This window comes from Sycon ciliatum, chromosome 4 (genome assembly GCF_964019385.1).
Source record: "Sycon ciliatum chromosome 4, ocSycCili1.1, whole genome shotgun sequence".
In the NCBI taxonomy this organism is placed as follows: domain Eukaryota; kingdom Metazoa; phylum Porifera; class Calcarea; order Leucosolenida; family Sycettidae; genus Sycon; species Sycon ciliatum.
The window spans coordinates 41,144,208-41,285,470 of NC_088646.1; the positions used below are offsets into that span (position 1 = coordinate 41,144,208).

Sequence of the window (141,263 nt, forward strand, 5' to 3'; positions counted from 1 at the left end):
AAAAGGAGGGATATGGACAGTGGACCAAAAGGAGGGATATGGACAGTGGACCAAAAGGAGGGATATGGACAGTGGACCAAAAGGAGGGATATGGACAGTGGACCAAAAGGAGGGATATGGACAGTGGACCAAAAGGAGGGATATGGACAGTGGACCAAAAGGAGGGATATGGACAGTGGACCAAAAGGAGGGATATGGACAGTGGACCAAAAGGAGGGATATGGACAGTGGACCAAAAGGAGGGATATGGACAGTGGACCAAAAGGAGGGATATGGACAGTGGACCAAAAGGAGGGATATGGACAGTGGACCAAAAGGAGGGATATGGACAGTGGACCAAAAGAAAATACCTCCACAACTAAACTACCTTGCATGGAATATGGGTGACAACTAATTACTTACAAGTACATGACATTGTACTCGTACATGATTGCACATGTGGTTTCACTTTTAGTTTGCATGCAGCACCAAGAGTACATAATGGGGGGTTATACTCTTGGCAGCACGCAAAGAAAGCGCCGAGGAAGGGTTGAGAGAAACACTGTCCTCAGCTCTAGTCGAGTAGCGGGGCTCGGAAGCTCGGACTTGGGGTCTCAGTGCAAATACGTGTGCGGCTTTGTGTTTCCCAATATCTTCCTCCATTCCCAAATCCCTGCAGTGACAAGCAACCTGTCACTTGTGGAGAGAATACATGTATGAGGTGCCATGCCTGCTATCCGTGACGGACAACACCGACGGGACCACCTAGTACCTCTGTCTAATGATGTGACAACCACATGACATGTGGCTGTCACATTGTACGATCGTTCCAGGCATATAATTGTAGCAAGAGTATAATCCCCTGACGAAAGTGACTACTTTTTCAAGCACCCTCCTCTACATCATACATGTACCGGCATATGTAGCCATAAGCAATGTAACCAAGTAACTAATTAGTAACTTAGTTCAAGTCCTACTGTCTGCTGACTCGTACTTGTCGTAGCGAAAAGCAATGCGGCGAAGCTACTACTAGTACTACGACCGCTTGTGTCGATACACTTCGCTGTGCCTCTGAATCACCGAGTGCAAGTGTGACTTGTCGGCATCATTATTTTCGTTTTGTGTTTTAATAGGACACGCTTTGTATTGTCGCTCAGTTCGCGGTTGTCGGAAGCTGGTGAGGTCCAGCGGTAACTGCTGCAAGTGCTCGTTGGTTTCTTTTGGATCTTTTCAACGCCCTCCACGGCTCCAGTCATCCAGAATCCCACGGCTTTTCCTGAGATTATTGCGGTGACGTTTGCACTTTGCAGGGTTTTGGAATTTTAGGAAGCATGGCCGAGATCGAGAAAGAAGCTCTCGCGACCGATCAGGAAACCCCGCCTACAAGAGAATATACGGTGACATTTTGCTGCCTGCCGCTACCCTGCTGCCTCGGACCTTTTCGTATAGATGCTGACAAACTCAAGCTTATCGGTGCTGTTTGCACCGGTCTTGCGCTGGTGAGTTGTGTTGCTGCTGTTTGTCAAGCGATTGGACTTGCTAGTAGCTCCTGTATGCTGCTTCAGATCTGCCCTAAGTCATTTCGAGTGTTTGATTATCATTAATGGCGACCGTGTGTGCATGTGGGCTTGGTAGATCTGGTGGGTCGGGCACATCCATCCCAAACATGCTCACACGGACCCTGTGCCCCGTGATCACACCTGGAAGGCTTTCATTGTACGAACATTACACTAGCCTAGTGCTTGTCATAGGAATTCTCCACACATGCCGTGTAGTAGGCCTTGACGGCTAATGCTCGCAGAACTGACCGATTTTGCTCAAGAAGCAGTGAAATTGGCAGAACCAGACAAAGCGTATTATTATTATTATTATTATTATTATTATTATTATATGCATTCCCGCGGCAGCGTCAACAGTGCAAGTGCAAGTCGCCCATGTTGTAAAATGATGTGTTGTTTTCCTGTGTGATGGCATTCCCCAAACTGTCTCGTCTAGTTGCGTGCATGTGTGATATGAGCATGCGCGATTTTGTAGTCGAGAGTCCTTTTGTCAGTCTTCTTGTTCGTCCCTTTGAGTGTTGTTTCCATTTCCGTAATGTCAATAATAATTATGTAAACCAAACTAGTCTTGTCCTTTGTGTCCTGCGTCCCGGGGAACGGAATGGCTGTGATTCCGTAACAACGTGGTGCCGAAACCCGGGACGCAGAGGATGAGTAAGTTTGTCATGAGTCTGTTCGTCGTCGTCAACAACTAATACAAGTAATAGTACAACTAGAGAGTAAGCGTGGGGATGGAGGAGAGACGAGGAGCTGGTGGAAGCGGAAGAAGACGCGGAGAGGAGGCAGAGAAGGTGGTGGACCGGCAGAAGCTGGGGACTGGAGCCTGGGACGGCAGGTACCGCATGGAGCGTGTGGCCGTGGCTCGCCAGAGGCCAGTGGATGAGTCTGGCATCACCGACTGTGTGTCGTCCTTTGTTGTTGTTTTGCTCGCTGTGTTGTCTGATCGTGTTTCTCTCGCTGTTCAGTTGGTTGCTGTGTTGTTGAGTTTGGTTGTCGGTATGTTGCTCTTCTCGTCGTTCTGTTGTTCTGCATTAATTTGTGTTGTAGATTTATTTTGCGCTGCTGCGCGCATATTGTTATTATTTTGTTGGAGCTTTGGCTCTTGTGTCTTGGTTTGGCCCTGTGTCGTGGCCCAGTTTTGTTGTGCTACAATGTAAGCTGTTGGTTGGTTTTTCTGTTTTGCTGTGGTTCCTTTTGCTGTTGTGCATGTGGAACGTGGTGTCGGTTTATTATTTTGTGGAATGTCATCAAGGGGGCAGGTGTTGTAAAATGATGTGTTGTTTTCCTGTGTGATGGCATTCCCCAAACTGTCTCGTCTAGTTGCGTGCATGTGTGATATGAGCATGCGCGATTTTGTAGTCGAGAGTCCTTTTGTCAGTCTTCTTGTTCGTCCCTTTGAGTGTTGTCTCCATTTCCGTAATGTCAATAATAATTATGTAAACCAAACTCATCTTGTCCTTTGTGTCCTGCGTCCCGGGGAACGGAATGGCTGTGATTCCGTAACACCCATGCACAAACACAGTCCACACGTTCGCTTATGCTGGACATGGTAAGAGAAGCAGTTGATATAGGAGACATAAAGACAACAAGCACAAACGTAGCTGTAAATCCTTTGTGTATAGAATGTTTAAAGTGTATTGAGCGATATTTCCGTGATCTGGGAAAAAGGTGACGGCGCGATTTCATCGCCGCAACCTCTACTTGCAGATCATATCCAGTAGCTGCCTCCATTCGCTTCGAACTGCAGCTACGTCTGATAGGCGCTCCAGATCTTCCAGGCTCTGCAATCGCCCGCACGCAGCTCGGTGGAGGTCGTCGTCGAGCTTCACCGGCAGGGTGATGCGAGGGCGGCCCGCTTGTGGTCATCACATCGAAAGTAGCTGACCATGGTTAGGACGGCGGGGGCATCACTGGGAAGTCGAAGGATATGGCCAAATAGCTTCCACCGAGCTCTGGTGATGATGCGGCTGATCGGCTCTGCCTTGCACCTGTCGTAGAGTGCCGTTGTTGCGATCTTCTGCGGCCAGACAAAGCCGATCAGTGAACGGAGCTGGCCGCGGTGGAATGCGTCGAGTCCACCCTCGGCAGCTGCCGTGAGTCCCCATGTGCCGGCGTTATATACTAGCACTGGTATGGCAGGCTCGAATTCTGCACCTCATCTTTATCCATGACTGCATGAAGTATACCAGAAAAGTAACAAATTATAATATTATCGTTTTCTGCCAGCATTATCCACCAAGGGCTGATACTGTACTGTACTGTAGCAGTGTAGGTACGTGTAGGTACATACTGTACTGTATGTACGTGTATGTCAGTGCAAACAAGCTGTAGGGACATGTACATGACTGTACTATGTCAGTGCAAACAAGCTGGCTTCTGGCCGCCTCATTAAATGTATCTGCTACACACGTTGGACTTATAACCTAACACGGGTTAAAAACCAGTATTAGCCTGATAAACCTTGTTATAGTTCACGCAATTGTTAGATTGACAGCATGAAACAAGGCGGAGGACACTGTGTTCGGAAACAGTGACCTTACTACAACCTTCCGCGGTTGGCAGCGCCATGGGCAGAAGTTGGAAGAAAAAGAAAAAGAAAAAGAAGTCTTTATACAAGTTAAAGAAATGAGCGAAGAAAACAAGACGACATCAGGAGTAGTCTCCTGACCCCTTGCATAATGAGGGTCAGAACCGGGTGCGATACCCATAATTATGGTTCAAATGGTCCGCAGGGACCGGGGCTCTGCCAACCGCGGAAGGTTGTAGTAAGGTCACTGTTTCCAAACACAGTGTCCTCCGCCTTGTGTCATTCTGTCAATCTAACAATTACGTTGGACTTCTACAGTGTACATGTACATGTATATACAGCAGCATCTATCCATCACAGCGTAAGAGCTAAGGGCAGACAGCCCCGTGAGAAGGCAGTTCTGATGGTGTACATGTAATTGGAATTGTCTCCCACCCCGATTGACAACTTTAGATTCCCTAACAGAATTCAAGCGTCATTTACGTATTTACATTGCAAAGTATCAGTTCGACTGCACTGGTATTCCTTTGATGTGCAATCATTGATTTACATGTACACGTACACTGCTTGTTCTTTCACTGTATCTTTTGTACAGCATCTCTCTGTTCCCGAACTCATTTTGCACATTTTCTCTTTTTCCCAACTCCAATGTTCATTGTATAGACACAAATAGGAGATCCCCCCGATAGGCGTCAGACTTTGGGTAATCCTGAAATAAAGATTATGAAAAGAAGAAGGACAAAATGGTACGAGTCTTTTCACAATAATTTAATTTGCTCACCATCTGAGCCTGGTTACATTTATCATTATTATGTAAGAAGTGACATTTTTTCCTAATGAAAATACGAGTTAAACACATTGCGGCATTAGGGTGGTGTGGTTGTACATCTGAAAAAGTCGGGACTGGAACAAACTCTTGACAAGTGGTTGTTGCTTTGCTTGTATTGCTTGTGTTTGCAGTTCTTCTCAATCATCGTTGTTGGAGTTATCAGCGATGAGCTGCATGTCCAGCAAGAACAGGGAGGCGCATACTGTTACTTCGGCGGCAGCAATAGCAACTGTGGCTTTGGCATTTTCTGTGGAAGCCTCTCCATTATCTTGTGCATTGTGCTGGGAGCGCTGTATTTCCTGCGCTTCAAGCCGATTGTGACGCATGAGTTTTTGGGTACAGCTCCACAGTTTCTGGCCGAGGTGAGCAGTTTCGATGGTTTCTGGCTGTAACATTCCACTAGCCGGTGTTCTTTCTTTATTTTATTTATTGCACTCAACTCGTGGTCCATGACCAATTGGCACGCAAAGTGCGAGCGAGAGGGGTGATAGCCAACCACGGCAAGAAAAGAAAAGAAAGGAATAAAGAAAAAGAGAAGAAAGAAGGAGTGACGAGAATCCAGCAAGGAGATCCTATCATACTATCATACTACATTATGCGATCGGAGTGCATTTTTAAAGCTGGAAAGACATTTTGATATCTTAACATGCAGAAGGAAGTTGCAGCCAAAAGCTGGAGGACAAAAACCAAGGAGAGTTGGTAAATGCGGCTGAATTAGCACGAGGAAGTGAGACTATTACGAGTGGACCGGGACAGAGAAAACCAATTGAATACGGAGAGATGAATGGGAATTTTACCTAGGCGAATTCTGTGGATCAAAATGCAAAGCTGCTGTTTGCGATTATCTTGCAGTGGCTGAGCATTGCTACAATATTTTAAGAAGAGATTTCTTCATATACATGTACATGTAGGCAGGCGGGGTGATGGGAGGGGGGGGGAGGGCGTTCTGCCAAGGGGGGGGGGGGTGTAAACTCACGGGAGAGAGACAAAAATGACGAAGAAGAGGCTAGGTTATATGCGAAGAAGGGATGTATACGCCATTAGCTAACCAATGCAGAATTGTAAATCTCTGTCAAGTCGAGAAGGTCGAGGGCTGTCTTCAATGCTGATGGTTTTGGAATGAATCCTACAGCGGGGGGAAGGGGGGGAAGGGGGGGGGGAAGGGGGGGGGAAGGGGGGGGGAAGGGGGGGGGAACAGGGGCGTACACCGCTCGCCTCCAGGAGTGGTTCCCATGCCAACTGATCAACCAACATAATTCCACACGGCTAGTGCTCTTATACGTATCCGACGGAGTTTCTGCATAAACTGCTGGATAATGTCACTGCTAGGCATATTTGATTTAAAAGACTGAACTTTGCCAAGGCATTTTTATGGATGTTTTGTTCAGCAGGACGACTTCATGTTATGCCGTGAAACGAGTCGCTGAAGCACATCCACACGCTCAGTCTTGAGTCGGGTTATATTCTCGGAAGGACTGCGGTAAAGCTGCCCAAACTTCGAATCACCTGGAGCAAACATTACACAGGGCAAGCAGATGCCACCATGGCACGCCGGTCAAACGACTACACAGGGAAACTCCTCCAACCAGGATAGTTGAAAGCGGCGCTGTTTGCCACCCGTCTGGACACGCACAGGAAACGAAATCCTTCGCCTTCAGTGCAGCTAGTGGCGCACAATGATTGTCAATGACGGAAATCTTTTTCATGTCAGGCAAATTTCGGAGGAATCAGGGATTCCACCGTGGAAGTACACTTTCAGAATATCCTTTCCAACGCACTCCAATGTCACTGAAGTAAGTCTTGGATGATCCAGCAGCTTCCAACAACGGTCGCTCTACAGCTTCGACGACGATTCCGTCCTCTGTGCTGCTCGTTGCAGACTCCACTTGAAAGTCAGGTGCGTCCGCAATCTCATCTATCGCTTGACCTTCGTCACTGGCTACACGCTTTGCCTCCTGCTCGAAATAGCTCTGAACAGAGCGCTGGCCCTCTGGATGTCGACTCTTCATATTTCTTTTCCACAAAGCGAAAGCATCGTCAAAAACGTAACCAACTTTATCGAAACAAACTGCAAAGGAAATGACTCTGAGATCGAGGCCCTGAATCGATGTAACTCGTATGTAGAGACTTTGTTGCACCCAGTAAGATCAGTAGATCTACGCTGTGTCACAAAAAAAATGCCTCAGCAGCACTTTTACCCCTTGCCTAGTCACCATGTCACCGTCGTCGGACTGTCAGGCGGACTCCAGGCGCCTAGGCATGCATGCACTGCACGCTGGGCCTTGATCAAAAACATTCTCCGTACCCACATCGAAATTATTTTACTGGTTCCCGGGCATCCCGGGAACCGCCCTATGTACGCCCCTGGGGAAGGGGGGGGGGAAGGGGGGGGAGGGGGGGAAGGGGGGGAAGGGGGGGGGGACTGGAAGATTTCTCTACACTTTTTTTCACGGTTTGTGTCAGACTCGGGTAGAGGCTGAGTCACAGTTTCTGCATCCGTAGGAACGCCATTACCCTTCAAGGATCAAGGCGCAGATGCAGCTCCTAAAACGGTGGGAGGTGAGGAGATCAGACCCACCACCAAAGTGGTCAAAGACCGAATATCCCATTCACTCCATCCATGCTTCCCTCGCCGGGTGCCAGGCCACGAGTTCCCAAAGAAAAATCCTTCCGCTTCCAAGCAAGACTTGACCCTGGTACCCTCTGTTTCTCAATCATGGTCTTAGACCATCCCACTATACTCTCTAGACTTGCAATAGCAGCAGCAGCTGTATTGTTGACCACTGTGCTGAGTGATCTATCGAAGATATGACCACGAAAATTGCAAACTTTCTACTTCCTCACTTAGGCCATCTGGGGTTACTGATTGCTTTCTTCAAAACAAAATGTTTTAGTATTTTTCAGCCCCTAGTACAGGTCGTCCCCCGTTAATACGAGTCCGGTTAGTACATAAATCCCATTAGTACATAAGAAATCTCAAGTCCCGGACGAAACGTGGTCACTTCCATACAAATTTTGTCGGTTAGTACATAATTCGTTAGTACATAAACCCCGTTAGTACATAGCATTTCTCCGTACCCGCATGCCACCTACCTCAATAGTACATAATTTGTTGGTCTTTTGGCCTTCCAGTGGAGGCACATCGTGTTCTAGTTTCTACTTGTGGACGCAATTAGCTCAGAAATCAGAGCGCACATCAAAAACCGACAAAGCTCTGTTGTTTTTTCGAGTGACTACAGGCGCCGCTGGGCATGTATCATGTCAACTGTAGAATCTTCGCTGACTGTGACCGTTATAACATAATTTTTATGTTATATCGAGGGAATCAAGAAAATCTCGCTCCCTAGTCATGGCAGCAAGAAATACTCAGAAAAGTTGAAAAAAGTGAAAAAATCTGGTATACAAGCAAGTTATGTACACTGTAGTTTAGTACATAAACCCCGTTAATACATAACATTTGTCAAGTCCCAGAGATTATGTATTAACGAGGGACGACCTGTACCCCACCCATCCCTTTTGCAGGTACAGTGTACAGTGTATAGTGTATAGTGTATAGTGTACATGTACATGTAGTAGTAAAACAAATTTCAACCAAATACAGCAACACCTGGCAATTCTCCACCCGCATTCAATAATTAGGCAGGCACAGTGGGTTGGTCAAAGACCATGATTGAAAAATGAGAGGCACCTGGTCCAAATCCTGCCTGGGAGCGGTTTTTTTCAGCCGTGCTGCTACCCACAGCCAACTGGGAACTTGTGCCAGGCACAAGGGGTAGATCTACATGGATGCGGCTGCCAGCGGATGGGGTTTCTCGGCACTTATGCCAGTGGCTGTGAGACGTATCCCCTTGCCTCCACCGTTAGGTGCTGCGTCTGCCGCTACGGGATACCGGGTTTTAGCGGCCGTCGAGAGTTCCCTTTGGGAACGAACATGATAAGTTACTTTACAAGCACTGTCTTTACTTATTCAATAATTATTTTCAAGACGAAACGCCTGAAATCCACACACACACTCACACCTAAACCAAAACATTTCGTTTTGACTGGAAATGACCCAATTGGTAACCTCGGACACCCCTTGCTTCTCTCCTCTCCCATTTACACTGTTGGATGTAATTTCCTTGCTCCCAAAATTGTACTCTTTGGGTTTTCTGTATGCTTTCCCAGGCAATAGCATCTGGTGTCATGACCCTGTTATTCTTAATCTGCGCGTTTGTCTTGGCAAACTCTGATCGAAGCGTAGCCAGCCGTGCCAACAAGAGAGATGCTGCCAATGCTGCCGTGACATTCTCTTTCTTTGCGACAACCATTTGGGTAAGTTGGATAACGTTCTCATTAGGGTCCGGCGGATTCTGCCGGCAGAAAAATTGGCAGAATTCAGTACTTTTTCTGGTAAGTTTCATGCATGTTTGGTATGTGGATAAAAAAATGGAGCAGAATTCGAGGAATTGCCCGTCATAAGGTTTGTATGGTTCTGCCAATTTCACTGCTTTTCGAGCAGAATCTGCCACCTTTTCGAGCAGAATACGCCGGTCCCTAGTTCTCACATGATGAAGGCGCAGGGTCGAGTCTCTTGGTCTTGTCTGCTCATAATGCTTATACAGTCATAGGGGTGAAATGAATACACTTTGTGACTACCGAATACCTAAACCTGTATCGATCGGTTCTCGGTCATCTTTCGATTATTTCTTCCACAGATAAAAGCAGTAACGTTATTAGAAGCTGAAAATGCAAAAAAATATAATTTAAAATTGAGGCTGCGTTTACACGACAACGATTTGCATTTACTTTTTCAAGTACACGACAACGAAGTACGACCTAAACGGAACGAAATCGCTGCGTTTACTAGTACTATGATTGTTTACACGACAACGCCCGAAAACGATACCTAAACGGAACGAAATGGAAACGCACTTCAAAGTGTTTTGAAACGTTTTCAAAACGTTTTCGTTCTCGTGTAAACGGTGAAAACAGTGAAAAAGATTCGGAGCGCGGTCATGGAAACCATTTCGCGCGGGACTATATTTCGCGGGAAATACCCAACCCTGGGCCTTGCGACCACCAGCACGTACCAACTCCAACTAACGTGTCACTTCCCGCCCTTGCAGCAAGCCAGCAAGTGCTAACTCCAGTCTGTTCGCCCGTTTTCCGTTTTCGTGTAAACGGTTCAAAACGATCTGCCGTTCTCGTGTCAACGGTTTGAAAACGATTCGAGGCCAGCCCGTTTTCGTTCCGTTTTGTTTCGTTTCATTTCGTCTCCATGTAAACGCAGCCTGAGCCTGTGGAGAAGAGAATTTTTTCTCGCACATTGTTCGATCTGCAGTCATACATGTATAATCATGTATAGTGTATGCATAATCGAGTAATCGAAACTTTTCGAATAATCGATTCGTTAGCTTGTAACGATTTATATTTCGAGTATTCGTTAGAATCGTTTCACCCCTACTTATACATTATCGTATCGGATGATCTTCACTGGTTTGAGGGAAAGACGCAAGCGGGAAAAGTCAGAAGAAGAAAATGACTGTCACCAGCAGGATGATCAGTGTCTATTGTTGATCAGTGTCTATTGTTGGGCAATGTCTATTGACTGAGTATTGTGGGGCAATCACGAAGCAACACTAGCACAAACCACGAGCCAAGCTGTTGGAATATAACCCTTTGACATGCCATGTTCATTGGGCTTCCATTTCTCATTTTTTTGTGTCTGTCTGTCTCCATGGATGTTTGTTGTTGTGTGTGGATGCATGCGCGTATCTTTGCCTGTGTATGTAATGTATACCTGTCACGTGTGCACGTATACCTGTGTTTGTATACCGGCTGTGCGTGTACGCCTGTGTAGGTATACCTGTGTATGATTGTATACCTGTGTATGTATCTGTCTTTTTCTTCTCGTTTGTTCAGAGTTTGTTGTCCTATATCCCCTTCATGAACTATAGAATGCTCCCTGACGAAGCTAGCAGCGGATCTGGCACCACAAGCAACCCCAGCGCTCCGGTGTAAATACTAATAGCATCACCAGGTAGCTTCCTGTCGTACCCGCTTGTATACTCCACCCACACAGACACCTAAAAACGTTAATATGGGTTCCAGCTAGACATACAATGGTGGTCTGTCACTGTGGATATTTTTCCTCCATCTTGTCAAGCATTACTGAAGCCATTACTATTGACTCAACATCCGAGTTCTATTACTGAAGCTCTTTGGGTTTTTTGTCTCCTGTTTTCTGGCTTAGACACACTGCTCCTACATGCAGTTGTGTATCATATGATTTTGTTTCTCTTGATCTCGTCAATGACCAATACTTACCTACTGTGCTGCACACTGTTCATGATCTAGCCTCAGTTTGATGATACAATATTGCAACATGCCGCACCTTTCATCCAACACGTGTACATCTACATCACAGCATATGACCATGGCATGGGCCGGTCCCTGCGTCTTGGTGCTGCATTTCATCTGCGAGCTGGCAACTTGCGGCAAGGAAACCCCGTTGCAATCTGCTACCTAATCTTGTACATGCGCTTTCAAGAGTGGGAACGACAGTACATGCAAGCCTTTGTTAGCTAGTCATCACTTTCTTCCCGATATCATGTTTTCTTGTCTCCCTTGGTCCTTCACTACCTTTGCATCTAGTTGATTCAGCCTTTGTGGAATATTATTCAAATTCGTTCCGTTGATCTCACTGCCCCGTCGTTTGTTCACATGTAGCTGTGATGTTCACACACATACTGGAAATTGAATCCGCAATTTCATGTTTCGTACCTAAGCCAGTACTCGCTAGCCGCAAATCACCAAGTGACACACCCACAGACTTCACAGAATGAGCGCAGCGTTTATTTACCATGATACATGTAGTGTTTCAGACGGTCTCGGCTATGGCCCACACACAATAGTTATCTCAGCTATGGCCCACACACAATAGTTATCTCGGCTATGGCCCACACACAATAGTTATAATAGGACACGAAATTAATAGAGCATTCAGGAGACAGCAGGGTAGCAAGGGGGAGGGGAGGGGGGGGGGGGGCAGCCAATAAAATGAAAATTTAATAATTTTGCACAGCGTGTACGTCAATTAACTACCGAAGCAGAAGGGCACACAGCATACACAAGAAGAACATAATATTAATATTCCATGTAGAGAAGAAATGATTCTCTCAGTTGGGAAGCTAGCGGTCAAACACTCATAGCAGATTTGAATGATTTCTGTTTCTGGAAGAAAAAAAAAGGACGAATCCGTTCATTCTGATAAAATCAAGTAAAGGTAAAAGAGAGGTTTTGCATCCCCATGGCAACATACATACACACTAGCGCAGTGCACAGTATGGCAGTGTGCTGACGAGAGTACAGTGACATGCAGCCCTGTGCTTGGCAGTGTTCAATTAGTGACACGGAGAATACACAGCACAGCCCTGTGCTTGGCACTGTTCAATTAGTGACACGGAGAATACACAGCACAGCCGATGAGAATAGAAGTGTAAGCGGAATGTGCCGCACAGCTAGCAGTAGAGCATGCTGATACAGGCAAGGACTAACACATTGTACTTTAGTAGTGTACTTTACTTCACATGATTATATACACGCGTACAATAGGGACTAGTATAGTGATACACATGCACGGGTACGTGTGCAAGGAATGCCAAGGATACGCATACTTCATACACACACACACACACACACACACACACACACACACACACACACATACATACACATACCGGTACACACACATACACACACACACACACATCACGCTACACATGCCGGCACACGCACATACTTCACACACATACTTCACACACATACTTCACACACATATACTTCATCTCAAGTGCATCACACAGTCTGCTGTTTAGAAGGTCGTGAAAGAAGGTAACTATAGCAACCGTAGACTGAGACACTCATTGCTTTCTAAGCATCCACCACTTATCATCAGTAACGCCAGGTAACTATGGTAACGGTGTCTCACTGCTTTCTAATCATCCACCATGTATCGTCAGCAATGCCTTTCTGCCTGGCTGCCCCGACACGCTCCGACACCGATGCTATACGCTTCTTGGTGCCTGGAGCTGGTGGAGCATTGCCATTCGGTCCGGCTGTCGTCCACTCTGCATACCTTGGATCTTGACTAGTCACTTCGCCAATGCTCCTTGCACGACCCACAGGTATTTTTCTTGAGCCATCGGATGCAGACAGATCGGTAGTGTGCTGCATTGCCGGCTGGTGGAGTAAGACGGAGTAGGAGCGAGAACGATGACGCAGGCCGTCCATCTTTGCAAGGCCTGCTGTAGACAGAGAACACGCACCGCCATTGGCCGATGCCAGTTGATTGGTAGAATGTGATATCTGTGGGGTTATAGACTGAGCGCGGCTTCGGAATAGCTCGGCCATTTTCTGCACACGTCCAGTTGGTGGTGATTGGCCGTCGATACTGCCACGCCGAGTTACTAGTATCGGCGATGGTGTGGGTGACACGGAGTTGCGCCGAGCACTGTATCTCTCCGTGGCTGTCTTTGGCAGCTTTTGACTCACAGACCTGCGCAGCGAGGTGTTCCGACCACCAGCCTGGTCCGCAGGCGTTGTGGCTGCTGCTGCGGCTACGCCCGTAGCTAGGCTGGACGCTGTGTCTACCGGAGTGTCAACTGCTGCACCTGCTGCAATATCTGCTGCAGATGCTTGCACAGGTTGTTCAGGATCTTGCTCTCGATGTTGTTCAGACTGTCGTGTCTCTGTTGCTTGGGTATCTGTTGCTTGTAGCATTTTCTTGGCAGTTGGTGGTGTTGCTTCAGTTATGAAGACTGTGGTACTGGACACAGACGAGGTGGGACTTTGTGACATGGATGATCGGCTAGACTCGGTTGATCCACAGCTTCGCTTGCGTCGCTTCAGGGAATTGTACTTTGTGTTGCCTTCCAGCTGCATGCTGTCCTGCATCCACTGTGGACTCTGCGCTGCTGCTGCTGGTGCTGTGGTGTCCTTGCTGTCGGCGGCAATGCCATTACATGTGTAACGACTGGTTACAGGGAGGCTGATCACAGGACGGATGGGTGTGTGTGTTCTGATGGTGAGTGGGGGTGAGATCTCTGGAGCAGACATGACTGGGGGTGGTGAATTGAAGTCATCACTGGGAGTGGAACTACAGTCGCTCACCATGCACTCCGAAACACCAGATGATGTGTCACCAGAATTCATTGGCCATGCTGATGTGAATTCATCCTGTGCTTCTATACTGCAGGGCTCAATGGTGGTTGCAATCTCAGCCGATATCGTGATGTCAGCCGTTGTGACGATGTCAGACGTTGCCAGGATGTCAGCAGTTGTGATGATGTCAGATGACGTCATGATGTCAGCTGATGCCACGATCTCAGCTGATGCCATGATGTCAGCTGATGTCAGGATGATGTCATGGTCATACATGTCAGCAGTATGGGACTCACCATTGCACGAGCTGCTGCTGCTGTTGGTAGTGGTAGTGGTGGTCTTGTTGGCTTGCAATCCCTCCACCAGACTAATGACCTGCTTGTGTTCAGCAGTGACTTGAGAGAACTCATCTTGCAACAACTTCAAACGTTGATTCAGCTCCTCTTCTTGCTCCGTCAGCTCTTCAATTCTGCGATTGCAGCGCTTCAGCTGGGCAGCATGGCTTTCTCGTTCGATCTCCAACAGATGGACGTCATCCTCCATTTTCTGTACATATTCGCCGGCTGTTCGCGACCAGGCATGAATATAGGAGCTGGTCTGTCGTTGTTCAACACATCTCTCCAGTACGGTGGCCATGCTGGGTCTGAGCTGTGGCTGGGAACTGGTGCACATCAGTACGACTTCATAGAGAGGATGTAGATCGGACAGCTTACGTACGTCACTGGCAACGCTACCCAGTGGACGGCCTAAGCACAACTCCAGCATCGTAGCGCCAAAACAGTACACATCCTCCGACGGTTGGAGTTGTCGTAGCGGACCGTTGACACGTTCAGGTGCCGATGTCGGCGCCTTCAGGAGATATTCCGGTTCGAACTCCTGTAACGTGGAGCGTACCGCATCAGCCACACAGCAGTACAGAAGCCGCGCCTACACCATAACAACGAGAAGAGAAAACAATAAATTTAATAACCCGGCAACACTCATTTATGGTCAAGACCTGGAAGAAGCTGGTCTCTGTCTGGCAGTGGCACCCTAACTTATTGGTGCCTCCTGCATAGTTCCAGATCAGTATGAGAGAGAGAGAGAGAGAGAGAGAGAGAGAGAGAGAGAGAGAGAGAGAGAGAGAGAAACCAGCACATTCTGCAGCGAGTGCCCCGTGCAATCCTTCCCTGCCACATTCGAGGCCGGAAATGTCCAAGAGCAGGGAATTCAGCCATTTAAAAAAACCACAACACAGCTATCCCAAGGCAAAGTACATCAGAAGCTTTTCGGCCAAAAACCGGCTTTCAAAAGCCAGGGCGACCATTTTTGGATGAATGGACTTAAACTGACTGGTCAGATGTCAAGACCAGACACTGAGACAGTGAGACACAGCGATAGCCAACAGCTACTGTAAAGCGATACTTTCGTGGCGCGCAAATTTTGCGTTTTCCTGAAATTGGACTGGTTCGCGATGAGGAACTTTGGCGATTTATCTCTTCAGTTGGATCTTGTACTGTCTAAATCAATGTCAAGAGCAGTTTGCGGCGATTTATATTCGCGGATGTGCGATGGGCGCGACAATAGCGAAATTTAATCTCTTGAAAAAGTTTCTCACTACACAGCTAAGGCTGCGATAGGTCACACCTGAAACCATCTGATGCACACTTCATCCATCCAGCAGATGTAAACATGTGTGAGTAGCGGCATGCTGTGAACCAGGATTCATTTTCTTCCCCTACTAAATCCATGTACCTCAAGTAACTGAAACCATGAATAGGGCTCAAGTAACTGAAACCGCGAATAGGGTCCGGATAGACGCACCAGCCCAGGGCCTGATCGCTAAGCCTTTCCTCGTGCTTGGCATTCCACTGTATCATTTCGAAAAGACCGCACCGGCGGTGTCATGCAGGCCATCCAGACCACTGAACTGTGAAATGCCGTGCACTGACCAGGGGCACAGCTCGCATATCTGTGATGTGGTGCCCATGGACCGCTGGCCGTCATTTTGCCCATTTTGACTATCGTATTTCTCTGGATGTAAGTCGCCCCTTTTTACAATAAACTTCAAGAGCAAAGAAGGGAGTGCGGTGCGACGTACACTCGAGTGTGAATTCCTACTTCTGTGAATGTATTGAAACAGTGTGGCTCAGACCTGAAAATGGGTTGCAAGTTATAATCAAGTGAACCTACCCAGAGCTACGTCTCGTTATGGCCTGAATGCTATTTCATTTTTGGCAGCAGACAGATGGAACATGCTTCCACCTGGATGTCGTCAAGCTAAGCCCCTTTCTGCATTTGTCACAAGCACCAAGTCATTCCTAGGGTTCCCAGTAAAAAGGCAACGCCTGTTGGGAGTTCCCTAATAAAATAATAAATTCTACTATTACTACTACTAAGTGCGACTTGTAATCGGGGAAATACGGTACATAGTGCCTACGCCAGCTATTTCAAGTGCTGGTTTGGTGATCAGACAACGCTGACTATACACGAGCTACGCGGCATATCTGCTAACTGGTGGCACTACACGTGCCCACATGACAAGTGCACTGGTCAATGCCTGTACGCACATGGTGGCATCTTGTTCTGGCACTCGACTGATACAGTTTCAAAACTTTCAATCAAGCTTCCCGAAATTCCATCTATATTGGCTGCATACATTTAACATCCTTTGGAAAGGATGGAGCACATCAAACTGATTGTCGTAAATAGTAGAATATTGATTGTGTACCCAATCACTACAATGTACTTCAGTAGTACTACTACCGCAAATAGAACATTTTACAAACTGTGGGATTTGCTCAGGTCTCTGAATGGGCTTAAATTTTTTGTATCCTGTAATTATTTTTTTGAAGTTTCATTTACATCGCAAACACATCGCATTTCTGACTTGGTACATGTATTGGTCAAAACTAAAAAATGTATTAATCCCGGCGGCTCAGTTTGCTCTGCCAGGCTACAGTGTATGCATAATCAAGACACTGCATTGCCACTTGACACCAATCATAATTATTAATAATTTATTATCATCTAAGAGCACGGACACTGTGGACATGCTAATAAAATAATAACTCAGCACTATTCGGGGGTTGTCACATGTTCTATGACACCAGCATTCAAGTATCCAGTAACCACATCAATACCTGGGGCACCACTAGGCCTGGGATGATTTTATATTAAATTTATTGTTGAAACACACCGCCACTTTAGCCCAGTGTTAGTGCTCAGTAATTAGATCAGAGAATCCAGGGCAAGCTAGTCAGCTGATCCGAGTCCTTGTACACTGCAACGGTTGTGTACTGTACACACGTTGACAGCCTAGTTAAGGGTATAGGAGTTTGACAGAGAAGAACATAAACCCTGATCCATTTGTCCGGGATTGTGCATATCGTTTAGTATGTTTACTGCTCGATAATATCATGTTGTGCAAGTCCATGTACATGGCATATTATAATAAAATGGCTGGGACAGGTACCATACAGCGTACACAACCCCAAGCCAAGGATACAAGATGGGTGATCAGTGGTGATGGAGCAGAAAACTGATGTTGTTCACAAGCCGGCATTTGTTCCTGAAAATACCTCGTCACATTGATACACAATGAACGATGACACCATTACTGGCAGGCACCAGTATAACAATGCACGCACAGTCCGCAGTAGACTTACCTTGATATGCTTGTCGGCACGTCTCAGAGTTAGCAAACTGGAGCGAATGTTTCCATGCACTTGATCGTGTCTGTGGATATCCACCACCGCAGTGGCCAAATCACACGCGATGTCAATCAGGTCACACACGTCCAGTGTCGGGTAAGGCGTGCGTACCTGAGAGTGAGGATGCGAATGAACGTCTCCAACACTGTCGCCGTTGCACGAGCTATGGCCGTTCTGATGCTGTCGCTGTTGCTGCCGCGTCGCAGAGCTCTGATTTCTGCTGCCACTAGCCGTGCCAGCTTCTTGCGACTGAAACTGGCTGAAAAGACATTCATTGTGAAAAGTACCTTCTGTCAACACACTCGGAGTGGCATCTTCATCATTCCCACCATCGCCCGGCCACTGCACGCCAACAGGGAACAGTACGAACTCAGCGTCCAGGCCTGAGTCGCACGCCGTACCGAACGAGTCGCTCAAGTGGTCTGAGAATCGACGTCCTTCCTCACTTAGCGGATCCACCCTGCATGATGACTTTAGCATTGAATCAAGAGACACGACAAGTACAGAGGCATCTCCGACACATCCACGATACACGGCTCCATACTCGCTCTGGCCAGCACATTGGCCAATTTTCAAGACATCTTCTTCGTCCCCATCTGCCATATTACCAGTAGACCTGACTCATAAACAAAATACACACAGCGCCACAACACTCGACAACGACGACGACAACAAATTACATGCACGCAAAGTAAAGATCGCTGCAAAGAAGCATCGACTTTTTTTCTTTTGACGTTTCGCTCTGTTGCGCTCACGTCATGAGCGCATGCAGACCTACGAATGCATGGCCGGGCTAGGCTAGGCCTAGCCCATTTGTGGCTTCTCACTAGTCTGTCACTTGTCATTCCCACATATTATTGCCATTGGCAAAAAGCAAAGATACAATTTTTTTGAATACAATCTATGTAACCTGTGCGTACAGATAGAGATCACCATGATCACGAGTCACGACCGGTCGACCCTGGCCTGGCCTGAGCTGAGCTAGAGTCCTGACTCGAGACCCATCCCGCCAGGGCCGTACACCATGGTAGAGGAGACGGCTCGATACCGGAACGTTTTGACAGCCAAATTTGTATAGACCCAAAACGATCATCAACGTTGATTTTTCACTCGAAATATGTTTGTGGAAGGAAACTGGCATGTTGAAGTTTGCTCTGGGGCCAGAGTCAATCGAACTGAGCCACTCCTTTGTGTTGACCCATTGCCTCCAAGTTGCCCAATTTTTCGCTTCAAAAAAGTTCAAATCAGAGGTGGCTCCAAACCGGACACGTTTTAGAGTGCCCGTCAAATTCACTCTGGGTCTGAAATTAGGTAATTGCTATCGCTCCACGACGGCCAGTACAGAGTAACAATAAGCCTTGTGTGTGCTTCCATTAGTTTTGATTGGTATGCGGTGCTTTATTGTCGAGAGGCGAGCCGCTGTTTACCTGCGACAAGAAGTTGATTTTTCGAAAGTCGTAAAACTCAAGTCGCAGTGCGAAGCAACACGTCAAAAACTCACCTGCTTGATATGGCGCTTCTGGTCATCGCAGAGCCATGAAATTTTGGCTCGGAGTATAACACATCGTAGTCTCACTGTGACATATGTTTTCTAATCAAAATACCAAGAGAGAAAGTGAATATTGAGTCCGTTCCGGTTTGCAACCTATTTCCTATTTGAAACCGTCGCCTCTACACTGCAGTACATGATTCCGTTGATTTTTGTAGCTATGGGCAGTATGGCATTGCGGCACTGGGCGGACTGACTGAAAGTCTGTAGATCTACATCCTGAGTACGTGTAGTGTGTTTGCAGAGTGCAGACTCTACAACGACGGGTTACGTCAGAACGATTTGGGCTGCGGGGTTGTTAGCGCCGCTGGCGATGGATGTAGTTGTGTGGACTTCTGCTTGGTGAGTACATGATTGTACTTTGTAGTAATGTCTTCATCAACTGCTCAAACAAATGTTTAAAAAAGAGATTAGTTGAAGTGTCCCATTAGAACGGTTTCTATCATTTTACTTTTTAATAATATTATAGTTTTTCAGTGGAATTGTCATGGCGATGATGACGTCCGATCAGATCGACCATCTCCACGTACTACTTGACGTAGCTATTCCAAACTCTTCGGAACTATTCCACCTCTCCCATCGGATGAGGTTGGGGAGTTTCGAGGAGTTTCGCTTTTCTGAAGAGGCCAATAAGGCTACCTCTACTGCTCTAGCTCTTCAGAAAAACGGAACTCCTCAAAATAAAAAAAGTCAAAGAGTGACAATTCGAACGCGCCCTAAACATCATACATGTACTTCATAGTAATCACGTAACCGTTGATAACGATCATTGTCATTGATATGGATGCCGGCAAATGCAGTAGTGGCTAGGCGCTAGTACAGTAGTGAGTACTGTACATGTATGTGATAGTCAGATACATTGTACTCTGCGGGGAGAAGAAATCACACTAGCACACTTCGCCACTTCGCCACGTCACACTCGCAGTTTGCGCACCTCACCGTCTGCGAAGAAGACAGATATGTAGTGGGACGTGAGATAAACAGAATGGTGAGTAGATCAAAATAGTCATTGTACTCATTTACATGCCACATACACGGACGGTACATGCAGCGAGTACGTGTTATGGCTGTGTGACGTCACCTACCATGTACATATGTACTAACATGTAAGACTAAACACGGCACGGGAGGTCCGGCCGCAAAGCCGCCGGATACGGCGATAGGACGAAGACAGTAAAAGAAAGTGCCCTTGTAGTTATTCACCGCAATGCCGGAGTTGAGACTGGCTTGCGAGAACATCGTACATCCTGAGCTGGGATTTAAGTGGGAGTCGGGCAGTGATCATAGCAGGGAGTCGTAAAATACCATATTTTTACGACTCCCTGGATCATAGTGATGTTTGACTCATGTGTATGTACAATGACATACATGTAATTATGCACCACCAAGGACCACCAATGCACCACCACGGACCACCAGGTAGTCAGGTACCAGTAGTAATACGCGCAATGTTAGACCAGGGAGTGGCAGATCTACATGTACATATCCGAGCAGCAAACAAGCCTTGATTGTCCTTGTTGTTCTGTAGTGTATTACGCTCTGCCTTTGTGGTGTTGAGCACTATCAAGCACTCTGGGTACATCCTTCGGTGAATTAGCTCCCACTTCCCGTGGTAGAGCACTCTTACCTTAGCTGTGCTACCCCAACAATGGACACCCCAAGGCGCGTCAACCTCGGATACTAAAGTAGCAGCAAACAAGCCTTGATTGTCCTTGTTGTTCTGTTGTGTACATATCCCTGTAACAGTGTAAGCAGTTTGCATCGTCACGCGCAAAGGCTCACAATACAAGTCATAAGTCACATGAAATTCCACCACAGTTGTACATGATTGTACAGTCATGTATTTCCGCTCCACCCCATGGGCATGTCCCAGGCTGCAGCGCTCCCACACAGTTGGTTGTTTACATTGTTTTCCATACTGGCATTACTGGCACATTGGTGACAATTATGTTGTCAGGCTCGCCTCTGGTCTATCTCCGGAACTGGTTTTGTCTATGCGATCAGCTAGTCAAAAGTCATTAGATTGTAGATGCGATACGTTTCCATCGTAAAAATTATACACAAAGTGTCTGAGGTCCTTGCCATGCTGTAACTCTTTCCATCATGCATTGTCTATTCTTGTCGCAGTATCCATTACTTGCATTATAATGTAGGTACCATCTGTAGCTGTGTAGGCTGTACTTTGTTGCTGTAGAGTGTAGTGTAGGCTGTAGAGTGTACTTAGTAGACCCAGGTGCTCGAAGTCCGTACATGGTATCCTAAGTTCGTACGCCCATAATTTCATGTTCTGTTATTGTATTCGACTCAAATATTTTATGGAGGGGACAGTGTGGTATGTTCTCCTCGCGTACCAATTTTGAGGGATCTACGATAAGCAGAAGTCCCATACCACGGGATCGGGCCCGGGAGTGGGTTTTCGAGTGTCCATACGAATACAAATTGGGTTACATTTCATGCAAAAATCAACTTTGCCAAGACCGATTTCGAACGGACACAGCGTCAAACAGACCTTCACTCAATCATCAAGAGCCAGCTTAGAGCTGACAATGGCCAGAGGAGAAGAATTTACAGAGAACCAACAATCCTTGCAGAAAGGTTGACACTCCTGGCATCTCCACCACTGTTTTCCCGCGGTTTTCACAGCGCAGCTGCTTCTCCTCTGAGCCGACTAAAAACAGCTTGCATTGCGGCAACAAACTACGCTTTTGCAAGAAATACTGTTGGAGGCACATGCCAAACATATCCCTTCGGTGCTTTCGTCGTAACCGAGGGATTGCAAGTTAGCAATTAGCAGAAATATGTGTGTATTTCGAGTCACCTCTGATCAGTACGGACTTAGAGTACCCTCTGCGACACCAAAATTTGATATGAAAAATGAGCGAACTCCAGAGAAACAGATCGGATCGAAAGATGGCCTGGTTCAATCGAGCCTGGCCTGAGAACAAACTTGGACAAGATACCTTCCATCCACGAGCAGGATTCTGGCAAGTGATCATTGCTAGTGTGAGTTTCAGCTCGGCAAACACACACTGTAAAAGTGTACGGACTTCGAGCACCTGGGTCTACTACTACTAGTAGTAGTACTAGTAGTGTAGGCCGGCTGTAGAGTGTAGGCTGTAGTGTAGGCTGTAGAGTGTAGGCTGTAGTGTAGGCTGTAGTGTAGAGTGTAGGCTGTAGTGTAGAGTGTAGGCTGTAGTGTAGGCTGTAGAGTGTAGGCTGTAGTGTAGGCTGTAGAGTGTAGGCTGTAGTGTAGGCTGTAGAGTGTAGGCTGTAGTGTACTGTGTAGGCTGTAGAGTGTAACCTGTAGGCTGTAGTGTAGGCTGTAGAGTGTACATGGTGTAGGCTGTAGTATGCTGTAGAGTGTAGGCTGTAGTGTAGGCTGTAGAGTGTAGGCTGTAGTGTAGGCTGTAGACTGTAGTGTAGGCTGTAGTGTAGTGTAAGCTGTAGTGTAGGCTGTAGTGCAGGTTGTAGTGCAGGCTGTAGTGTAGGCTGTAGCTTCCAGGCTGTAGCTTCAGGAATCCTCCACACATACGATTAATACAGTGTCCAGCCAGTACTAGTAAGTAGTACTAGTAGTATGCTTTGCTTCTCACAATCTCAGTCAGTGTCCTCATGCGAGAACACCAAAATATCTGTCCATGATGTGATCTTTTTAAAAGACTGCTACTGACGTTGCTACTGTGGTACCAAGGCAAGAGTACTCTTGTACTCTTGGAGGTACTGCCATGGCCGTAACTCTCTTTAGTTGAGGTGGAGCGGAAATAAAAATGGTGTGCTGTGAGTTGTGAGTCTGTGCATGTGACACCCGCTGATCTGCTGAGCAGTGCTGCGCAGTGCTGACCCAGTTCCCAGGAAGGATGAGCAACTGGTTACTTTGAAAGATAGCACTCTAGTCTCTAATGTTGAACACTCAGTCACTCACTCCCTGCTGTGTAGCATGCATACACGCGCGCACCTTCTCGTGAAGTTGCAGGGGCGTAGCACCCGCTACGACTGGTACGACCATGGCCGTACCACTTTTCGAAAAGTGTGGTCCATCCGGAACGTGCAAAACCGTAATAAAAAAAAATCAGGATCCATCGATGCATATGCGCATCAGACTTTGACCTTTTTTCTAGACTCTTCGTAGATCTGTTATGCATGTGCAGTCGTACTGAGTACTGACACTACAAAAATGTAGTCACTACTGTACTCGACTCGACTGCACGCTGCGCCAGAAGTTCCCAGAACGCAGGATTTTGTGTCTTTTTTACAAAATTTTCCCGGGGGAGGTCCCCCGGACCCCCCTCCAACACGGCCTTCGGCCGCACCGACCTTCGGTCGTACCACTTCCAAAACCCCTCCTACGCCCCTGAGTTGTGTTGGTTATGAACTTCTGGTACAATTGCACCTGTACTCTCTGACTAACACGATTGGGACTCTCTTTAGATTCATTTCTTCACCATTTGCACACTCACTCGTGACTGCAGTACGGGAAGGAGGAGGAGTTGCACCTGTAATTTTATTTTATTTAAAAAGGATTCCCCAAGGCTGTTCGCCTATCGAGGGGTTTTCCTGGATGACGAAGTGAAGGATATGGGAATACTAGTATGAGAAGAAGAAGAAGAAACATCATAGAGTCACGGATGAATTGTCCTCCCTGTTGCTTTGCTACCTGCCTCCTCCTTCCTACACCCTTTTTCTTAATTAACCCCATTATCACATTCGCTTCCATGTAATTGGGCTTGTAGCCCGTGTGTATTTGCGAATTCAAATAAAAATATGCTACAAACATAAATCATCGCATGATCATCGATGCTGTAAATTAGTGTGTGTGTGTGTGTGTTTACGAAAAGGAGGTCGTCGGAATGGCATCTGCATTCAACCTGCACCCTGATGGCAGTGATCTCACATTCGTTCACAACAAGACCTCACTTAGACGATGTACCGGTACTGTCTTTGTCCAGGCCAGAGTGTGTTTCACGTAACTACATTGTACATTGTACATTGTACATGTAGTACAAGAGTATGTTGAAAGTGATTTGTCAGGGGAATTCAGTATTGAACTGCTCGTCGGTCCCCATGTACCCGTGGCAATACCAAGTTCGAGTGCACACGACGATTACTAGCACTAGTAGTCGTTTCTGTGTTTCCAGTGGAGGGCCTAGGGTGGTCACTATCCGCAGCATTACAATAGAAATCCGGTGTGTATGCGAGGCCAAATGCCGTTGAGATCTTGTGTTGCCATGTCTCTGTTACAGACACTCATCTTCTTGACTTAGAACCACAACAGCATTGTGTTCATAACTAGAGTCAATTGGCCGGGCATTCCTACCCGATTTACATGATAGCAAGATGGTCGAATCCGAGACCATTTGCTTCGAAAGCGCTATGCAGTACTGGGCACAGGCCACTCCACTGTATACTGGTAAGACGCATCTATAACCGCTGAATTGTGTGGTTTTGTTCTTCACTGAGATGCAATCTTGTAGAGCCACTGAGTGCACGCTTTTCATTGATCGTATCATGATTCATGATCGCTCTGCGACCATACAGGAATCCCAACATTACGTTAGTGTATAAAGTGCATGTACTCTGGCAGTACCGGTCGTAACTTTACATGTACTAGTAGTACGCACAAACACAAAAGATACATACATGTACATGTACTGCATGGTTCGAGGGCACAAGGTCAAGTCCTTCAGAACTGATTTTACTCACCGACAGCAGTAAATAGTTTGGGCCAGGCACCATGCAGGTACCGGTACTAGTGCTGGCACAAAGAAAAGAACGTGTCGTTTGTCAACTAACAACAGGTCTATTCAGCTGCTATTGGCACATGCGAATGCCGCTAGCATACATGAATCCTTTCTCTGATACAGTTGAAGAGAACTCGTCGAACTGCAACAACAATGCAAGAGCCACGACAGTGATCATCACTCATCAGTGTGAGTTCGGACTGGCGTTTTCCAAAACCGATTTTCTTGTGCTATTGTAGTTGTTTACTGCATAATGGAGACTGAAAGACACAGACTGAAGTTAGTAGTGAAGACTAATACTCTGAGTAAAGGCGAAGGAAGACTTGTTTGCACCATTGCCGTGTGAGAAATTGAGAATGGTATGATAAATGTTGTACTTCTACATGTACAACGTAAACGTTACTCGACAACAAGAACAGCAGCAAACAGCTGCAACAGGTGCGAAGGGCTGCTGGGTGACATGTCATACACTAGCACGCCTCCCATACTATAGCTGTTACTACAGTATGAGATACTAGTATGTACTGTGTTGGTATCCAGGACACTAGTGAACATTGTTCTTTTCTGAGCTTCCCATAATTGTGGATGTGTGTGAGGGTCTACACCAAAATAACGTTACTGCATGTAGCATTACAAGTCTGTATTACATGTATACAGTGAAACCTCGTTAGGAAGAACACTGATAAGACAAATGTTTGCCTAAGAAGAACTAGTATTCGTAACTGTATTGGATAAAACCCTGTGTATTCACTGGGTAAAATATATGGATAAGAAGAACTCCCGTTATTGCGAACAAATATCATCGGTCCCTTGATGTTCGTCCTAAAGAGGTTTGACTGTACTCCATATTTCATCCTTGTATTCCTGGTGATGTGTTGGCCTGGAGAGCGTTATAATGAGTGGTGCTCTTCAGGCGCAGTCTTCCTCAGCCTACTCATCAGCTTGACTGATGGTCATGAGGGGGGAATTCCCCGAAACACTGTCTAGTACAGGGAGTGATGCTTTCTTGCAGGTTTGCCGAGTCGAGTCGACGCACTTCCCGTGCTCTCTGGACTGCAGACGCAGTTGCGAGGCAGTTTTTAAACCTGTCCAGTGGGCGGCAAACCGCGAGCTCAAACGTTGCAAGATTCTTGTTGTGAGATAAACACTGGCATGGCCGGGGAAGGGATCCAAACTAAAGGAAACTTCTTGTAACCCAAGAGTATCGGCTCAAGAGTAACGAATAGCTTCCCACGAAATCTCTTCTCTTACATACGTGTATGTCTCAAGTCAGCCATACTACCCAGGTGATTCGTCTGGGTTTGTCCGGAAAGATAGGGAAACTCCCCTCACATTCTCTGGTGATTCGTCTGGGTTTGTCCGGAAGGATAAGGCAACTCCCCTCACATTCCCTAGAGCTCGGCTGTGCTATGCCTGCATGTGTTGTCAACAGCGTAACCGGCATGGAGAGTCAAACAAAAGCTGTTCCGCCAGTCCACACCGACATGTACATGTATTCGGGAGGGAGAATTTCTATTTCTCTGACAGGGACATGCAGGTTTTCTGGGCGTAATCAAGGAAGTTGGTTGGTAGGTAAAACACAGGCAGCGGCACATTAAATGTTGTGACCTCAACTTGTAGGAAAATGTAAATACACAGTACATGTATGCCCTCTCTTGTATAGAACAGGTTGAAGTGTGCAGTGTTGAACAACAATAGAATAGAACATCCGGCTTCTTGTTCTGCTGGTTTACTCTAACTCTAAGATTCTCACTGATGTGCACGCCCAGCGCACACGTACTTCAGGTATAATTATGGATTCTAGCAACATACATGTAGTTTTCTAATGATCAGGCTGAGCTACTGATTATAATTACAAATATTATAATCTTGCCAGAATCAATAAACGTGCGTTGTATGTAGTACATAACTTTGGGGTTATGATCTCTTGCTGCCATGCATGCATAGGTGCTGTGCATAGCTGCCATGCATAGCTGCTGTGCTGGGAAAGAAGATAAGACACTTGTACATTGTACACATGATTATGTACATGATGATGTATTGAACTCACAGGAAAGACCCACCCAGCACTTCACCTGAAGATTGTGGCTTCCCAGGTACATGTACATGTCCTACTACTAGTACTGGCGTGGTGGCTCTGATAGCCCTATCCGCATTATAAACGAAATAGTTATATCTTGGCAAGAGCCCATATTACCCATTGTGACCTTTTGGTGTGCTGATATCGGCAGGAGCCTGCGGACGAGTACAAGCATTTTCTATGTGTTTGTTTATGATAGGGCATTGTGTTTGCTAAGATAGGATAATAGCTATTGCAATGACGTCATGTACAGTATACCTAAGTTACGTATGTTGTGAGCAGTAGAGTCTAGAAGATACCTACATGTACTGTGTATACACACGTTGTCTAGGCTCCTTCCTACACATACTGACATAGTGCTCTATACCCAAGCTAGGATAGAGCTTACCACCAAAATTTTGCCAAAGGAAAACAACAGAGACCAAAAGTCTTTCCGTTACCCTGAGTTTCGTGTTAATTCTAAAAAGCAACCATCGAATGCATTAGTCATTGAAGACTGTGGTATCTGTTGTTTTGCCGTTGTCTGCTACGTATACTTACTCAAAACGGGTTTAATCTGCTACGTATACTGGTGTCTGATGATCGGTTAAAACCGTGAAACTCAGAGTTACAGAAGAAACGCTTTTCGTCCCTCTCAAGTGTGTCTACTGGTACATGTACTTGTAAACATCGTATGAGTCCTTGCCGCTCTCCTCGCTATGCAGTCCTCGTACCATCCCAAATTATGATTAGACACAGCCTGCCTCTAACTAGAATGAACAACTGCATGTCTATAGACTGTGCTTTAAACGAAACTGATGTTTCGGGGGTGCGACACTTCATTCGTCCCCAAATGTCTCCTCATTACAGTGAGGACCCTCCCAAGTGTCTTTCCGTGATCTCACCAGGGGCTGTGAACGCGCCACCGTTCGAGTACTAAAACAGCTGTGTGTGCATATCGTTCTCGACTGGACTCCTAAGTCTTATTTTGTTGGTCTGAAATGCAGCACCCAAACGGGTCGTTGTGATAGATCATAACACTATTAATGTCTGTGTGACGATTACATGTACATGTATATACGATGTGTATTTCCCTATAAGTTTGTAAACAGGTGTGAACAGGCTGCCAGCGCCTGTTTGGCACACACGTCTTCAAATCGGCAATTGACGTGCCCATATCTACAGACCGTCGTCGCCTGACAGTGACACAAACAAGCGATACAGAATACAAGTACATGTAGGTGCAGCTAGATGTACTTGAAGTAGATTTGACATTCTGTGATCGTGTTCTGTCGTCATTTGGATTGGCGCCAGGGTGATAATGACACACACTTTCTCAGCCAATTCTCTGGCTTTTCTGCCGTACTGGTCGGAGATCTATCTGCCATACTATTAGTATTACTTCGTGGCATTCACAAAGTCCCTGCCAAACCATCACCACCGTCTTACTGACAGTCTGTTACCAGTGCTGCCGCTTAGAACACCTTTTACTAACAACCTTATGCGTCTAACATACACACATACTCGTATGCATGTGATGGAGATGATCAACTCCGCACCGCATGACGAACAGTCCGAAAGCCGCTGCCCCTCCTCCTGAATACTGGTTCATGTGCTTTCCGACATACATGGATGTAGGAGTTGATCTGCATTTGCCGCTTCTAGACTCCCTCCCACCCTGACTTTCAACTCCAGAATACCCACACTAAGGCAACGACGACTTCTTTAAACTTTGCTTCCGTGCAGCATTGTACACTGAGGAAGTTCTACAATTATACTTTATCAAAAGCTGAGAACTGAATATAGAGAAGAATTGCTTTGCTTTTGAACAATAAGATGAAGGATAATAGCACGCTATAGAGATAGAGAGCAACAGTTACAACTGACGATGAAAGTCAACTTTAAAATATATCCTAAATTTCCAAGGCATCATGAGATCCAGCTCATGGGTATAGGAAGAAAAATCTGGTAAATTTGAAGAATTAGAATTTGTCGATCGGATCCATTAGAAATGTGTAACCTTAGCTAAGTGCAAGTCGTATCAATTAGTAGCGCTATGCGGAGCATGCATTATCAGTGTATTCCTTAGTCAGCAGTATTGTGTGGAGGTATAAATAGAGCAGAGATTGGATGATGTTGTTGTGATTAGAGTTTGTTTATCGTTCATTTCTCAAGAATTGATCAGGATACGCGAGGTGGAAAGTTTCAACGATTCAAGTTCTGTACAGTAAGATCAGGAGTGTTGTCATGGAGAAGCACATCTGGTGTTGGGAAGCCTGGCACAGATGTAACTGATTCTTCGCGTATTCTGGCTTGCAGCTGGTAGATCGTGTTGCAGCTGGTAGATCGTGTTACGGCTTGAACGCGTCACCTGTAGCTATATCCGTTCTGAGATATGTCTACATAGCAGAAGTCTTCGATAGCATTCGCGCACCGTCTGACCAGGTGAGGTGGAGTCGGGAGAGGCATGGCCTTGAGTCTGCTGGATAATGTCTGCTGTCGCGGTCACACCTCTGTGCAAATCATACTCGATGTTGTTTGCAGGAACACCGGTCGCGCGGCCTGCTGTGCAGACAACCGCTGGAGAAGGCTCTTGGTGGTCGGATTCGTGGCCACGTCTATTGGTGTGCGGCCAAAAGCATCGGGTCTGTGGATATCTCCACCAGCACGTACAACATAGGACACAATGTGATTATGTCCACCAACAGCTGCAGCATGCAGCGGTGTCCAACCGTCATCGTCACTGCAATCAGCACGAGCACCATGTAAAAGCAGAAGTCGAGCGCACTCATCTGCTCCAGCGAAGCAGCACAGATGCAGCGGTGTGATGCCCTGGTGATTGGCCACATTAACCGCTAGCCTGTCATGCACACGGCCGTCCAGTGTGCTCGTGGGCGATTTTGACAGGATTTGTCGGAGCTCTGCAAAGTCACCTTGCTGCACAGATGTCCAAAGTAGTACATTGGGATGGAAGCACACCCTTCGCTTTCTCCGACTGGTACCAGCAGTATGGCTGCTACCACTAGTCGTATGGATGGGACTACCAGTATGGTATCTTCCAGCTCTCCGTACTCCTGGTGCCGGTGGTTCATCCAAGTCATCCATGCTAGACAAACTACTGGAGTATGCACCACTGGATAGCGAAGACAGGGAACTGATGGATGCTGGTGATTCGCAGCGCAGCAAGTTACTGCTACATGTGCTGTTGAGGGTGCTGATGGAGCCAGGAGATGAACTGAACGACGAGGAGTCTTCTGAAATCTGCGGTAGAGACATACACGCGATGCTGTCTCGGTGTCTGGTGGACAATCGGCCACCATCCCCACCGGTGTAATTCAGAGACATGGTTGACTGCATGCCAGCTGCCGGTCGATGTTGCTTGATAGGGACGGGACCCTGATAAACACTGCTAGTGTTGATATTGGCTGGGGAAAGGGTGGGCATTTTGCAGTCTGCACACTCGGATCGATACTGAGTCTTCTGTCACGAATCACGCACAAAATAGTCTCCTGTCCACAGTCAGAAGGCGGTCACTAAGCACTGGCTGAGCCTCTCTGAATCCAAGCACTAAATCCGGGAAGAGAGGACTGAGTGAGGCAATGTCACGGAGCTGAGAAAGAACTAAGAGTTCCCTTACAAGAAGCACTGAGGTGTCTCATCTAAGTGATTGCTTCGCCGTGCTGACGCTTGAAGAAGTGGCGTAATGGCGACAGTAGAGACATTTATAGGCTGCTACCGTCTTGCCTGTGGGCACTGGCAGCGACGAGTGGCGAGAAACTGTCAACCTCTCTACGAAGATCTCATCACACATCAACCGAGATTGCTGTCAATACTGGGTCGGTTTACGGAGCACCGTGCCAACTGCCAACTAACGGGCTTGGCTGTGTACGGGCTTGGCTGTGTACGGGCTTGGCTGCAAAACGTGTAATACAGTGTGAGTGTCCTACTAGAACTAGTAGAAGTACACATGCAGTGAATATTGGCTGCCGCCGGGTCTGGGCTGGGGTTGGCACTGCAAGGGGTAGTGTGTATCACCTCGCATGGGAAACTGTCACCGTGTGGGCCAACCCGATGAGTACCCTGCCGTGACTTCCACACACCATCATGTACGGACGTTAACGCAGAATTGGCTTGCACTACAGCCTACAGCGTACACATCCTGTACATACGTACATGTATATACACAGAGTGGAGACTATACTGGAGGGCATTACCACCACTGGAGACAAGAGACAATAACAACAACCCGACCAATTGACAGGACGATGGGGCCCCGGACTCTTTGCGCTGCTCCCATCCAGTCAGTGCAGCCACTGCATACAGTCTGTAGAGTGGTTTGACAGGTTGACGCCATGCCAGTGCCAGTGAGTATGGGATTAGTGTAAATCACACGCTGCATGAATCCCTGTTACCCGAGGCTACACGCATACTACACGCATACTAGTACACGAGAGCTAGGACTGGTAGGAGGATCATGCCAACGGCCCACTCACACTCTCTCGTAGTGTAGAGTCCACTATGTCTGCACTAGATTGGCACACCTAGTACACACAGTCTGTAGTGGCCAGAGCGGTAAGGACTACACTGTACCTGGATGTGCAGAAACCACAGTGCAGGCTGGAGCTCCGGAGGCAACGCAGCTAAGAGTGGCCCGAACATGTTAATGAATCCACTAGAATCGCCTGTCTCTCAAGAGACTCTCTTACACGGACAGGCTCAGTTCATCAACAAGTTCGTGACAAGCCCAACTTTGGCAGGTGGCTAGACCGCAATTCTGACAAGCAGCAACAGTACACACGTTCTGTCAACGTGTACCAGCAGCACTACACTACTCTACAGCCATGTCTATGGACTATGCCTATGGCTCGGGTAGGTGCATGTACATGTACATAATCATTGTATTGTAGGTCATGGTAGACTGTGTGACAGTGTGAAGCAGCGGGTCATGGCCATGGGGTCCATAATGTACATTGTGCTTCAGTACATGTATTATGGTCATGGCGTCCACATGCATTCTATGCCTACATGTATGTGCCAGTTCGTGTCCGTCACCAGAGATTTAGGCAAATGTATACGTGCATGTACATGTACAATGTAGGTCTATGGCCATTACTGTATGATGAAGCAAGACTGCCACTGTCATCGCCACGTAATATTAATAGGGATGGTGCAGCAACCCGTGGGCGAATGGTACATGTCAAAAGGTTTGACAGACCCTGCACTCGTTGCAGCAATAGGAAAATGGCGGACTCTTGCCCGCCAGTCAGGCAATTCATGCCGTGGATCATGGGCACGTTCCGTGATGGCTCTGCAGGCTCAGCTTGGAGCAAGATAAATCCGAAAAAGGCTGCATCGAAGTTGGCAGTACTCTTCAAATGATCCACAACTTAGTTGTCATGACGTCCACATGAGCTTGGTTCGTGAAGCCATCAAACGGCCATCATTGACTCTGTAACTGTTGTCCGAAATAGGCGTAGATTCTCACGCAAGCCATGTGCCACATTAGCCAGCATGTGTTTGCAATCAGGTCGTAGCCTTGGTGTACATCATGTGTTCGAATAGGATATACATATACGTTGTAGGTGTGATTACATCATGTATTATAATGTGTGTGCGTGTGCGTGCTGTCATGAACACAGCTGGTGCATGTTCATGTACATAATACCGGAACATGTACTCAGCTACTCAGCTACACAGAAGAGAGAGAGAGTGAGAGGAAACTGCTACTTTTAATCAGGTGTAACAGCTTTTAATCAGGCTTGGATAGGCTTGGATATCTCTAGCTTTGATTGACTTGGCTCCCACCCAGCCTAACAGCCTAGATGTGATAATATACAGTCATGTACATGTAGTAGTGTAGGATGAAGATAACAGATGCAATTACGTCCGGTGGGTTGATGAGCTTAGTGTCAGCTTAGTAAAATGACAATTATTATTTACCACTGGGACCTGTCGTATTATCTCTGTGTGAGTGTGCATGAAGTGTCGCAGAAATCGACAGAACACACACTGATATTGATCCTCTGCACGTGCTGGGTGCTAGCTCCCAAGAATAGTGCTGTTCTGCCCGCCCTGCCAGCAGTGCCAGCAGTTCAGCGGTGCTTACTTCTCACACACACGCGGTATATACTGCGAATATCATGCTGCTGGATGATACATGATGACGTATGACAGTTGAGAACAATAGACCCGCAACCATACATTTACAGTGAAGTCAGTTGTCGTCTGGATTTGTGGAGCTAGTGACACACTGACAGTAGTCAACAACTAGATGTGGACTGTCACTGCACACATGTACATGCCCATCCTCACATCCTCACATGCATGTACATGTCCTCACAAACTATAGTCTAGACACTCTCATAGATAGACTGACGAACTGAAGGGTACGAATGGTCCATATTGCTAAAGGCAAACTCATGTACTTCCACGCATGCACTGGTGTGCTGTTCCGAGCTAGTTTTCGTGAATACGAAAGTAAGTAAGTTATCAAATGATCAGATGTGATATCAATGCGTGACCCGTTGTAGCACCTGCCATTTTGGCAATGCGGTCCAATGCTGAATGGTATACACTCGACAAGTACAGCACTGTACTCGACATTATCACATCACAATACACGCAGAATTCATGGGGACAGGGTACGCGTAGATCCACCTTCGCATATACAAGCAATGAACCTACTGTACTACACCATTACTACATGCAGTATGTATGTTACCGGTATATCTGTTTGACAGCTCACACTAAACTAAGTTTGTCTGAAGAAGTTTACCAAGACAAGAAGGGTTGGCAAAGGTTCGTGCACTGAATCAGTTCATAGCCTCGTATGATGTGACTAAGAACAACGAGCCCAGCACAGCTTCTCCCACACATGTTCAAAGTTTCCCATCATACTAGTAGGTACGCCTTGTTTCCGATCAACATGTTCAAAGTTATAAGCATGCGGAGCTGATTAGGTCCAGCTACTATCCACCATTGACAAACACATACAATGTAGCTGCATCGCTAGCAAGGCGCGTGGGGAGGTTAGTAAGAAAGTTAGTTGAAACGCAAGACAGACTACACTTTGCGGTCTGTCTGAATGAGGCTGAATCAGATACTTATCTCAGTGTTCCAAACTCTCTGCAAAAACGTGCAACAACTTCCCAAGTCCATGATTACGTGTACTGATTTCGAATTTAGAATGTCACCATTGCAGCCTGGATGACTGGACAGCAAAGACTGCTCAAGGTATACCAACTTTTTGCAAGTAGCTTCTGCTGTTCCTGTTTGCATTATTTTTTTTATTTTTTCACCTTGTAATATCCCTTCTTCCCTCTCTAATAACAGCCACCTTCCCTTCCTTTCCCCATGAGACTCCCATTGATAGGCATCTATTTGCCTCTTGGAGAATCCTTGAAAATATAATATCAAATAAAAGACTTCCAAATGTCACTTCAGCTCGTCCTACTTATTGCCATATTAAAATAAAAGACTGGTAACGATTATGTAATGACAGACGATGTCATAAATATGTTAGTCACTGTTCGAGTCGCAACTTTCACAATAGTACATGGATGTCGGGAGGGGTGTGGGGGTGTGTGTGGAGGGGGGGGGGGGGTGCGCACAGCTACTGAGACAATGTATACTGAGGCAATACTCTTGGCAGTTCCAAGGGAAAGGGATTGTAATGTTACTGTTTCCAGTACCGGTACGTGACCATGGTGACGGTGTTCATGTACTGACAACAGTTACTGTTAGTGCAGACAAGATGGACGACCTGCGACTAGATAACTGCCTTGCGGGGTGGTAAATGCAGATGAACTGTTACTTTCCAGCACTGTCAGGTATTTGCAGGGCTAGTGCTTAGTATTTGCAGGGCTAGTGCTTGGTATTTGCAGGGCTAGTGCTTAGTATTTGCAGGGCTAGTGCTTGGTATTTGCAGGGCTAGTGCTTGGTATTTGAACCCACTCTACAGTCCACTGTTAGCGTTGCTTTCGTGACGTCATACCGTGGAAAGACATGGTAATTGGTATGCATGTTCCGTTCTATGTTTCTCCTCTCAGACAGACGAACATTCTGAGTCGTTGTTGCCTGGAGGATCACTACAAGGTTATTCAGTAGAGCCGTTTGTTTGCAGCTAGATTGAAGGAGGAAGCTTCATTCCTGCAATTCTGAACATACCGTTCTTATTGAAGTCACCCCAGCCTATACACACACCGTGGAGCATACATGTACTGGTTATCTATTCAATTCACACTGGACTGTGGAGAGTGCTGTGCTAGATCATGCACCAATCGCCATGCATACCAAGCAGAGAGAACTACGCTTGGTCTAGTGGGATTAGTCTGCAATACGTTCAGTTATGCTGCCACTGTACTGCCTTTACCGACTAACACGAGACTCGGAACCAAGTGATGATGTATGAATTGGGGTTGTATCAATCCCAGACACTATGCTGTACTGATTACTCTGATATGGGTCTAGTGTTCCAGCAAATAATTCGACTACAATTAATGGTGGCTGTATGACACCTGCACACAGAGGCTGGACTGTGCATGCATTACAGAGTTACTCTGGGGAAGGCTACCACTACTCGCAGTCCTGCTACATGCTGCTCATTACTCATTACTCACTACTGAATACTAATACTAACGTTAGTGTGAATGTAATGCGAGTAATGCGGAAATCTCGCAAACACTCCCACTCAATAACTCAAACGCATATCTAGATCAGTAGATGGGCGCTCGCCACTCCGCTGGCGTTGCGCTGGAGATATTCAATTCATCAACCAATCACGTGGAAACAGAGCGCCAATCTACCATGCACGATCTACTATTTATTTTGCTCTAGAACCTACGATCGGTCGGCATCTCCCTGCAGTGAATGATCTATTCACCACCCTGCTGCACGCTGCACACTGCATGCATGATGTATGGTGATACGATCAGTGAGGATGCAGTTGGCTAGACGTGTGGCGCTAGGGCATAGGCGGAGTCAATGGAAATGCACACGTCTACTTGAAGTAGGTCTAGCGATGCCGTCTTCTATGGTCTCTACTAAGTATACGGACCAGGCACAGCACGAGTTGATGTACAGCTCAGTGTGGATGTTATTCTCCATACTATGAAGTACGAACTCAGACCTCGTTGGAGCAACCAACTAACTTTATCAAGTACGAGACATACCAAAACATCTCACTTTGTGGGAGAGGCTAGCACTTTCGCCGTGGGGAAGTCGGCATCGCGCGCCCGCTTATCAGCAATTCCCATTCATCAACTTGATCAAGGCAGGACATGAGACCCAGTGGCAGTACACTCAGCGTAGGTCCAGACTGACCAGACTCCCTGGACAGAGTGATTTCGTACACAGGCTTAGAGTTAGAGCTGAGAACAACATCGTGTTCGACCATAAAGAGTAGTAGGAGAGTAGTAGGAGAGTAGTAGGAGAGTAGTGAAGAAATAGCGGTGAAGGACATGACTGTGTACTGTAGGCAGCTGATCAGCCTACAAACTCAACGTACCCGGCTGCTGTAGAGTATAACCTTCACTTTCTACCGGCTGAAGACATAATGCCTTGATGGCAGTGTAGACTCAGACATGTAGTTATCTGACCGGTCCGTGATGGCGTGACTGGCGTCCCACACAGTCCAACTGTCAAGTTGTCATGCACTTGCCTTAGAGCTATTCCATGTTCTGTACTGTAGTGTACCGGCCTACATGTACATGTATGACTGCTAACTTGGCATGCGAATAGGCACATGAGTGTTCTCTGTATAATAATGGTCGTTCATTCCCATAGTTTCCCTGCCCATGGCCAACTCTGCCATGTACCATGAGTCCATGATCGCACTATTCCGGTTAGTCTGATTTGTCAAAATTAATGCACTTACATGCCCATTTACGATAATCATGATATGGGATATTGGTTTTGACTGACGGGTGACTGCCAAGCCTCCAATGTTGCCACTTACCATCTTGGACCGTAAGTGAACTTTGTACTTCACTCTGCCTGTAGTGCTCACTCTGCCTGTAGTGCTGCGGTGTGTGCAGCGTGAGAAGCAGTCGCCCTACGTGGTGCTGCTCCACTGGACCAAGTGATCCTCAGCTCCTAGGCAAGATCAAGGTCATGTTCGACTTCTGGTGTTCGACATGCCCTGTTGTCATGTATGTGTTTCCCAGGCTTTCCACCACTCTAACATGACCAATCTGATTACCGGTACAACCATTGTCAACTAACAATCTTTAGCCTTAGCATTAGCCTATCCACTGCCTGCAGTTCAGCATGTGGCACGAATAGCCGAGGCTACCAGTTGGGGGGATTTCGCGGAGTAGGGATGACAGGAGGAAAGCAATTGATCTGTGGCACTGCAAATGTGATAAGAACGCAATGTACGCTAGCGCTAGCGAGTTGAAAACGTGCAATGATTATGAATTACCCGTACGGCGAGTGGATGAACAATACACTGGCGTTGCCTGTTGGGCGATAAGACACTTGTCGGAACAAACATTGATGCGGCACTGGAGCATGAAAGTAGAAGCACATGATATTGTCGACTAAACAATTACCTTGGACTGGATTTGAAGTCTCACGGATGTGATGTAGCATCATGGATTCATAGCGCTACGGCATTCCGGCACAGCAATACTGCTGATACTGCTTCGGTCCACGATCATAAATAATCATTGGAGAAAAACGTGCAGCCAATTTCCCTGATGTTCCAGTCCGTATCACCATATTTGTGCACGATGTCCTATAGAGGCGAGTGATGTAATGCCAAAATGGTGTCGGGACGCTATCATCCGATCAGATGGTTAACTGTGACTCCACAGCGCACTGTACTGTATGGTGAGTTGGGCAAACATTGCTGCAAAGATTGAATGAGTTGCACTATACTGTCGTATTCTAGTCACCGCCACCGCCAGGGAGTGGGGTATTTTACCAATCTCTTATTCACCGCCACCGCCACCGCCAGGGAGTGGTGTATTTTACCAACCTCTTAGTCACCACAATCCTGATGCAACCTACTTTCTAAATAATTAGAACATTGAATAGTCATTGTTTGTTGTTCTGATGATGGTAATATTGACGACTCATTACTGTTTTCGGCGGTGTGCCTGTTGACCTGAAAACTCTACACACGGTAGTTACGGTCTGGTGCACAGCTGCTCACTGTGTCTAATTACGAATCTGCAAGTCTAGAGAATGCCTAAGGTTTCGGCAAACGTTGCAACTCGATTATAAGCCTAACCGTTTATGTTTCACTGCAGTGGTCTGCATAGTACACTCGACCCTATCATCATGATGGAATCATAATAATGACTTTGTACATGTGCAAGAACAGGTGCAGACATGTCATGTGTATGTGGGTGTGGTTCAGTGGTTAGTACAGTCATGTACTTCGCCTCCAGTGTGTGTGTGTATGTGTGTGTGTGTCTGTGTGCCAGCATGTAGAATATCTCATTCCTATCCAAGACCGGAGGAAGCAGTTTTTGGTTGGTCCGGCCATACTCTAGTCTTTCATACAGTTTGTGTATGATATGTAGCGGGGTAGTCACATGACCTCCTCAATAGTAAACACACGTAACGTTGGTGGACAAAAGAGTTGGTCCGGCTTAGGCCTGACCAAGCGGACTAGTTCCGCCGGGCTTGCTATCAGACACCCCACTTGCGAGGCAAACATCCAATGCCCTACATGTATTCATGGCATACAATCATGTGTAAATACAAATGATGGCAGAATAAAGGTTACACATCGGGGAGGGTAGCAGCCTAGAGGCATAGACCCCTTACAAGGGCGTGTCACCGACGTTGGATAACTCGGAGGCCAGCAGAGTGAACAACCGTCATCATTATTCAGCTCCCTTCCGAATCGAGCAACTTGCTCAGCAATTAACCTAGCTAACGATGTCATCCTCCCTCCGGGCATACGACAGGCATTGCCTGGCTGTATATGAATGGTTCCTACTCTCTCGCCTACTCCTCCCCCCTCTCTCTCTCTCTCTCTCTCTCTCTCTCTCTCTCTCTCTCTCTCTCTCTCTCCCTCCCTCCCTCCCTCCCTCCCTCCCTCTCTCTCTCTCTCTCTCTCTCTCTCTCTCTCTCTCTCTCTCTCTCTCCCTCCCTCCCTCCCTCCCTCCCTCCCTCCCTCCCTCCCTCCCTCCCTCCCTCCCTCCCTCCCTCCCTCCCTCCCTCCCTCCCTCCTCCCTCCCTCCCTCCCTCCCTCCCTCCCTCCCTCCCTCCCTCCCTCCCTCCCTCCCTCTCTCTCTCTCTCTCTCTCTCTCTCTCTCTCTCTCTCTCTCTCTCTCTCTCTCTCTCTCTCTCTCTCTCTCTCTCTCTCTCTCTCTCTCTCTCTCTCTCTCTCTCTCTCTCTCTCTCTCTCTCTCTCTCTCTCTCTCTCTCTCTCTCTCTCTCTCTCTCTCTCTCTCTCTCTCTCTCTCTCTCTCTCTCTCTCTCTCTCTCTCTCTCTCTCTCTCTCTCTCTCTCTCTCTCTCTCTCTCTCTCGCTTGTACGCTTGCCCCTAATCAGACCCTTGAGTACCATAGCATCCTCCTATCTCAGTTACCAGTATCCTGGCAGTATGAGCAGGTCATTGTCTGGAAGTCAGCCCCCCCCCCCCCCCACACACACACACCTCCCCAAACAACACATTTTCCTACGCCACTGAATTATAACCTTTTTTTGTACTCATCCTGGAATCCCTTTTGGCAAGAAGGAGCCCATTCTACTAATCTACTTACCAAACGGTCATTCCTCGTGAACCCACCGCACGGGATGTGTGGAGGATCTTTTTTCCCCACATGCGCACATAACATCCATACCCACACAAGTCATACATACACGTACACATGCAAGCACGGGGCTAACTAACGATGACCTAAGTCCTTGGCATGCATGGTGACCATGGTGACTGAGTCACATGTGCACGGTCCGGTCATGCCGTCACGCACGTGTTCCGTTGGCGCATGGCGAAGGGTGCAGTTGGCACGTGCTTCTGTACATGTGCTAGCTATGCTTGCAGATGTTATCAACAAGTAGGTCGAATGCTGCACACGATGGGCTGAGGTCTCTTTGACTGCTGACCAACTCCAGATGAACTCCAAAGACGTTCAAACCTTTTGTCTTTACGGTTGTTTACTGCCTAGTTCTAGACCAGAGGCTGGTGCAGAGCGAGCAGAGAACATCAACCAACTCGTTAACGATTATCGCTGACTGGCTGTACAGTGCAGGAGGAAGGAAGACACATCCTGCAGTTCAGAGAGAGATCACTGATTATCTTTAGTACTAGTAGTGCTGCTTTTACCAATGTTCGTGAGCGTGAAATCAATGACAATAGCTAGCTAATGTCTGATTCTCTCAAATAGACTGCACCTGTGTGCAATCAGTCAATAGTGGTGTTAGTGTGGCGGGGCGGTAGTGTTCAATGATTCCATCATGTCCTTTGTTGCTGGTGTAGTCGGAGTAGCGTTGCTTGACGGCGTACGCAGTCGCGGTGTTTGTCAACAGTATGGATGACATTCTGCGCGAGCATTTTCAGTTCAACAGAAAGCAGAAAGTACTGATCATGGTCTGCTTCGTAGCGGACATGCTGCTGGCGCAGCAAGTTGGTGTGTTGGTGTTTATTGCTGATAAGCCCACGTGGCACTGCGAATCAATCGCTGCTCCTGTCCTTGCTGGTCATGGCCATGGTAGCAACGTCAAAAGCAGGTACAAGCTGAATCATGATGTAGGAAAGTCTAATGTCTTACCGGACGCTGGGGATAAGTGCCTGCAACTGGCCAGTGGAGCGTGCAAACCTTCGTTCGTGGATATGCGCTCTTTAGCGACAGCAGAGGTGAGAGTTCTAAGATTGTCATGGGCCATGTCTCGAATGTCCTCTGCAAACTGCCTCAAATCACGCTGCCTCAAATGGAGATAAAGGCAGAGAGAATAAATGCAGGGAAACAAGACAGCACACTCTGGACTACTGAGAATGTCACCTGATTTAAAACAGGTACTTTTACAAAAACACACGACAATTGTATTATCACTCTGCGCTGCGTGCGTGTGTGTGTGTGTGTGTGTGTGTGTGTGTGTGTGTGTGTGTGCGCGCGTGTGTGTGTCGGTATGTCTAGGCGTGGAGCCTGTGAGGGGTATTTTAATGTTCAAAACAAATAGCCACACACCATTTGACGGCACAAAGCAGCAGGGCAGCGATGAGACGTATGGAATGGCGGGAGTGGGGTAGAAGCAGGGGCAGCTTTGCCGACCATAGGGTCTCGACTTCATTGCAACCCAGCACTCAACAGAAACAACAGAATACATGCAGTGGTGGTCACGGGACATGAGTCAAAGTAGGCACAATATCAGTGAGTCATGGAGTGAATGGAGGAGAAAACAGGTATGACGTTCACCCCAGCTGTGAAGCCAGAATCCAGTGCTAGTGCAAGGCCGTCCCACTTTTTCGGCCGTTTTTTGTTTTGTTTTTTTGAGCACATTACAACAAAGCACAATGATCGCAGCTTAGCGCAAACATGACAAATCCTTGTCCCCGATCGTGGTTTGTTGCAGAAAAAAAGTCTTTCATTGCAGTTACACTTAAATGGCACCAAATACCCGGAAATGCTTGCAATTGGCTTCAATTTTTGAATTTTTTTCCCGGGGGAGGACCCCGCACCCCCCTTCCATGGCCGCCCCACCTCCAAAGTCGGTGCGACGGGCCTGTAGTGTGCAACGTCCACTACTGCAGTGTTTGTAGCTATACATGTATACATGTTCATTGCAACAAGACTGCTGCTCGAAACGCTTCAAGAATATTTTGACGCCCCCCCCCCCCCCCCCCTCCTAAAAGGTGGACCAGCCACACCACTGGTGTATGTGCACTTATAGCAATGTAACACATACATATACATGTGCAGCTGTGATGCCGAGACCCTTGGTCGGCTGAGCTTCACAGGTCCCACCCACTCCGTCCTGCTGGATATGTACCATTGTGCCGAGTTCTCCTCCTCATGATTTTTAGTTCATTATGCAGTGAGTGTTCAATAGTAAAAAACAAAAAAACAAAAAACATGCTCAATCTGCAGCTACACATATATGTATAGGGATTGTGCCTGTGCACGTGTGGCTTGTGTATGTAAAATACCGCTCAATGAAATCCAGTCGCATCCCTCAAGTAAGCGCCGGGCATTGCGCAGCTCTACACCTGTCAACACTGGGCTGTGAAATGATGCAAGACTCGCAAACTTGAGTGACACGACTGGATTTCATTGAGCAACACTGTGCTTGTATCTGTTCGTCCGTGCATGTGTGTGTGTGTGTGTGTGTGTGTGTGTGTGTGTGTGTGTGTGTGTGTGTGTGTGTGTGTGTGTGTGTGTGTGTGTGTGTGTGTGTGTGTTGTACTATGCAGTTCAGCCTGGTATGCGAGAAAGAAGGAGTCGCTGCGTACGCTCAATCTCTGTACTTCATAGGCATGCTGTTGGGCAGTGCTGTTGGTGGTTGGGCTACCGATCGCTATGGTCGACGTCATGCAATGATATCTGGCGCAGCACTGACAACCGCTGCGTCACTCTGGTCTGGTGTTGCACAGTCCTTCTGGTCACTTGCGCTCTCACGTCTAGTTGCTGGTGAGTACACGCCATTATGCAGGTCACGCGGGGGGATCGGTGCATGTGACCATGTTCCCAGTTACGTATTACACCAAGTGCCCGGCACTGCCTCAACACGACTGACTGGATACGGATAAGACATCAGATCATGCATGAGTGCTGCGCTTGTACACACACACACACACACACACACACACACACACACACACACACACACACACACACACACACACACACCTTGCGCAGGATTCACATGGACTGCGTATCGGGTTCGATTTCGGTGCATGGAGTCTGGAAGGATTTACAAATGCATGTACACTTGATTAGTTGAAATGCACGTAGAGTCCAGTTTTACAATGTGATTTTTAGTAATGTAGTTTAGTGTGAGTGTGAGTATGAGTAGCTTGTACTGGACTCCGTTTCCAAAACTTGTTTGTCACGTGAACGTTGGTATTTGTGTTTGTGTGGCCGTTTGTAGGTTTAGGTGGAATGTGGTGCACAATGGCGTCCATGGTATATGCCAGCGAGATTGTTGCGCCCAGCTACCGAGGCTTTGTCACTAGCCTTATCAGCGTCTCGTTGAGTATCGGTGTGTCGCTAGCGTCACCCGTGGCCTACATCTTTCAAGACAGCTGGAGAGATGTGATGTTAGCAATGACAGCACTAGCGGCGTTCAGTACCTTTCTGCTTTGGATGTAAGTACTCCCATGTTCTTAGACAGTGGTACTGATAACAACAGTATCGCTTTGGAACATGTATTGAACAGCAGGTTTTGAGGTCTGGTCCAGGGCCCTGCCCCAGGAAATGAGTATTGTTGGCTAAGCTCAATTTTATGGTTAAACCTGGCACCCTTTTCCACTAAATATATGGTTTCTGATTTTGAGGGGCAATCCTGAAAAACATATAACTACTTCACACGGACGCACGCACACACGCATACACACACACACACACACACACACACACACACACACACACACACACACACACACATACACACACACCTCAGACCTCAGATCTGCCCATCGCGGAAGTAATGATAGCGAACAGCTATGTTAGTCATAGCAACTTGTGCTGGGATTACACCATTCAACAGCTTGCAAGGCTGATGAATTGACCGCCACTAATTTTAGCCTGATGTCCACCACACAGCTGATTGCACACACACACGCACACACATAAACACACCTTGCACACACACACACACGCCGGAGGCGAAGGTCTGTTGAGTTGTATATTGCTCTGCACGTTGTGTGTGTTGGGCACTGTATTGGAGCTTCCTCGACCGGCCTTTGTTATATTTTACTTCAAGTATTTGATTTGAGTCCTCTAGTTCATCATGATTTCGTGTTTATGTCAGTACAAGTACAGTAAAACCTACCCTAGCGCCCTTGGTGCAGCGGAAACTATCCTGATATAGCAGGATTCCGCTTGATCCAGGGATACAAGCCAGTTTGATGCACAGCGCTTTGGTGTGTGAAAACTTGTCCGGTCAATACATGATTTCGCTGTGTGGTATATGATCCGGAAAATACAGGTTTTACTGTACTTTCGGTTCCACTCACGGTACAGATCATGCAGTGTAGTCTGGCAGTACTAGTAGCTAGCGTATTCTTGTGGTCATAACTCATTATTATTGGTTTGTATCACTCCTGCAGGTTTTTATGTGAATCTCCCCGCTGGTGCTTTACTCATGGTCGTCATGACGATCTGGAAGATCTCCTCATCAACTGGGCATCGAGTGGTTCACAGAAGCAGCAGGCCCTAGCAATGTTACAGACTGCCATCAAAGCATCACACGAAGAGTTGAGCCCTGCTATAGGCAGCAGCAGCAAGGAATCAACCATCACGCTGTCGGCACTCTTTACCGGGCGATTTCGAAAGAAGCTCTTCCCTCTCCTGTGGACATGGTGAGCAAGTGTTGTGGTGTGTTGCGGCAGTGCGTTATATGTAGAGGGTTTTTTGCTAGGTTAGAAGATTGAGTGTGAGCGGTGTGCATTTGTAAGTGTTTATCTCTGTATCACTTGAGACTGGGTGGTTCACCTATCCATAACGGCCTAGATTTTAAAATGAAACTGCAGGGTACGTCCAACCAACTGGTGCAGTATTTCCAGACTAGAGTAGGTGGTAAATCTTCCCCAGGCCACAATGAAACTGTACATGTATATGGCCCAGATAACCTGACTGAGGGTGTTGTTCACTTTCAAATTTGGATTTCACGGAGAATTTCAAAGTATTAGGAAATTACGAGGCATGTGGCCTATAATTTCCTAATTCTTCACTGCAGACTGAATATTTTCCACCGTCATAGATACATGTACATCACATTGCATTTTGCTGTGTACATGCCAGTGCACACGCATCCTGATCAACATGGCAATATGCGCATGCACAGCAGCAGAGGGCTGCAGGTGTGCGCATGCGCGTAGCTGCACTGTACTGCCATCATGGATAGCATCTACTCTATACTCTGTACACTGTTCACTGTTCACTATACACTATACACTATACACTGTACACTGCACTGCAGTGAGTTATACCCTGCACTGTCACGGTACTGCCATCACATGCGCCTGTTGACTTGACAACTCCCCCACTCGCTGACCACGCGACCTGATTTTCTCAGCCACTGTAATAGCCGTGGTTGGCTATAAAAACCCTGCAATCGCCACGCAAAGTGGTCATTGGCTACCCCAGTCATGTATTAAAAAAATAAATAAAAAAAGTAAATTATCGTGTCCGTTCCCGAAGGGAACTCACGATGGCCGCTAACACCCGGTAAACCCTAGCGGCAGATGCAGCGCCTAACGGTGGGGGTGAGTGGATAAGTCTCACAACCACTGGCACAAGTGCCGAGAACGACCCCATTAGCTGCATCCATGTACCCCTTGTGCCTGGCCACAAGTTCCCAGTTGACTGTGTGTAGCAGCACGGCTGGAAAAACCGCTCCCAGGCAGGACTTGAACCAGGTACCTCTCGTATCTCAATCATGGTCTTTGACCATCCCACTGTGCCTGCCTGCCTAGCCATGTATTGCTTGGTGTTAGGTACCTCCTCCCGTACCTTTTCTAGCTGGCCTGCATGCACTTACGTACTCACCTTTTGTCTCCTTTTGTTCCGTTGGCCTGGGTAGCTACTTGCGCGCCCATATTTGCCATAGCTACCCAGGCCCTTTATCTTGCCGTTCAGACTTGATCTCGTCTCTATCAACCTTGTCTCTCTCTTTTCTCACTCGTCAATAATCACCATGTAGTTGTTTCGTTCGTCTTGGTCTCTTGTCTCGTCGTCTATAATAAATGTCGTTCCCACTAACTTGTTCCCGTTGTCAGTCGTCCTGTTTCGAACTCAACATTGGCGCCCGATTATTGATCGACCCACGACCCTGAGATCATCCCATGCCCAGCCGTCCTCAACCACCATTCGTCTCGTCTATGTCAACCTCGTCTCGTCCATGTCAGTCTCGTCTCTCCTACGCCAACCTCGTCTCGTAATTATCAACCTCGTCTCTCCTACGCCAACCTTACCTCGTCTATTCTCGTTCAAGCCATGCAGGTCAGCTACCTTTCTCTCTTTCTTTTTTTTGTATGCTTCTTCGTCAAATTTATTTTCGTGAATTTTTTTGTAGTGTGTGCGCGCGCGTGTGTTCGTAAAACATAACCAAGTTAGGGGTCCGATCATGGTGAGCCACGCTCTAATTTTTGGATGTTTAGCAAAAGTGTAACTAGGCTGTATTAGCCGTGCAAAATACTAGTAATTCACGTTCCTCGTCAAACTCCAATAGTTATTACACACTATAAGTAGTACAGGAATGATCTGTAGTGCATTTAGTAAACACTTTCGTGAGATCCGTGCGCGCGTGCAGTATGTGTGTGTGTGTGTGTGTGTGTGTTTTCTCCTCCAGTTGATTTTTTTAAATCTTTTTCTCTCTTTTTTTTCTCTCCGCGAGGACGCGGGATTTTTTTTCATGGAGGGGTTGTATGTTAGGTACCTCCTCCCGTACCTTTTCTAGCTGGCCTTCATGCACTTACGTACTCACCTTTTGTCTCCTTTTGTTCCGTTGGCCTGGGTAGCTACTTGCGCGCCCATATTTGCCATAGCTACCCAGGCCCTTTATCTTGCCGTTCAGACTTGATCTCTCTCTCTCTCTCTTTTTCCTCACTCTTCAATGTAGTCGTTTCGTTCGTCTTGGTCTCTTGTCTCGTCGTCTACTAGTATAATAAATGTCGTTCCCACTAACTTGTTCCCGTTGTAATGTCTGGATCCGTTGTCAGTCGTCCTGTTTCGAACTCAACATATAATAAATGTCGTTCCCACTAACTTGTTCCCGTTGTAATGTCTGGATCCGTTGTCAGTCGTCCTGTTTCGAACTCAACATTGGAATAAAACAAAAACTAATACTGGCGTGCATGCTCTCACTTCTCAGTCTAGCTTTATCAAGTAATTTCGCTTCTGTTTTTGTTTCCACTCAGGGCTTCTGTATGTTTAGTGGCTTACAGTCTGTCGTTGAAAATCGATGGTTTGGGCGACAAGTACATCAGCTTCTTCTTGCTGGCAGTTGCTGGAGTACCGTCCAACTTTGGCATCATTCGGTGTTTACACTACATTGGACGTAAAGCCTGCTTAATGTGGCTTCTGGCGCTTGTAGCATTCTTCACCGGCCTCTGTGTCTTGAACAAACTGGAATGGTTCACAACACGTAAGTACTTGCCAAGCAGGTCCGGTGCGGTCTGATCTACACGTAGAACCGGCACTTGTTATGTTGGAAGATGCTATGTACAGGCTCGGAAGTGAAGTCAATTTCATACACTTGCTGCACCGCCGCGCACCATCCAGGATTGTGTCAGTGCTTCACAGCAACACACCCGATCCAGGGCCATGCCAGTGCTTCACCCGATCATATTGCTAGCAATCACAATTGATAAGCCAAGTTGCTGCCAGTATGTCAGCGTATCTGAAAGATCACTTGAATATCAGTGTGTCGCTAGCATTACCCGTGGCCTACATATTTCAAGATAGTTGGAGAGATGTGATGTTCCAGCCACCAACAAACCTTTTTTTTAATTGTCTTTCCCTACCCATCGTTTCTGCTGTCTATTGTTTTCAGACTTATCACACACACTGGGAAGTGCACAAGCAACTGCCAGTGGTGGAAGTGGCAGCTATATCAACTGGTTGCTGGTCTTCTCTGTGCTTGCACGCTTTTCAATCTCCTCTGCATACTCTGTTCTCTACACCTACACACCGGAACTGTTTCCAACGGCTGTACGGTAAGTACACGACCCCCCCCCCCCCTCTCTCATCCCTCTCTGTCTCTGTCTCTGTCTCTGTCTCTCTCTCTCTCTCTCTCTCTCTCTCTCTCTCTCTCTCTCTCTCTCTCTCTCTCTCTCTCTCTCTCTCTCTCTCTCTCTCTCTCTCTTCTCTCTCTCTCTCTGTCTCTCTCTCTCTGTCTCTCTCTGTCTCTCTCTGTCTCTCTCTCTCTCTCTCCTCTGTCTCTCTCTCTTTCTCCGCCTGCCTTAGTACATGTTTGTGTGTCATTTGCAAGTGGTGTGTGCCGCATATCTTTATATCTACTTCCGAGTCAGTGCAATTGTACTCTTTGTTATATGATGCAACCTTGCTTAGTGTGACTTGGTCGTTCAAAGGTGATGAATGTATGCCACATCACTGTTTCTGAAATACTGTGTATTTTCTCTCGGTGTACATACCACTGTTTCTTCAATTTATGTTCTGTATGTTCTCTCTCGGTGTGCAGAAGTAAAGGACTTGGTGCATGCACACTGGTGTCTCGCTTTGGTGCCATCGCCTCTCCATTCTTCCTGGGATTGGTAAGCCAATTCTAGCACATAAACAAAAAGACCTGTTGCAACATGGAAATGATTTTGAAGACTCCACTGTAGCTGTATTGCTGTATACATGCATCAACTTGACAATTGCTCACATTGACATGTACATCCTGAAGTAGTCTCTTGCTACACTTTAGTGATGAGTCCAGTGTTTCATGAAATTCCAGCCTTTCGGTGTAAGGTACATATACGTTTGGATTTGCCTGACACATTTCTGCTGTCCCTGGCCGGTATACTTATGTTGCATTGGCTACGTGTATGCACGCCATTGAGTAGGTATCTGTCACTATTGCGGAGTAGATATCTGTCACTATTGAGCATATATTTGTCACTTGTATTGAGTAGGTATCTGTCACTATTGCGGAGTAGATATCTGTCACTATTGAGTAAGGAGGAAAACTTCCTTCTGCCAGCGGAGAGGGCTCGACACAATAATGTGGAGCACTATCACTATTGAGTATACATTTGTCACTTGTATTGAGTAGATATCTGTCACTATTGTGCCATGACTGCTTACAGAGTGCTATTCATCCGGCATGGCCATATGTGGTCTTCTTCATCAGCTCTATCACGGCATGTATGTGCATGCATCGAATGCCGGAGACAAGAGACCGAGACCTGCCGGAATCCCTTCAAGATGTCTACCAGCTGATAGCCGACTCGTGACTGGTTACCATAGGGACAGTGTATGTTTTAATTGCTTCGATTATCAAGTGGTTGAATCACACATTAGTGTTATTGATACACATGTATTATCCTCCTCGTTTCCAGCCGTGAATCCCGGTATTACATTGAGAATTTGCTTGAGAGGAAATGATTTAGTTCTCTCCAGAGAAAACTTGATTCCGCAAAAATAATTTATTTTAGGAAAACTCACGCATGCATGTACATGTAGGTTCATGCTTGAATGTAGATCACTAGGTACTCCGTTTTATTTGGTAGCAGGTTTTATTTCTGACGAAATGAGTGGTAGGGTTTGAGAGTGCCGATTCCAAATTTTAGATGGTCTAGTCCACCCACCTAGAAGGCAGTTGTCTCAGACATTTAGGCTAGATAGACTGAACCCGGCATTTCAAAGAAGTAGTAAGTCATTTACAGTTGTTAAAACGGTGTTTGAAGTTTTCTACTGATTCAGAGTATTTCAGACTTACCTTGGCCAAAGCTGTTTGCTACTGACTAGCAATTCTCTCCAATTGAACTTATCTTCTATAGCCATTTTCAACTTTAGATTTTCAACTTTCGATTTGGTCAGTGAGATGAAGTCACAACTTACTTGAGTTGAAATTTCACCCAGCTCTTACTGTATTCTATTAGGTCAGCCGGTTGTCAATTTGTCACACTGGAAATCATGGCCACTGGCTTTAGAATAAACAGTTCTTGCTTCTCATTATGTGGACTATGGAGTAACAGTATCTCTCGGGCCTGAATCAACGATACTGCCCTGACATCCATGTCTGATTCTATACATAAAGTCCTGCCAGAACTCTAGGATTGTCTACTTCATGCCCTGCCTGTGAGCGCTCTGATTGGCTCAAACCGTGGCAACGATCACGTGGCAAGTGTGAATATGTTTCATGTTCCAGTAGATCTACTCTATTACTAGTACTATTAAGTATTAGCAAGAGTACATGTTATCTCCTCTTGGTATTAAAGTGCAGGCCTTGAGACAGTTGATTTGAACCAGGTCCAGGGAGTTGCAGGCCCGTCGCACCGACTTTGGAGGTGGGGCGGCCATGGAAGGGGGGGGGGGGGTCCGGGGGCCCTCCCCGGGAACAAATTTCAAAAATTGAAGCCAATTGCAAGCATTTCCGGGTATTTGGTGCCATTTCAGTGCACGGTAACTACAATGAAAGTCTTTTTGATTCTGCAACAAACGAAGAAGACGTTACGATCGGGGACAAACATTACCCTCCCCCGGGAAAAAGATTCAAAAATTGAAGCCAATTGCAAGCATTTCCAGGCATTTGGTGCCATTTCAGTGTAACTGCAATGAAAGACTTTTTTCTGCAACAAACCACGATCGGGGACAAGGATTTGTCACGTTTGCGCTAAGCTGCGCAAGCTGCGATCATTGTACTTTTGTTGTAATGATTATGTGCTCCAAAAAAAAAAAAAAAAAAAAAAAAAAAAAAAAACCGGCCGAAAAAGTGGGGCGGCTGAGGCCGCCCCCCGGCCCCGGCTGTGACCAGTGACGGCCTGGAGTCGTATAAACCTGATAATATATGACTCCATGCCTTGCACCAAGAAAGGCACCGGTGCTACCGGCGGTAGCTTGTTTGCGCTGCTTTGCTTGATTTGATCAAGGACAAGGTCGCTCTACCATAGTCCATAGACCATACCAATCAACGACGTGCAAAGCGCACGCGAGTAAACCATGGTTCATCGTAAACAATGCTTGTTTTGTGACAAACACATTGTGTTTGTTTCAAGCGCCGCTTCTCCGCACTCGAACTCGTACGTACAATACAAAGTCATGTCATGACTTTGTAGTCGTAGATCTGTGACTGTGTGTGGTACATGGTGTGATCGATCGTGTCGATCAACCCTCTTTCTACTGATTTCTGGCCTTTGCCGCACGTGTGTAGAGAAAAAAATAAGTAGAATGGACGAGTTTCTTCGTGATTACTGTCCCTTCTCAGTCCATCAGAAACGTGCGGTGTTTGGTGCTGGGCTGGTAGCTTTTCTCAACGCTTTTCCAACTGTAGTTCTTGTGTTCATTGGTACCAACCCCGCCTGGCATTGTCGTGAGGATGATCGCACTAGCGAGCTAGGAACAGTGACTGACGCTGAATACTTGCACGTTAGTCGCAGCACGTCGTTGCACGCTATAGCCAGTATAGCACGCACTAAGCGATCAGACTGCGAACGGCTTGCGTTGGGCGAGTGCTCAGTGACGTATGAAGAACCCTGGGCTACTGCAAGTGCCGAGGTAAGACTGTCCGTCACCATGGCTACTACATACTGATGATAGTTATAGTATTAGCTGGCCAACGGGCATGGATAACCTCCCATTCATCTGTAATCTATCTCCCGTAATTTGCTCGGACAAATCTCTCAAACAATTCCATTGGGTGACTAATTGTTTTAACCAACAGAGCAGTAAAGCCAATTGCTCAGAAAAACTTCGCAAAGGCCCCGGGGAAACAAAAGAAAAACCGGGACACGGTGCAAGTAATCAACAACATACAATATATACATTATTCAGTCAGCCACAATGGATGCCTCCGCAGCGACTACGGCTGTAGACGACACGACAGGGGCATGGGCAGAAAAAACATGGATCAGGTACCACCCACACACACATTACACTGGCCCGTATTAGCGCTACGCTGAGACGACACCGGATGAACGGCATGGTGAGGGAGTAGGACTCACCGGTCTTCTCTGCTAGCAACGCGGCAATTCTCTTGTATAGAGCTGATGCACACTGTGACTTGCTCATACCACCGGTGGTATAGAACACGGCCGGGACAAACGAGGCGTGCTCCACATCACACAAGCGCTGTTTGTAAGCCCGCTTCTTTGCTCTACCATTACGGACGTAGGCGACGGAGATGGAGGAAAGATTTGAGGGCGCAAATGGGTTGAAGCCCCTTACATCTATACACGTGCGTTCAAATCGTCCTCCCCACATCCCGTTAGCGGCCACGTCCAATCTGGTTGCGGCATCGTGAATAGCTGTGAGATTATAGAGCTGGTCAGCCGACAGAGGTTCAGAGTGCGGCTCAACAGAGGCTCAGAGTGCGGCTCAACAGAGACACTGTTAGCCACTCTCTTCTAGAAGCCAGCTGTCACGTCCCCAATTTCCATGGGTTGGATGCTGGGATACCCACCAGTCGGGCAGCTCAAGGCATGGGCGATGGTGAACTGGCTCCCACAAGAGCAGGTAGACGGCATGTGTGCTAATCTCTAGTTGTAACGGGGATGCAAACCATCCCGAAACTCTGCCTTCGCCGAGAAGGGCGCCTCAGTTTGGTTGACCTGCCGATGCGTGCGTGTGTGTGTGTAAGTGGATATGTGTATGTGTGTGTATGTGTATGTGTGTGTATGTGTGTGTGTGTGTGTGTTATTGATGACTGACCCATACTAGTTGAGCACCCACAGTGACCCACAGTGACCCACAGTGACCTGGGGACCTACATGTGCTTTTAAATGCCGGAATTTAGCAATCGCTAGTTCATGCACAACACGGTCTGCTGTGCTGATACAGCTGGTGTGCGTGTGTTCTATTGGTTGTTTGCAGTTTGGATTGATCTGTGAGCATGAAGCTGCTTCAAGCTATGCTCAGTCCTTCTACTTCTTCGGCATGCTATTGGGTAGCTGGCTGTCTGGATGGTGTTCGGATATGTATGGCCGCCGACGGGCTCTTCTACTGGGATTGTTTGTGGCTACACTGGCGTCACTATGGACAACGATTACGTCATCATTTGCAACATTTGCCCTTTCAAGGTTTGCAGCGGGTGAGTGCGGTCACATGACCTCAGTTGCACATCTTTTAAGCTTTGTGTGGTTCTTTTTTAAGCCAGTAAAGTAAAGACCGCCCGCGACTGTACAAAGTTGGCAGACGCCAGCACGAACGGTGTACCAATTCAAGAACGTATCGCTTCTATGAGTGGGCGGAACAAATGAAGATGACGTCGCAGTAATCTGGGAGCACCCCCCCCCCCCCCCCCTCTCATACCAGATCCTGTGCACGCCCCTGTATCACTATCATTCTAATATTAGCTCAATGCCATGCTATATACATGCACCTTGAAGTACTGGACGAGTAGATCAATAATACAATCTCTTGGCCACCGTCCAGATAATGTTCTTCAGTGGGAGACAGGCTACTCTCGTCACAGGTCACAGGTCACAGGTATCCGTGCATGTACTTCAGTTAGTCTTGCCCTGGTTTGTAAGTAAGAGCCGGCTACAACCTGCAGCATACTGAACACGGAGGGGGTGGGGGATACCTCAACCTGTTCAAACGGTATACTGTGCACGCTGTATATGATGGTGTCAGATTTAGGTTCTATTTTACAAGAAGCTATTGACCTTCTCCTACCCAGCAATGTGATCATTGAGTGTATGCCTGATTTCTGTGTGTGTATGTGTGTGTGTGTGTGTGTGTGTGTGTGTGTGTGTGCGTGCGTGTGTGTGCACGTGTGTGCGTGTGTGTGCACGTGTGTATTGCTGCAGGTGTTGGTGTTATGTGCGCTGGTGTAGTTAACAATATAGTGGCTAGTGAAGCTGTAGCGCCCTCATACCGATCCCTTACGACTTCGCTAATGCACCTGGGATTCTGCCTCGGTATGACTGTCACACCAGCATTGGCGTATGCCTGGTCAGACAATTGGCGTGTGCTGATGAGAAACATCACACTAATCACCATGGCGTCCTCTGCTCTGGTCTATGTGTAAGTCCTAAGTCACATGACTGCTGATGCAGTGGATGTGCTATCACATGACGAGTGATGTCATCGCATGCCCAATGTGATCATCGTGCATAGTAGTAGATTTTTATTATTTTACTATGGGAGTCCCAACAGGCGTTGCCTTTTTACTGGGAACCCTAGGTGCATTTTACCATGTTTACATACAGAGTAAGAGACGGGGCCTAACGGCAGTCAGTGGGAAGAGCATTCCACCTGTCTGCCGCCAGGAAAGAAGTAGAACGCATGCCATATTGCGTAGAAACAGGCGGAAGAACTAATGCACGCTGTGCCTGGCCGCGCGTGCGAGCCTGGTGTCCAGGCAAAGCAGCCCTAAGCTGGAACAAGGATTGGAGAAGGGGACTAGCAAGATGTGGGGTCAAGCAGCGGTACACGAAAACGTAGAGTTTAAGATTTATGCGCTGTTCAAAAGAATAGAGATGATATTTGCGGAGAACAATTTCAGTAGACATCATACGGTCAAACCCAAAAACCTTTTTCATTGCTATGTGACTGACCGCCACGATCTTATTGAACAGGGTGGCGCTGAGACAGTGCAGATAAGCGTTACTGGCATAGTCGAGAGTCGATTGCACAATGGATAAATAGAACGTCCTCTTCGCTTCAGGTGTTAGGTGCATAGTGTTATATCTCCAGTGACACCATGATCACATGACCAGGTGATCACATGACCAGATGATCACATGACCAGGTGATCACATGACCAGGTGATCACATGACCATCGTTAGTATACAGGTTACACACACCGTCACACACATACGCACGCACGCACACACTTTTCCGGCCTTGGTCATGCCGCTGTTAGCTTGTTTTTATGGATGCGTCGCCATTGGCACTGTTCCGCTGAGGACAAATACTTACTTTTACTCTGGAATATGTCTGCAGCCTATTGCAGAGCAGCAACGCCGGATTAAATCGGTTGCCGTGGTGTTGTATGTTGCCATGGTGTTGTATGTTGCCATGGTGTTGCATGTTGCCATGGTGTTGCATGTTGCCACTGTGTTGATTGGTGCAGGTGGGTATGTGAGACACCATTCTGGCTGCAGGTGCACAAGAAGCAATCAGAACTGCGCATTCTCCTGACCCGCTGGGTAGCAAGCAGTGGAAACACTGTGCCAGAAAGAGTGCTTAACAATGTTATCACCGGCCGCAGTGCAACAACCCTATCACGATCTAGAACTGAGATTGGAGTGGAGAGTGAGACTGGTCGGCATGACGCTCAGTATGCTGGTGATGCGGAGACTGTGCAGCTCGCAAGTCGCACAGGACAGTCGTTAGCGCAGCTCAAAGCCCTGCTGTCACCAGGTCTGAGATTCTATTCTCTTAGTATGCTGTGGGTCTGGTGAGTGCATGGAGGTTACAGTGGCTAAGCACTGCACATGCACACATGCTGCTCAGTTCTGCAACTCATACCACCCGGTACAGCATGTCATATTTAGGGTCTGTTTTCTTTGGTCATTACGACGTAGAACCATTTTGATCAGATCAGAAATACAGTTCTTAGAGTTCACAGCCGCGTTGGCTTTGTACCTGCAAAACACATAGTATGGTGATTATCACCGTGAGCTAAGGGGCCGTCCGGGGTTACCGATTGTTTTTACAAAACGAAAAGTTTTAGTATTTTTCAGCCCCCACCCACCCACCCACCTTTTCTGCAGGTAAAACGAATTCCAATAAAATATTGATGTCAATTTTCGACATCCAGAAGTAACTGGGCATTCTCAATCAGCATTCAATAATTATTTTCAAAACGAAACTCCATCAAACCCACCCACCCACAAACGAAAACATTTCGTTTTGAAAATATTATTGGTAACCTTGGACGGCCCCTAATGCCATAAGTGAGGGTCCCTGGTTCAAGTCCTGGTGGTGACAGTCAATTTTTTCTTCAGACTTTCCCCGTTTGCATCTTCCTCAAACTAATGAATATTGTATTAGCACTTCCCTTTCCCTTCTTCCTCATTTCTTGTTTCTTGTTTCTTGTTGACAGGTTCAGTATTTGTGTAATGTACTATGGACTCATCATGCACTTGGACGGAGTTGGTAGCAATAAATACATCAGCTTCTTTCTGCTGGCCGCCGTGGAGATCCCCTCATCGGCAGCTGTCATTGTTGCTCTACGACATGTTGGACGTAAATCCTGTATCTTCTGGTGCCTGGTGATGACGACCGTGTTCTGTGCTTGTTCCGCATTCATTGCGCTGCTCAGCACCTGGACAGATTGTAAGTACAGTCATGTACAGTGTAGTGTGTTGTGTGTAGTCCTCCATGTCCATGAGCCCTGTCCCTGCCCTGGTGGCACGTTCAGTACGCTAGCGGCTAGTGGGTTCCTATTTGTTTGCTTGCCGTGTGGATCGATTAGCGATTGTCAGTTACCGTTCCACAGCTCAGTGTTTGCGTCGTCTGATCATGCAGGTATTAGTGCTTGCTGCAGAAACGGTGCCACAGTTGACATTGCTATTGCCATTGATGTTACCATGGTTACCGGCTCAGCTAACATCTACTGCTGCTGCTGCTGCTGCTGGTGGTGGTGGTGTTGCTGCCACCGCTGCTGTTACTTCAACCACTACTGCCTGCTCGTATTGCTGCTACCGCTCCCACGGCCTTGCCATCTTCTGTTATCCGACTTGGCAAACTCGATGCAGCCTGGCAGTTGGCTTTGCAGCCATACAGTCCACACGCCCTGTTCCCTTTGTCTGATTGTATCCAGGCATGTACTATGCATGTAACTGCCAGCTGCCCGGTGTTGTCCTGTACTGTGAAACCGAAAAGTTTAACGACCAAAACATTTAATAATAGCTATGAAAAGTATGGATGCCGCAGACATCACCACACAACATGACAATTTGTTCAAGGTTTGAGAATGTGTGTTACCAGAATCGATTTTCAAAATTGGATTTTTAACCTTTGTTTTTCCCTTGATCACTTTACTTCCGTATTTTCACTGATGATCGGAGCTTGAAAATCGATTCTGGAAACACACATTCTCAAACCTTGAACAAATTGTCATGTTGCGTGGTGATGTCTGCGGCATTCAAACGATTCATAGCTATTATTAAACTTTTATCTCCACGTAGATTATGTGTATATGACCAAAACAACGTTTTTTTTGTATTTTTGGCATGATAACGTGCAGACAGTTTAACGATGGCTACCTGGCCACCCATGTGTATGCGCATCTTTAAAAAGACATTTCAAAGCAGGTTTACGATAACGTTTCTACAAACAACGGAAAAAGTGGTTGTTAAAACGTTAGACTTTGTGACTCATTAGACTTTCCGGTTTTACAGTATCAGGTTGGGCCAAGTCCTTGAATGGCCCTGTGCCTTAATGATGTGTAACATTTCCTTCAGGCTGGTGTCATTCATTTACAACACCACTGTGTTTTCATGTGTCTGTTTGTTTTTGGTACTTTTGCTGCTACCCGTTTAGCTGAAGGTACATTGCCTGCTTTCAAACAGATCAACTGGCAACAGTCCGTTTCAAATTGGCAGTTGACTGTGTCGATTTGTGGCAAGTTTGCGGCATCAGCAGCATTTTCTGTCCTGTATACGTACGTCCCGGAGTTGTTACCGACCCCGATACGGTAAGGCAGCTGGTCTGACGTATGACTTGACCGAGGTTGTAACATGCCCAATACTCTCTATGTGCTTCTCTGTATGGCGCATAGTGTATATCATGCAGCGGGCCGGCGCGGTGTGTCTTTCATTACGGTGTAGAAGTAGTAGTAGTATTCTTTTATTTTCCATCGGAAGCCTCAACGGTGATGAACACAACTTTTAAAGGGGAAGTTAAGGCTAAAATCAAATTTTCACGGTTGTAGTCTTCGGGGTGCTGAGTCGAATGGTCTTGGTCCGAGGAAGCTGAGACGCTCCATTCCTTCTTTATTCCCAATCGAACTCGCGCACTTCCACCGAAACTGGGTGACTGCGCCCTACTAGATGGGGATTTGTATGCAAAATGTCACTAAAAGCGCCATTTCGTTCTTATAAAAGCACGGATGACCGCGATTGGCCCATATGTTGTAGTCTTTTGGACGCTGAGTCGACTGGTTTTGGTCCGAGAATGCTGCAATGCAGCGTTCCTCCATTATTCCCAATCGAACATGGTTGAAAAAGCGGTCACGTGCTCTTGCAGTACACCAGCCACCTGGTCACCGTGCCTAGCGGCCCTAGCCTAGCGCCTGCAGGGTACAACTTACAGCCTGTTTGACCTTTTTTGGGTGCACTCCTGTCACTTGAGTTGAACTCGAGTTGAACCTTGGTGTGAAAGTTCTCGCCTGCTGGCGCGGTGACCAGGTGACTTTGGCACGCAGGAACACGTGACCGCCTGTTCAACCATGTTCGATTGGGAATAAAGGAGGAATGCTGCATCGCAGCATTCTTGCACCAAAACCAGTCGACTCAGCGTCCAAAAGACTACAACATATGGGCCAATTGCGGTCATCCATGCTTTTATAAGAACGAAATGGCGCTTTTAGTGACATTTTGCATACAAATACCCATCTAATAGGGCGCAGTCACCCAGTTTCGGTGGAAGTGCGCGAGTTCGATTGGGAATAAAGGAGGAATGGAGAGTCTCAGCTTCCTCGGACCAAGACCATTCGACTCAGCACCTCGAAGACTACAACTGGTGAAAATTTGATCTTAGCCTGAACTTCCCCTTTAAAGGGGAAGTTAAGGCAAAAATTAAAATTTCACCAGTTGTAGTCTTCGGGGTGCTGAGTCAAATGGTCGTGGTCCGAGGAAGCTGAGACGCTCCCTTCCTACTTGAATCCCAATCGAACTCGCGCACTTCCACCGAAACTGGGTGACTGCGCCCTACTAGATGGGGATTTGTATGCAAAATGTCACTAAAAGCGCCATTTCGTTCTTATAATAGCACGGATGACCGCGATTGGCCCATATGTTGTAGTCTTTTGGACGCTGAGTCGATTGGTTTTGGTCCGAAAAGGCTGCGATGCAGCGTTCCTCCTTTATTCCCAATCGAACATGGTTGAACAAGCGGTCACGTGCTCCTGCGTACGCCAGTCACCTGGTCACCGTGCATGCAGGGTACAACTTACTAGCCTGTTTGACCTTTTTTGGGTGCAATCCTGTCACTCGAGTTGAACTCGAGTTGAACCTTGGTGTGAAAGCTCTCGCCTGCTGGCGTGGTGACCAGGTGATTTGGGCACCCAGGAGCACGTGACCGCTTCTTCAACCATGTTCGATTGGGAATAAAGGAGGAACGCTGCATCGCAGCCTTTTCGGACCAAAACCAGTCGACTCAGCGTCCAAAAGACTACAACATATGGGCCAATCGCGGTCATCCGTGCTTTTATAAGAACGAAACGGCGCTTTTAGTGACATTTTGCATACAAATCCCCATCTAGTAGGGCGCAGTCACCCAGTTTCGGTGGAAGTGCGCGAGTTCGATTGGGATTCAAGTAGGAAGGGAGCGTCTCAGCTTCCTCGGACCACGACCATTCGACTCAGCACCCCGAAGACTACAACTGGTGAAATTTTAATTTTTGCCTTAACTTCCCCTTTAAGAGGGCCGATAGCAGAGTAGTGGGGTGTGGGTTGAGAAAAATAATAATAAAAAGTTTAGATATTTAAATATTAGGTGTCCGGCAATCACGGCTACAGTTGTAGTTGTCTGTGCCGCATTGTCACTATGGGCACTGCTAGGCTGTGTGTGCAGGTGCAGGTACTAAGTGTTAGTACATGTCACCTGCAGAGCCAGTATACACCCAGAGCCAGTATACACCCAGAGCCAGGCGTCGGTCCAGTCATCAAGCTAAAACATGCACAGTTGTAGACTAGCATAATTCTCCCCTCGGCCGATCAGGTGTCCTTGCTGTTTTAACGGCTTTGGCGTTATCTCAATATTTCAGTTCATGTCTCAGGAGTAATGATTATTTCTAATAAAAAGAGCGACGAATGAAAACGGAATATTGAAATGAAGAAAAGGACCGGCTAACAGATCACCTGACTTTTTGCTGTCTGTTCTGTTTTCACTCTGGCAGGACCAGTGGACTGAGTGTTTGTGTAACAGTTTCACGGGCTGGTGCAATTATGTCACCGCTTGTGCTGTCCTTGGTAAGATCTGTCATGATGATCTGTCGTCGTGGTGATCTGTCGTGGTGATAGTAGTCATGGTGATCTGTTGTGGTGATCTGTCGTTGTGATACGGTAGTAGTGGTGGCGGAGGTGCAACGGTGGTGTGCATGGGTGGGTGGGGGAGAGGCTGTGACATTGGCAGTGTGGTGTCAGTGCTGGGGTATTGCCATTGTCGTGTGTGACTTTTTGTCCCGGAACAGGAATGAACCCTGGCCGGTAACCTTTGAAAGAGAGAGAGAGAGAGAGAGAGAGAGAGAGAGAGTGAGAGAGAGAGAGAGAGATTGAGAGAGAGAGAGAGAGATTGAGAGAGAGAGAGAGAGAGAGAGAGAATCGCAAAGTAACACCCTCCTTAGTTCTTACTATGCATGCACCTGTCAAGCAGACAATTGCAACCAGTTGTAAAAGTTGATGTCATCCTCATTGAATCCAGACTGAGGTTGCTGACTCCTTGAACAGTGTGTCCAAACACTGTGGTACATGTGTATGTGTGTGTGTGTAGAGGGGTGGGGGATGACCAGTACTCTGCCCAAATGTAAAGCATTAATTTCTTCAGACTTGTTTCTTTTGAAATACCAATTCTGGCATTCTCACTGTGCCTGATCGTTTCTTGTTGCAGGCTCAGAGTCACCACGCGACAGCACCATACTTAGTGTATGTGCTCTTTGGAACCATGTCCTGTCTTGCCATATATGGCATGCCAGAGACACGGCATCGTGGACTACCAGATACTGTTCAGGATTTACACAGGCTGATCGGGAGTCCTGGATGACCAGACAGACTGTGTGACCCGCAGTACTGAGCCAGTAACGTGGCCACCATTCACAGTTATTATTTATTGCAACATCTCAAGACTCAGGGGAAACACCGCCGGGCTAATGTGAAGCCGAGAGTGCGTGATAGACATCCACAATCACATCATGTGTGGCAGGGATGTTCCATCACGGTCGCACTGCAAGAACAGCTGGATATAGTATATTCTGAGTCTGAGCATGCCTACTCTCTGCTTGGACCCTCTACTTCCTGCCCAGTGCTATGTGTGCCACTCAGGGTGAGCTTCAGCAGGTCCTGGGCCATCAGTGCGCTGTGAGTAGATGACAATTCGGGAAGATTGGCTCTTCTAAGAGCTCCGAAACATTTACTTTGAACAGCTACCAGTAGCTAGGGGGCTGGCGATACCGGCCTGATAGCTAAGCGACAGTGGGCCAAGTTAATAGAGACTGCGAGGCGATGCTAGAGCTGGCAAAGGTCACATGATCATGAAAAGCCTTCAATGCAGTCATGAGATAAAAAATCATGAACTCGCTTTCAAATTATATCTTATCTCTATGATAATATCTATTTAGAACGTGACCCCGGCAGTTTATGATACATGTACACATCCGCTGTCACATGCATGGTATGTCTTGCTTCTGCTGCCTTGCTCCTGGCCTTGGTTATTTATTCTCTAGGTGGCCAGCCTCGGTTATTTATTCTCTCAGGTGGCCAGTCGAGGTTATTTATTCTTCAGCTGACCAGTCGAGGTTATCAAGTTATTCTCTACTGGGATTGTCTTTATTGCTTTTGAGAAGTCCACAACCCAGGCTGTTGACCAAGCCATTACTCCCGGCATTAGTTTGTCCCCAGCTGCCTGCTATGATGTCACAATACAATGATCATCACGGAATGTTTTTTTGGGAAAAAGCTGCCAAATGGGTATCTACAGTATGTTCTGATCCGCAGAATTTATCATAAATTTATCATAAATTTATCATAAATTTATCATAAATTTATCATAAATTTATCATAAATTTATCATAAATTCATTGTCAACTTGAACTGGTAGAATGCAGAACATGATTGTGTTGGCTGCTGTAGTGGAGAGTACGTGGTGTATGACATCATCGGTGGCTCAGCGGCTTTCAGTGCCACTGCTATTCAGAAACTCCGGGGCCCCGTACTACTCTGAGCACCACCATTTAGTACCAGGGAGTCACACATACGTATTACTATAAACCCTGCCAGTCCCAGTCCCAGTGCCAGTCCCAGTCCCAGTCCCTGCATTATACTACATTCACGGTATAGCCTGGCTACCACTTGCACTGATCAGACTGGTTGGACAACACTAAACTTGATTTAAAAACTACCAGGTACCTAACTATTACAGTGAAACTTGTCTAAGACGACCGCTCAAGGGACCTTCAAAACGTGGTCTCTGTTACCAGGTGGTCTCCTTATCCAGGGTCATTTGACTAGAAACGGCATCCCTTGGTACTGGTTGCAGTGGTCTTCTAGGACAGGTGGTCGCCTTATCCGAGTGGTCGCCTTGACAGGTTTTACTGTACTTACAAATAGTGAAATACTGGTGACTCGAAGGCTTCTGTAAGGCTTCTATGGCCAAATTATTGCAATTCACGCATTTCAAAGATTATTCGTGAATATGTGCGATGTTTTGGTGAAAACAGTGTTGATTTGAACGTCCGTAACTTTGCTATTATGTTGATGGATTTTCATTCGGTTTTTTTTATCTGATTCATACGTTCTCTGGCTACAAGAATCCGTTGCTAACTCAAAATGCCCAAAAAACGGATAAGGTCCCTTTTCGCTTGTGCTGGCTCAGCTGTACAAGCAAGACATAGCTAGCTAGCTAGCTAGCTAGCTACTCGTTCGTGTCGTTGTAGCTACTGACTCAAACTGAGTCTGTAACTGTAACTGTCTTACTTACAGTGACAGCTACAACTACTCAGTAACTAAACACAAGGCACATGGATGGGTGAGTGCACGTGACATGCAGTGATTCAAAACAAAAGAACAAAAACTGAAACTCAGTGGCAGTGCAGTGACTGCATAATGCAAGACGTGCCGAAAAGCTGAGTCGCAAAGATAAGACGCACGTGCTGAGAAGAGAACAACGAGTCAGTTCTACAGGAAGAGTTTGATGTCGGCCTTTGTCACAGTTTGTGTGTATTATTACTTTTATTGCAAGCATCCGTCAGGAGTATACCGTGAAGGTAGACCTACTAGGTGCGCAAGCAGACGTCTGAAGTGAAGACAAACGAATGGTACTTCATGTAGTAGAAGGACGTTTGTTGGGCGTGCTGTCACAGCTCTAGGTCGGAGAGTTTATATGATGGATGATCTGCTGCGAGATTACACACCGTTCTCGTACTACCAGAAAAGAGTAACGTTAGTGGTGTGCGTGGCATGTGCGCTAGCAGCACCTCAGTCCGCTATACTTGTGTTCATTGGCGGAACACCAGACTGGCACTGTACAGGCACAGGCGATGCTAGCCATGATACGGCAACTCTTCTAAACAATAGTGATATTGATGAGGTCAGTGGGCCTTCCCAAACGCAATGTCAGCAGTTGGCAAGTGGATCGTGCATTCCAGTGTATGAACACCGCTTGGCCAGTGCTAGCAGTGAAGTAAGTATAGCCTGACTCACCCACAACCAACCATCAAGCTCCATTAGGGTATTAGACATGGTTAGCATTTTACCGTGTTACGCTAAATCCAACGGTACTCGTGCCCAGCACCCAAAATACCGTCGATTTGGTATTGTTTCGACAGAAGCTCTGTTCACCGGGAGAACGAAGCGGTAAGATTCCAAATCCGCAAAGCGATCGTTGTGTCAGAAACGGAAATGCTAATCATATACTGTAGACACAAACTTGTGTGACAACGGTACAGGCCGACCGTTGAATGTAGGGTAAACGGTGAAATGCTAACCATGTATATCACCATTGTTTCAGTGAAGTAAGCACTGCACCAAAAAACATGCACTGCCCCGGTCGAGTGAGTGAAATTGAAGAGAAAATTCCACGCAAGGATTGAAGCTCAAACCTGTAGTGAAGAGACTGGGTGCTGCCCGTATACACAATATGCATGTGCACTACACTCTGGCCAGCGCAGGCATTGAGCACTCCGAGCCTGTAGTTACAGGGTGATGTTAGGGGCTGCCTCTGTACGTATGCTGGGACACGATTGGTGCTCTGACTAATACGCGGCATTGTGGGATGCAGTTGCAGTGATGGTTAAAGTAGGGCATTGGTAGGGTTCTGTCCTGATTCAATACGTGTATGTGTGTGCGTATGTGTGTGTGTGTGTGTGTGTGTGTGTGTGTGTGTGTGTGTGTATGTGTGCGTGCGTGTGTTGTAGTTTGGTCTAATATGCAGCCATGCGACCGACTCAAGTTATGCACAGTCGCTGTATTTTGTGGGAATGTTGCTGGGTAGCTGGCTGGCTGGTTGGTGTTCAGACGCTTACGGTCGACGAGCTGCCATCTTGGTTGCCATGGCGATATTCTTTATTGGCTCGCTGTGCACCGCTCTGTCAGTGTCATTCATCATGTTTACCATCTCTAGGCTGCTTGCAGGTAGGTTTGAATTTTGCACGGTTGTCGGATACTAGAGTCCGCTTATCTAACAACTGGCACCCTAAATCTTTTTTAGGATCTTCCAATTATAGCTGCAGATGTAGTGGAAACAACCGTGCATGCTACACCATGTATCCCGTGCATGCTACATCATGTATCCCGTGAAATTCAAGGCTTCTTGGCCACATGTGAGGCCAGAAAAGTTCAAGGAGTGGGAGTAAAAATTCGGCCAGGCTCTGCAAAATTAGGACAAGTATGGAATTTAAGATGTTGCGATATCAGTGGCAATTTGTGAAACATCGCTCTCACTTTTTCTTTATCATATTAATTTTACAATGATTCCCTACTTGTCCCTAGATCAAGAAACCTCTTTCTAAGTTATGTCTTTTCAGTTAGCAGTAGGACATGGGTAAAGAGGTGATAGTAAGCCACCGCTGGATACACGATAGTAGCACTTGATGTGCTCCGGTTAGCATTCAAAAAGTCTTCACTCTGGCATTTCTACTACAGTACTCTGTGTACATGTTGATGGTGTGTTGCCATGTCACTGCTTTATACTGTACAGGCAGAAAATTTCGTCGGTCAATAATTTCGTCCAACTCCAAAGAAAGGGAGTTCGTCCGGTTGTAAATTTCGTCCGGCATGGATCACAAGAGTGTATTGAAAAGCTGGGCAAATCGACATTAGTCCGACATTTAATTTAGTCCACAAGCTCTTTGGACGAAAAAGACGAAATTAAATTCCAGACGAATATTTCTGCTTCTACAGTAACACCCGGGTTTTGATTGATAGGTACGACAGGGAGGTAGGTGAGGGCCCGTGTGGGGGTAAGGGAGGGTTCAACGTGACTGTGTGTGGTGGTGTCTGGAATATGCACATGCTGCGAAGAGTGCAACACCTTCTCAGGAGCTGGTACTGAGCCGGTCTCGGGGCAGTCAGAGCACTTCCTGATAGCCACACCAGTACGGTAGTTTGCATGCACTCTTTCTGTTGTGGTTGTGCTGACGGTGGGGTGCTGACGGTGGGGTGCTGACGGTGGTTGTGCTGACGGTGGGGTGCTGACGGTGCCGGTGGTGGTTGTGCTAATTCTTTTGTGCGTATTTGTGGTTTAGAAATGTGTGTGTGTATATGTGTGTATGTGTGTGTATGTGTGTGTATGTGTGTGTGTATATATGTGTGTGTGTGTGTGTGTGTGTGTGTGTGTGTGTGTGTGTGTGTGTGTATGTGTGTGTATGTGTGTGTATATATGTGTGTGTGTGTGTGTGTGTATGTGTGTGTATGTGTGTGTGTGTGTGTGTGTGTGTGTATGCGTGTGTGTGTGTATGTGTGGTTATGTTTGTATGCAGGTGTTGGTGTAATGTGTCTTGGTGTGCCGGGCAACGTGTTAGTCAGTGAATCCGTTTCACCGAGTTACCGTGCGCTGGCTACAATAGCCACTAGTATCACCTACAGCCTGGGTCTAGCTGGTCTCTCTCCCCTGGCCTACGCTTGTTCACGTAGCTGGAGAGTGTTAATGGCTGTGCTGACTGCGTTGACATTCTCTGCTGGCCTTGCAGTCTATCTGTAAGTACAGTAGTATTGCATTGCACTGCATACTATAGTCGTCCGGGTATGATCTCATTATAGTCATGGCAATACACGTCACATAGTGCAGTTGCCACCACTCAGCTCCCCGGCATATACAGCGGATTTGACATCATGACACATCCTCCATTGGGATTACAGTAGTAGTATTGCTGTTGTGCACTTATGCAATAGTGGTATGGCAGCGACCTCGGCGATAATTGTAAGAAATTTGGTTGCTAATTTTAAGTCCTCTTCGCTGGCTGAAGGGAACCTCTACACAACGGCCAGGCTCTGTGCAGTACACTTGATAATGTGGATATCATGCTGGATACATGTATAGGGTGATGGGAATGATGGATGGATATAGAGTTCAGTCAAGTCGAGGGGTGGAAAATGTTTAACACAACTTGTGCTAGATGCACTTCAAGTACAAATGTGATATTGACTATACAGCTGTACAGTCAGACCTCGCATAACCGCACACATCCGTTTTCCACGAAAATGTCCGGATAGGCGAGGGACCCGGATAATCGAACACACATACTGTATGTATGCATGGCATATGCTGTAAATCGGTAACCAACGATTTTCTTCCGGATGGCGAGGGATCCGGATAAAACAGGACCGGATAAACGAGGTCTGACTGTACTCCAAGTACATGTTACTGGTTGTCTTCCAAGATTCATTTTGAATGTCTCGCTTTGCAGGGAGACTCACATGCCAGTAACTAGCAGCGAGCGAATGCAAGTGTGTGTGTGTGTGTGTGTGTGTGTTGGTTGTGTTGCTAACAGCTGGTTGAGCGAATCACCATTTTGGTTGCTGACCAACAAGAGACACGACCAGCTGTCGGTGATGTTGCAACGCTGGGCAGCAAGGTCTGGTAAAACCATCCCAGACAGACTGTTGGAAAACTTGACTTCTTCCAAAGAGAAACTGGTTGAAAGTGATGATGAAACCCACCAATCTCCATCTCACCGCCCAACAGTTCATCTTAGTTCACTGCTGGTCTTACCGGTATTTCGATGGCACACACTATCAGTACTCTGGGCATGGTAAGTCACAGTGAGTGATCTTGTGCTATCAACTCTTTTTTTCAAAAAGTCCTCATGATGCCAATGTGCATTGTTACCGTTTCCACTTGGTTTCTCTACCGAATTTTGATGCTGAATGATAATCCAGGTCTTCATCTTCTGCACAGTTGTCTATGTTCTAGAATCACAGTTTGAAGATTAGACTGACTACTACTGGATGACTCCCCTGAGAATGTATGTCGGAGACAAGATAGCAATTATTGATAGAAACTAGGGGTGAAACGATTAGTTCGAATATTCGAGTATTCGTTCGAAAATTTCAAACGAGCGAGTATTCAAAATTTTGCACTCGATCGTTTATATTATTTTATTTTTTTATTATTTTTTTTAGTATTGGCATTCTATTTTTCAAAAACTTTTGTTGTACCGCTCGTCCACTGGTATACATGTGTAATGCATGCCTTTGAGTCAGTATTTTATGACTTGGACGATGCAATCACCATGGCAAGTAACGTCAGTTAACGTTCTGAGATATGAAAGTACTGATGAAAATCGTTACTTCGTACAAGACGTTGGCGACTTTTGTTTTATGTTCACAGATAATTTCTTCCCGAATTTGTGGAGAACTCACAAATCTAGCCCTTTTGAATTTTGATAAAATACTCGAAATAATCGGATACTCGATCGAATATTATGAACGAGTGATCGATTGGTCAAAATAGATACTCGTTTCACCCCTAATAGAAACACAACCAATCCACAACCAACGGACACCGATTCGTGGTTTTGACAGAAACGATTTTCTGCAGAATCCATCAGTGACTAATTCTGGTAGATGATAGAGAATGAACGAAGCAGCTCATAGTAGCAGAAACGAAAGCTATTCCAGGTGTCCAAGAGCAGTAACAAGGCCTGTAGTAGCTTTAGTTTCTGCTACCACTAGCTGCTTCGTTCATTCAAGTTCTATCATCTACCAGAAGTAGGCACTGATAAATTCTGCAGAAAATGTTTCTGTCAAAACGAACCGGAGTCCGTTGGTTGTGGATGGTTGCCACGGTGTTGCTATCAATAATGAGAAGGTCCCTGGTTCGAGTCATAGTGGTGATAGTCAGTTTTTCTTCAGACTTTCCCCGTTTGCATCTCACGGTTTCCCTCAAACCAGTGCGTGAGAATGCAGCAGTAAGAGATAACACATAGCTAGACATTACACTGTGACCTACACGTATGTAGAAGTGATCATGTAGCACGTATGATGGTGTGATCACAGGATTCACAGCACGTATGATGGTGTGATCACAGGATTCACAGCACATACAAAGGCGTGTGTACTGCACACATGTGACATGTAGCCGGTTAGGCAATCCATGGCAATCCATGGCAATCCATGGCTGCTTTCTGCTAGACTAGCAACACAACTGAGTACAACAGTACCACAATAATGCATGTAGTCAATCTCCGTGTGTGTGTGTGTGTGTGTGTGTATGTGTGTGCACGTGTGTGTGTGTGTGTATGTATGCGTGTGTGATCATTTGTTGTCCAGGTTCACAGTGTGTATGATGTACTACGGTCTGACGTTACACGTTGAAGGTGTTGGCAGTAACAAATACATTAGTTTCTTCTTCATGGCTATAGTTGAACTTCCAGCTTTGCTTATTGCCATTGTTGTGCTAAAGTACATCGGTCGGAGAACCTTCATCTTCTGGACAATGGTGATGACTACAGTGTTCTGCACCCTATCCTCGTTCATTGCTAAATGGTCTACACAGGTCAACGGTACGTGTACTCATGTGTACTGTACTCTCTTCCATATTCATCAATTTGAGGGGATGAAAAGGGGGAAAGTCTGTAGAAAAATTGACTGGCACCACCACTTGAACCAGGGACCTTCGCCATAGGCCAGCAATGCTTTTAAAAAGTTAATACAGTCAGACCTCGCATAACCGCACACATCCGTTTTCCAGAAAAATATCCGGATAGGCGAGGGAACCGGATAATCGGACACGCATACTGTATGTGTACATGGCATCTGCTGTAAATCGGTAACCAACGATTTTCTTCCGGATGGCAAGGGATCCGGATAAACGAGGTCTGACTGTACTCTCCTCCCCGGATACTAGTAATTTATTTTAATTAATTTTATTCCCGTAGCTATGCAGAAGACGTTACTTCAGTAACGTCTTCTGCATAGCCAGGGTCCACACAGCTTTAATTTGGTGTTTGTTTGTGTCACGCCTGGCGCTATCCGTATCTGACGGCAAAAAAGCATAGGATGTTATACATTTTTCAATTCTCCTTATTTTTTCAGGCATATCCTGGGATTCGAACCCGCACTATCGCCCTACATGCATTCCCCATACACTTCGCATTCATACCCATTCTTCCAAGTTGCTTTACGTTATTATCTTGCGTTCGAAAGCCCTATTTGAATATTGCGGGCAGCTGTATGTGGCCAGCTGTGTTTGATGGTACGGTACGGTACGGGAGACGGTGTCGTATTACCCTCGATCGTACCTGTCCCGTCCCTATCCCCTACCGTACCGTGCCATCAAAGACGGCTGGCCACAATGCATATTCAAATAGGGCTTTCAAATGCAAGATCACAATGTGAAACAACTTGGAAGAATTAGTATGTATGCGAAGTGTATCGGGGGATGCATGCAGGGCGCGCGATAGTGCGGGTTCGAATCCCAGGTTATGTCTTAAAAAAAAGGAATTTTTTAAAGAATTTATAACATCCCTATGCTTTTTTTTTGTCTAGGTCATCAAGGCAAAAAAGCATAGCGTAGGGCCCTGAGCTTCCAAGCTCTCTCGTTATTTGCTGGTTCTTTAATGCATATTAAAGCTGATATAGTTGATGACAGAAGTATGATATCAAATATGCTTGTTCTGTAGACTATTTAATGCTGCCATTTCATGAGAGGCATGCATGGGCAATGTATTTGTATTATACCTTGCCCATGCATGACCCTCATGAAATGGCCGAAATGGGTCTATAGAACAAGCGGATGTGTGTGTATGATGATTGTTCTGTGTACAATTCTACATTGTGTTTATCTAACTCAGGTAATGACAGTACACACATGAAAGAGACGATAGCTAACTGGCAGCTTGCAGTGTCAATCTGTGGGAAATTCTCATCGTCAGCCGTCTTCTCAATTCTCTACACATATTTACCAGAATTACTGCCCACGCCGGTTAGGTTAGTACCGTACTGGCAATATATGTTGCCGCAGTGAGGCCATGAAGCGTTACATTGGCACATGTTTGCCGCACGCAGGGCGTTACATGCAAAGTCGCACAGGAGCCGTTACACAGGTTTCTATATTGCCGCAGTCCTTTTTTTGCTATTGCCGCATCACTTTTTTGCTATTGCCGCATCATTTTTTTGCTTTTGCCGCATCATTTTTTCTTTTCATCCACATTGAAGGCACAGAAATTCAGTTGCTATCCAACTGTTACAAACCCGACGGCAAAGGGCGACAACGATATCAATAGAAGACTGTATATTTTAACTATCAGAGTGCAAAACGACCTCGGGAAAGAAGAAACCATTGAGATCGCCAACCACTGAATGATGCGCCTTCGAGTGTCAGGACTTCCTGCTGCGTCCAGTTTTGAACTTTTCACCACGCGGTATACACGTGCTCAGCCTTTTTTTTGCAGTGCAAACTGCAATGAAAAGATCGCCGCACCCCGCCGGACGCGCGTTACGAACTCAACGAAAAGTTGTCGCACTAGCCTGGTCGCGCGTTACGCCGCACCCCCCTGCGTTACGCGTTACGCGGCAACATAATATGCCAGTACGGTATACAAATAACGTGATATTGTAATACATGTAGTACTAGTACATGACTATGTGACTACATGACAACATGGGATATGCAATGGCCGTGTGTTTTCCAGGGAGGTGCTGCTTGTCTATTACCATTGCTGATGTAGAGGTGCTGATACCGGTATGAAGGATAGTGTGGTAAAAAATCCATTCACATGCTCTGTGTATGTGTGTGTGTGTTTCACGGTGTTTTTTTGTTTGTTCTTCTTTGTCCACCACTGTCTACAGGACAAGCGGCCTTGGTGTGTGTGTGGTTGTGTCCCGATTGGGTGCTATCATATCACCATTTGTCTTGGCTTGGGTAAGACTTGTGTGCGTGGTTACCAATTTACCAATCACTCTTTCATCATTTCTGTTTAGGAAAGTGAAACTGTTGTTGTACGGTAAAACCTGGGTTCAGCAACCTCTGGTGTTAGCGACCACCTGATCTTAATGACTGTTTTTATGCACCAAAAGTTCTGTATAGAAACTGCACTGAAAACAACGACCACCTGCGTTGCACGACCAGCGACCGACTTTCAGTGTACCAAGTGCCATATCTGGTCTGCATGATTATAGCGACCAAAACTAGCCATCAGAGCTATCCTGTCTGGCAGGCTTGACTGCAACACGGCTGAAGTGGGGTGTGAAGCTGGTGCATGCAGTCGGGGGTTGGCTGCTAGCTTTAGAATTGGTACAGCGAAAACAAAGTGATACGTCACTTGATCATGAATTCAGTGAGAGTGTTGTGAGCGCCAAACTGGGTGAAATAGGGGTGGGTGGTTTGCCAGGGTGGACGCCCGTGCGTAGTGCGAATTGCTCGCTAATAGTACTCAGCTTTTCCACACGCAATATATTGGTGGAACTGAGGAAAGGGTAAAAATGCATTGGAGGCATATTCTAAGTCCGGTTGTATAAGTCTAAAACCGGAAGGCCTTTCTGCAGCTCTTGTTGATAAATTGCCGGGAACGTTATCTTACTTCTTGCCCTAATATTCAAATCGTCATGGTGATAATGGCTACCCATGTATGCCATTGCAGTCTGAGTGAGCAGGTTGCGGCCTTGATAACAATGACGTGTTGGCATAGACCACAACTCGTGTGTAGAACTTGCAAATGTGTGCATCATTTCGGGTACTTCTGTCTTGTGACATTCACATAAAAACTATGGCTCCATGATGTACAGAGATTGTTACATACGGTGTCTTGAGCATTACTAAGATTCACTGATCTAGGGTTTTATTAATTATTTATGTGTGTTTTGTTGTCATGACGATCTACAGGGTCACAGGCACCCCATGGCTCCGTACCTGTTGTTCTCAATTTGTGGTGCAATAGCGTGTGCTGGAATATACCGATTACCGGAAACCAAGGACAGGGATTTACCAGAGACGTTACAGGACTTGCACCAACTGGTGACTAAAGGCTGAGCGGCCGCTGACAGACATCTACTTCTACCGTGACTGTATACACAAAGTGACATGCAGCACTGCACTACTCACATGTACTACATGTAAAACATCTCCATCGTTGCCTCCTTTACTGAAGTCAGTGAAGTCGGAGGCCACACACACAGAGAAATTGAGAAATTATATTACCACTGAGTGGAGGTGATGTTTCACATGCAAACAGTCATGCATGCATGGCTAATGAATTCTAAGCTCTGGTGTGCTTGACGGCAATCTATTTTAAATTATTACAATGGATCACTTAGTGCAACGACCATGACTATGAGTTTTAAGAAACCTACTCTATAGCGCTTTCTTAGACTAGGTGCTAATTTTGTTACTGCTCTGACCGCCAAACTGCCGGATATAAGGACTTGCTTTCTGCGGGTTTAATCACCACTGTATTCGACTTGAAGAGTAATAATAATCGGATACGAAAGACCTAGTCGAAACATTATGGCTTCTGTGCTGCGTGTGATGATTTGCTTCCCTCCAACCGAAAATCTATTCAACTCTAGACTCTAGCTATATCGCTAGTGTTTTTACATTCTCAAATTGCCCGTCATACTGAATAATGGAATGAGTGGAGGCTGCTGTTATACATCTACCAGTATCAATATGTTTAGAAACAATGTACGTGTGGTACATCTGGTACATGGTGTGTGTGTGTGTGTGTGTGTGTGTGTGTGTGTGTGTGTGTGTGTGTGTGTGTGTGTGTGTGTGTGTGTGTGTGTGTGTGTGTGTCTGTGTGTGTGTCTGTCTGTGTGCGTGTGTCAGTTTTAGACTGAAACAAAATTGTACTCTGCAAAACGATCAGTCCAATGCCACTTTTGTTTAGTTGTGACCGGGTCAACATACATCTGTGTTTTGTTCGATGGGGGGGGGGGGGGGGGACGCGCAGGTGAGAAGGTGAGGACAAAATCTCACCTGGTTTTGATTGATTGGTCTTGGCAGAACTATAGATAAGGATTGTCCAAAGGCTGCGGGAGCCTATCGAGGGGATCTCCTGGGGGCATGTACATGATGTACAGGTACTGGTATTGGAGTTAAAACGGGAAAAAGCTAGTAGTACATTGTACCTGTATAGACAGGAAGTAAATCGACTGTCATCTTTATGGCCGACGATATCCAGATATCGAGTCGTCAAAAAATTGATGTTGACTAGCTTTTGCTGGATTCGCGCTGTACACTACAGTAAGTATCGTTTATAAAGTGACCGGATATAATGATATACCGGTTATAGTGATAGAACACGTCAAAATCAAAATCAAATCTGAAAAAATACAGCTAAAATATCACTATATACACTATTATCGGCTATACCGATATATCGCTTATTGTGATGGCCTTCAGGAAGCAAACCATATCAAATGTACAGGAAAATATCGCATATAATGATCAAGAGTGATCTTTCTGCATGCTCTTGTCCGTTTCTGGCTGTGTTGCCTCTCACGATGATGTTGCCAACTCACGTACACAGCCACTCATGTCTATTTCTGGCTCTACGCAACTCGTTGGACACCGAGTAGATCTACGATCTACGTGAGCAGGGATCCAGCTCAGGCTTTTTTTGGAGAACACGCTGAAGAAGCAGCCATGCCACATGATGTATCGAAGTTCTAGTACATGACAGTCTGTACTCGTACTGCACTGCCATGCACTGCTCTGTGTCATGCACCGGTACACAGTCCGCGGAGCATGCATGCACTTTCAGCATGCTTTTTCCAGCGTGTACGCATCATTTCATGTGCAGTCATGTGCCATGTGTCGGTCAAACATGCAAATCGGCTATAGTGATGCACCGGATATAGTGATACATTTTCGAAAATCAAAGGGGCACGTTATATCCGATATTTACTGTACATCAGTACATGTGCCATCCACGTGCAACTCAGCGATTCAAATTTTTTTGAAAGTGTCTTTCACTCGACTCACCGCGATGCATCGATGACAGTACGTCCAGAAAGTAGAGAACAAAGTCAAAGGACTTGTAAACAATGTAGGTTTTTTTGTTTTCTTTCAAACAAGCATAGCAGAAGGTTTGCACGCCGTGGCACGATTTGCTCTCTGCAACGTATGTGTAGTCTGTAGGAAGTTTGCCAAGTAATTAGTTCCATGGACCATGATCGGACTCGGAGTGAGAAACGTCTTACAATCAAATTTTGTTTTGCAGAAATCACATTCAATTTCACCAACACCTCAATGCACAGACAGGTTGATCTACTACAACTAGGTAGTGCAGTGTCAGTCGTGAATTATCTCTGCAAGTGAATACGTATGGAATCGTAGGAGGACGTTCGGCCAATTGGTGGCAGTCGGCTCTATGCCAGGGTTTATATGATGGATGATCTTCTACGAGATTACACTCCGTTCTCGTACTACCAGAAAAGAGTAACGTTGGCGGTGTGTGTGGCATCTGCTCTAGCAGCACCTCAAGCAGCTATACTTGTGTTCATTGGATCTGTACCTGAATGGCATTGCGCTGGCTCAGCAGCCAGTAGTAGCAATGCAGTAGCAGCTGCTCAGGGTCTAGGCAATCATTCTGCTCATTGGCAGCATAATAATATTCCGGGCGTCAGTGACTCTTCGCCAACTCAATGCCAACAATTGGCAAGTGGATCCTGCTCTCCGGTATACAAACATCGACTGGCCAGTGCGAGTAGTGAGGTAAGCCATACAGTACTGATTGACTGGGGGTGAGGGCGAGGGGTTAGTTCCTCATCTCGGCGTTACCTACAGTTACCATGGTTACACAGTCCAGACACCGACATGTCGACAAAGCATTTTGGCTGCCAATGCTTTCCATTTGCAAACAGTGCGCGTGCTTGTGGCCACCATATTCAGTGCTGCCAAGCCGTCTGATTTTTCGGACAGTGTCCGATTTGTGAAGGCTCTTCCAAAAACCTGTCCGAAAACGAATACGTCCAAAAAGCAGCCAAGAATGTCAGGGATCAGTGCTTTCCTATGCAGAAGTCCTGTATTTTCACTTTTCAGCGCAACTGAAGCCACAAATCACTGCGCCTGGATGGCATGTACATACACGGTGCAGTGTGTGACCACACTCATGCATTACAAAATTCATGGCAACTTGGGAGCTCCTTATCGGTTACCATGGCAATGAAGCGAATTCTTTTTCTTGGTATTTTGGGCGACGTTCTCTGGAAAAATTTGCTGAGAAGAATTATTCGCGCCATGTGGCCAGTAGGGGTGCGCGGATTATGCTCGCACGCATCCGATATTATGCTTTCGGGCATTTCCCGTGGAACTTCGAAAGTATTCTCTCAAAACATCGAAAAAAATTCTCTAGAATCCCCCCCCAAATGAACCCCAGCACGAACCGTGCCTTGCGCATGCTCTTTAGTATGCAAAATGGACGGTCAGGCACGTGATCACTGCATGCAGGATCTACACTACAAGGTCATGTATTATCAAGAGTACATACCCCCCTACATGTACATGCATGACTAGTACCAAGAGTAGATAAAACAAGAGTGTGCAACTCGCGGATGGGTAGGCCCACGGCGGAATTTTTTGTTGACGTAATCTTTTCGACGACGCACGCGCTGCGAGTCTTTCGGAAAGTTTTCCCTCGTGCTCTTGGCCGGCTTTACACTACAAGCTCGGTGCCCAGCACGTGCTCTCACACTGCTCTGCGGCAAAATGCGCGTTCTTCTGAAAAAAGGTGACGTCAACAAAAAATTCCGCCGTGGGCGGGGGTATCTGCAGATTGTGCAGGAGAGATCCGGAGTTGCACACTCTTGTTTATCTACTCTTGCTAGTACCAACAGTACATAACCCCCCACAAGAGTACTCTTGGGGGGTTATGTACTCTTGCTAGTACACAGCTACCGGTGTCGTGTCCGGGTGTTGCTGCATGTACATGTACATGTACATGTACGCGCGTCCAGAGGATGCGCGCTTGTTCTCTGGCAGGTCGAAATTGACAGAATTCCCCCAAAACTCTTCTGAAGGTCAATGGATCTGGCAAAAGATCGATAGAATTCCCCTCAAATTCCCAAAAATTTCTCAACGATAGTATTCCCAAATTATTCCGGGAATAATCCGCGCACCCCTAGTGGCCAGCCTTTGGCCTTGGCGATAAAGGGTGTCAGATTTTGGGCAAAAATTATTTTTGGCAGCATTGCATACTGTACACTGTACAACACAAAGTGTGAAAGGGTTATACAGTATACAGTATACAGTATACAGTATACAGTATATTAGGCTATCGCCAACATCATCTACAATGGTTTTACTTTTTTAATTAAAGTCCGTATAAGGAGCCGAAAGAGGTTGCAAAAGTCAGAAAAAAGAAAATAGGCCCAAATACAGGTAAAACAGGCCCAAACACTGTAAATATACAAAATTCCGGCGCTGCAAAATTTCAGCACTTCACGATTTTTGACATTTCGGCGGCGATTTATTTTCGGCGTGGGGTAGAGGGCATGGTATAGTGCGACAGATGCTGTGAAAAATTTCATCGGCGTTTTAATTTAGGCGTTTTGTGTCGGTGCCGAATATAGCCGAAATTAAATAGCTGCCGAAAATTTGTATATTTAGTACAGTACAGGTGAAATAGGCCCAAATACAGATGAAGTATGCACATTAGGCAGTGAGTGCTTAGCCTGAATAACCTCTGCTTGTATTCTTGCTTTCCGGTGAGAAATTTAGGCTGACCTTGATTTGCAGCATTTGGCCATCCTCAAACATTGCCCGTTTGGACTTTTCCATGTTTTCACCACATGCAGGTATAACACAATCTTGCGTTATTTGCATCTGGGACAAATTTTGGCCAGCGATTCACTTTGGCTGGTTGGCACCAAGTGGCGCAATCAGAGAAAATCCATTGACGGCAAAAACTTAGTTGATTTTCATTTTACAACGAGAGAGCTTGGAAGCTCAGGGCCCTACGCTATGCTTTTATGCTTTTTTGCCTAGCTCATCGTACATGTTATAAGAACTGATGGAATTGTCTTTTTCCGTTCATTGGCCACATCACTGTATTGCAAAAACGTTTCAATCGGTTTGAATATTATGAGTTAGGCAAAAGTATTTGCAGAATTTATTGCGGATTGTTGTTTCTCTAATAATCATCTACTTTTGTTTTGCTCCTTCTTTAATTTTTATCTCCTTATATTGGAAATCAACAAATTTTGGCCGATGAGAAATAGAAACCTCTCGATTAGAGAGGTTAAGATGCACGTTATTTCCGACGTGACGCGCAGTTTCACGTCAAATTTGAAATCGATCGGTATTTTTGCTCTCACATGCATCCATTGCTCAATCATGCATCATTTGCCTATATGACAAACGTTGGCCTGCGATTTACTTTGTCCGGTTGGTACCAAGCGGCGAAATCAGCGAAATTAAATCGCCAGCGAACATTAGTTGATTTTAATACAGGAATCGAATTTTCTGGCCTTTTTGTAGTAATACATGTACATTGACCTGTTGAGCCAATGACGACGCCGAATGCATGGTTGCCTGTGGAGCACATTACATAACTTTACAGTCTCGTATAATTATAAATACGTATCCTGTTCGACGGCAAAAGAGGCTGCAGATTTAGTTTTTCTGCGCGTCGACGGGATGTCTGTCCTGACGTTTACTGGGACCGGCGCTGACTCTGCCGATCACGGCGTTCTGGACTCGACGGGATGTCTGTCCTGACGTTTCCTGGGACCGGCTTAGACTCTGCCGATCACGGGCGTTCTGGACTCAACGGGATGTCTGTCCTGACGTTGCCTGGTACCGCCGGACTCTACCGATCACGGGCGTTCTGGAGTCGACGGGATCTCTCTTCCGACGTTTCCTGTGACCGGCACTGAATCGCTCGTTCACGCTTATTTTGGAGACGACGGGATCTCTCTTCCAAAGTATGTTTATGCTGACGCATCCTATCACCTAATCGGCGTCTATTCTAATTTAATTTCCTCCTCGTCTCCCTATTTCTTTCCAAATCCCACTCTACATCAGGGAGTCGTATGCATAATACGACGAATATTGGTACGGTACGGGACAGATACAGGAGCCCGCAAATATTGTGGACAGCTGTTATGTACAATCCTGTAGAGCCTTTGTAGTCACAGATACGGGACAGATACGGGACAGATACGGGATAGCGCCAGGCGTGACACAAACAAACAAACAAACAAACACACAAACAAACAAATACCAAATTAAAGCTGTGTGGACCCTGGCTAGCGCCAGACGTTACTGAAGTAACGTCTTCTGCATAGCTACGTGAATAATGTCACTGCTTGCTGAGTTAGTGAGTATTATAGTCAGTGTATTCTGATTTCATCTGTCAGAAGATACGTGTACTGTAAGACCCGTGTACTGTAAGATACGTGTACTGTAAGACCCGTGTACTGTAAGACACGTGTCAACAAACAATGGATCACTCGTAGTGTTTTGCTACTCTGTAAGACCAGTAATGCTAACGAACATTTAATTCTAACAAGTTCACGGATTTGAAAGAATCGTTAATTTAACTTTTGAAGTCGTTATGTTCAAAACAGTATGTACATGTACAGTCATTTGCCGGTTTTGAGACAGAATTCGTTAGAATTTCACCTCGCTAACCCACAAAAATCCGAAGATCGTTAACTTTAATTACCGTTAAAGTAAATGGCGTTACAGTATGGCAGTAAAAAAGAAGAAAAAAAGTAAATTATCGTGTCCGTTCCCGAAGGGAACTCACGACGGCCGCTAACACCCGATAAACCCCAGCGGCAGATGCAGCGCCTAACGGTGGGGGTGAGTGGATAAGTCTCACAACCACTGGCACAAGTGCCGAAAACGACCCCATTAGCTGCATCCATGTATGGCAGTACTGGTGAATGAAAGTCACCAGTGTAACTACAGACTGTATTGTACAATGTCATGTACCGTAAAGTACCGTTGATCCGCCCCCTCTCTAATTCCCGCCCCCTGTCGATTTTCTCCTTGTGAAGCGACTTCGGCGTATACAACGAAAATACGATGTTGAACCGACGCATGCACTGCTGTACACAATACTTGCCAATCCAGGATGAAAATATGCACAATCCAGCACATTGAGTCTGATCCTCTACGTTGTTGTACATCATACTGCACTTGACAGCCTTGATCTAATTCCCGCCCCCTGCCGAAAACCCAGCTGGGAAGCGACATGGCGTGGGGGTGGATCAACGGTACTTTACGGTACATTCACACTGGGTTCTTCAAGTCTCTAAACACCAGGACTCTAGTCTAGCCTCTAGGCTGCACATTCAAACACATCACTAGTTTTATTCCCATCTCCAGGCTGTAGCACTGGGATTTCAGGTGGTCCGGCCAAATGGGATGCTTCACAGGAAATAAACATTATTGACGAAACCTTGAACCCCGTTTTGCACGAATTGGGCTGAATTACGTCATTGTATACGTCATTTTGTAAGTATTTGTGTACGTCCAGTCGCATATGTGTCACTTCCAGGGCATCAAGGGTCGGGCAAATTGAGGACACCCAATACATGTATGCACTCAGGGTCGGATTTCACCGAGCACAACTGCCAACTGTACGATGTATAACGTTATGTTCTGTGTGTGTGTGTGTGTGTGTGTGTGTGTGTGTGTGTGTGTGTGCGTATGTGTGTGTGTGTGTGTGTGTGTGTGTGCGTGTGCGTGTGTGTGTGTGTGTGCGTATGTGTGTGTGTGTGTGTGTGTGTGTGTGTGTGTGTGTGTGTGTGTGTGTGTGTGTGTGTGTGTGTGTGTGTGTGTGTGTGTGTGTGTGTGTGTGTTGTAGTTTGGTCTAATATGCAGCCATGCGACCGACTCAAGTTATGCACAATCGCTGTATTTTGTGGGAATGTTGCTGGGTAGCTGGCTGGCTGGTTGGAGTTCAGACGCTTACGGCCGACGAGCTGCCATCTTGGTTGCCATGGTGTTCTTCTCTCTTGGCTCACTGTGGACCATGTTGTCGGGATCATTTGGTTCGTTTGCCATATCCAGACTAGTTACAGGTATGATGTACAGTGTAGAGGCGACGGTTTCAAATAGGACATAGGTTGCAAACCGGAACGGACTCAATATTCACTTTCTCTCTTGGTATTTTGATTAGAAAACATATGTCACAGTGAGACTACGATGTGTTATACTCCGAGCCAAAATTTCATGGCTCTGCGATGACCAGAAGCGCCATATCAAGCAGGTGAGTTTTTGACGTGTTGCTTCGCACTGCGACTTGAGTTTTACGACTTTCGAAAAATCAACTTCTTGTCGCAGGTAAACAGCGGCTCGCCTCTCGACAATAAAGCACCGCATACCAATCAAAACTAATGGAAGCACACACAAGGCTTATTGTTACTCTGTACTGGCCGTCGTGGAGCGATAGCAATTACCTAATTTCAGACCCAGAGTGAATTTGACGGGCACTCTAAAACGTGTCCGGTTTGGAGCCACCTCTGATTTGAACTTTTTTGAAGCGAAAAATTGGGCAACTTGGAGGCAATGGGTCAACACAAAGGAGTGGCTCAGTTCGATTGACTCTGGCCCCAGAGCAAACTTCAACATGCCAGTTTCCTTCCACAAACATATTTCGAGTGAAAAATCAACGTTGATGATCGTTTTGGGTCTATACAAATTTGGCTGTCAAAACGTTCCGGTATCGAGCCGTCTCCTCTACAGTGTATGCATGACTTATACCTGCAGTAACCATGGCAACTGAGTAAGGCTTTATAGTGATGATGTCACAAGTCAATAAATAACGACTTCTGGGGGTAGGTCATGTCGCATGCACCGCTATGGCTTGTACGCATTTAGTTTCTTAGGTGCAGATCGCTGGAATTCGCTCCCTGCTTCTGTTCGTATTTGCTCCACGCTATCAGACTTCTGCTCGTCCATACAAAAATATATAGGGTACCCCGTAAGAAGGCCTTAGGGAATGCCCTATTCAAAATTGAATAAATAATAATAATAATCATAATGCAGGTGTAACCTTTCTTTCTGTACCGACAATGAATCCTTGGGCAGGAAGGCCTAGGTCAGTCAGTACCGGCGGATCTGTCACCCTAGAGACTATGCACCGAAAACCACGCCAAACCAGGGTTCTCGCCAAAGCGACATAATGTGCGCCCTCCTTCACTTTGTGACCGCCCCCTTTCACAATGAGTGTGCCACCCTTCAGGGTGCGAGCGCCACCACATTTTTATATGCGTGATGAGGACACATCATGTACATGCAAGAGTATATACCCCCCCCCCCAAGAGTGTGTAACTCTGCATATGGGGTCTCCGACGGCGAAACTCACATCACATGTCTCAGATGCGTTCGTACTACGTACAAACGAAGGATAGCGTGCGTGCAATCTGAATATCTGTCATGATCATGCTGGGGATTTGCATATGCGCATATGTTGTTGTTATTGTTTGTGGCGATAGCGGTCTTTTTATGTGTGTTTCTTCTCTGCGCAGGTATCGGTGTAATGGGTCTTTGTGTGACCAGCAACGTGTTAGTCAGTGAATCCGTGGCCCCGGAGCATAGAGCACTGACTACAACATCGTGCAACCTCTTCTCTAGCATTGGCTTAGCCGGCCTCTCTCTATTAGCAAGCTATAACTCAGCAAGCTGGAGAAGGCTGATGGGCATACTGACTGTGCTGGCATTCTCCGCTAGTCTGGTTGTATACATGTAAATATTGGACAGCAAGAATTCAAGGTTGAAAAAAGTGTTTTTACTCCGAGTTTCATGCACTAAGCAATCAGAACTAACTCTGCCCTTCGGCATTGAACACTCTACTAGTATTGGGAAGCCTGGAACCTCTCTGTTTTGTAAGTATTGGGCGTTTAGTCCTGCAGAATATTAATTTATTCAACAGCGTCTGCTCCTGAGGGTGCTGGATAACTGACACTCATCTGTACACCATGTCAATTGTTTCAAACTTACCTCGTTACAATAAGTATGTGTGTGTGTGTGTGTGTGTGTTGGTTGGTTGTATTGCTAACAGTTGGGTGAGTGAATCTCCATTTTGGTTGCTGGCTAGCAAGAGACACGACCAGCTGTCGGTGATGTTGCAACGCTGGGCATCAAGATCTGGTAAATCTATCCCAGACCGACTGTTGGAAAACTTGAGTTCTTCCGAAGAGAAACTGGTTGGAAGTGATGATGAAATCCACCAATCACCATCTCACCACTCAACCGTACATCTTAGTTCATTGCTAGTCTTACCGGCATTTCGATGGCACACACTATCAGTACTCTGGTCATGGTAAGTGACTGCTCTTGTTCTTGTTCTTTTTCAAAAACTGTTCTCATGATGCCAATGTGCGTGTTGCATTTCCCCTTTGTTCTGCTAAGAGTGACGATGACGGTGGGGATTAGTCTTCTAAAAGTGACATTGATATTGTGGGGAGTAGCGAAGAGTACATAACCAAGAGTGTGCAACTCAATGATCTCTCAGCTCACATCGGATTTGACATCAGTCTTTCACGGCCATTTATCTCACCCGTATGCCATCATGCGTGGCCAGAGGTTGATCAAGCAAAACAACGTGTACGTTTCAGCTACTTGAGTACATGTACTGTAGTTGAAGCAAAACATCTAACTGTTGATCCCTGCATCCTGAACCTAATGAATTGACATTGTATCTGCAAGACAAATGCGGAAAGGCATACGCACTTTATCATACTTCTGCCCAAAGATTATGCAATGAAACATTCCGGCACGGTTGAGTCCATCGCAGCTCTAGAAAGGATTTACGCCGTCTTGGTTAGTGTTTTCTCTTGCTGATAGACTGCAGCAATGTGCAAGTACAGCTGATAGACTGCAGCAATGTGCATGAAGCTGCTATAGCCATAGGTGTGCTTGTAACCATTCTCCTTGTGTAGTGATTCCTTATGTCATATTAATTTTGTGTTATTGCACACAGTGTATTTCCAAGTTCCAGACGATTCTGAGATACGCACATCCTCCGGTTCCAAGGTGGTCAGATACGAGAGGTCTGACCTGTACTGTATTTTGAATGTGTGTGTACGTGTGTGTGTGTACACGTGTGTGTACGTGCATGTGGTACGTGTGTGTACGTGTGGTTGCTTGTTGTTCAGGTTCGCAGTGTGTATGATGTACTTTGGTCTGACGTTACACGTTGAAGGTGTTGGCAGTAACAAATACATTAGTTTCTTCTTCGTGGCTATAGTTGAACTTCCAGCTTTGCTTATTGCCATTGTTGTGCTAAAGTACATCGGTCGGAGAACCTTCATCTTCTGGACAATGGTGATGACTACAGTCTTCTGCACTCTATCCTCGTTCATTGCTAAATGGTCTACACAAGTCAACGGTACGTGTACTTATGTCAGCTCAATTACTACTCATGCAGGGGCGTCGGACATGGTACGCTCAATACGGTCTTGGCCGTGCCACTTTTGCCTTAGGTACCCCGTGAATCAATATAATGCACTGATTTGGGCTCTAAATGGCCAAACCTTTCGTCTCAGCCACCCCTCCCCACGAGTAAGTTGTACTTCAGATGTCTGACCGTACCACACTAAAATACCTTCCGACACCCCTGTCATGTGTGTACTCATGTCATGTGCCTATTCTCTCTTCCCCGGACAATTTTCTGGCTCTATGCTTCTTGTACTGAGTCATCAGTTCCTTGCTTCATTTGTAATTTTTATTGTTGTTATTGTTGTTGTTGTTGTTGTTGTTGTTGTTGTTGTTGTTGTTGTTGTTGTCGGCTTCATAGACAATAAGTAGGGGCTCTACTAGGGAGGTTTCGTAACTTTTCAGCATTCGTGTTTTACTTGCAGGCTGCATTGAGGTACATATAGATGTATGACCACCATCCCCTTTCTACTTGAGCCCTTAATATTTTAACAAGGACAATAGGAAAGAGTTCGACCAGTACAATGTCTGCACACACGGTGAACCAGTGACAACAAACAAAAGAGAAAGTGAAGATTTGAAGGGACCAAACACAGCATAATAATTATTTTGATTTGCGCATTGGAAACTTCTCCAGCTGAGCACCCTCACAGCTTGCACAATGCGCTCCTTTTTGAATTCCACTCACGTTCTGGCCCTACGTGGGCGAGCTCACGCACACACTAGCCCGCCAATCAGAAAACGTGATACGTATAATGTTTATGTCATTGAACATTGGCTGGGGGACACACGTAACATGCACGCACATTACGTATGACTAAACCTCCCTTCTGTCCTGCCTAATGTTCTGCGTGTAAACCTTCCATGTATGCTTCTATGTATGTGTATGATGTGCTGTGTACAATTCTACATTGTGTTTATCTAACTCAGGTAATGACAGTACACACATGAAAGAGACGATAGCTAACTGGCAGCTTGCAGTGTCAATCTGTGGGAAATTCTCATCATCGGCTGTCTTCTCAATTCTCTACACATATTTACCAGAATTACTGCCCACGCCGGTTAGGTTAGTAATTTAGTATACAAATAACGTGATAGTGTAATACATGTAGTGTATGACTATGTGACTACATGACTACACGGGATATGCAATGGCCGTGTGTTTTGCAGGGAGGTGCAACTTTTCTACTACCATTGCTGATGTAGAGGTGCTGATACCGGTATGAAGGATGGTGTGGTAAAAAATCCATTCACATGCTCTGTGTATGTGTGTGTGTGTGTGCGTGAAATTTTGAATTTTTTTTTCCTTCCTGTTCATTTGCAGTCGTTGTCACTGTAGCTGTCAGGTTGTTGTTACAGTACAGCAGTCGTCCGTTCTGCTCCATTGTTTCATCTGTTTTGCCAGTTCTGCTAGCTGATTCTCTTTATTTGCCACTGCCCTTCATAGTGCTCATGCTTGGGTGGAGGGCGGCGTGACCCGTTTAGGGTAGCTGTATCATAGTAGTAGTAGTAGTGTGTGTGTGTGTATGTACATGTGTGTGTGTACGTGTGTGTGTACGTGTGTATGTGTGTGTGTGTGCACGTGTATGTTTGTTTGTTCCTTTGTCCACCACTGTCTACAGGACAAGCGGCCTTGGTGTGTGCGTGGTTGTGTCCCGATTGGGTGCTATCATATCACCATTCGTCTTGGCTTGGGTAAGACTTGTGTGTGTGGTTACCAATTTACCAATCACTCTTTCATCATTTCTGTTTAGGAAAGTGAACCAAAACTAGCCTTAAGTGCTATCCTGTCTGGCAGGCTTGACTGCAACACGGCTGAAGTGGGGTGTGGAGCTAGTGCATGCAGTCGGGGGTTGGCTTGTTGTTGTTGTTGTTGTTGTTGTTGTTTGGCTTTATTTATAGTGGAGTTCCAAAACAGGCCTAAACCTAATGACAATGGTCCCACTGATAATAAGAGAAAAGAAAAATATATAAAAATAAGCGGACAAACAGAACAGAGAAGAAGATAGTTAGCTTCAGCTCTGACTCAGTGGAAGAGAGAACACAGCGATGTACAGCGATGTACAGAGATTGTTACATACGGTCATTACGGTGTCTTGAGCATTACTAAGATTCACTGATCTATACTTTTATATTTTAAAGTATTTATTTGTGTGTTTTTGTTGCCATGGCGATCTGCAGGGTCACAGGCACCCCATGGCTCCGTACCTGTTGTTCTCAGTTTGTGGTGCAATAGCGTGTGCTGGAATATACCGATTACCGGAAACCAAGGACAGGGATTTACCAGAGACGTTACAGGACTTGCACCAACTGGTGACTAAAGGCTGAGCGACCGCTGACAGACATCTACTTCTACCGTGACTGTATACACAAAGTGACATGCAGCACTGCACTACTCACATGTACTACATGTAAAACATCTCCATCCTTGCCTCCTTTACTGAAGGCAGTGAAGCCGGAGGCCACACACACAGAGAAATTGAGAAATTATATTACCACTGATACGGTGTCTTGAACATTGCTAGGACTCACTGATCTATGGTTTAATTTTAAAAGTATTAATTTTATGTGTGTTTTTTTTTTGTTGCTATGGCGATCTGCAGGGTCATAGCCACCCCATGGCACCCTACCTGTTGTTGTTACTGAGTGGAGTTCATGTTTCACATGCATAACAGTCATACATGCATGGCTATTGAATGGTCGGCTCTGGTGCGCATGTGCTGGACGGCAATCTATTTTAAAATATTACAATGGATGATCACCTAGTGCAACAACCATGACTATGAGTTTTAAGAACTCTACTCTATAGCGCTTTCTTAGACTAGGTGCTAATTTTGTCACTGCTCTGACCGCCAAACTGCTGGATATAAGGACTTGCTTTCTGCGGGTTTAATCACCACTGTATTCGACTTGAAAAGTAATAATAATCGGATACGAAAGACCTAGTCGAAACATTATGGCTTCTGTGCTGCGTGTGATGATTTGCTTTCCTTCAACCGAAAATCTATTCAACTCTAGCTATAATATATTGCTAGTGTTGTCACATTCCCATATTGCCATACTGAATAATGGAATGAGTGGAATGAGTGGAGTGGAGGCTGCGCTTGTACACCTACCGTGATACTGAGCATCACTGAGAAGTTTAGAAACAATTATGAACCCTCTGATTCTCTAAAGTGTCAGGAACGAACGACCACGCGGCACGAGGACAACTACTTCCTCTTAACGGTATTCAAAGTGCAGCCTAGGCGCCGACGACTTCCCCGCCAACCAACCTGCGACTGATTCCCCCACATCGCTCAGCGCATGGCTGAAAAGCTCTCAACGGTTCGGTTCCGCCCTGCCACGGTCAAGAGAGAACTCCGGCGCTTAAATGCATCGAAAGCTACTGGACCAGACGGCATTCCCGCGTGAATTCTGAAGATGTGTGCTGACCCCCTAAGTACACCACTCTCCAAACTGTTCTCCCTTAGCTTCTACGGCATGGTTATATCAAAAAGTATTCTTTCTAGACCAAAGAGTGGTATATTTGATAACATTAATTTTAATAACGATAGAAATTTTTACGATACTTCTCCAGACGTTTCGTTGTTCTGAACAACATCGTCAGTGGATAACGAATGGAGGGCTTTGGGTGGTGGCACGGGTAAATAGGGAGTGATGGTGGTGAGATGAGGTGAGGTGAGAAGGTGAAGGTGGGAAATACATGTATCTAAGTTAATGGTGAAGGTTAGGTGCGGGTCGATACAGGTGGGAAGGGGTACACCCTTCGGGTAGAAGTGTAGGTTGGTAGAAGGTGTTCGTGTGCGTAGAAGGTGGAGTGGCGTAATGGAAGTGTCGGGTTGATAAATGTGGGAGAGAGTCTAGGTAGGGTGTGGATCAGCAATAGGTGTTGGTGTATGTGGTGGGTAGAATTGGCAAGAGGTGTGTGTGTGTGTGTGTGAGAGTGCGAAGAAAAAAAAAAGTAAGGTAGTGAGTATTGGTAAAAAAAAAAAAAATTCTATCGTTATTAAAATTAATGTTATCAAATATACCACTCTTTGGTCTAGAAAGAATACTTTTTGATATTACAATGAGAGTGAATAATCAACGGCTTGTCCACCAACTCTTTGACTTTGGCATGGTTATGCCGACATCCTGGAAGACAGCTAGAGTCACACCCATTCACAAGAAGAAATCCAAAAACCTGCCTCAACATTACAAACCTGTGTCTCTGCTGTCTATATTCCAAAGTGATGGAAAGGATTGTCAATCGTCAGATAACCAGTTTCCTGGAGTCCCCCAATGTCATCTCCGCGAAACAGTTCGGGTTCAGAAAGGGCCTGAGCGCAGCTGACATCTTAACCAAGCTCCACTGTGAATGGTCCAGAGCAGCCGGCCTTGAAGAAGCCGCCCATGTTTTGGCGATAGATATAGCAGGCGCCTTTGATAAAGTCAGCCATGCTGGCCTGCTGCACAAGGCTTCCGTGAATGGTCTAGACGGCCCGCTTCTCGGATGGCTGGAAAGCTACCTGCACAACCGGCGCCTGCAGGCTGTTGTGGGCGGCCAATAGTCCTTCCTGCACCATATCCAAGCAGGAGTACCACAAGGTAGCATCCTTGGACCTACGTTATTCGTCCTGTATGTAAATGACTCCAAGGACACTATGCCTGCTGGTGCTGAGCTCGCCACCTATGTAGATGACACGACACTGTATCAGTGCATCTCTGCCACCGCCAGCATATCTGGCTCTGCAACACAACTCCAGGAAGCAGTGGACGCCGTCTCCCACTGGGGTTCCAAGTGGAAGGTCACCTTCGAGCCATCCAAATCTCAGGCCCTCATCATCGACCACCGCAAGCCTCCCCCAGCGCTCCCACCAGTGCTCTTCAATGGCGTGACTGTTCCCGAAGAGAAGGAAATTAAACTTCTGGGCGTAGCATTCGACTCGCAACTGACCTACTCAGCACACCTCCGGGCCGTGGCCTCAAAGGCTGCCCAACGCCTACACTTCCCGAGAAAGGTTGCACCCCTGTTGGACTGTTGGCCGCACGGCAGTCTACAAAGGCTTCGTGTGGCCAACAATGGAATACCGCTGCCTGGTGTGGATGGGGTCATGCACATCCAGGCTGGACAAAATACAGCACAAGGCACTGAAGGTGATTGGCCCAGGCGCCTGGCTCCCCAGCCTGAAACACCGCCGACTGGTTGCTGCGCTTTCGTTCACGTTCAAGCTGTCCTACCTTCCAACAACAAACCCCCTGAAGCCCATCCTCCCACCTCCAGCCAACCCCCGCCCAGTGGGTGGTCGATCCACTAGGTTAGCCACGGAGACCACTGCCACCCGCTCCAGCTGAAGTCGACGCTGCCCGTGCGCATTCGTAGCAGCCTCCAGGGTTCCTACCCAGACTGCATTAGGGAGGTTCTGCTCTATGTTTCGGGAATGCGACGCAAAGAATCACGCGAACTCACTTCGCGTTCCCGTAACGTAAAGAAATCCTGTTCTGCTCTACGCTTCACGTACAGAAGTCACGTGGAATGTGTACTGGGAATTTCCCCTTCCATGTTTGGCAGTTTTCTGCATGCAGTTGATCGATACCCAGCAAATCCGTACGCATTTTCTCTGCGTGTGCCACAACGTAGAGAACCTCATCTCCGCGTAGAAATCTGGAGCCAAAACACGCGAAGCTGTAGACTCTAACCCAGACACCTGCTCTCTACGTGATTTCTCTACGTTCATGTATAGCAGAACCTCTCTATAATTCCCTTGTGAAACAGCCTACCAGCGACCATTCTACCAGCACGGCCGCAACCCAGACAGCTCCAGTCCTTCAAGGAAAAATGCAACGAGTATCTGCTGCACCTGAACTGGCAAGCAGCCACTGACGCCCTATGAAACGGTTTAGACCAGCGCCTCACTAGCACCCCCCCCCCCCCTCCCCTTACCACAATGTGATGTTATCTTTCACTCTGCTTCTCTCACGACCATCTACCCATTGTCCTCGTTCCTGACTATTATTCATTTCCCCTCCTCCTCCCCTCCTCATGGTTTTACTGTATTATGGCGCGCTTTGTCTGCGTAGATGCCGAGATCTTTAAGGTCAGCAGAGCAGCCTGGCCCTGCCACCACTTCTCGCACATATTCGGGAATATAGTGGACTTTCGTATAAAAAATATTTTAAAAAATAGCGTATAGCACGCATGATGCATCAGAGGTACGGCGGAGTCGAAATACGACATTGAAAATAAATACAATGTCATAAGCGAGAAGGCCTTTCCCACTTGAGAACTTGTGGTTTGTGACAGTATGTGTGGTACTTCAGTAAACCGTGAATGCATGTGGCTGGTTCTCGCGAAGGCAGGGGTCCCTAGTAACATCGTAAACATCATCAAGTCGTTTCACACCTCCATGTCGGCTACCCTCTCCATCGGGTCAACACCCATCCAACCCATTGCAGTGAAGAGTGGTTTGCGGCAGGGCTGTTGTATGGCACCGGTTTTATTCAACATGTTCATGTGGGCTGTTTTCCAGAGATGGTCCAGAGTGGTCGAGCATGTGCCTGGTATCGGCGTCCCATTGGCACTCAATCCTGGGGGCTCGCTTTATTTCAAGAGAAAGCGTACTGACAATCAGACTACCATCAACGATTGCCAGTTCGCTGACGACTCTGCACTGTTTGCCACTACCCGTACTGCTGCTGTTCTTGCTCTGGATATGTTCATCGATGTCTCGTTTGCATTTGGTCTGACCGTCAATCTGGACAAGACCAAATTTATGGCTGTTGGCTATGGTATCGCGGATGATGACCGACTTCCTCTTCCTGTGAAGAATGGGACATTGGAATGTGTGCGTGAGTTCCGGTACCTGGGTGCTGTTATCCTGGCCGATCTCACAAAGATGTATCGACCCGTGTTTCATCTGCCTCCCGTGCTTTTGGAGCGCTCCGTCGTGCTGTCTTCAATAACCACAATCTCTCTCTGCGCACCAAGCGTCTGGTTTTCGAGGCCTGTGTTCTGTCCTTACTTCTCTATTGTGCGGAGACGTGGGTACCGCTGCAAAGTGATGTGTAACGGATCACATCCTTCTACTACTGGTCGCTTCTTTCTATCATGAGTGTTGCACAGTTGGATGTGTGGGACTTAAAGATAGCCCAGGACACAAAATCCTGCGTTCTGGGAACTTCTGGCACACTTCTGGCGCAGTGTGCAGTCGAGTCGAGTACAGTACTCAGTACGACTCAGGCGGACTGCAGATGCATAACAGATCTACGAGTACGAGTCTAGAAAAAAGGTCAAAGTCTGATGCGCATATATGCATCAATGGATCCTGATTTTTTTTATTACGGTTTTGCACGTTCCGGACGGACCACACTTTTCGAAAAGTGGTACGGCCATGGTCGTACCAGTCGTAGCGGGTGCTATGCCCCTGCTGAAAACATGGAATGCAGCAACCCCACTGGATATCCCCGACCGCCTCATGCAGAGAAGACTGGAATGGCTTGGGCACGTGGTGCGCATGCCTGAGGAGCGGATGTTGTTGTTTGGCACATTGCTGCCACCACGTCCAGCGTGTGGCCCGCGGAAACGATGGCGAGACGCAGTTAGGGTCGACCTGCGACGAATAAACATCGCCGATGAATCATGGTTTGACACAGCGCAGGAACGATCTGAGTGGCGGCAAGCTTATCGAGCAATACAACCAGCTCAGAAACCGACCCGGGGGATAGTCTGCGAGGTGTGCCAGCGTGCATTTGCTCGGCAGCAAGATATCACCCGCCACGAATGCATTATGGAACGGCGTAAACCAGTCCAGCAGCAAGCCAACAGCCGCCAGTGCTCCCAGAGTCACCGATGGTTTTCGGAGTGCGGGTGGCATTGCAGTCCATCGTTGTGCCCAGTCCAGTTCTGCCCCGAATGTTGCCAATGCCACAAGCTCTTCACCTGTACTCCTATGTATTTGGAAACCGTGCTGTCCCGCTCACTGTCCCATTAATTTTGTGAACGTTGCTGCAAGTCGATCCGGGGCTTTGCTATCCACAACTGCAACCGATCCACCAGGCGCCCAACTGCTGATGAAAGGGACAAGTATTAGTTCCAATTGCAATGTCAGAATTGCCAGAGGTGTTTCAAAAGGCGAAACGGCTTATCCCGTCACCAACGCTCATCTCCTCTCGTCTCCGTCTCGCTCTACGAGAAACACGTGACCTACATCATGGCAGTGTTTACCAGGACCAGCACCAGGGTAGATCTACATGGTGTGTGTGCGCATGCGTGCGTGTGTGTGTGTGTGTGTGTGTCACTGTGTGTGTGTGTCACTGTGTGTGTGTGTCACTGCGTGTGTGTGTGCGCGTGCGCGCGCGTGCATGTCAGTTTTAGACTGCAACAAAATTGTACTCTGCGAAACGATCAGTCCAATGCCACTTTTTAGTTGTGACCGGGTCAAGACAACATACATGTGTGTTCGATGGGGAGGGGGGGGGGGGGGGGGGGGACGCGGGGGTGTGAGAAGGTGAGAAGTGATTACTTGAAGTAATTACAAGATCTCACCTGGTTTTGATTGATTGGTTTCGGCATGAGGATTGTCCAAAGGCTGCGAGAGCCTATTGAGGAGATCTCCTGGGGCATGTACGACCTACATGTACCGGTATTGGAGTTGAAAACGGGAAAAAGCTAGTAGACAGGAAGTAAAATTAATAATAATAGACTGTCATCTATTCTTTGACCGCTTTCCGACAGACGATCGAGTCGTCAAAAAATAATTGATGACTCGATCGACTCAGCTCAAGCTAGCTCAGCTGATCAGATCATCTCATGCTCATGAGCACATCCATCAGATACTACAAAATTTATAGCTGGATTCGATGTAGATCTACATGTGCCATCCACGTGCAACATGCCCCGGCGATTCAAATGTTTTTGAAAGTGTCCTCACTGTCGACACGACTCACCGTGTCCACAAATCTCGATGACAGTCCAGAAGAGAACAAAGGACTTAGTTTTTTGTTTGTTTTCTTTCAAACAAGCATAGCAGAAGGTTTGCACGCCGTGGCATGATTTGCTCTCTGCAACGTATGTGTAGTCTGTAGGAAGTTTGCCAAGTAATTAGTTCCATGGACCATGATCGGACTCGGAGTGAGTGTTTAGTCTTACAATCAAATTTTGTTTTGCAGAAATCACATTCAATTTCACCAACACCTCAATGCACAGACAGGTTGATCTACTACGACTAGGTACTTCAGTGTCAGTCGTGAATTATCTCTGCAAGTGAATACGTATGGAATCGTAGGAGGACGTTTGGCCAATTGGTGGCAGTCGGCTCTATGCCAGGGTTTATATAATGGATGATCTTCTACGAGATTACACTCCATTCTCGTACTACCAGAAAAGAGTAACGTTGGCGGTATGTGTGGCATCTGCTCTAGCAGCACCTCAAGCAGCTATACTTGTGTTCATTGGATCTGTACCTGAGTGGCATTGCGCTGGCTCAGCAGCCAGTAGTAGCAATGCAGCAGCAGCAGCAGCAGTAGCAACAGCAGCTGCTCAGGGGCTAGGCAATCATACTGCTGATTGGCAACATAATGATATTCCGGGCGTTATTGACTCTTCGCCAACTCAATGCCAACGATTGGCAAGTGGATCCTGCTCTCCGGTATACAAACATCGACTGGCCAGTGCGAGTAGTGAGGTAAGCCATACAGACAGTACTGATTGACTGGGGTGAGGGCGAGGGGTTAGTTCCTCATCTCATGGGCCGGCGTTACATACAGTTACACAGCCCAGACACAGACATGTCTACAAAGCATTTTGGCTGCCAATGCTTTTCATTTGCGAACAGGGCGCTTACTTGTGGCCACCATATATCATAATACAGTGCTGCCAAACCGTCTGATTTTTCGGACAGTGTCCGATTTGTGAAGGCTCTTCTGAAAACCGGTCCGAGAAAGAATACATCCAAAGAGCAGCGAAGAATGTCAGGGATCAGTGCTTTCCTATGCAGAAGTCCTGTATTTTCATTTTTCAGCGCAACTGAAGGCACAAATCACTGTACATTAAAGGGGAAGTGCATCGATTTTTCGAGTAGGGTCCAGAAGAAAGACAATTTGATATCGGTTCGAATGGCATATCTCTCGCTTTCATACGATAAGCCAAACTTGCCAAATCGCCAATTGTATACTCACGTTGCCATAGCAACCAGCGCAGTGATGACGTATGAAAGGCTTAGCTCCACCACAGAGAAGGTCGATCACTGCAGAAATTGGTCATTTTCAATTGGTTTATTGTATTCACGAAGTGAAAGAAGGGCTGTGTTCAATGCTGTTAGTTCAGTGAACTGTTTGTTGGTATTCCTCTCGGTTGTGTTCTGGGACGTGACACCGGCGGGAGAAAGCTGGAGTGCGGAGACATCAGCAGACAGGCGAAAATAGTGACGAACAAAATGCTGAAATCTTGGTTGGGACAAATCACATGTTCAGCATTCCCCCAACCAAGGACCATGCAGTTTGCTCTTTCCACTTCCTGAAGATAAATGTGATGGTTCCTGGCGACTCTCCTATCTCTCGTAACATCTTCTGAGCCCAGGTGAGACGACGGGTGGTGGAGATTGACGAATGAAAATTAATAATGTCGTAGGTTTGAAAGTTTGCTAAAAATGTCTCAGGAGAGATGGCGAATACCAAGCATCTTCTCCTAGAGGAAACCGTTTCCTAGGCACAGTCAGCCTAGGGAAATGCAGGAGAAGGCCGATAAACAGTTCACGGCACTAACAGCATTGAACACAGCACTTCTTTCACATCGTGAATACAGTGAGATGACCATTTTCTGCAGTGATCGACCTTCTCTGTGGTGGAGCTAAGCCTTTCATACGTCATCACTGCGCTGGTCGCTATGGCAACGTGAGTATACAATTGGCGATTTGGCAAGTTTGGCTTGTCGTATGGAAGCGAGAAATATACCATTCGAACCGATATCAAATTGTCTTTCTTCTGGACCCTACTCGAAAAATCGATGCACTTCCCCTTTACAGGTCTACTCTCCATATAACGTAATCTCTGGGACCACGCACAAATTATGTTATATCGAGAGTTATGTTATGTAGAAAACCGTGTGTAAAATACAAGATGTACCTCAAAATGAAGGGTATTACAAGGCGGGTTTAACCGTGCAAACATATACACACGGTACCACCATCGACATCAGATACCATCAATGCCGCAGAATATATGCACAATAGGACTAAACTGGCTAGCTACGGCTACAGCTTGATCGTACCGCGCACGTGAATCGACGTTGTATCGAGAGTGCGCACGTCGGGGACCGCGCCACAGGGTGCGTTATGCCGAGGTTTACGTTATGTAGGACTAAACTGCCTAGCTACAGCTACCGCTTGATCGTACCGTGCACGTGAATTTATGTTGTATCGAGAGTGCGCACGTCGGGGACCGCGCCGTAGCGTGTGTTATGTCGAGGTTTATGTTATGTAGGATTATGTTGTGTAGAACAAAATTTGTATGGGAGTGATGCTGTTTCGGCGCGGGATTTGATTTTTTTACTTACTAGCGAGGTTTATGTACAAGTGAGAGTTGTTATATCGAGAGCAGACCTGTAATTAACACGCCTGGATGGCATGTACCGTAAAGTACCGTTGATCTGCCCCCTCTCTAATTCGGGCCCCTGTCAATTTCTACCTGTGAAGCGATTTTGGCGTATACAACAATAATACGATGTTGAACCGACGCATGCACTGCTGTACACAATATTTGCCAATCCAGGATGAAAATGTGCACAATCCAGGACATCGAGTCTGAACTTCTACGTTGTTGTACATCGTACTGCACTTGACAGCCTTGATCTAATTCCCTCCCCCTGCCGAAAACCCAGCTGGGAAGCAACATAGCGTGGGGGGCGGATCAAGGGTACTTTACGGTACATACACGGTGCAGTGTGTAACCACTCTCATGCATTACAAAATCCATGACAACTTCGGAGCTCCTTATCAGTTACCAACTTACCATGGCAATGAAGCGAATTTTTTTCTTGGTATTTTGGGCGACATTTTGAATTATCTGGAAAAATTTGCTGAGAAGAATTATTCGTGCCATGTGGCCAGCCTTGGCGATAAAGGGTATACCGGTATCAGATTTTGGGCAAAAAATTATTTGGCAGCACTGCAAAGTGTGAAAGGGTTATATTAGGCTATCGCCAACATCCTCTACAATGATTCTACTTTTTTAAAGTCCGTATAAGGAGCCAAAAGAGGTTGCAAAGAGTCAGAAAAAAGAAAATAGGCCCAAATACAGGCAAAACAAGCCCAAATACAGGCAAAACAAGCCCAAATACAGGTGAAATATGCACTGTCATGCAGGTTCACACACACGCAACGGGAAGACTTCGTGGTAGTAAGGCCAAGTAAAAAAAAAAGCTAGATGATCGTCCCCGTCCGCCCCAGTTTTTGTCAGCGCCCCAAGAAATATTTTATTTTTTAAATCGTGAGTTTTTGCCGAAATCGTTGGTTTTTTACCGATCGCGGATGCAGGAAACATGTGCACGCTTTGTTTAATACTTTCTTTACTATATGGACCACATACTACTAGTATATCACGTCAGTATCGATCTGCTGAAGAAAGAAAAAGAAAAAAAGAAAAAAAAAGAAAAAAAGAGAAAAAAAACCTTGATGTTGTTGTGTACACTGTGTGCATGAGAGGGTAAAAAGTAAAAAAATAAAAATAAAATCCTCCCGCCCTCCCCGATTTTTCCAAAAAAAAGGACGATCATCTAGTAATTTTTTTTACTCGGCCTAAAATAGATTTTAGAGATTTCGCAAACAACAAAAGGCAACCCTTTCTCTTCCTTTCGAAGAGCCGAACTTGCCGAGCCCATGGAAAAACAAACTCTGAAAATACCTATGCTAGTACGGGATTCAGCGCAGAGCAAAACATATGAGTCATGATACAATGTAGCCGTGAACACTGGTGAACAAAGAATGCAGTAGCTTGGCAGCACGTGACCCGTCGTACCGCAGTACGCGACGGCGTCGCGGCTGGGAAATGAAAGGAAACACTGCGAGAAAAGACAAAACGAAAATACATGTCCCTTTGTCAAAACTTAGAAGAAACAAACACAATGCGACCAAGAATCTTTTTGAGAGTCAACGTCAATACTCTTGTGCAGTTGTGCAAATTCTTGTCTTGCACTGTGCAACGCAAGAAACAAACAACCCACGAAATGACTCGTGAACTAACTGTAGGCTAAATCACTACATGTACGCGAAATTGCGTTCCAAAATAAACTGAACTTTCTGAGACATTTCATATTTCACATCCTGAGAGAAATATTGAATAAATAGTAAATACATAATAAAAAAAACATATGGCCACGACGGCCTTCCCAACATGCACATTAGGCAGTGAGTGCTTACTGCTTAGCCTGAATAACCTCTGCTTGTATTCTTGATTTCTGGTGAGAAATTTAGGCTGACCTTGATTTGCAGCATTTGGCCATCCTCAGACATTGCCCGTTTGGACTTTTCCATGTTTTCACCACATGCAGGTATAACACAGTCTTGCGTTATTTGCATCTGGGACAAATTTTGGCCAGCGATTCACTTTGGCTGGTTGGCACCAAGTGGCGAAATCAGAAAAAACCATTGACGGCAAAAACTGAGTTGATTTCCATTTTTACAATAATGTCACTGCTTGCTGAGTTAGGGGGCGTTCGTTTTTGATCTACAGGTTTGGGTAGAAACTACTTCTTTCGGTAGAGGTGTTCGTTTTTTGAAAAAAAATTCTACTCAAAAGGGTAGATTCTACTTTCCTCTACTGGCTCTACCGGGAAAAAGTTGGTAGAATCCGGTAGAAGTTGGTAGAGCTACGGGATTTCCAGCAACATCAAGGATTTGTACACAACTCCATACAAAAAAGAAACATTTCACGTACACATCGTGTAAACTACTAGATCTGGTAGAACAGCGTTCGTACACTTGCCTCTACCATCTACCTCTATCGGTAGAGTAACTCTACTCTACTCTACCAGGTAGCTAAAAACGAACGCAGCCTTAGGAGTACTGTAAACCGCCTAATATTCGCGTCACTAAATTTTCGCGATTTCTTAGAACCAGCGAGTTTGCGGTGGCAAAAGTTCGCGAAGCACCGGGGCCACCTACATACACCAACTGTTGAAGCTTGATTTCACGCTGGTTAATATTCGCGTTATGCTCTTCTCGCGAAAATAGCGAACATTAATCCGTCGCGAGTATTAGGCAGTTTACAGCATTATAGTCAGTGTATTCTGATTTCATCTGCCAGAAGATACGTGTACTGTAAGACCCGTGTACTGTAAGACCCGTGTACTGTAAGACCCGTGTACTGTAAGACACGTGTCAACAAACAATGGATCACTCGTAGTGTTTTGCTACTCTGTAAGACCAGTAATGCTAACGAACATTTAATTCTAACAAGTTCACGGATTTGAAAGAATCGTGAATTTAACTTTTGAAGTCGTTATGTTCAAAATAGTATGTACATGTACAGTCATTAGCCGGTTTTGAGACAGAATTCGTTAGAATTTCAGTGAAAGTCACCAGTGTTACTAGTCCGGCACTGTACAATGTCATGTACATTCACACTGGGTTCTTCAAGTCTCTAAACACCAGGACTCTAGTCTAGCCTCTACAGGCTGCACATTCAAACACATCACTGGTTTTATACCCATCTCCAGGGCTGTAGCACTGGGATTTCAGGTGGTCCGGCCAAATGGGATGCTTGACCGGAAATAAACATTATTGACGAAACCTTGAACCCCAACTTGTCGGAAGGCTACCTTCTTGCCAAAGCATTTGGAAGTTGGACTAGTTTCGGCTTCACAATCCAGAGTGTTGTTACTATAATATCTTTCATGGCTGAGGTTGTTGGTACGTCTGTTGGCTCTGGGTTCCCAGTACTCAGTAGCCGAGCCTGGTTGGTAAAGTAACTCCAATTTCACTTCAAGGTACCAGTGCATCTAGTGTCTGCTTCTATCAAAGCAGCGTGCCGTCTATACTGGTTACCCCAGCAAGTGTAGGGTGTGCATAGGTAACTGTCTTGGCCGTTTTATGCCGATGTACTCCGTGTGGTGTAGACCAGGTGTGAATTGGTGGTCGATTCACATGGCTTCGCCAGTTGTGTGGATTAGACAGTTATCTGGCGCAAGTCTTGATCTGTCTCATTCAGACCTTGTTCGCTATCGTTGCTATAAGAGAAAATCTGTGGATCCAGTGCATTTGCAGATTTGCGTGCTTCTCTTGCGACGGGTGTATACATGGTACATGGTACATGGTGTGTGTGTGTGTGTGTGTGTGTGTGTGTGTGTGTGTGTATGTGTGCGTGCGTGTGCGTGTGTGTGTGTGTGTGTGTGTATGTGTGCGTGCGTGTGTTGTAGTTTGGTCTAATATGCAGCCATGCGACCGACTCAAGTTATGCACAATCGCTGTATTTTGTGGGAATGTTGCTGGGTAGCTGGCTGGCTGGTTGGAGTTCAGACGCTTACGGCCGACGAGCTGCCATCTTGGTTGCCATGGTGTTCTTCTCTCTTGGCTCACTGTGGACCATGTTGTCGGGATCATTTGGTTCGTTTGCCATATCCAGACTAGTCACAGGTACAGTCTACAGTCTACAGTGTATGCATGACTTATACCTGCAGTAACCATGGCAACTGAGTAAGGCTTTATAGTGCATGCTGGGTTTTTTGACACATGTACAGTGCTAGTGATCACGTGGGCATTGGGCATATGCCTAGTGTTGGCAAGATACAGCCCGGGTAACTGGGTAATCTGTCCCAGGGGAAGCTGATAAACGCCCCCCCCCCCCAAAAAACACAATAATTTGTGATTTTTTGGAATTTTTTGACATCGATCAGAAAGGAAAGGCGATAACTATGCAACAGTTGGTCTAAATCCCTTCGAACTGGGGATTTGCATGCCCACACTGAGTTTCTGTCAGAGAGTGCTTTTTTTATTACTCCGCTGCTCGCTAAAAACGGGCTGGAAACGTACAACTGCGACGCTGCACCACGTGATGTGAGTTTTTGCCCTCGGCGTACCCCATAGAAAGGGTATCAGTACTCTTGGTATATGTAGTAGCACAGTATTGTACATGTATGAGCAAGAGTACATAAACCAGAGTGTGCAACTGTGCATATCAGATCTGAAACAGCGCAGTTCGTGCACTACGTCACCCTGATGAGGTCAGCCAAGCCGCGACTTGCGTACAGCTCAAATTGTCGTGTTTCATAGCCCGGAAATCAGCCAAGTTTGCTTGATTTTAGACATCCTGTTTCAGGATTTCGGTGTTTTTGTGCGACTGTGTACGCTGCGTACATCCACCGACAAGTAAATTCACCAGACTATCCCTATCAAAAAACCGAAATCAGGACAAACTCAGTGGCCTGCACCACCGTGACTGGTTACGCAACTTTTCACCGTACCTGTGGCTTACCATGCCGTCAGAAATGACGTACTGCACGAATTACGCTCCCACAGGAACCATCCCGAGTTGCACACTCTGGTTTATGTACTCTTGGTATGAGTCATTGCATCATTACCATCAGTTACCTCTAAAACCATATCAATGGCGGGTTCAAGTGGCCGGTAAATAAATACATGGAATGGAAGTACAATAGTTGGTCGGTTGCTTACTGATGTCGGTGAAAGTAGCGGCCAAAATGGTGGCGCCAATTTTCGGTAAAATCACAAAACTTTGGGTCCAATCACTCCAATGATCCCCGCCCCGTTCACTTTTGTTCTGGCTCTAACCCTGCGAATGTCACTGTCTCACATGTATGGATTCATACTACAGTGTACAACACCGGAACTGATGTAAATCCCAAGTGGCAATATTGTCATGACTGTGTCCTGACTGTGACATAGCAGTACAGTCAACTTCGCTTATAACGACATTCTGCGGGGCATTAAAAAAGTGTTCTTATTCGCGAAGTGTCGTTATACCCTAAGTCTCATTATATGTATTACAGTTGGAAGGGACTTTGCTCTGGGCATGGAAATGCTGTCGTTATTCGCGAATTGTCGTTATATCCGCAGTCGTTATTAGCGAATTGTCGTTATATCCGCAGTCATTATTAGCGAAATTGACTGTACTTTCCAGCCCTGTAGTGTGTAGTCTGCACTTTGTCACCATGGCAACTGCTAACCTGTGTTTGAACACTGGTGCACTGGCAACTGAATTATGATTGTGTTTGTTGTCTTCAAACTACAGTGTAGCACCATATCTGACAACCTCATGCTTCCTTATGTAAAACAAGTGATAGGGTATCGTTTAATTGCGATATCTCTCATTGTTTTGTCTTCTCGAAAGCACCAGCGTCGTTAGTGGATGTTGTTCTTATTGTTGGTGGCGATGGCGGTCATTTTATGTTTTCTGCGCAGGTATTGGTGTAATGTGTCTTGGTGTGACCAGCAACGTGTTAGTCAGTGAATCCGTGGCCCCGGCTCATCGAGCACTGACTACAACATCGTGTAACCTCTTCTTTAGCATTGGCTTAGCCGGTCTCTCTCTATTAGCAAGCTATAACTCAGCAAGCTGGAGAAGGCTGATGGGCGTACTGACTGTGCTGGCATTCTCCGCTAGTCTTGTTGTATACATGTAAGTATTGGGCAGCAAGAATACGAGGATGAAAAAAGTGTTTTTACTCCGAATTTCATGCACTAAGCAATCAGAACTAGCTATTGAGCACTCTATTGGGCAGCCTGGAACCTCTCTGTTTTGTAAGTATTGGGCATTCAGTTCTGCAGTATATTAAGTTATTCAACAGCGTCTGGTCCTGAGGCCAGAGAGGGTGCCGGATAACTGACACGCATCTGTACACCGTGTCAAATGTTTCAAAACTTTCCTCGTTTAATACAATAAGTATGTGTGTGTGTGTGTGTGTGTGTGTGTGTGTGTGTGTGTGTGTGTGTGTGTGTGTGTGTGTGTGTGTGTGTGTGTGTGTGTGTGTGTGTTGTTTGGTTGTGTTGCTAACAGTTGGGTGAGTGAGTCTCCATTTTGGTTGCTGGCGAACAAGAGACACGACCAGCTGTCGGTGATGTTGCAACGCTGGGCGGCAAGGTCTGGTAAAACCATCCCAGACAGACTGTTGGAAAACTTGAGTTCTTCCAAAGAGAAACTGGTTGAAAGTGATGATGAATCCCACCAATCACCGTCTCACCGCTCAACAGTACATCTTAGTTCACTGCTAGTCTTGCCTGTATTTCGATGGCACACACTATCAGTGCTCTGGGCATGGTAAGTCACACACTATCAGTGCTCTGGGCATGGTAAGTCACACACTATCAGTGCTCTGGGCATGGTAAGTCACACACTATCAGTGCTCTGGGCATGGTAAGTCACACGCTATCAGTGCTCTGGGCATGGTAAGTCACAGTGACTGCTCTTGGTCTATCAACTCTTTTTCAGAAACTGTTCTCATGATGCCAATGTGGGTGTTGCTGTTCTCCTTTGTTTTGCTAAGAGTGACGATGACGGTGGGGATTAGTCTTCTAAAAGTGACATTGATATTGTGGGGAGTAGCGAAGAGTACATAACCAAGAGTGTGCAACTCAACGATCTCTCAGCTCACATCGGAGCTGACATTAGTCTTTCACGGCCATTTAATTCACCCGTATGCCATCATGCATAGCTAGAGTTTGATAGCGCAAAGAACTGTTACTTGCACGTTGCTGCTACTGTAGTCAGAGCAAAACAGCTAACTGTTGATACATGCATCCTGAACCTAATACTATAGTAAATTGACACCGCATCTACAAGACAAATGCGGAAAGGCATACGCACTGGATCATACTTCTGCCGAAAGACGATGCAATGAAACATTCCGCCGCGGTTGAGTCCATCGCAGGTCCAGATAGGCACAGTCTTGGTAATTTACTCTTGCTGATAGTACAGCTTATAGCTGCTATATGTGTGCTTGAAACTGCTCTCCTAGTGTAGTGATTCCTTGTTTCACATCTGTGTTATTGCATAGTTTGTATTTCCGAGTTATAGACGATTCTGAGGTACGCACATCCTCCGGTCAGATACGGGAGGTTTTACATGCACCGTAAAGTACCACGAGAGCGCCCACCATCTCGTCCTTTCGTGGTCGTCTTGTGGAGGTGGTTTCCTGTCTGTAGGTCATACGACGCGGACCGTGTACACACATTGCAGCCAATCCATATCCGGTTTACCTTCGAGCGGATGCGACCTCCACATAAAAAACATGCCAAGTGTGACCTTAGTACACGAACGTTCTCACACCGTACAAACTTACTTGTAGTAGCATTCTGCCATACGATTTTCTTCCCTTGGCTGTAAAATCAAGGTGGGGCGCTCTCACGGTAGTTTACGGTTCTGTATTTTGAATGTGTCTGTGGGTATGTGTGTGTGTACATGTGTGTGTACGCGTGTGCACGTGTGTGTTTTTGTTGTTCAGGTTCACAGTGTGTATGATGTACTACGGTCTGACGTTACACGTGGAAGGTGTTGGCAGTAACAAATACATTAGTTTCTTCTTCATGGCTATAGTTGAACTTCCAGCTTTGCTTATTGCCATTGTTGTGCTAAAGTACATCGGTCGGAGAACCTTCATCTTCTGGACAATGGTGATGACGACAGTCTTCTGCACTCTATCCTCGTTCATAGCTAAATGGTCCACACAAGTCAACGGTACGTGTATTTATGTGTACTGTACTCTCTTCCCCTGACAATTCACTGGTTCAATGCTTCATGTGCCGGGTCATGAGTTCCTCTCTTCATTTGTAATTTTTGTTGTTGTTTGTTTGTTGTCGGTTTCACGCACTGCAAAATACTAAATACTAAGTAGGGAGGTTTAGCTACACACGACGGATATGCTAACGCCGGGGTGACTTACTTCTGCAGTGTAGTATTTAGTCACACAAATTCAAAAATAGTTCAAATACGGAGGTGGACCTGGTGTTACCGCCGCAAATGAATATTATGATGAGAGGTTGGGTACAGGAGACAGCAAAAGCCCATCAAAGTGAACTCTGGGTATAGTTGGGTCGATCGTGGTTGGCTAGTGGATTTTTTCGTGATCTGGAAGTGTTTCTAAAGACGAGGCTTGACAACTGGCAGTTTGTGATTTCGGCATGCGTGTTTTACTTGTAGGCGACGGTGATGTACATATGGACGTATGACCACCTTCCCTTTTCTGCTTGAGCCCCTCACATTTTATGATTTTATCAACAGCGGTGGCAGGAAAGAGTTCGAAACAGCAGTCTCGCTCTGCATGCGACAACAAACAAAACGAAAGAGAAGATGAAGATTTGAAGGCAGCCATACTGACAGCATTAATGATTTTTTTGCTCACGCGCAAAATATGTTAAAATTGGAAGTTAAGGCTAAAATCAAAATTTCACCAGTTGTAGTCTTCAGGGTGCTGAGTCGAATGGTCTTGGTCCGAGAAAGCTGAGACGCTCCCTTCCTACTTGAATCCCAATCGAACTCGCGCACTTCCACCGAAACTGGGTGACTGCGCCCTACTAGATGGGGATTTGTATGCAAAATGTCACTAAAAGCGCCATGTCGTTCTTATAAAAGCACGGATGACCGCGAGTGGCCCATATGTTGTAGTCTTTTGGACGCTGAGTCGACTGGTTTTGGTCTGAAAAGGCTGCGATGCAGCGTTCCTCCTTTATTCCCAATCGAACATGGTTGAACAAGCGGTCACGTGCTACTGGGTGCCCAAATCACCTGATCACCACGCCAGCAGGCGACAACTTTCACACCAAGGTTCAACTCGAGTTCAACTCGAGTGACAGGACTGCACCCAAAAAAGGTCAAACAGGCTAGTAAGTTGTACCCTGCAGGCACGGTGACCAGGTGACTGGTGTACGCAGGAGCACGTGACCGCTTCTTCAACCATGTTCAATTGGGAATAAAGGAGGAACGCTGCATCGCAGCCTTTTCGGACCAAAACCAGTCGACTCAGCGTCCAAAAGACTATAACATATGGGCCAATCGCGGTCATCTGTGCTTTTATAAGAACGACATGGCGCTTTTAGTGACATTTTGCATACAAATCCCCATCTAGTAGGGCGCAGTCACCCAGTTTCGGTGGAAGTGCGCGAGTTCGATTGGGATTAAAGTAGGAAGGGAGCGTCTCAGCTTCCTCGGACCACGACCATTCGACTCAGCAACCCGAAGACTACAACTGGTGAAATTTTAATTTTAGCCTTAACTTCCCCTTTAACACAGAGGACGCATGCTCGGTTCCCAACAAACTCTCACGCACTCATTGTTCTGCTGCTGATGAGACCCAACAGGGTCGAAACAGCTAGCTGTCCGAGTGGAGATAGTGCTCACATTTATGTATGGGTGTGTATGGTGTGCTGTGTGCAACCATACACTGTATTCATCTATGTATGTCATTGTGTATGCTGTGCTGTGTGTTACCCTGTATTATGCTCTCCTACTAGTATGTATGTGTATGATGTGCTGTGTACAATTCTACATTGTGTTTATCCAACTCAGATAATGACAGTACACACATGAAAGAGACGATAGCTAACTGGCAGCTTGCAGTGTCAATCTGTGGGAAATTCTCATCGTCAGCCGTCTTCTCAATTCTCTACACATATTTACCAGAATTACTGCCCACGCCGGTTAGGTTAGTATACAAATAACATCGTCAATAAGGATCTCGATGAAGCAATTCCACCTCCACCGAACGCACTCTCTGGCTGACCTCACACACCAGCAACAACATGGCTCCAAGCTGTAGATACTGAGAAATAGTTTTTTCCTCCATACAGCGCTGTTTCCACCAATATAGGTCTCATCAGTGAAGGTTGAGAATAATGAATGGCTAGAATTAATTTTCAAAGCACAGTTTTATACAAAGAATGAAATGAACTGATGAGACCTATAGTGGTGCAAACAGCAGCGCTGTATGGAGGAAAAACTGTTTGTCAGTATGTACAACTTGGAGTCATGTTGTTGCTGGTGTGTGAGGTCAGCCAGAGAGTGTGTTTGGTGGAGGTGGAATTGCTTTATTGATAAACAGGCTAAGAGCTGCTGCTTACCCTTTGGATAACGATCTCGGGTACAACATACATGGAACTCATGAATATCATCACTATCCTCAGACCTAGTGGTCACTTGACTGCATACTGTCAACGTGACGATTATGAACAACTCGCGGATAACATCATTTTTGCTCATGCACGATCGATGGCGATTATTCGCAAGGTTGGCTGTACACCACGTCTTTGCAGTATCGTGCAGCACAGTGGCACAGCGGCATCGTCGCTGAATCAGTTGATCCAGTTTTACCAAACCACTTTTTGGTCTGCATGTTCATGTATGCATGCATACATGAGCACTGCATGCATACATGAGCACTGCATGCATACATGAGCACTGCATGCATACATGAGCACTGCATGCATCCATGAGCACTGCATGCATACATGAGCACTGCATGCATACATGAGCACTGCATGCATACATGAGCACTGCATGCATACATGAGCACTGCATGCATACATGAGCACTGCATGCATACATGAGCACTGCATGCATACATGAGCACTGCATGCATACATGAGCACTGCATGCATACATGAGCACTGCATGCACACATGAGCACTGCATGCATACATGAGCACTGCATGCATACATGAGCACTGCATGCATACATGAGCACTGCATGCATACATGAGCACTGCATGCATACATGAGCACTGCATGCATACATGAGCACTGCATGCACACATGAGCACTGCATGCATACATGAGCACTGCATGCATACATGAGCACTGCATGCATACATGAGCACTGCATGCACACATGAGCACTGCATGCATACATGAGCACTGCATGCATACATGAGCACTGCATGCACACATGAGCACTGCATGCATACATGAGCACTGCATGCATACATGAGCACTGCATGCACACATGAGCACTGCATGCACACATGAGCACTGCATGCACACATGAGCACTGCATGCACACATGAGCACTGCATGCATGCATGAGCACTGCATGCATACACGAGCACTGCATGCATACATGAGCACTGCATGCATACATGAGCACTGCATGCATACATGAGCACTGCATGCATACATGAGCACTGCATGCATACATGAGCACTGCATGCATAACTGTTACATGATGCATTGACCTCATAATTATAGCCAAGAGTGTTGCGGTTCAGTCTTCTTGAACTGCTAGTGAGCACAGTTTTCTAGGTCTTGATCCAAGGGGCGTGGCCATAGAGGCTATTGCCCGTTGACTTCATCTTTTGTGTTGTGGTGTAAGTTAGCAAGCCAGAATAGTCCAGGGCTCTGTCATTCATGTACTGCACATCTGTACGACATGGTGCATGCTTGATATCCTTGTTACTGGTCTTAGCATTACACACTTCTCTAGCTATGATACAACTGTGGTACAAAAGTAACCGGATTAGAGTTTATGTTTAGCTGCTAATAGCAAGCTTCACAGCTTCTCCATGCTCTTTCTAACACTGTGTGGAGTACATATCCGAGTGGATCCAAAGGTTAGCACTGTCACCACTCCGGCCTGGCTATGATGGTGTGACTTCAAGCCCTCTGTAAGGCTGTGTTTACATGAGAAATTTCAACCCGGGTTGAGCTCAGCCCGGGTTAAAAGTCTATACGATAGACAAAATAGGTGAGCATTTACATGAAGACAGTTGACCCGGGTCAAATATTGATATGCCGCCAAAAAGTCCACTTCTAGAGTCCTGTATGGTCACGTGAATACTTTCGCGTGAAATTTTCATGTGCAGTGCTATTCAAACCTGGCACGGGATACGCACAGAAGTACGTTTGTACGATTTTCTCGACCCGGGTTGAACTCAACCCGGGGCGAAATTTCAACCCGGGTCAAGCGCAATGCGTCATGTAAACGCGCCATTCATTTTGTGTACAAGGTGAGTTGAAATCTGACCCAGGTTGAAGCGCCTCATGTAAACACAGCCTAATCTGCTTGCTCCGTGTGTGTGTGTGTGTGTGTGTGTGTGTGTGTGTTCGTGCACGCATGGTCGTGTGTGTGTGTGTGTGTGCACGTGTATGTTTGTTTTATTCACGTGTGTCCACAACTGTCCACAGGACAAGCGGCCTTGGTGTGTGCGTGGTTGTGTCCCGATTGGGTGCTATCATATCACCATTTGTCCTGGCTTGGGTAAGACTTGTGTGTGTTTGTGAAATATACCGGTACTGAAGTACCTTCATCTATGATGAAAATCAAACTAAACAGGCTCTGGTGTCTCAATGAGCTTTGGCTGTTGTTGTTGTTTCAAATTTTCATTCTCACGATATCCAGTGGTCAATAAGAGTTGTTGTTGTTGTTGTTGTTGTTGTTGTTGTTGTTGTTGTTGTTGTTGTTGTTGTTGTTGTTGTTGTTGTTGTTGTTGGTGTTGTTGTTGTTGTTGTTGTTGTTGTTGTTGTTGTTGTTGTTGTTGTTGTTGTTGTTGTTGTTGTTGTTGTTGTTGTTGTTGTTGTTGTTGTTGTTGTTGTTGTTGTTGTTCTCGTTATGTATGCTTGTGCCTGCCTACATGTGTGTGCCTATGGGGTGTGGGGTGTGTGTATGTGTGTGCCTAGGTGTGTGTTTGTAGACAGATTCTTGCCAGTGTGGTCTTAGTTTATCTTGTGAAATGCGGTGGTCTTCAGCATTGCAAAAGTCCTCTGATCCCGAGAAAGCCAGTAATTGAGTGTTATTGTGTTGGTTGAGCTGTAATCATGACTTTTATTATTCATGTCTTTTGTTGCCGTGACGATCTGTAGGGTCACAGCCACCCCATGGCTCCGTACCTGTTGTTCTCAGTTTGTGGTGCAATAGCGTGTGCTGGAATATACCGATTACCGGAAACCAAGGACAGGGATTTACCAGAGACGTTACAGGACTTGCACCAACTGGTGACTAAAGGCTGAGCGGCCGCTGACAGACATCTACATTGTGCACAAACACACACTGGCTGGCATAGGAACACTGCTTGCATATGCTTCTGGTGCTGGCGCTGGTGGTAACTCAGGACTAGTCTAATACCGTCACTGGCACCGCCGCAGACTGGAGACTGCAGAGTGGAGACTGCAGACTGGTGAGTGGAGACTGGAGAGACATGAAGAGATCCAAGTTAGTAGCAACGCCGGTGTACAAGTCAGTACAGTGTAAGCATACGCACCGGATTCATGCCTGCTGACTGCCCAGGTCTTGATGGCTGCTGACTGCCCAGGTCTTGATGGCTGCTGACTGCCCAGGTCTTGATGGCTGCTGACTGCCCAGGTCTTGATGGCTGCTGACTGCCCAGGTCTTGATGGCTGCTGAATGCTCAGGTCTTGAATTCATGGCTGCTGAATGCTCAAGTCTTGAATTCATGGCTGCTGAATGCTCAAGTCTTGAATATATGGCTGCTGAATGCCCAGGTCTTGAATACATGGCTGCTGAATGCTCAGGTGTTGGATACGTGGCTGCTGAATGCTCAGGTGTTGAATACATGGCTGTTGAACGCCCCAGGTCTTGAATACATGGCTGTTGAATGCTCAGGTCTTGGACTCTTGGCTATTGAATGCCCGTGTCTGTTGTATTTGCGAGCCAACCAGTGAACTTGTCTGACTATATTTCCTCGGCTTCACATTCTCCAAATGTGTAATAAGCTGGGGCTGCCGTCATATCAATGGAACACGTTTATGATCAAGGTGCGTATGATCAATGGAACACGTTTATGATCAAGGTGCGTATGATCAAGCCGGTGCGTAGTACTCTCTCTGCTCACTTTGTGTTTTACTATGTACGTAGGTGTGTGTACGCGCTCTATCATACATTCTGCTTGCGTGTGTTGGGAACGGGGAGGGGGTTCGTTGCCTCCGCATGCGCAATGAGGGAAATCTTCTTGAATGATTCAGTACTTCATTATTCCACAAAGCTATCACTCTCGGGGCTGCCACTTGTTCTGATTTTCGGAATTGCTTTAAAGACATTGTTCCGACAAACCGACCGAAAAGCTGCCGCACTGTCTCACTTGAACTGTTCACGAAAGTGCCTGTCGTTTCGGTCCTTGAAATCCTAAATATGCGTTGGCTTCTAAAGGGGGCATTACCCTTGCCCTCAAAGGGGCTGTGACCGGGGGCCAGACCCCCCCCCCCCCCCCTTCAGATTTCTACCAACCCTGCACTCTTGGTCTTGTTTGCTGAGACAGTGAGAGTCAGTGTGGTGTGCCATGCAGAGCTACAGTTGCATGTCTGAGACACACGGGGATCCTGCGGCAACTTTCAGTCATGCTAAGTGCTACTACAGTAGTAGAGTCCTGGAGTGGGTGCTTAGGCCCTCATCAGACTACGTACATAGAAAATCCAGTACAAAATCACATAAAACCTAAAAGGCAACATTTTTCCATGCCTGCATTCAGACCACACATTTTACATGCAATAAAATTGCGCAAGGGGCCTGGGATGTGTGAAAGCAGCGGACAGTCGTATCCGGGTACAAAGTTCGTACAACTGCCTGGTGAAAGTACGATAAATGCAGGAAAATTGCCTTGTACAAGGGTTGGCACCCTGCCTGAAAGGATTGGGCAGCTTTTTAGGCTTCCCGCCAGATTCTTGTTGTTGTCTTGGAAACTTCTATGTAAATGTGACTTATACTTATAGGCTGTTTTGTACCTAGTCTGAAGAGGGCCTTAGTCCCAGCACCATCATACAATGTACTTCAACAGTTCCCAAATGGCATTTTTACCTGAAGCACTTTTATACAACACAATTAAGTTCAAGCAATAGATTTAACACAGTATATTGGTTGAACATTAGGTGTATAGTTCAAAACGGAGATTATCCGAGACAGTGTTCACTCAAGTCGAGTCTTACCTACACGATTCATGACAGTCAACTGGGTTCCGTGTGCACGCTCAATAGTTCAAACAAACTAGAACCAGGTCAGGATGTCAACTGGGACTAAAGAGATGACAGAAAACTGTGTCACAGTGACAATACATGGAGTGCCTACTAGATGTTACAGGTGCGCTCACTGAAATCCGACCCAATGTGCAAAACTGGCACCCTCAACTTGCACAGCCCTCGACGCCCTGGCAGTGGAATGAATGCGGCTGGACGTACACATGTACACCCACAATGATGTAATCGGAACTGGTCCAGGACGCCAGCTTTGCACTTTGGGTCGGATTTCAGTGAGCGCAACTGTGGCTGAAGTACACTGTTAATGCGCCGATAGCTAATGGATGGCAGTGGGAGCGTGACTATCCAAGCCATAAAGCAGTTGTGAACGAGGACAATGATCATCAAGCCGATGGAAGGCCGCACGCTTCTTTGCATACAATTACGCTTATTGAAATTATGGTCATTGACCACCACGTGCACGGATACGCCTGGTCATTATACGGAACGCCTCATTGTCCTGGTCCTTGTGTGACACCAATTATGATGGTGATATGCGTTGGCTCATCACCAACTAGCCGAATGGTATGTGGGACGTGCTGTGGCTGGTAGTTACGGCGGGAACGTGGCCAGTGTTTCCATTGACGTTTTGCGGACTTGCTCAATTTGGTTTGTTGCCTGCGAGAGGCTGCTCTGTGTGGATTATGTACATGGCTATCAGGTGCTGAAGGGCAATTCCACGCCGAGCACATTCCAGACCCACCGGCCCACTGCTTATGGATCGGCCGATTGTTATGGTTGTTCCGGTGCATTTGACCGCTAGTCCGGTCAGGGCGCTCAAACAGCATTCCCGGTGTGGGCCTGTCTGGATGAAATAATGTCGACGGGAATGGCAGCAGAGCTGCATTCTGACTTTCGTGCAGACCACCGATACTACTAGGCTCAGCCTTCACAGCGCCAGTGAGGGCCACTGGCATACGCTTGAAGCTATTGGGCTGTGCCATTGTCTGCTCTCGGCTTGGCACTGCATCTGTTTGGCACAGTGGCTGTGTGGGAATCTTGACATCCTCCAATGCCACGGAATTTGTCCTGTGCGCATCAAGCGATGAACTACGACCAGGTTGATGCGTCTCAGGCTGGGCATCAAGCGATGAACTACGACCAGGTTGATGCGTCTCAGGCTGGGCATCAAGCGATGAACTATGACCCGGTTGATGCATCTCAGGCTGGGGTGCAGGAACAGCAACATCGCAACTCAGTCCCTGCACTCGATTGGCACGACTGCCATTGACAGCGGGTAGCTTTCCGGAAGACCGCACTGGAGCACCTCTGACGCGGCCTTGGGGCCTTGGCAGTGTCTGTTCTGGATGCCGCTGGAGTGTATTCTGTGCTGTAACTTGCTCAGTCTTTGCGGGCTGTGTGGCTATCTTGCCTTCCTCGCTAGTCGGCTGTGTTCTGGCAGCACCACTGTATCCGTTCTGGCGACCAGTCTGTGAGCGTATAACAGAGACCAACATTTATACATCCTGCTTACAATGACCGTGACCAAGCAGACAAACTCAATTGCCAAGCAGAACACAGTTCTTGTGTGCTGTGAATCTGAGAACTTGCGGCTCAGTCGAGTTCTCAATCACTTGCACTGTACAACACAAATGCCTGCCATTTGGAAAAATCCCAACTTTTAATATGAATCTTTGCAAGTTTGCATGCTGTGTGAATGAATAACAGCCGTTTTAAAAGCACTTGCTACACTGATCACGGTCTCCAGAGCCAACTAGTGTCTGGCATCAAGTTGACCATGGTTGACAGACCACTGCATGCTGAGTGCTATAGTGAGCTACAGTGATCATGGCACAGTTTCATCTCCAGAGCCAACTAGTGTCTGGCATCAAGTTGACCATGGTTGACAGACCACTGCATGCTGAGTGCTATAGTGAGCTACAGTGATCATGGCACAGTTTCATGGTGTCCCCGTAGAGCAGGCATTGGCGGATAATGCTCGAAAAGGTGGCAGATTCTGCTCGAAAAGCAGTGAAATTGGCAGAACCATACAAACCTTATGGCGGGCAATTCCTCGAATTCTGCTCCATTTCTTTATCCACATACCAAACATGCATGAGAAAGTACCGAATTCTGCCAATTTTTCTGCCGGCATTATCCGCATATGCCTACCATAGGTCAGGGTCAAAACAATGCATACCGTTTGCCTCCGGTTCAATTGGATATTGAACGATTTCTGCTTTTGTAGCAAATTCTTCAAATCCTTCAACGAGTTTATGCACGTGTCCTGCACATGTACACAGAGAAAACAGTATTATGTGCTCACCTTTACATGCATAAGAAAAGAACCCGGCAAATTTGCCTGGTGTGAATGAGAGAGCGAGAGAGAAACACAAGCACACACTAAAAAGAGTAGGACTGTATTCTTGTTCTGGCGCAGGTACAGTCCATTCATAAAAAGATGTGCCCTTGCTCTGGCGAGCTCCCGTATTTAGCTATTTTTCGTGACTTTATCGTTGATGATGCAGTACCGTGCAATTTGAGAAAAAGGTCCAAAGAGGTACTTCAACCGGGGTTCTAGCCGCTGGGTTTCTGTCTCCCAATTTCCCATCATTGTGTATTGCTGGCGGGGCGAGTGCTACCCTGTAGAGTCTCGTCCAGGTCTAGCTGAAAAGAACCTTCACTACTAGGAGCTTGACTAGGCCGGAATGGACGGATCAAATCATTATTCCTTATAATGGATCCATAATAGCATGACTGTGTAACAAGCGCGCATATACAGATTCTCGTGATCCACGTGATTCCGCCAGACATGTTGTATGCATATTCTATTTTATTTTATACTTTGGATGAAGTTTTCCATTAGTCCTATTGGTATTGTTGCTAACGGCTTTTGTTGACGTCACTTCTGTCATTTCATTGTATCGTATTACTCTTCAGACATCAATCCTGAATGGCATAAGCGAAAGTGGCACCCCCGCCACCTACGGGGACATGCTTTTTTTATATTATTATTTTTAATATACATACTAGTACTGAAGTACTGTGTTGTAGAGTAGCTGTAACTAACTTACTTAGATTCAGAGCATACACACGCAAACCGTTCGAAATGGGTTGCAATGCTGCCATAGTCCTATTGCAAAAATAATTTCAATGACTAACTATTTGAACAAACGGCGAGGAGACAACAATAACCGCAATCAGTAATACAAACTGGATCGTACACTTTATTACACTTTATTCATGTAATGTAAAACATTACATGAATAAAGTGTACACAAATGTCGATCCAGCTAACTACACTGTAGTAATAATTATTACTTACACGACCTTCGGGAGCTTCGCGAATAGTCACTCTGCGCGTGCGCGTGTAGTGCGCGTACCGCGTGTATTGCTCTTCTACACTCGATGGTGAGTTCCGCGGGCTTGACATTGTAGGTGCCATTAGCGCTGTTCAGTGACAGTTGCGACGTGGTGGCAGGAAGTAGAACTCTGGATGTTGCTTGAATTTGATGTTCGACAACTCAGCTTGACTGTGACCCGCAGAATTCGCTGTGATGCCGGATACTGCTGCTGCTGCTGCTTGACTTAGGCTTGATGATCCCGATACCAGTATGGCGCAGCAAGGACATTGGAACATCGACCCAAGATTCTGGTGTCCTGTAACTTGACTTGGAAACGAATGATACTTTGAGACTCGCCTTGAGCTCCTTTTTTATACACTTCGAAATGGCGGTCCAGACGCGCATTTTGACGTAGTGACAAGCACATACCGTCCGTGCTGGTGGTAGATCAACGCTGTCAACTAATTACTTGTTGCGAATACCACACTTCCTTCTCATATGCTAGATACTAATGCCAAGTAATGGTGATAATACTAGCAGCCAGCGCCAAAACTGTCCGCCGGACCTTCGCTGTTTCGCGCTGACACCTATAGTACCTACACGTATGAGGCGTCAACGTCCGATCGGACGTCGACGCCTCATACCGCCGAGTAGTGACCATGCATGGTGACCCTTCGCACAAATACCGCCTACATGTACCTACAGGCTACACGCTGCAGTTGAACAAGTCTTGCCTGACGCTTTTGAGTCTTGGCTGCTAGCGCTAGCGCCAGTAGCGGCTGTCATCATGGCTCGCGCTTACGCAGATCACAACGCTATGGTCGTATGGATGGGCGACGACGACTAGTAGTAGTACTGGTAGGCGAGTGGTCTATGACCATGAAGACCAAGGTAAAACTAACACTAATTACACTAGCAGATGCGTCGGACAGCAATACGGTGCTGTACGGTATCAGGATGTCGTATCATGCCGTACAGCAGTACGATGACATCAAGATACGACGATCGAGCGGAAAAGAAGAGAAATGCAGGCTCAAGATAGAAGCAAGAGTACTCTTGATAGAAGACTGTGAACGGACCATAACTACTTACTTAGACCATAACCATGATAACTAATACTTAGTTATGATGGTGGTACATGTATTATAAAACACACACACACACACACCTAGCAATATGGCGGTAAACACACGCCTGCCCACACACGTACACGCTCTCTACTCTAGACTCTAGGCTGCAACGTAAGACTAAGAGCTCTCCTTCTCACCACCACCATCATCACTTCGCGCCTGCAGCCCTGGCGTCTAGCCTAGACGGTCGATGCATGCATGGCTGGTGGTGGTATCCGACATACAATGTAGCATGGCAGGCTAGGCTGGCATCATTCTCCCGGCTGTATACTAGTAATGTTATGTACCGGTACCATGGGTACCGGTAAACCGTAATAATTATGCTCAAAAGAAAAAAATATCTGTCCGAGTGTCGGGACTGTCGGCAACAGTTCAGCTCATACTACAATCATGTATTAGTTAGTGAGTAAGACAGTAGCACTACTCGGAGTACTCCAGCTCTGTCTACCAGGTCTACATGCGCATACTGCATGCATGTCGAACGACGTGATCGTGAAAACTTTGGCCATGACGTCAACAAAGAAGACATCGAAAAACATTGCTGTAATATTTCCCATTATTTTAGCCAAAAGAATAATAATTAAATTTATTATTGTCTTGTACTCCTTCCAGCGATCACGGTAGTTCTTTACCCTAGGTTTTGCTGCACATAGTTCCAGCTCTGTCAGACCTGCGTGATGTTGCTGCGATCGGCACAGCGCTATTCCTTCCTGGAACGCTGATCTAGCAACTAATTACGATGTGGAACGTTCTGGTGTGGGGTTGACAGTGCATGACCTGCCCGTGACCGGACCAACACTGAAGTAGACGTTTAGAAATCGCTTACTCGTTTGAGGCCGGTATGCCAGACAAGAATCATCAGGAGGAAGCAGCTGTTCTTTTACAAAACATTGATGGTCCTTGTGATTTGAATAGTCCGGCAGGTATATATCCAGCTTTTGAATTGTCCCAACATGCCTGCCACGATCTAGCTGCTAGTGCTAGTGCTGCTTCACCTCACAATCAAGAGCTGAACAATAGTTCTAGTCGTGGTGACGTTTCGGTAGAGGATTGCAGATCCTCCGAGACAGCTTGTAGCATGGATGATGTCTTGAGGAGCTACACACCATTCAGCTTCTACCAGAAACAACTGGTGTTGGTTTGTGCAGTTGTAGTGTTGGCAGGAGCACCGCAAGCTGCCATTTTAGTCTTCATAGGGGATCGGCCGGTTTGGTCGTGCCAGCAACAGGATCAACACGAGTATAATGTTACTTCTTCTGGTGGCCATGGGGCGAGTGCAAACCGTGGGATTGATGCATCTCAAACAGCAACAGCAGCACTCTCAGCGGAGCGCGATGGATTGAGTGAAGAGCAACGCTGTGCTTTAGTTAGGAGGCGCAAATGCACGCCACTCTACGTCAACGTCCACGCCAAGGCTAGTGCCGAAGTAAGCTACTTTAATAACTGATCGGTATCGTGCTACAAAGTTTACAATACTGCAACAGCTCACAATCAAGTACATGACATTGTATGTCCGCGAGTCCTATTCCAGATCTTGGCCTTGCACTCCCAGTGTTTTGCCCAAATAGATACAGGCGAAATTAAGTACCAGTGCTCATTGCTATACCGTATCTAGCCTATCTGATCTTGTGCTGTGTTTCACATTGTTATGCTGCCTGCTTGGATCGGGATATGCAGTACGCACTGCGGCACATGCACTTCCTGACTACTACATGACCACAGAAACGTACCCAAAAAGAACTGTTCACGCCAGAAAGTTAATGCTGCAGTGCCTGAGAATAGGTATGGGGAGAGGTACATCTCCATACATACCTCTATCTGGCTGTGCACTTTTATTTCTCTCGGGGGGGGGGGGGGTCTTTTCCTTTTTTTTCTTCTTTTTTTTCACGTGGACACTCAACCATCACATGTAGGAGAGCTCAAAAGAGACAGAAGCGGAAAGTTGGGTGGAGATTTAGAGCGTACCTGTACTCATGTTGGGTGGAGATTTAGAGCGTACCTGTACTCATGTTGGGTGGAGATTTAGAGCGTACCTGTACTCATGTTGGGTGGAGATTTAGAGCGTACCTGTACTCATGTTGGGTGGAGATTTAGAGCGTACCTGTACTCATGTTGGGTGGAGATTTAGAGTGTACCTGTACTCATGTTGGGTGGAGATTTAGAGTGTACCTGTACTCATGTTGGGTGGAGATTTAGAGTGTACCTGTACTCATGTTGGGTGGAGATTTAGAGCGTACCTGTACTCATGTTGGGTGGAGATTTAGAGTGTACCTGTACTCATGTTGGGTGGAGATTTAGAGCGTACCTGTACTCATGTTGGGTGGAGATTTAGAGCGTACCTGTACTCATGTTGGGTGGAGATTTAGAGCGTACCTGTACTCATGTTGGGTGGAGATTTAGAGCGTACCTGTACTCATGGTACTTGTTTACAGGCTTTTTTACATGCCGCATGTGCCCTCTTAGGGAGTTCGGGTTGCCGGGTTATAATCCCCTCTCACAGACTCCAGAGCCTTCCAGCGAGCTGAAGATCATTTATAACCGGCACTGTAGAACCAAAGTAATGGTGGGAATGTAACGTAAAGACGGATGATTCACATTTGTGTGTTGAACTGTTCATGGTTTTTTTTGCTCTTCTTCTCATCTTTAGTTCAATTTGATCTGCGAGAAGTCCTCAGAAGCAAACTACGCCCAGTCTTCGTTCTTTGTTGGTATGCTTCTGGGCAGTTGTCTTACCGGATGGTTATCGGATAAATACGGCCGGCGTACAGCGGTGTTAGTAGCACAGTGTGTCTCGCTGCTAGCGTCTCTCTGGACATGGCAATCCACATCATTCCTGTCATTCACTGCTTCAAGGTGTCTATCAGGTAATGCCTCTTTAACGTTACCTGCATGCATACTCTATGTGTGACGCCAATACAGTCGTCCCTCTCTAATCCGCCACCAATTGGCAATGGCATTTTCTGCTGGATAAACAAGGGTGCCGGATTATCAAATCCTGTCCTCCAACCCGGCCAAAGCATAGAAAATGACCTGAAAAAATCCGTTTTGCCAGAAAGTGTGCTGGTTTGCAGGGGTGCTGGATAAACAAGTGGCGGGGGATTAGAGAGGGGCGACTGTATACCTACACTGTGTAACATCAATGCCTGTACTCCGTGGTAATGCTGAATGCTAGGACTAATCAGTAACATCAATGCCTGTACTCCGCGGTAATGCTGAATGCTAGGACTAATCAGTCATGGCTGTGCCTGTACTCCGTGGTAATGCTGAATGCTAGGACTAATGCCTGTACTCCGTGGTAATGCTGAATGCTAGGACTAATGCCTGTACTCTGTGGTAATGCTGAATGCTAGGACTAATGCCTGTACTCTGTGGTAATGCTGAATGCTAGGACTAATGCCTGTACTCCGCGGTAATGCTGAATGCTAGGACTAATCAGTCATGGCTGTGATTCGTTTGGTTTGGGAAGACATGAGATGTGTAAACACCTGCTTTTCTGATCGCTTTTGTCATGGTTGTCATATATGGCTTGTGCAGGCACCTGACACTTCACCATTGCATGTTGAGCAGCATGGCTGCTAGTGTTCCTGCCACTGCTGATGCTGCCACTGCTGATGCTGCCACTGCTGCTGTTGATGCTGCTGCTGCTGCCACTATTGCTGCTGCTGCTGCTGTTCGTGTCATTGTTGTGATTTAATCGTTTTCAAAATGTACTTGTTTGCATGCAGGTGTCGGCCTACAGATATTGATAGCTCCGCTCTTCGTGCTGGTCAGTGAATCAGTCGCTCCAGACTATCGTGCCTTTGTCACTACGTTACCATCCTGTGTGTTTGGTCTGGGTTTCACCTTGCTGGCTCCTCTTGCCTATCTCACCCGTCATAGCTGGAGATCACTGATGGCTGTATGTACTGGATCGGTGCTTGTCGGGCTTTTCTGCTCCTGGCTGTAAGTACTGGATCGGTGCTTGTCGGGCTTATCTGTTCCTGGCTGTATGTACTGGATCGGTGCTTGTCGGGCTTATCTGCTCCTGGCTGTAAGTACCGTGTCCATTGCTGCTGTGTGTGTGTGGGGGGGGGGGGGGGGGGGGGGGTGAAGGTGTGTGTTCGGGCATTCAGTTATGATTTTGTGCGTGAATTTAATCACTTGAAGGGGCATGGGGTGTATGTGTGTGTGTAGGGGGGGGGGGGGGGGGAGAGAGTTAGAAGTGTACCATTGTGTGGTCCCGGGGCTGCTGGGATGCCTCTTTACACACAGCATTGATCATAGCTTGCTAGTTGGTGGTGCTGGCACGGATTGCTATGCCAGGGTAGAGTGACAGGGTTTCGTCCAACTTATCTGTCTGCTAGCACTGCCAATGAACTTGGTTTCTGACAGCTTTTCACTCTGTCTGCCATTTTTAAATACTGCCATTGTCGCATTGCTTGCTACCAGTTTTGTCATGACCAATGCACTCATTCAATGCACTTGTCCAATACAATCGTCTAATGCACTTGTCCTTTACATGCAATTCAGCTCATCATTAGCTTGTAACATACGACTAGTCTGTAGTGACACCAGACACAGCCACGCAGCAGCCAGACACAGACATCTAGTGCTGTGCTGTTGAGTGCTGGTCATGTGCTGCAGTGCCCGCCCCTGTTGTTGAGTGTTTGTGTTTGCCAGGGAGTTGTAGCGTATAGCGAGATAACTTGAGATCATAGCGCGCGGCACGATGTGCGTTTCGACCCTGGTTTTACATGATCCGTGGTCTTGATCTGTGGTCTTGATCTGTGGTCTTGATCTGTGGTCTTGATCTGTTCTGTCTTGATCTGTGTTGTCTTGATCTGTGTTGTCTTGATCTGTGGTCTTGATCTATGGTTTTGATCTGTGTCGTCTTGATCTGTGTCGTCTTGATCTGTGTCGTCTTGATCTGTGTCGTCTTGATCTGTGTCGTCTTGATCTGTGTTGTCTTGATCTGTGGTCTTGATCTGTGGTCTGTGCTATACAACTCACACTCGCCTTTACCTGCTGATCCCAAGCGCGGCCCAGACAATCAATGTCATTATTTATAATACGAGAGTGTGTATAAATCGGCCCTGCCCTAAGGGGGCAAGCTGGAATGGGCAACCTGGGAGTGAAATCCACATCACCCAACGCTGCAGTCGCACAGGTCTTCTCCCTGAATACTACAACTCCCTGTTTTACATGTACTGCAGTCGACTGAAGTTGATATGCTGTGTCTGTCTGTCTGTCTGCCTGCCTGCCTGTCTGGCTGCCTGTCTGGTTATGCTGCACAGATGGGCAACTGAATCACCGTATTGGCTGCTGCACAATGGGCGGCACGATCGTGTAAAGGCTACTATTTCCAGATGGGCAAGAAGTTCATCTCGGCCCATTCCTGATTCTGTGCTGGCATCACTGACAGTACCTAGGGAGAAAGATTCATCATCATCATCATCATCACCATCACCTGTTGGCGGTGCTGAGGCAACATCTTTACTGCCGTTCCTGTCTAAAGGTCTGCGTCACTTGACACTGACATTATTCTGTGCCTGGTGAGTTAGCCAGTTTCAGTAAGCTATTTGGGGACTCATCAGGGAGTGTAAACGTTATGTTTGGCAGGGTGCAATGTTGCAATGTTGAATGCAATGAAACAGTTTGTGCGTAAGGTGACCTCGCCTATCCACGCTGGCTGTTGAAGGGGTAACACACCCTGCAGCTCCGAGGCCCCAGCTCATGTCACTTAACACAAAGGCAACTTACCACTGTGAGAATGCCTTACACAACAAGAGTAACAACGGCGGACCGGGAAGGCACTTGTCCCTAAGCTCCGAGCTCTCAGGGAAAAAAGGAGTCTAGTGTCACCTGCCACGAGATGTGATCCTGCACAACGGAAAACCTCTATCCATGGAGGACATTTCCCGTATGCTCAACTCACAATAGGAACCAGCCCGGGCATCCCCTTCATCGCCAGCAATACTAATAAACCCAAAGCTACGTATTAAAAGTGAGAATTCAAGACAGCAGGAATAGCGCAAGCTCCGACATAGGGAGCAACACACAAAGCTACGTATTGCTCATATTAATGTCTGTAGTCTTTTCACGAATCTAATGAAGTTCATTATCTCATACATCACCACAGTGTAGACATTCTAAGCATAACAAAGACTTGGTTGACTGACACCTTGCCCAACAGCCCGGTGCACCTGCGTGGCTACGATATTTACAGGCGAGACCAGAAAGATAAGACTGGAGGAGGAGTATGTATTTATGTGTTGTGATGGACCGGAGGAGGAGTATGTATTTATGTAGTGATGGACTGGAGGAGGAGTATGTATAATTTATGTAGTGATGGACTGGAGGAGGAGTATGTATAATTTATGTAGTGATGGACTGGAGGAGGAGTATGTATTTAAGTAGTGCTGGACCTGAGGAGGAGTATGTATGTATGTGTTGTGATGGACTCTGCACTGTACAGGTTTACAACGTGTCTGGTGTACTACGGTCTGGCTCTGAACACACACGGCGTCGGCAGCAACAAGTATATCAGCTTCTTCATTCTGTCAGCAATTGAGATTCCCGCCTTGATTGGCGTGGTCATCATCCTCCGCTACGCCGGTCGACGTCCGACAATGTTCTGGTCCACGCTAGTCACTGGTATAGTTGTGAGTCTGTCAGCATTCATAGCATGGTTGAATAGTGTACCTTCAACTGCAACATCAGCAGAGCTAGGTAAGTTGGCTGCAGTTTAGTGCCGATTATCCACACCGCTCGGGGTGCATTCATGGCTGTATGGGGTCGTACCACTCGGGTGCAGGGTTGTCTCCGGAGGGTTTGGATGAGGGGTATACGTTTGGATGAGGAGTACATGTATTTTTTGGATGAGGTGTATGTTCGTACATGTTTGGATTAGGGGTATGTTTGGAATAGGGGCATGTTTGGAATAGGGGCATGTTTGGAATAGGGGTATGTTCGGATTAGGGGTATGTTCGGATGTGGGGTATGTTTGAATGAGGGGTATGTTTGAATGAGGGGTATGTTTGAATGAGGGGTATGTTTGGATTAGGGAACAGACACACAATGGCACCCATCTAAACTCCTTCCAATAACCCATTTGTGATAAGGGTTCAACGACTCCCTGCTGTTGTACACCCTGCATACCAGTGCTATGGTGATGTAGCTGACAATACAAAACACCACAAATACATTAGTCTCCCCATCACGAGTGGGACCAGCTGACGGTTTTGAGGCAAGGTTTTTTTAATGTTAAGATGGCTGCGTTGGAGATTGTGTGCAGTTCGACGAGTGCCTAGAAATCCAAGACTTGGACATTCTTGCCTTTAATTTCTTGGATACGTTTGAATCAGTGTTGCGGTTAATTGTTTTCTCTACCCAACTCTACTAGCACAACTACTACAGGGCACAAGACTATATTTGTGATTTTGCTTGACCCTGCACATCATTTTGACCCTTCTGTCTGTACTACTGTAGTGTGGCATCGGCTTACTTATCAGCAGTGTGATGCCAGTACAATGTACAATGTATTGCCATGATCTCAGTTAGGTTGCTGATGGTATTGCCACCGCCATTGTTGTGTTCTTCTATTCGTTATTGTGACGCAGCGGAGAATGGCGAGAGTACGATGCCCGTCTCGACAAGCCATGCTAGTCTTGAGAACGCTCAGCTCGCTATTGTGATGTGTGGCAAGTTCTCCACTGCTGCTGCTTTCTCCGTCGTCTACACTTACACACCAGAACTTTTACCCACAGCTATCAGGTACTTGTAGTATTCACTGTTCATGTACTACTCTCTTGTTGAAGTACCTGCCTCGTGTAGAAGTACCTGCCTCGTGTAGAAGTCTGTTTCAAATATGAGTGTGACTTTTGCCATGAACCGGAGGCACGTCAGCCCGGCATTCGTACCTATTCTATTCAAGGGTTACGTAGCACACTACGATTTCCAAGAACAATTATTCGCTGAAATCCCAATTAGGGAAGGGTTTGCTCCCCACACTGGAGCTCGCGCTATTCCGCCGACTTGACTTGACACTTGACTGACTCACGACTGCCATCCAGAGCACACGAGAAGCCCATCGAACTTTCGACTCGGCAAACCTGCAAGAAAGCACCACTCCCTGCTCAATACGCAGTATTTCGGAGAATTCACCCCTCATCAAGTTGAGCTTGAGTAGGCTGAGGAAGATTGTGCACGAAGAGCACCACTGATACATGGCATTACAGTATCTCCGCCCTGGCCAGTTGGGGGTCATGTGACATGGTGAGTGTCTGTAAATCATACTTCATCTTGAATCACATGTATAGCTGTACTTGAGGTACTGTGTAGACTAGGGGTGAAACGGTTACCCTTTAAGGTAACAAACGGGTATCTGGCTTAACGGGCGGGTTATCGGGTACCCTTTATCCGCCCTACTTTTTCCAAAAACGTTGCATTTGCTTGTGATCGTAAGCGCAGCATGTCTTTTGCAGGCATTCTGATAGGAGAGCGATTTTCGGGCAACAATTGCTACAGTAGCCTTCCGGATTTCACGCCCGGAGGATATGCGAAGTCATACAAGTACACTACACCGCGACAAGCACAGTGTGCACAATCACTGCGCTACATGCTAACAGTCGAAATTGTCGTAGCTACAATGGATACCGTGATATGTAGCAGGATTGAACGAGGAAAAACACACTCAAAACTGTGCACTGAACTGTACAACTGTACAAGCAAGCTTCTAATACTGTACCCTACAATCCTACAAGACTATCGGGTACTCGTTTGCTAACGGATCAGCAGCTAAACAGACGGATACCCGGGTTACCCGGATCACCCCTTTCACCCCTAGTGTAGACACTAGGTGCATTAACGCATTTCAACCTGGAAAGAATCCTGTTTCATCAAACATGTGGAAGCACCTACACTGACTGAATCCCCAAACTTCTATTTATGTAGTACTTGTGCATGTGATTTTCTTCTGTTGCTGTTTCAGAACTAGCGGCCTAGGAATGTGTGTGACTGTTTCACGATTTGGTGCTATTGTGTCACCGTTCGTCATTAATCTGGTAAGCATAGCTTGCCAAGTTATCTGTCTTTTTAAAAATGTGTCTCGTGATCTGGCTCATTTGACTCCCGGTATGGAGAACAGGATATTGATATGGGTTCACGCTGAACACGTTTTTTTGTTTTTGAGGCGTTGGACTCCCAGTGTGTGAGTAGCAGAGCACTTCGAGCCTTCAATACGTGTGTCGCACTGTACGGACAAACTACCAGACTAGTCATCGATAGACTCATAGTGGAAACATGTGCATGTGTGTGCATATGCGTGTGTGCATGTGTGTGTGTGCACATGTGTGTATGTGTGTGCATGTGTGTGTTGTTGTTGTTGTCCTGACAGGGTAGTTCAACACCACCCCTCCCCTACATACTATTTGCAATCCTATCCTTTCTGACATGTACGGGTATGCTCTGGTGGCCGGAGACTAAGAATCGAGACCTACCCGACACTCTTCAAGACTTGCGACAACGACTGAAGAGAGTCTGATCACATGATTTGGTCATGTGACTGGTCTGATCACATGATCACATGCACTGACAGCATGCCCTGATCCATGTTGTAGCTGCTGCACATCCAGGCATACTGGATCATCATTGGATACACTGATCCAGTGCATCAGTACTGGTATGGCACTGAGCAGTATTCCGCTGGTGTTGTGTTGGACCTGGAGTACAGGGGCGTGCACACTGAGCTGCACCAGCGAGTAGCACAATACGGTGTTGTACCGGGAAATAGTACAATACGGTGTTGTAGCACTCCCTGGTGAGCACTACGCCATGATCCATATCATCATGTGCTAGCTGTCAGAACAGACACGCTATGCTATGCTCAGTGTGGCTCTAAGTCAGATGGGTACATGCCCAACTCACTGTGCACATAAGTAAGTGCTGCAGTATCATAATATCTTATTACTTGAAGTTATCAGACTACATAAACTGCTGGTATCGAGACTGCATATGCTATCTACATGTACACATTATTATAGCAATGATGGCCCAGGGAGTATGATGGCCCAGGGAGTATGATGGCCCAGGGAGTATGATGGCCCAGGGAGTATGATGGCCAAGGGAGACCTGTTAACTTATTTACACTGCGTATGCATCACAGCCTGTCCTATTTTCGATGGCAAGAAAACTTGAAATGTTGCTAGGACCAGCAGGCTTGCCTTCTGATCACCAATTGCTGGGCCGCGTCAGCCTATTTTTCACCCACAGTATAATTACAAGTATATTGTATTTTGCAGTATGGTTTATCTGAATTGTTGTGCCACTTTCCATTGCTACTTGATTGGCATTCCTGTTGGATCTTTCATCGGGGGTTCGGGATTGTTGGTTGGTGACAGTTGATTTTGGATCCGCAATAAAGCGCGCTGATCTGTGGGAACTGGGGGGGGGGGGGGCACGACTAGGTGGCGAGTGTACTTTGGGTGGCATAACAATTGCCATTCTTACGGATGGAATAACAAACCCAGCCCAGCAGTACCAGTGTGCCTGAGATTGATTTGGTCATTGCATCCATCAGGCAAGCCACGTTTCTCACGGGAATGCATGCAGTGTCCAGCAGTGGCGGCACCTCACGGTTTGCTGTGATGGCAAGGGCTTGTGAATGTGTATGTGTGCGCATGTGTCTGTCTCGCAAGACGTCCGACCATTATGCTCTAGTGATACACTGTATTCTTGCCATTGGGATGTCTTGGTCACTTGCTGGCATTTACCATTGCCTTCGTGTTGGTGTAATCATGGGCATACATCTGACTGCCTCACCTCTTGATGGGCCCGCAACGTCTATTATATATATAAAGCGCCTCGGCGCTAATTTGGGAAATACGGTAGATTGCAAGCAGAAGCATGATCGGTGCGTTTTTTGATGTCTGGAAACTCAGCGCCCAATTCTGGGAGAAAATTATTAAATTTTGGTGGCTCTGCATAACGCGCTAACGCACAAATACTGTAAAAGCCATTATTCTAACGAGGCACTGATATAACAATTTCCTACAATTGACTGGTTTACGTGAACAAAAGGTAGCGATTCTGACTCATTCTCAACGCTCAATAGCAGCAGTATTGTATTGTGTGATTTCTGTATAACGATTTCTATTTTAACGACAGATCTCTCCGCGTTAACTCGTTAGAGTTAGCACTTCGTTATAATTATTATTATGGCTTTTACAGTACACATGCTGCAGAAAGTCACAAAATAATATTTTAAATACACATAATTATACGAAGTAGTGGTTGCGACGCGTCACTTATCTTGTGCTCTGGATGGCAGTCGTGAGTCAGTCAAGTGTCAAGTAAAGTCAAAAAAACGCGAGCTCCGGTACGTGTGGGGAGCAAACCCTTTTCACACATAATAATTATGCTGCAGAAAGTCACAAAATAATTTTTTCGTATCTTAAAATTGTAGTCGATATTTCAAGTGTTTTCCAAAGCCAAGGTAAGTAATGTAGATGCCTATCAGTATCACTCAACAAGGATCAGTATGCAGCAATTAAAATGTGTTGCCATTGGTTTGGCCAGTCACTCAGTCTGACTCTGAGCTCCGCGCGCGCGCTGAGCATGAAGAGACCTAACACGCGTGCACGATCACCACTACGCACTAGCAGCCAACAAAACAAAAATAAAACAGAAAAGTGATCGAGTTGAGCACATCGTCGAGTCGTTACCATGGTTTTACAAGACAAACACCGCGAGTATACCAAGGGCGCGTTTGGTTGGTACGAACTAGAACAGGATTCACCAGAACAGCGCGTTTGGTTGGGACTGCACCTGTTCTGGGTCGGCCAGAACATGTTCTGCTTGCTCCGGCCTCGAGGCCGGAGCAGACCGAGCAGTTTCACTTTTTCACAGTGAAACCTGGCGGGAACATCGATTTTGGTCCCAGATGATCACGTGCATACGCTTTTGGGTTGGATTCGTCGTACCGTACAAAGTGACCATGGTGACCCATACACATTTTGAAGAATGCACCAAGTTTGGCACATTTTCTCACAAAAATGTGCTCTGTTTCTGGAGTAGCGTTTGGTTGGCATGAGGCTGCTCCATGTGCACCAGCTGTTCGATCCTGTTCTAGATCGTACCAACCAAACGCACCCCAAGAGTACATGAAAACCAGGGAGCCCTACACATACGTATGTGTAGGGCTCCCTGATGAAAACCGGTTTCATGTACTCTTGCGAGCAGAGTACGTATCCGCGTATGCATGATCCAGCTGCGTCATGACGTCACATGCTAGCGTGCTACCTCGCTAGTATGCTAGGTGCAAAATTTCAAACCCTCTAAAACGACGTTACGTGTACCGGCGGCGCGGCTATGAAGTATGCGCGCGCGGTCTTTTGGTCGTCGTGACGTATACGCGCGTGCGGCAGTGTACGTGTGTGGGCGATGCTCTGCGCATGCGCATCGTACACATTTTTGGTTTGCTTGAGCCGCGCTTGCCCCAGCGCAATGACTGGGCAAAGAGTTGTTGTACCACTGCTGCATTCAGTGAGAACATGGCGGTATAATAGAAATGGTGAAGTAGTGTACATTTGAAGTCACGTTCTCCGTCGACGAAAGTCAGCTTTTATTTCATCTTTGGAATCGCCAGGCCATGCCAAGCATTTTGGTATGAAGTTTGGGCCTAGGAAAATTCTTGGAGTGCTCCAGTGAGGTTGTTGTGCCGGCAGGATGAATAAGTTGTCGTTCCGTGCTCGGGCGCTTGACCCCAACAAGGCACTTCCAGTTTACCATGCTGATGAGCTGCCCGACTTGTCGGATTACAATGCCATCAATCGCGCCGTTCCTGAAATGCCTACTGGCATGGAGAAGGAAGAAGAAACGGTCGGTCTTTGTCTTTGTCTTGGGTGGGGCGCTGCGGTCCGCCATTTTTGTTTGTTTGACAAATATGGCGGATATGTCTGTGTGGATATTTTTTTGTGTCGTCAGTTTTTTGTAAAAATGTAGAATTAGTGCATACATTTTATTTCATACACTTCGTCCTTGTGCCTCCTCTTAGTTATGTATTGTACCACTAGCAGAATGGTGTTTTCGTCCACCTCTACCTTACCCCCAATGATCAGTTCGTCTTGCTCATGCAAGTAATAATCTTATCATTTAATTTTTTGGAACTTGGAACTCGGGTATTGAGCCAATAGCTGTACAGTATCTAGTTACAGTGGTGGATAGTTACTCTTAACTCGTTTCCATATGTCCTTTTCCTTTCTACTTTTATTATTGGCTCAATACCCGAGTTTCAAATTGCACACCTGATGAGCCGTCACGAACCATACGGCGAAACGTATGTCGTGTGAAACAACTTGTTTTGTAGTCAACTAGTCCATCACAATGTCATGCATAAGGAGTACTGTAGGAGTTTTGATTTCGGCTTGTACAATTCGTTCTCGCAAAGCTTCCCCCTTCTTAACTTATCTTTGATATTTTTGACCCACCCAAGTTGGGCGGTGTGCTGCTTTGCTGCTTCGAATTGTAGTTAGACCGCTTTGTCAAATCGCCTACTGGTCTCGTCATCGTCCAGTAACAATCCACATTCTTTGTTCCGTTGGGACTGTAGCTTGTGCTCGTTTTCGTTGCGCTTGCCTTCCCCTCTTTGGTCTTTCCATAACCTTGAACCTTCCAAGTTGGAAGGCTGTCGGTTAGCGCTACGGAGATGTGTTGAAGCTAGGTGTTAGGACGTCGAATGTCTCAGTACTCTGTCAGTTTTGTGCCTAGTTATTGCACTTTCTGACTGTATATAGTATCTAGTTACAGTGGTGAATAGTTACTCTTAACTCGTTTCCATATTTCCTTTTCCTTTCTATTTCTGGAACTAGTTTTTTTAATTCTGGAATGACCAGAATGAGCGGATTCTGGCCTTGTAAACGAACGACTGGAATTCACAACGCATTTTATTCATGTCACAAACAAAATTGATGAATCGTAAAAAGAGATCATGTACACCCTCGCGCGCACGTGGACCCAGCATCGCGCACACGCTGGCCAGGGAGGCTCTTCGTACTCTTGAGTCATGACCAGACCGGTAACACACCGACTGCAATTCTGGCGCCAGAATTAGAGAAATTCCGCCCTCTCTTCAGAATTGTCGGATTCGACGGAATTGGATAAAATCAATTCTAACGACGGAATTTGTCACTTTTTATGTAATCGAACTGTGCATCAACAATAACTAATTCTAGAATTGACCGAAATGCGTGTAATCGAAAGCGCCCATTGTACAAACGTACAATGCACTGATACAGAATAATTTACCGATGACATGAAGCGTAGTGATACATGTACACACACACACACACACCATGTCCAGACTAACTCATCCATGTAGCGTCAGAACCAAAGGACAGCTACTGTAAACTGCCTTATGTTCTCGACATTTAATAATGCTTGCTCTTTTCGCAAGAACAGCACAACGCAAATATTAACGGCTGGAAATTAAACTTCAACAGTGGGCGTTGGCGTGTGACCACAGTGCTCCACAAACCTTTGCCATTGTTAACTTGCTTGATCTGAGAAATTGCGAAAAAAGTAATGTTGTGAATATTGCGGTTTACATTATATCGTGAATTTCACAGTATACCACTCAAAGTAAACTTGTTCTTATGATTACTGGTGGAATAAGGCATTTAGGGATGACTAAAACACTAAAATAGTATCTATTGTCGTAAACCGATATCTGAGTATTGCTGAGTGCATAGAGGTTGCGTTGCCTATAAGGTGGTTCCCAGCCAGATTTTGACGGCAGTCGGGTGAAAATGAAAACTTCAGGGTCCATCGAGTTTGGGTCGTGAAGTCGATTGGTCCTGGTCTTGCATCTCTCTGATGAAGCATTCTCGAGATAATTGAATTTGAATATGTGAATATCAGGGTCCACGTCTTGGTGCAATGCGGTCGGCATCCACACCCTGCTATGTCAGCGCATGAAGCTAGGTGAAAAGGAGATGTCTTACTGTAGCATATTTATTTATTCAACTTCTTATTCAAGGCGACTTATGCGTAACCAGTCTAATGGAAAACACTCCTGGATTGGAGTGTTATGGGCGGTTTGCTAGATTATGATTGTGCCGTTTGCTCAAAGTTGTTACTTCTATTGCTTGCGCTGCTGTTGCTAACAGGAACATCATTTGCAGCGTGCTATGGCCGCTCAGCAATTGTATGGTGAAGCCCAGCAACTTGTCATTCCAACACCTGATTTTAATTCCTCCGTCGCCGACTACACTGATGTCTACAAGAAAAAATCTACTCAACCGCGAAATTTCATCCGCATGCATGGTACGTATATTGCTTCGGTTTAGCATTTGTTGGTCTGCGGGAAAAACCTTGGATACTGTAGTGTCGCGTATAAAGCATGGCCCGTATAGAAGCATGACTCGAATAGAAGCCGGCTTTTCGAAGCACGCTGTGACACAGAAGCACAATTTGAATAGAAGCATACGTGCAAGTACTACATGTACTAGCACACTACATGCGTGACAATATGCACTGTACAGTGTAGACTGAAGATGTGGACATAGAAGCATAACTTGAATAGAAGCATGGTTTGAACTTTAGCTTATACGGCCGTAAGCAGCTGCTTTTATACGCGACGTTACGGTATCTTTACATTTTCCGTTTTTGGCCTCTGGTGAATCTCTTGGCATAGTATTTTGAATTGTATTGTGAAGCCTTTTGAGTGTCTGAACCAGTGCTAAGCTTATTTACGCAATAAATGTCCTTGTCCATGCATTGTGTAGGATATCTGGATTCCGATTTCCCAGAATATGACTTGGATGATGAAGATGTGAAGTGGTGTAACTCTCAAAAGGTTAGTTCAGTTAGTGTAGCATTATGGTAGTAATGCAGATTAATGGGGGCGCGCAGCTTTGTGCTACCGCTCAAACTATGCTACTATGATTGCTAACGCTGTTACTTCATGCCCGTGCTTTGCTGCTGGCCACGGTCACGTGCACTTCACATCACGGTAACCATGTCGACCAAACAACATGGTGCATGCACACGTGGAACTCTCTGCGACGTGACATTCTACGTGGGCGGCACGCAACGTGGCATGCTAAAGTTCGCCTAGGTGTATGTTTCAATCCGTTCTGTGTGTGGATCATTCTTTCGAACCGTTGTGTTTCACCCACCCACCTCCCATTTCTCATCACTCATTTACTTTGATAAGGTAGATAAAGGGGTGTTGGCCACGCTCATTTCCGGCTACTCAGGGCTCTCGGTCTCCGTCCCTCGGACCTGGCTATCCGCTCTTGGCTCCGGCCAAGGCTCCTGCTCTGGCAGTGACTGACCGGCCGACCCCTTGATCTCTCTCCGTAGCCTCTCACTCCGCTGGCCAGCAGCTGTGTGTCGTAGTTAATTGACATTCAGCTAACTGTTTTTGCCCGGTCTGCCGAAATAATCTGCACCTGGCGACGGCAATAAATAAGAATCTGTTCTACGCGTGTGCTAGTTTGTACGTGAAGTGTGTTGGTTACAGTGAGGGCTGCGTCCCACCAGCCTGTGTGGATTCACAGGAAGTGTGAGTTATGAAGTCTGAAGAGAAAGTTGAACGGTCTCTGCTGGGATGACGGCTACACCTTAGCTCAGTGGTTGGAGCATCGCTGGCCTCAAGCGAAGGTCCCTGGTTCGAATCCTGGTGGTGACAGTCAATTTTTTCTTCAGATTCTTCCCGTTTGTGTCTTTCCCTCAAACCAGTGGCTGTTCTACTTTGTTCTGCTTTGTTAACTTTTATCGTTGTCAGGGCTTGACTGAGCTCAAATTGGAAACAATGATTGAAACTCTAGAAAAAGGTCTCGGCCAACAGTCTGTAAGTATAAAGATGACCTGCTTACCGTACGTCCGCACCTTTAAAGCCATGGTGGTAAATTCGATTATAAAGCCAGTCTCAGTTATAAAGCCATAGCCTTCGTAAATGAAATGATATTAGAAGTATGTTTTTAAAAAAAAATGAAGGAATAAGTACAATGCTAGCCAACTTCCAGCCCAGCAGGAATGGTGAACAAGTAGATTTAGATTGAAATTTATGTGTGGACTTCGACTTTTATGGCATGGCGTAGTGGGCGAGTCATTTTGCATCTAAAATATCTAGGAAAGCAGCTGTGTTTCGAATATAAGACCATGGCTTTAAAGGCGCTGACACACGGTATTATTTAGGGCTCAAACGATTAGTCCGATTAACCGGTTGCAGACCGGTTACGAAGCATTAACGGTTAACCGATAAAGATAACGGTTACGCAGTAACTTTTCAGTCAAGTATCAGGTCGTTGCAAAGTGTGCACTTTCGCGGGCTGTCACACGCGTACGCAATTTCTGGGCTGTCAACTCGGTCATATCTGGTCTCTTGGTGTGAGAGTATGTATGAATGAGCATGCAAGAGAATGTACATGTGTGCGTTGTACTAAATAGGGTACATTTTTTGAATGAGTGTAGTCAAATATACAGTTAAAAAAGAGTCCGCAGGATTGCCCTGGCTTATAGGTTATAACCGGTTAACCGACCGTTAGCTTAGCAGTTAACCGTCAGGGGTAAAACCGTGACCGTTTGAGCCCTAGTATTATTACTGGATTGTGGGTGTGTTTCCCCACTGTGGTCCATTTATTGACTGGTTTAGCTGGAAAGTGTATCATTAGAGATGGGCAGTTTTTCTCCCTGATTTGAATAATAACCAGCAGATTTATTGATTGCGGTTATCAAGACAAGCTGAATCGACATTTGTGTACATGTATACTTTATTCATGCAATGTAAAACGGTGGAGACAATGTGCAATAAAACGATGAAAGTGGGAAGAAATAGTGTAGAGAGAAATTAGGATAAACACCGCCTAAGAAATACTACATTAGGGGCGACACTACGGCAATGAAAACGTGCTTTCAGCTTAAAGGGGAAGTTAAGGCAAAAATTAAAATTTCACCAGTTGTAGTCTTCAGGGTGCTGAGTCGAATGGTCTTGGTCCGAGAAAGCCGAGACGCTCCCTTCCTACTTGAATCCCAATCGAACTCGCGCACTTCCACCGAAACTGGGTGACTGCGCCCTACTAAATGGGGATTTGTATGCAAAATGTCACTAAAAGCGCCATTTCGTTCTTATAAAAGCACGGATGACCGCGATTGGCCCATATGTTGTAGTCTTTTGGACGCTGAGTCGACTGGTTTTGGTCCGAAAAGGCTGCGATGCAGCGTTCCTCCTTTATTCCCAATCGAACATGGTTGAACAAGTGGTCACGTGCTCCTGGGTGCCCAAATCACCTGGTCACCATGCCAGCAGGCGACAACTTTCACACCAAGGTTCAACTCGAGTTCAACTCGAGTGACAGGACTGCACCCAAAAAAGGTCAAACAGGCTAGTAAGTTGTACCCTGCACAGGCGCGTGCTCGGCGATGGGCACGGGGGGGGCACGTGCACCCCCCAAAAATTTTCAATCTGGGTAATTGCAATTGTAATGTATGCAAATATGCTCTAAAATTCAAGAAAGGTTGCAAACAAATTGCAGAAAATTGCCGGGGGGGGGCTCCCCTCGGCTCCCGTGCACCCCCCTAGTTGGGGGGCCGAGCACGCCCCTGCTGCAGGCACGGTGACCAGCTGACTGGTGTACGCAGGAGCACGTGACCACTTGTTCAACCATGTTCGATTGGGAATAAAGGAGGAACGCTGCATCGCAGCCTTTTCGGACCAAAACCAGTCGACTCAGCGTCCAAAAGACTACAACATATGGGCCAATCGCGGTCATCCGTGATTTTATAAGAACGAAATGGCGCTTTTAGTGACATTTTGCATACACATTCCCATCTAGTAGGGCGCAGTCACCCAGTTTCGGTGGAAGTGCGCGAGTTCGATTGGGATTCAAGTAGGAAGGGGGCGTCTCAGCTTTCTCGGACCAAGACCATTCGACTCAGCACCCCGAAGACTACAACTGGTGAAATTTTAATTTTTGCCTTAACCCTTTGATAGCCACAGGAAAATTTCAAAATTCTGCATTTTTTTCGTGTTCCTTGGATCATAGCTTCAGTTCTACTCACTCAATCCTCACAATCTAGGGCTTCCTGGAAAGGTCTCCGCGAGAGGAAGAGAATGAGGTCGATCATGATAGCCAGCACACCGTCTATCCAGCGCTAGATCGCAGCGACAGTACGAAAAATGCCCCAAATGCGTCCAATTGCGTCCCGCTCCAGATATTTCATTTTACTCGATCGTGGAGTTCCAATTTTTTCGCTGTGTACTCTTGACAATATCAACAGTGAAACCCGTGCAAATCCGAGTAAACCAGCGTGACGAAAAGTCTCAAAATTCTCAATACTAAAGTCGCACTGCGCGCTTTTGAAATTGCCGCGATCGCGGCTCAACTTACGTCTCAGCTTTCTCGGACCAAGACCATTCGACTCAGCACCCCGAAGACTACAACTGGTGAAATTTTAATTTTTGCCTTAACCCTTTGATAGCCACAGGAAAATTTCAAAATTCTGCATTTTTTTCGTGTTCCTTGGATCATAGCTTCAGTTCTACTCACTCAATCCTCACAATCTAGGGCTTCCTGGAAAGGTCTCCGCGAGAGGAAGAGAATGAGGTCGATCATGATAGCCAGCACACCGTCTATCCAGCGCTAGATCGCAGCGACAGTACGAAAAATGCCCCAAATGCGTCCAATTGCGTCCCGCTCCAGATATTTCATTTTACTCGATCGTGGAGTTCCAATTTTTTCGCTGTGTACTCTTGACAATATCAACAGTGAAACCCGTGCAAATCCGAGTAAACCAGCGTGACGAAAAGTCTCAAAATTCTCAATACTAAAGTCGCACTGCGCGCTTTTGAAATTGCCGCGATCGCGGCTCAACTTACGAGTGATTTATCTCGAGAACCGTTGCTCGCAGCGCTTCGCGGATTGTTTCTCCCGACAGGTGAGCGTTTTCTCTTCGCCCTGGATATTTCGATCACTGGATTTGAGCGAGATTGGACTGAGTTACGATCTGTTGAAGTTTTGCATTTGAATGCGTCGTTTACGACGCATTCAAGTATGGGGCGGCTCTTAAAGGGTCCCTAGTTGGGGGGCCGAGCACGCCCCTGCTGCAGGCACGGTGACCAGCTGACTGGTGTACGCAGGAGCACGTGACCACTTGTTCAACCATGTTCGATTGGGAATAAAGGAGGAACGCTGCATCGCAGCCTTTTCGGACCAAAACCAGTCGACTCAGCGTCCAAAAGACTACAACATATGGGCCAATCGCGGTCATCCGTGATTTTATAAGAACGAAATGGCGCTTTTAGTGACATTTTGCATACACATTCCCATCTAGTAGGGCGCAGTCACCCAGTTTCGGTGGAAGTGCGCGAGTTCGATTGGGATTCAAGTAGGAAGGGGGCGTCTCAGCTTTCTCGGACCAAGACCATTCGACTCAGCACCCCGAAGACTACAACTGGTGAAATTTTAATTTTTGCCTTAACTTCCCCTTCAAGATTCAGAATATCTATTTGAGCCTGGGTGTATCTCGATTTAAAATATTAAGCGGTGAGGAGACAATAATTTGATAACCGCAATCATAAGAACATTTGTGTACATGTATACTCACGATTTCTTCTTACTTTTAATCGTTTTATTGCACATTGTCTCCACTGTTTTGCATTGCATGAATAAAGTACACAAATGTCGTTTCAACTTGTCTTGTTGATTGCGGTTATCACATTATTGTCTCCTTGCCGTTTTTTAAATCAGCAGATTCGTAAGCCTTTTCTTTGCATGTGCCACAACGTAGACACCCTCATCTCCACGTAGAAATCTGGACCCTAACCACAAGAAGCCGTAGACTCTAACCCAGACACCTGCTCTCTACGTGATGTTTCTACGTTTCACGTGGAGCAGAACCTCTGTCTATTGCTACACTGTGGCTCTCTCGGTAGAATAATGATTTATTAGTGATATTTCTAGCTAGTACATGTAGTTATAAAGCACTTGACACCTAATTTGTGTGACTGGCATCGGAATCTCACTGTGTTTCACTTTTCTTGGTGCTTGTGACTTTGCAGCAAAATTTGACGTTGACCGAAGCTCAGGCTCTCCTTCACGACAATGATGACACTCTTGTGCTGACCGTGTTTGACTATTGGCAGGCAAAACGTGCACGTGTGGTAAGATACTAGAGTAATACACTTGCTTGTTGTCTGCGTTAGCTGGTGTGATCCAGGATACAGTTCTGGCTCTTGTATGTTGATATGTGCTGTGTAAACTTGGGTTTTATACCTATGGCTCTTGCATGTCGATATGTGCCGTGTAAACTTGGGTTGTATAACTATGGCTCTTGCATGTTGATATGTGCCGTGTAAGCTTGGGTTGTATAACTATTGCTGCACATGCATTTTTGCTAATACTGCCACCTTGGATTTTGGACTGCTGGTTACAATGCAGAAAATACCTTTGATGGCCACTGTCAAGCAGGAGAAACGAGATGGTTCTTCAGCCACCGACTATTATGTTGCTTTCCGCCGACGCACTGAAAAGATGCAAACACGCAAGGCAAGGATACAGTTGTCTCTTCGTGTCCACATGGGTGTATTTGTCTCTTCGTGCCCACATCAGTCAATTACCAATATTGTTGTTGGCACGGGTAGTAAGCAACACGCATTAGCAGGTCAATGTGACCCATTTGTGAGCCAGGTGTTTCTCTTACTGAGTATCTGATTTTGACTTGCCACATATGAACACAAATATTTATCTTGTTATTTTCACATATTTGTTTCGCAATGTCATTCGACTGACACTTTGTCTAGTCTCACCAGTATTTCTCAATGATTTTGAGTTGCATGCATCTGCAGTTTCCACAGTGTCACTGGCTGCAGGTGTTGCCTTCAGCTGTGCCGCAGTTGAGTGCTGCAGTTGACTGCTGCAGTGAGGACTGATGGTGCATGATGGTACATCGATGTGATCAGCTGTCATGAGAAGTGATTGATGTGCCTGATGCCATTGTGTATTATTGGAGGTAGCACCTTCCCTATGCATATGCTATGATGATGTGGGAGAGACTATTCTCTGTCCATATGCTATGGCTTCCTCTCACTAGAACCGTAAAAATGACGAGGCTTCTTACGAACGAATGTGCAAACTGCGGCGTGACTTGGAACGCAGTTGGTAAGAAGTGCCCTGTGTTGCCTACACACTGGCTTACCTGATTTTGTGTCTAAGATATAACCTTATCTTGCTGTGTGCTGCTGGTGGTGCATAATCTGAATGTGTGTGTGTGTGGGGGGGGGGGGGGGGGGCGCAGGTGTGTGTGTGAGAGAGAGAGTGAGAGAGAGCCCATGGTACATGCTGGTGGTGTGTGTAAGTGCATGTGTAAGCAATGAACAGTGGCGGCAGGGCTAACTTTTTGTGCTGATGCGTATTGAGCTATAAAAACTGCGTCCCTGATTTGAGTTTTTCCACTTTGTTCCGCACATATCTCCAATATTACTGCTCGTAGTAGATTGATCCTTTTTTTCATTTTGTTCACCGTTCTATGTATCTTTTGTGCATGTTGCCTCTTATGTCCCTTCTAGGTAGCTGCTTGTCCTTGAATAAGGTTTCAGTGTGCGTGTGTGTGTGTGTGTGCAATGTTGCGTATAACCGTTGGTTGTGTCTGCTGTTGGCTGCATCCCGTTGCTATGTGTTGAACAGTCAATTACTAGCTCTCATCAAGCAGCGCGAGCAGAAGAAGCAAGACCTTATCAACAGCATGAAGGACATCTTTTGTCACCGGTAAGCCAACCCTCCGCATACTGGCAGGCATTGCTTGCTATCATAGCCTATGGTTGCATGGGTACGGGCTAAAGTGAACTGGTCAGCTGAACGCTGTGTGTGTGTGTGTGATGTGGACTGGTCAGCTGAATGCTGTGTGTGTGTGTGTGTGTGTGTGTGTGTGTGTGTGTGTGTGTGTGTGTGTGATGTGGACTGGCCAGCTGAATGCTGTACGTGTGATGTGCTTGCATGTCCTCCGAAGATGGCGTGTAGTTGTCAGGGGGAGTATGTTTGGGAAACGGAAAGTACAATGAACAGAGGAGTGGTATTGTGATGCCAACACTTACTGTGCTGTATCCCTTTCAGCTGGGGGTATGGGCGTTAGCGGTTGGCCCTTTTGCAGGGGGTAACGCCCATACCCCCTCCCCCCCCCCCCCCCCCTGCAAAAGGGCCAACCACTGATTCTTTGACTTTGAGCATACTCCACACTGGTGCCATGCATGTGGTAATAGTGACAATTGTGCCTTGTGTATGTGTTAATAGCAACAAGATACGAGACTGGAACAGCAGCACCTACAACTCTGTCATCGATCAACTATTTCGAAAACCCAGCATTGTACCTCCTCATCCGGCGCAGGCATCTGGCCAAATGATGCAAATGTACAATCGTCAACTTTTGCAGCAATCGCAGCAGCAACAACAGGTGGGTTAATTTTCCTTTATGCAATGTGTCATTTGTGGTATTGGTGTGCTGCTGTAACGTACTTCCTCCGCGTCATTAAAATTGTCGCTTCCTGGGGCGACTTTTCAAATTAATTTTGTCCACTCGACGGGCAAAGAAATCAGCTAGAAATTGAGGCAGAGCATTGTTGACGGACCAAGCTTTAGTTTGTGGCCTCCCGCTTCGCTGCACTTGTACCTAAGGTCGACGTCTTCATCAGAGTTTGAGGCAGACCCTTCAGCACTCAACAATACGCTGAACAAGACGTGCGTTCAAATTCAGGTCAAGAAACTTCATTTTCGAGCGATCCATGCCTTCGGGTGGGCGTGGCAGGCGATGACGGCAAACTAGCATTTTGCAAGTACACTGTAACGACTTTCCAGCGCAATAGGGTAAGCAGTTCCACACCTTCTTTCCTTGGCAAGCTATTTGCTAATTTTGTTGGTGTTTTCAGACCTGCTATCTTCGCAGCAATGTGCGCCACATGTAGCGCATTTTAGGAATTCGAGAACACTTTGTTCTTGCCATCGTCAACTTCAGCATCTCGAATTCAGGAGAGATACCAGGATTCTTATACCAGAGCTTGCAATCTTGATAAATGCTCACACGAACGATGTGGGACGGCACGAACTCCAGAAAAACGATTCACGCTCTGGGGCTGAATAGTTCGCAGCGCGATGAATTTGTTTATTGCGGAAGAGAGCTCCGACAAAGTCTGAGACCACCAGGGCTTCAGAAACAAGTAGACATTGCGCAGGAAAGGTCGCACCAATGTTCGAACACAGAAAACAACGATTCCGACAGTCTAAGATGAGCAAGTCACAAACATTGCGATGTGCAAAGCGACAATTTAAATGACGCGGAGGAAGTACTACGTACTGTGTCCACTCGTACTGTCAAGGTCCTGTGTGAGCCTGACCTACAAGTACTTTTGCCTGGATTGTCTATGTGTGTGTGTGTGTGTGTGTATGTGTGTGTGTATGTAATGAAAAGACCAAAAAGTAGGGATTCACTGGCCAGAAAAAGCCACTTCATAGCTGTGTGGTGTAGACCAGGCTGGATAGTGGCGGTCAATTCTTCAGCCTTGCAAGCTGTTGAATGGTGCAATCCCAGCACAAGCTGCTATGGCTTCTGCTGTAGCATCGCTGTCATCGCCTCCGGCGATGGGCGTCCAATGGTGTATGTATGTGTGTGTGTATGTGTGTGTGTATGTATGTGTGTGTGTATGTTGCTATTGACAGATGTCCTATCCTGGTTATATGGTTGGTGGACACGGTGTTGCCGCTGCTCAAAGTTCCTCTCTCACTCAGCAACTGCAGCATCCTGTAGCAAGTGTTGGTGAGACAAGTGCGACAGCGTCGGACGTCTCCATGCCATGGGCACAGCAGCCCACTGTAAGTCCCTTCCTTATTAACCACCGGTCTCTCTGCAGTGATATAAGCATGTACCGTATAAAGTACCGCTAGAGCGCCCCACCTTGACTACAACCAGGGAAAGGAAAATCGTATGGCAGAGTGCAACGAAGTTTGTACAGTGTGAGAACCTTAGTGTACTAAGGTCACACTTAGCAGGTTTTTGTGTGGAGCTCGTGTCCACTCGAAGGTATGTATTAGACACCCTTGGCAAAAAACGTTATGTTGTAACGGTATTATCGTAAGGGGGAAAATACTGTGATTTGGGTTCGACCTTTAGCAAGATACACGCTATTTTTGTACGCTGTTGCCACGAGAATAGCTTCTTTTTTTTGCGCGCGGTACAACCATTTTTAGTCACCATACACGCGATACAAGGTGAAATGCGTACGGACTATGCAATATTTGGCCAAAACACGTACCGTTGGTCACAACGATAAATCAGCCCCCATAACGTTTATACGCTGCAGCTTCAACGCTATTTGGTTGATCAAGGTACGAGTACCGTAAAAAATAGCGTTACCGTTGTTTGCTAAGGGTGTCTAATGACTGCACAAACGTGCAATATGTGTACAAGGTTCGTGTCGTATGACCTACAGACAGGAGACCACCTCCACAAAAACGACCATGAAAGGACGAGATAGTGGGGCGCTCTCGCAGTACTTTACGATATGTGCACGTGTATGGTACAATGTGTATGGATGTTGACCCATTTTGCCCTGTAGGATATTGGGTAGTGTTGTGTTGCTGACTTGCTGTTTTGTTCTCCTTTATGGTGTTTTGCTTTGCTCATACTGCTTCTCACGTATTGTTCGTGTGCTCTTTCAGGCTGAGGGAGCCGATTCAAGGCAAACTACGAAACAAAAAGATCGATCCAAGTAGGTAGATGTCACCGTATGCCTTGAGGCTCTTTGTGTGTGTTGCACGCGTGTGTGTGGGCGTGTGTGTGTGCATGTTCGTGTGTTTGTTTGTTTGTAGATGTCTGTTGGGGGGGGGGGGGGGGGTGCTGGGTTGGATACATCGCTGCTACATGTATTCATTCTGCACCTTGGGGGGGGGGGGGGGGGGGTTGTGGCTCAATAGCCAATTCAGGCATCTCTGTAAAATTCTAAATCTTGCTTTTCTCAGCTGGAAAGACTGCGCTGTGTAACCAGTTTGATCAAAGTGCTGGTGTTGATTTGTGTTGTGAATGTGAGAAGTGTGCGCAGCCCCTTATTTTCTCCTTTATCTGTCACTGTTGTGTCTGTATCATGTCCAGGCGCAAGCATCACAAAAAGAAGCATCATGCTCCGACACAGGCACCCGTAAGCCACTGCTCTTGGTCTTGCACGTTGTATCCTGGGGGGTAAAGCTTTGTTGAAGTACAGCACCATCCCTTGCTGCAGTTTGTGTGTGTGGTGTGGTTCGTTGAGCACTGAATGTTCTTCTTTTTCATATACATGTATGTGTGTATGTAGGTTGAGAATCCTATTGTGTTACC

The 141,263-nt window shown here is 46.5% G+C and overlaps 11 protein-coding genes across 15 annotated transcripts in view; 8 read left to right on the forward strand and 3 right to left on the reverse strand.

Moving 5' to 3' along the window:
- Positions 1–1,087: 1,087 nt before the first annotated feature.
- On the forward strand, positions 1,088–11,574 carry LOC135816210 (synaptogyrin-1-like). The gene is made up of 4 exons (XM_065329610.1): positions 1,088–1,478; positions 5,026–5,256; positions 9,062–9,208; positions 10,799–11,574. The coding sequence occupies exons 1-4, from the start codon at positions 1,311–1,313 to the stop codon at positions 10,895–10,897; spliced, it is 645 nt and encodes a 214-aa protein (XP_065185682.1). The 5' UTR covers positions 1,088–1,310; the 3' UTR covers positions 10,898–11,574.
- Positions 11,575–11,709: 135 nt separating this feature from the next.
- On the reverse strand, positions 11,710–18,442 carry LOC135816209 (uncharacterized). Its single transcript, XM_065329609.1, has 2 exons — positions 17,686–18,442; positions 11,710–14,965 (listed from the first exon to the last, which is right to left on the reverse strand). The coding sequence occupies exons 1-2, from the start codon at positions 18,331–18,333 to the stop codon at positions 12,863–12,865; spliced, it is 2,751 nt and encodes a 916-aa protein (XP_065185681.1). The 5' UTR covers positions 18,334–18,442; the 3' UTR covers positions 11,710–12,862.
- Positions 18,443–28,797: 10,355 nt separating this feature from the next.
- LOC135816211 (cortactin-binding protein 2-like) lies at positions 28,798–30,781 on the reverse strand. The gene has a single exon (XM_065329611.1). It carries the CDS (start codon positions 30,518–30,520, stop codon positions 29,582–29,584), a length of 939 nt encoding a protein of 312 aa, XP_065185683.1. The 5' UTR covers positions 30,521–30,781; the 3' UTR covers positions 28,798–29,581.
- Positions 30,782–39,688: 8,907 nt separating this feature from the next.
- Positions 39,689–49,872, forward strand: LOC135816215 (solute carrier family 22 member 15-like). Its single transcript, XM_065329617.1, has 8 exons — positions 39,689–40,889; positions 42,444–42,660; positions 43,121–43,337; positions 44,301–44,552; positions 47,112–47,338; positions 47,747–47,909; positions 48,395–48,467; positions 49,005–49,872. The coding sequence occupies exons 1-8, from the start codon at positions 40,563–40,565 to the stop codon at positions 49,149–49,151; spliced, it is 1,623 nt and encodes a 540-aa protein (XP_065185689.1). The 5' UTR covers positions 39,689–40,562; the 3' UTR covers positions 49,152–49,872.
- A 941-nt stretch (positions 49,873–50,813) lies between these two features.
- On the forward strand, positions 50,814–61,857 carry LOC135816213 (solute carrier family 22 member 13-like). The gene is made up of 8 exons (XM_065329614.1): positions 50,814–51,414; positions 52,729–52,945; positions 53,667–53,883; positions 54,936–55,262; positions 55,911–56,143; positions 57,353–57,506; positions 59,931–60,003; positions 60,641–61,857. Exons 1-8 carry the CDS (start codon positions 51,088–51,090, stop codon positions 60,791–60,793), a joined length of 1,701 nt encoding a protein of 566 aa, XP_065185686.1. The 5' UTR covers positions 50,814–51,087; the 3' UTR covers positions 60,794–61,857.
- Positions 61,858–62,865: 1,008 nt separating this feature from the next.
- On the forward strand, positions 62,866–72,884 carry LOC135816217 (solute carrier family 22 member 1-like). Its single transcript, XM_065329622.1, has 8 exons — positions 62,866–63,427; positions 64,161–64,377; positions 65,724–65,940; positions 66,735–66,995; positions 68,515–68,747; positions 70,038–70,173; positions 71,035–71,107; positions 72,068–72,884. Exons 1-8 carry the CDS (start codon positions 63,128–63,130, stop codon positions 72,212–72,214), a joined length of 1,584 nt encoding a protein of 527 aa, XP_065185694.1. The 5' UTR covers positions 62,866–63,127; the 3' UTR covers positions 72,215–72,884.
- A 1,318-nt stretch (positions 72,885–74,202) lies between these two features.
- On the forward strand, positions 74,203–86,527 carry LOC135816216 (solute carrier family 22 member 15-like). Of its 4 annotated transcripts, none has more exons than XM_065329618.1 (8): positions 74,203–74,899; positions 80,001–80,217; positions 81,667–81,883; positions 82,200–82,460; positions 83,296–83,528; positions 84,506–84,641; positions 85,198–85,270; positions 85,757–86,527. In XM_065329618.1, exons 1-8 carry the CDS (start codon positions 74,570–74,572, stop codon positions 85,901–85,903), a joined length of 1,614 nt encoding a protein of 537 aa, XP_065185690.1. In that variant the 5' UTR covers positions 74,203–74,569; the 3' UTR covers positions 85,904–86,527. The 4 variants fall into 4 exon arrangements, with proteins under 4 accessions (XP_065185690.1, XP_065185691.1, XP_065185692.1 ...); XM_065329619.1 differs by lacking the exon at positions 74,203–74,899 and adding an exon at positions 77,766–78,108; XM_065329620.1 differs by lacking the exons at positions 74,203–74,899; positions 80,001–80,217 and having other exon boundaries at positions 81,741–82,023.
- Positions 86,528–92,485: 5,958 nt separating this feature from the next.
- Positions 92,486–109,385, forward strand: LOC135816214 (solute carrier family 22 member 1-like). Its single transcript, XM_065329616.1, has 8 exons — positions 92,486–93,240; positions 98,967–99,183; positions 100,969–101,185; positions 101,564–101,824; positions 103,008–103,240; positions 105,068–105,203; positions 107,678–107,750; positions 108,353–109,385. Exons 1-8 carry the CDS (start codon positions 92,893–92,895, stop codon positions 108,497–108,499), a joined length of 1,632 nt encoding a protein of 543 aa, XP_065185688.1. The 5' UTR covers positions 92,486–92,892; the 3' UTR covers positions 108,500–109,385.
- Positions 109,386–110,338: 953 nt separating this feature from the next.
- On the reverse strand, positions 110,339–114,156 carry LOC135816218 (uncharacterized). The gene is made up of 3 exons (XM_065329623.1): positions 113,781–114,156; positions 112,656–112,742; positions 110,339–111,945 (listed from the first exon to the last, which is right to left on the reverse strand). The coding sequence occupies exons 1-3, from the start codon at positions 113,898–113,900 to the stop codon at positions 110,968–110,970; spliced, it is 1,185 nt and encodes a 394-aa protein (XP_065185695.1). The 5' UTR covers positions 113,901–114,156; the 3' UTR covers positions 110,339–110,967.
- A 1,356-nt stretch (positions 114,157–115,512) lies between these two features.
- On the forward strand, positions 115,513–125,274 carry LOC135816212 (solute carrier family 22 member 7-like). Of its 2 annotated transcripts, none has more exons than XM_065329612.1 (8): positions 115,513–116,355; positions 117,577–117,793; positions 118,655–118,871; positions 120,203–120,460; positions 121,384–121,637; positions 122,528–122,681; positions 123,898–123,970; positions 124,303–125,274. In XM_065329612.1, exons 1-8 carry the CDS (start codon positions 115,771–115,773, stop codon positions 124,447–124,449), a joined length of 1,905 nt encoding a protein of 634 aa, XP_065185684.1. In that variant the 5' UTR covers positions 115,513–115,770; the 3' UTR covers positions 124,450–125,274. The 2 variants fall into 2 exon arrangements, with proteins under 2 accessions (XP_065185684.1, XP_065185685.1); XM_065329613.1 differs by having other exon boundaries at positions 124,308–125,274.
- A 2,130-nt stretch (positions 125,275–127,404) lies between these two features.
- Positions 127,405–141,263, forward strand: part of LOC135816220 (enhancer of polycomb homolog 1-like) — an 18,014-nt gene continuing 4,155 nt past the window's right edge. Inside the window, exons 1-13 of the mRNA XM_065329625.1 lie at positions 127,405–127,784; positions 130,070–130,226; positions 130,688–130,758; positions 131,692–131,757; positions 135,967–136,068; positions 136,346–136,453; positions 136,998–137,065; positions 137,591–137,671; positions 138,194–138,353; positions 139,613–139,765; positions 140,612–140,661; positions 141,042–141,087; positions 141,241–141,263. The exon at positions 141,241–141,263 is cut by the window's right edge and continues 40 nt beyond it. Of these exons, the coding sequence (XP_065185697.1) occupies positions 127,632–127,784; positions 130,070–130,226; positions 130,688–130,758; positions 131,692–131,757; positions 135,967–136,068; positions 136,346–136,453; positions 136,998–137,065; positions 137,591–137,671; positions 138,194–138,353; positions 139,613–139,765; positions 140,612–140,661; positions 141,042–141,087; positions 141,241–141,263 (1,238 nt within the window). The 5' untranslated portion in view covers positions 127,405–127,631. The remainder of the gene's footprint in view (positions 127,785–130,069; positions 130,227–130,687; positions 130,759–131,691; positions 131,758–135,966; positions 136,069–136,345; positions 136,454–136,997; positions 137,066–137,590; positions 137,672–138,193; positions 138,354–139,612; positions 139,766–140,611; positions 140,662–141,041; positions 141,088–141,240) is intronic.

Bases quoted from the DNA above. Each gene is read 5' to 3' on its own strand.
- LOC135816209 (XM_065329609.1), bottom strand. From the start codon at position 18,333: ATGGCAGATGGGGACGAAGAAGATGTCTTGAAAATTGGCCAATGTGCT. The intron at 14,966-17,685 runs GTAAGTCTACTG...GTTATGGTGTAG, and splicing joins GTGCCGACAAGCATATCAAG to GCGCGGCTTCTGTACTGCTG.
- LOC135816218 (XM_065329623.1), bottom strand. From the start codon at position 113,900: ATGGCACCTACAATGTCAAGCCCGCGGAACTCACCATCGAGTGTAGAA. The intron at 112,743-113,780 runs GTAAGTAATAAT...GTACATGTGCAG, and splicing joins GCGAAGCTCCCGAAGGTCGT to GACACGTGCATAAACTCGTT. The intron at 111,946-112,655 runs GTATGCATTGTT...ATACGCTCACAG, and splicing joins AATTGAACCGGAGGCAAACG to ACTGGTCGCCAGAACGGATA.
- LOC135816217 (XM_065329622.1), top strand. From the start codon at position 63,128: ATGATGGATGATCTGCTGCGAGATTACACACCGTTCTCGTACTACCAG. The intron at 64,378-65,723 runs GTAGGTTTGAAT...GTTTGTATGCAG, and splicing joins CATCTCTAGGCTGCTTGCAG to GTGTTGGTGTAATGTGTCTT. The intron at 71,108-72,067 runs GTAAGACTTGTG...GACGATCTACAG, and splicing joins CACCATTTGTCTTGGCTTGG to GGTCACAGGCACCCCATGGC.
- LOC135816214 (XM_065329616.1), top strand. From the start codon at position 92,893: ATGGATGATCTTCTACGAGATTACACTCCATTCTCGTACTACCAGAAA. The intron at 103,241-105,067 runs GTACGTGTATTT...TATCCAACTCAG, and splicing joins ATGGTCCACACAAGTCAACG to ATAATGACAGTACACACATG. The intron at 105,204-107,677 runs GTTAGTATACAA...AACTGTCCACAG, and splicing joins TTACTGCCCACGCCGGTTAG to GACAAGCGGCCTTGGTGTGT.
- LOC135816216 (XM_065329618.1), top strand. From the start codon at position 74,570: ATGATGGATGATCTTCTACGAGATTACACTCCGTTCTCGTACTACCAG. The intron at 80,218-81,666 runs GTATGATGTACA...TTCTCTGCGCAG, and splicing joins CATATCCAGACTAGTTACAG to GTATCGGTGTAATGGGTCTT. The intron at 85,271-85,756 runs GTAAGACTTGTG...GGCGATCTGCAG, and splicing joins CACCATTCGTCTTGGCTTGG to GGTCACAGGCACCCCATGGC.
- LOC135816213 (XM_065329614.1), top strand. From the start codon at position 51,088: ATGGACGAGTTTCTTCGTGATTACTGTCCCTTCTCAGTCCATCAGAAA. The intron at 52,946-53,666 runs GTGAGTGCGGTC...GTATTGCTGCAG, and splicing joins CCTTTCAAGGTTTGCAGCGG to GTGTTGGTGTTATGTGCGCT. The intron at 56,144-57,352 runs GTAAGTACAGTC...CTACCCGTTTAG, and splicing joins GCTCAGCACCTGGACAGATT to CTGAAGGTACATTGCCTGCT.
- LOC135816212 (XM_065329612.1), top strand. From the start codon at position 115,771: ATGCCAGACAAGAATCATCAGGAGGAAGCAGCTGTTCTTTTACAAAAC. The intron at 116,356-117,576 runs GTAAGCTACTTT...TCTCATCTTTAG, and splicing joins ACGCCAAGGCTAGTGCCGAA to TTCAATTTGATCTGCGAGAA. The intron at 123,971-124,302 runs GTAAGCATAGCT...TTGTCCTGACAG, and splicing joins CACCGTTCGTCATTAATCTG to GGTAGTTCAACACCACCCCT.
- LOC135816210 (XM_065329610.1), top strand. From the start codon at position 1,311: ATGGCCGAGATCGAGAAAGAAGCTCTCGCGACCGATCAGGAAACCCCG. The intron at 1,479-5,025 runs GTGAGTTGTGTT...TTGTGTTTGCAG, and splicing joins TTTGCACCGGTCTTGCGCTG to TTCTTCTCAATCATCGTTGT. The intron at 9,209-10,798 runs GTAAGTTGGATA...TCGTTTGTTCAG, and splicing joins TCTTTGCGACAACCATTTGG to AGTTTGTTGTCCTATATCCC.
- LOC135816211 (XM_065329611.1), bottom strand. From the start codon at position 30,520: ATGCCCACCCTTTCCCCAGCCAATATCAACACTAGCAGTGTTTATCAG.
- LOC135816215 (XM_065329617.1), top strand. From the start codon at position 40,563: ATGGATGACATTCTGCGCGAGCATTTTCAGTTCAACAGAAAGCAGAAA. The intron at 43,338-44,300 runs GTAAGTACTCCC...TCACTCCTGCAG, and splicing joins AGTACCTTTCTGCTTTGGAT to GTTTTTATGTGAATCTCCCC. The intron at 47,339-47,746 runs GTAAGTACTTGC...TATTGTTTTCAG, and splicing joins ACTGGAATGGTTCACAACAC to ACTTATCACACACACTGGGA.